The sequence below is a fragment of the Zingiber officinale genome, chromosome 4A (assembly GCF_018446385.1).
Source record: "Zingiber officinale cultivar Zhangliang chromosome 4A, Zo_v1.1, whole genome shotgun sequence".
Taxonomy (NCBI): domain Eukaryota; kingdom Viridiplantae; phylum Streptophyta; class Magnoliopsida; order Zingiberales; family Zingiberaceae; genus Zingiber; species Zingiber officinale.
In genome coordinates, this window is record NC_055992.1 from 59,027,144 (window position 1) to 59,171,322 (window position 144,179).

The following is a 144,179-nucleotide window of genomic DNA, read 5'->3' on the forward strand; positions in this document are numbered from 1 at the left end:
TTTCCTTCACCTAGGGTTACCATCCCCTAGGATATAAGGTTACCACATCTTAGGATTTTCACCTGCCTAACTACAGTTAGAACTTTCCTGAAACCTCATTTAAGCAGGTTAGATAACAAGGAATCCTAACTTTGAATCCATTTGTCATTATCAAAACTTGGGTTCGATCATCGGATGCTTCCCGCACCAACACGGATCGTTTGAGAGAATAGAAGTGGTGGAAAAGTTGGGTGGTTAAGAGATTTAGTATACCCTACAGAGGATAACCATGTCACAGATAGCACAAAAAGTATTGGGAGCAAACTGCGAAAGTGGGATACCAAAATATTGACTGAAGGAAGAGAAAATTGGGTGAAGAGGAAAGCGAAGACCTCCCAAGAGTTTATCCTTGAAAAAAGTTACAAAGCCTTGGGGAGGGGAAGAAGGGTGTTCATTTGGTCTGGGAGCTCGCAGTTGATAGTCTTCAGTAAGGTGCAGACTAGCATGGATCTGGGCCAAGTTGTTATCATCTAAGTCTGAAATATAATATGAATACCAGGACATCTCTTTACCTTCATCCATAAGGACACGGGGGAGGATGGAGAGAAAAAGAAGAAGTGCTCACAAGAAACAAATGCATAGGAAAGACTTAACGGGAAGAGCCGAGGAAAAATGGAAGAGTTGAAAGCAACCACAAGGGTGAGAAGATGATGGCGGACAACCTTTAGGGTTTATAAAGCCAAACCCCTAGGAAGCATCGAAAGGAGGAGGGAGGTATAATAACTTGAGTCATCGGATCTAGGGTCGTGTGCCAAAAGGCGCTGATTAGTCACAGTGGCGGGAAAGGTTTGTGGGACACGTGTCATTCCCCTATGAAAGGTATTAATGATGGACGTGACAAGGAAATTATTGAAGGAGATTTTTGTACGGTAGCATTCCGGCTCAGGAAGACTATACGTCAGGGGGGAAGACAGTCATGCGGTTACCTGGGAAAAAGTGAAGGCAAGTCATACGTCAGGGTTATGCGGCCACCTCGGGGAAGAGGAAGGAAAATGAAGAGCATGAATTTGAATTTAGGCACTCAATAAGATTTAAAATAAACAAATAGCTTGACTGATTAAAGTTTGTATGAGATGTTTGCAGGAAATACCCCAAGTAGCGCACAATCGGTTGGACACCCAAAACGTGGCACCAGAGCGGGAATTTTATGGATGACCCTCGGGCCAGCCCTCAAATATCAATCCACTTCCTGGACCAGCCATGAATGAGATGTTTGCAGGAAATATCCCAAGTAGAGCACAATCGGCTGGACACCTAAAACACGGCACCAGAGCGGGAATTTTAGGGATGACCCCCGGGCCAGCCCTCAAATAACAATCCACTTCCTGGACCAGTCCTGAGAAGTTTTTTAAATGGATTTTTGCCCACACTCCCAGACTCTCACCCCAGTACGAGTTATAAGTGAGCATGCTCTCACGCCCAATGACCTTCCAGGTCGGTGTCCCAGACTCTCGCCCCAGTGCGAGTTATAAGTGAGCATGCTCTCACGCCTAACAACCTTCCAGGTCAGTGTCCCAGACTCTCATCCCAATGAGAGTTATAAGTGAGCATGCTCTCACGCCCAATGACCTTCCAGGTCGGTGTCCCAGACTCTCGCCCCTGTGCGAGTTATAAGTGAGCATGCTCTCACGCCCAACGATTTTCCAAGTCGGTGTCCCAGACTCTTGCCCCAGTGCGAGTTATAAGTGAGCATGCTCTCACGCCCAACGGCCATCCAGGTTGGTGTCCCAGACTCTCGCTCCTGTGTGAGTTATAAGTGAGCATGCTCTTATGCCCAACGACCTTTTAGGTCGGTGTACCAAACTCTCACCCCAGTGCGAGTTATAAGTGAGCATGCTCTCACGTCCAACGACCTTCCAGGTCGGTATCCCCTACTCTCGCCTCAATGTGAAGCCACGAGGTATACTTTCATGCTCAACAAATCTGCAGCCATACTTCTATTACCAATATGAGATGCAAACAGGTGTGTCCGTATGAACCACGACTTCCCAACCTTTATGATAAGAAAAAGGCGTGGTAAGTAAATTATCTTTTCTAGCAAATTCTCTTGGGGGCATGTGCCTATGGAACATGATAATAGGAGAGACAAGGAAATACAGACCCACACCCTAATAGGCAGATAATGCGAAGAACATTGTTTAATTAAAAAGAGTTGAAGAACATTTTTTAAGAGGTCACATTATTACAAGAGCAAGACGCCTAGTTCCTCTTCGCTAGATGAGCCTGTGCTTGAGCCAGTTCTTCCTTGATACGTTGGATATTGCTTTGCAGACGGGCAATGGTCTCATCTTTTATCCGACCTTCCTCTTGCAGGAGGGTTACATTACCCTCGTGCTTCAGTTTTAGATAGGCAATAAAATAAGTCTGATTCCTCAGGTCTGAATGAGCCTTATGCTTTAGAGCTACCTCGGCTCGAGTTCTGGTTTTAGCCGCCAACCAAAGTTCTTCCGTTTCCCGGCGAAGAGAGGATTGAAGGTCCCTACTCTGCGTTATCTCAAGCAGAGCCTCATCTTTATGAGTTAATAACTGGGTCAAATGAGTAAGTTGATGGCACAGAGAAGATACCTCATCTAATTCCATGAATAAAGAAGAAGGTAACCTGAGGAAAGTGAGGACAGCAGTATACACATCCCCTTTTTTAAAGAGGGGGGGGAGAGTGAACTTCAGAACATGTGAGGATGTTTGGGAAATAGTGGGGCATTTATGGAAAAATAGCAAGATCGAGGATTGCGGAGTGGACGTGCAGGCAATAAAGTCTCATTTAGGAAGGGTGATGAATTCTGAGTGAGATATTGGGAAAAGGGTTAGTGGTGCAAGAGACACAAAGGCAAGGTCAGGTAAGAATGGGACTTGGGTTTAGTCAGTCGGACTAGGGCCTCCTTCGACTAGACTTGAGGGGGAGGCTTGTGATACGGTGCATGATAGTAGGGTCGGATAGCTGAAGTGGATGGAAGTCAAGCCCACGAGGCGGTCAGAAGTCAAGCCTACATAATGGTCAAAGGTCTAGCTTACGTGGTGGTCAAAAGTCTGGCCTACGTGGTGGTCAAAGGGTCAGATTACAGGATGGTCCCGATCGGACATACGTTACATTCCAGGGTTAGGCCTACAGGGAGAGTGGGAACTCAGAAGGTTGGACATACAATTCAGGATATATGGACCAGGACGTACAGGTCAGGATATACGAACCAAGACGTGCAGGATAAGCGGACCAAAGACGTACAGGTCTGGACTTACAGACATGCGGAACAAGATATACGAACCAGGGCATGCAGGATAAGCGGACCAAAGACATACAGGTCTGGACTTACAGACAGGCGAAACAGGATATATGGACCAGGTCGTACAGGTTAGGGTAGGCGGCCTAAGGCTTACAGCTCAGGATTTACAGGATGAGACATGCAAAACAGGATATAGGGATCAAGGCGTACAGGTCAGGATATGCAGACTAAGGCTTACAGGTCGGACTTACAGGATAAGACATGCAGAACAGGATACGTGGGCCAGGACGTACGGTTTAGGATGTACAGGATAAAATACGGAGCAGGACTGGGCATATGAGACAAGACTTAAGGAACAACAAGCGAAGGCCTCGATTGGCAGGGCGGTAGGCGTAGGTCTGGATCTACCGGGATGGACTGAACGACAAATACAGGGCTGAGCGTACAGATCTGGATTTACGGGACGGATTTACGAGACAACAAACACAAGCCAGGGAGTGCGCCAGGGAATGCAGGTTTGTGCCTACATGTCAAGATTTGCATAAACGAAGACCTAGTCTAAGGTTAATAGACCGATGCGAGCATACACTACATGACAATCAATCCAGGGAATCGTAACAACTCGTCAGAAAATAATCACCACATGTCAGGGAATATGCTAACGGTTTAGGGCTCATTACCCACTGGTCCCTCCTTTGACCTGTAGGAAGATGTCATGTGTCATTCACCGACAGACAAATCCTGACACCCATCAGACTCCAAAAGTACCCACGACCATATAAAAAGGGAGGCTTTGTCTCTACGCAGGTACACTCACTCATCTTTTACTTTTCGTCCTTTTACTGTGCTTCTGGGGAAAAAGTACCTGAGTTGAGCGTCGGAGGGCCTGACCCGGGGACTTTTTCCTTGGTTCTTGGTCTCTAACGTGAAGGTGGCTTGTCGGAAGTAAGGGTATTTCTTGTAGTATACGTAGATGATATTTTTGATAGTTGGAAACAATATCAAAGTGTTGTCGAAAGTAAGGGTATGGTTGTCCAAGCAATTCGATATGAAGGACTTGGGAGAATGCGCATATATTCTCGAGATTAAAGAAATAAGGGATCATAAGAAAAGAATGTTGTACTTATCCCGAGCTTCATATATCGATACTATCCTAGCTCTCTTTAGCATGCAAGATTCCATGAAAGGTTTTTCTACCTTTCAAGCATGGAGTAGCTTTATCTAAAGAGATGTCTCCGAAGACATCAAAAGAGATAGAAGGCAGTTCCTTATTCTTCAGCTGTAGGAAGCCTAATGTATTCTATGTTGTGAACGAGCCTAGATATCTGTTTTGCTGTGAGCATGGTGAGCAGATATTAAAGTATCCTAAGACTGGGACACTGGACTGTCGTAAAGCATATATTAAAGTACCTGAGAAGGACTAGAGATTATATGCTAGTTTTCAAGGCAGATGATTTGATTCCTGTGGGTTACACGGATTTTGACTTCCAATCAGATAGGGACAATACTAAGTCAACCTCAGGGTTTTGTGTTTACTTTAGGAGGTAAAGCCATAAAATGGAGGAGTGTTAAGCATAGATGTTTTTCGGACTCCACCATAGAAGCTGAGTATGTGGCAGCCTCTGAGGTAGCCATAGAAGTTATATGACTCAGAAACTTAATGATGGACTTAGACATGATTTATGGTTTGTCCAAAAATTATTACAATTTATTATAATAATAGTGGTGTAGTAGCAAATTCGAAGAAACCATAAGTCCATAAGGCAAGTAAACACAATAGAGCACAAGTACCACCCAATACGAGACATCGTATAACGAGGAGAAGTTTTTGCCACCTAGATTGCATCAGGTGATAACCTGGGAGATCCTTTCACTAAGACCCTTAAGTCAAGAGCTTTTGATGGGCATGTTGAAGGGTTGGGAATCAGATGTATGACAAGGTATATGGAAGTATAGTCTTTTAGTATAAGTGGGAGATTGTTGGAATGTATACTAAAAGCCTAGCTTTTTGTATAAACATTTAATTAGAAATAAGAATCATATTAATCAATATCTACATTTATGATAAATGTAATTATCCATTTAATTTATATTGAAGATAGCATAGTGTGTGGTGTCACACACAGAAGATCATGTTATCAGTTTCTTATAAATTATAAATAGTAGCTCTCGACCAAAATGGAAAGGGACAAACTATTGGAATAGTCGTAGTGTAATTTGGTATTAGTTTATCTTGACTATAAAATTACACTAGTACACTTAGAGTGTATTGAGGACCATTTGAGATTGTTCTTTTTACACTGACTGCATAAAAGAACAGGACCTCTGTTATTATGGAAGTGTGTGCTCTTAATCCCGACATAATAATAAGCACATATACTTAGTACTTTTTTCTTTGATTTATCAATAGGTGAGATTTAGTTCGATAAATCAAAAGGCCCGATGAGTTGGGAAATAATATTATTTATATGGTGTGTTGTTGATTATGAAAGGAAACTGTGTCCTAATAATCTAGGTTGATGATGTCCCAAGAGGAGCTTATAAGGATTGTCATGTAAACCCTGCAGGTGGACCTAATCCAGCATGACAATGAAGTTGAGTGGTACTACTTTTAGAGCTAGATGTTAATTAAGTGAGTGTCAATAACTCATTTAATTAATGGGCATTCGATATCTTAAATACAGGGAGAATAACACACTCATAATAAGAAGAAGCCCAAAATGTAATTTGGGATTGGTATGGTAGTTCAATAGTAACTCTTTAGTGGTATAAGTTATTATTGATGAACTTAAGTTGAGTGTTCGGGGCGAACATGGGAAGCTCAAGTTCATCGGGAGACCAAAACTAATTCCTCCTCTCAGTCCCTATTGTAGCATCTTATATAAAGCCTTATATCCACCCAAAGCTCAACTTCTTACCCAAGTAAAGGGAGTCGGCTTAACTCATCTTGTTGTCCAAGTTGTGGCCGGCCACATGAGTTACTTGGTGCCTAAGGATGGGCCAACCAAGCTTGGTGTCCAAGCTAAGGGGGCCGACCACATAAGACTTAAAAGGAAGTTTTAAAAATCTTTTTTGTAGCCATGTACAATGGTTTGAAAGAAATATTTTAATTTGTCAAAACTTTTCTTTTTTGTAGTCATCCAAGTAAAGAAGAAAAAGGAAATTTTATTTTGTTTAAAATCTTTCCTTTTATAGCCATCCATAAAAGGATTTAAAAGAGAAATTTTAATTATAGAACTTTCCTTTTTTAGATCAGTTACAAAAGGAAATAAAAGGGAGTTTTAATTTTGTTAAAAACTTTCCTTTTATGATTCATCCACATGGTTTTAAAAGAGAGTTTTAAATTTTAAAATCTTTCCTTTATATCTTTCTACAAGAGATTAAAGAAAGATTTGAAATCTTTCCTTATTTGTAGTTATCTATAATGTGAAAGAAGGATTTTAATTTTTGATAAAACTTTCCTTTTTTGTAACCATGAATTAAAAGAAAAGTTTTATTTTAAAATCTTTTCTTTATAGATATCCATAAAAGGATTTAAAAGAGAGAGATTTTAATTTATAAAACATATCTTTTATAGCTTTCCACAAAAGGGATTTTAAAAGAGAAGATTTTAATTTTTGATTGAAATCTTTCCTTGATTGGTGCTTAATAGGGTGGCCGGCCATGACATGCAGAAAATGGAGTTTTAATTTTTCCTTTTTAGCCATGTTAAAGAAATAAAAGGAAGTTTTAAATTTTGTTATAGAACTTTCCTTTTTTGGATTTACCAAGGATTATAAAAGAGAGGTAAGAGGGTGTCTTCATGAGACACACAACCTCTTCTATTCCTCTCTTCTATCCTTGGTGGCCAATCCTTTCTCTTTTCCTTCTTTCTTCTTGTGGCCGGTGGCATTGATCCTTGGAGAGGCATTGGTGGTCGGTTTTGCTTGAAAAAGAAGAAGGAGTGAAGGAGGTATTGCACCCTAGCATCCCTTGGAGGTGGAAGGTGGCCGAAACTTAGATTGCATAGGAAGAAGGCTTGAGTGGATTCACATCTCGATAGATCGTCGCCCACACGACGTCCAAGAGGTGAAGAGAAATATAATAGAAGATTAAAAGGTTGTTACTTACGAAGAAAGGTATAACTAGTAATTTTATTCCGCATTATACTAGTTTTCTTCGTATGGATTTTGAAATACCAAACACAAGAGGCTAATTAATCTAGGTTATCGAATTTATGTTTTTGATTTTGTGTTTCTTTTGTTTTTCAAATTTGTGATTCGATTGTTATTTTTGGTTAAACATAGGGTAACTATAAGGAGATTAAATATTAGTTTTCTTTGTAAGGCTTTGTCTAGATAGTGGTGGATGATCCCATACTCAAGAAGGCCTAGTGCCTCGCCACGTTTGACCTGGAAGTCGAACTTTGAAATAAATATTTAATTAAATTTATAACATAGGTGGATTTGGATTAATAATGTTAAGCATCGTTTTTTATCCAAGTCTAAACCTCTAAGAACAGATAAGTTGAATTTAGAATCAATAATGTTAAGTTCTGTTTGCGATTCCAAATTTAATTTCTAAAGAACACAATAGGTTGTTAGGAATAATTCAGGACTTGTATAAAATTTTTGTACAGGGGAACCGGTACGATATTCCCAGTAGCAACCAACAGACGCAAGATAGAGATCTTCAATCTTCTCTTCTCCGAGAAATTGAGGAACTTTGGTTAGCCGCTAAATCTCGGGCCCGGGCTGAAATAGTGTTGAAACAGAAAGCTTATTCAGACTTGGAGAGCCAAGCCCAATTCCTGATCTATTTGAAAAAAAAACACGTCTCTTCCATATCCCTTTTTCAAGAAGAAGCCTGGATCAAAGATGAAACCATTGCTCAACAACGATGCATCATTCAGTCGACTAAGGTTGAGTTGACACAAGTTCGAGCTCATCTGCAGCAGGCAGGTCAAGTAGAACACTTTTGCCCGAGGTGTCGACCGGCAACTGGAACTAGAAGAGAACTCTGATTGCTTAGACATCTTATATGCCTTTACAGATGTAAAAATGAGATTTTGAGGGGTGTCCCTTGTATTTTATCAAGTAAATGTAGATTTGATTGGGTCTCAGTCTTTATTCATGTCTCTTTCTTCCTTTCCCTACTTGCACTTTCTTACTTTATGCAAACCCAGAGAGGTAGTTAGTGAAGGCTCTGCTTGCTAGTAACTCACACGAGAGAGAGAGTCGAGAGCCCGTCTGAGAGGTCATTGGTCATGAGAACTTGCTCACTTATAACTCGCGTTAGTGCGAGAGTCTGGGGCCCGACCAAGAGGTCGCTGGTCGTGAGAGCATGCTCACTTATAACTCGCACAGGGGCAAGAGTCTGAAGCCCGACCGAGAGGTCGTTGGTTGTGAGAGCATGCTCACTTATAACTCGTATTAGGGCGAGAGTCTGGAATCCCGATCAAGAGGTCCTTGGGCATTAGAGCATGCTCACTTATAACTCACGCTGGGGCGAGAGTCTGGAATCCCAACCGAGAGGTCATTGGTCGTGAGAGCATGCTCACTTATAACTCGCGCTGGGGTGAGAGTCTGGAGCTCGATCGAGAGGTTGTTGGTCGTGAGAGCATGCTCACTTATAACTCGCACTGGGGTGAGAGTCTGGAATCCCGACCGAGAGGTTGTTGGTCGTGAGACCATGCTCACATATAACTCGCGTTGGGGCGAGAGTCTAGAATCCCGACCGAGAGGTCGTTGGTCGTGAGAGCATGCTCACTTATAACTCGCGCTGGGGCAAGAGTTTGGAGCCCGACCGAGAAGCCGTTAGTCGTGAGAGCATGCTCACTTATAACTCGCGTTGGGGTGAGAGTCTGGAATCTCGACCGAGAGGTCGTTGGTCGTGAGAGTATGCTCACTTATAACTCGCACTGGGGAGAGAGTCTGGAGCCCTACAGAGAGATCGTTGGTCATGAGAGCATGCTCACTTATAATTTGTACTGGGGCGAGAGTTTGGAATTCTGACCAAGAGATCGTTGGTCGTGAGAGCATGCTCACTTATAACTCGCGCTGGGGCGAGAGTCTGGAATTTTGGCCAAGAGGTCGTTGGTCGTGAGAGCATGCTCACTTATAACTCACGCTGGGGTGAGAGTATGGAGTCTGATCAAGAGGGCATTTGGTAGCCCTATCGTGAATTAACCTAGAAGCTCGGCCAGGAATTGGTTTAGAAGGGTAGCATTTGTTGCTTGAAGGAGCTATTCTCATGGACTTAGCCTAATGCACTTGCGATCACAAAGTGCATTACATAAGGCTTTAGTCAAATTTGAATCGTACTCTGATTCCAAGGTTGGGTAGAGGCACCAAATTTTGATCAACGCTTCCCGTCGTCTCTTGCTTCATTTCTCGAGGCAACCGCATAGAATTTTCAGTTCTCGAGGCATGGTCTTTGTGAGGTAGGGTGCCACTATTTATATATCACCTCCATGATTTCCTTGTCCTTTCCATCATAAATGCTCTTTCATAGGGAGTTGACACGTGCCCTATGAACTTTCCTTGCTATGATGTCTAACGCACACTTTCTGCATGCGACCCCAGGGCACCTCTGTCTCTTGATCTGATGGTCATCGTGTGCTCCGCTGTTTCGATTGTCTAGTTCAAATCCTGATACTCCTTAAGGGTTTTAGTTTGAAACCCCTAAAGACCTCAACAGTGGCTCATCCGCACTTTGTCTTCCTCCGACCTTCCTTCCTTTGTTTATTTCTACTCGCTCATCTTCCCTTTCGCTTAAGTACTTCTCCTTCTTCATCCTTTGCACCTTCGTTTGTTAATTAGATAATGCATGGAGAGACGGTGGTGCCCTGGTATGCATACTTTCGCTCAGATTTGGACAAGAGCGACCTCAAGACTATACGATCCAACTTGCAGTTTTCTGAAGCATATTAGCTATGCCTCCCCGGGCCCGATGACCATCTGTATCCTTCTCCCAACGGATTCGTGATCTTTTTCAAAGACCAACTTCTTGGTGGTCTTCAATTTCCCATTCCTTCATTCTTCTCCTCCCTAAGTCAGTATTTTGGTATTCTTTTGTCTCAATTTGCTCTTAATGCCTTCTGCGCTATGTGTGGAATGATAATATTGTGTCATCTGTATGAGATCCCTTTAACTCCTCAACTCTTTCACCATTTATATTCTCTTAAGCATTCAGAATTAGGCATCTTCATGGTATAATCCAGGACTGGGTATAGATTTTTTGAAGGCATGCCTTCTTCGAATAAAGGCTAAAAGTCTAACTTTTTCTATGTCCAATTGCCTGAAGTCGTGACCTGGCCTATTGAATGGTGCCTCCATCTTCCTTCTCCCTTTGAGTTGCAAGATCATCAACACCAACCTGCTTGCATGACCGCCTCCGAAAAACTAGAAGGAGTGTAAATGCGGCTCCCTTGTTCACTATAGGAGAACGTGTTGTATACTTTTGGGCTAAGCCCCATCCAGACACCTTTGAGCGCACCTTTTGGTAAGATTACTTGACTCTCCTTATACATCTCCGCTAACTGAGGTATTCTTTTTTGCCTACAGAAGTCGTCATGTTTAGCCTTCGCTCTTGACTCTTCCACGATGCCCAGTGCCATCTTGCGGAAGCATGGTCGAGAGATAATGGCAGGCCAGGAGGTTCCTCAGGCCAGCGCCTTAGCAGAGGCTTCTTCTAAACAGTCTGGGGATCCTGAGGCCCCTGGAACTGAATCCCTCCGCACCGAGGTAGCTGCTGGCGAGAGGGCTCCCACTCTAGCTTCCGAGTAATGTTTATGGCTTCAGCACAAAAGGCGACACGTTACCCCATCAGTCCAATCTTCACCTTAGAGGCTGCCTGCGTCCTGAGCGTCCTCCAAAGTCAAAACCCCTACCCGGGTGAATACTCCCCTTACAATAGAGGTTGCAGCCTCTTCTCTTGTTCAAGTCTCCGTCTTGGAGCAGACCACCTCCCTACTGGAAGACCAGCCTGGGGCTTCTACACCTTCCGCTCCGCGTTCCTTGAGCCAGCTGCCCACTTCGGCTCCTGCTCCTTCTTCTCGTCCTAAGGAGTGCCTCAAGGGCCAGTATGCCTTCACTTCTTTCTTCCAACTGCCATCCCTACAAGCGTTGGGCTCCATTCCTTCTGCCAACATATCTCCCAACTGTGGTTAGGTGCAACTCCATGGGGCTTTGGCCAATTTGTGGAAAAGCACTGCCGACCAGGTTTTAGAATGCCTACAACTGGACTTGGCCAACCTATTCTCTCAACGATTGGTGTTAGTGAGTTGTATACGTTTCTTTTTCGTATCCTTGAAATACTGCTAATCCTCCCCCTGCTCTCGACAAACCTGTGTCATGGGGCTGAGCCTCTCACAGTACATGGCCGGTTTGCATCGGGAGAATGAGTCCTTGAGGGCTTGTATTCAGGAGATGACGTCTTCTACAACCGCCAGTCATGTTTTTGACCTGACAATCACTGACAGCCTGATCCAGTCCCATCTACAAATGGTGGAGGGAGACCCGAACTGCCAGGAGCATGGCTCATGCAGAGTCAGAGAAAGTACAGTCCCTGCATACCGCCTTGAGGACTAGCGAGTCTAAACTTAAGTCTGAGGGCTTGAGGCATGTTCAGATCCTAGATGATTTAGAGGAGAGGGAAGTAGAGGTAATCACCCTCTCTTCGCAGCTGTGGGAGCTCCAAGAGGTGCACAACTCTCTGGAGAGAGACCTGGCAACTAAAATGGCAGATTTGTCTGTCGTTGCTGATCGGGAGGTTGCCCTTCAGAAACAGTGGGAGTCGATTCAGGCTGTTCTCAAGTCTATGTGAGACGAACTTTCATCGGTTAAGGTAGAGACCACGGCCACATGCCAAGAGTAACTGAGGCACGGGCTGAAGCACAAAAAGCTAGGAAAGAGCTAAAGGATTATCAGGAAGGCGAGAGCTCTCGCCTAGCAGCTTACAAGACCTCCTACCTAGCCTCCAAAGAGTTTGGGTCGAAGATAGGTAATCTTATCGACCAAATGCTTTGCTATGGTGGTGCAGGGGCCTTGCTGCAGCTACAGGAGAAAGGCTTTCTTCGGTCAATTCCCCCTAAGAACCTCTTAGACCGAACTCGTCTCTTGAACGAGCTTCTTGATGAAGCCTTACCTTCCTTCGAATAGTTTGTGTTCCATTATCCCTATCTTTATTTTGATTTTTGAGGATGTAAAGCTTTAAGTTTCACTACGATCTTAATCCTAAAATTTCTTCAAGAAGTTGTGGACAAGTTACATGAGTGGACCTACGGGCATCATGAAATATGGTGTTAAAGTGTCTAAGGGAATTCGTCCAAGGCCTTAAGTCACTTTGGTTTATAGGAGTAGGTAACTTGTCAAGTGTCTAACTCTCTCAGGGATGCCTGGTCAGTCTATCACCTGGGTAAGCCTCGATAAGGATCATTCCTCCTACTCGGGCACTTTAATCCTTACTGACCGCTCCATCTCCCCGACCTAGTTACTTAGTATAATTACTTGATCGGTAGTAAGCCCCAGTGATTCTCGAGCCCTCCCCCTAGCCCGGGGGAGGCTCGCTGTAGCTTCGCTTATTTCAATGTCATATAGATTTCCACTCCAATTTTACCATGTGTCCTTTTCTATAGCCATTTCTGACAAGACCACTTATGCACTAACTTCCCAGATGATCCGACAGCCAACATTCCTTCTACACCTATGATTGACGTTCGCCACCTCATCTGTGGATCACTTGATTGGCGCTAATGTTGAGGCATTCTCCTAAGCATTCCCCCCACCTACCTATTATAAATAATCCTCTTCTCTCATTTGGACTTCTCGCTAATAGCTAAAGTCCCCTTCTCTTCTCTTCTTCGGTTCACGCCTTTACCCTTCGGTCTTCTGTTCATGGCCTTGGCCTTTCCATGGATTCTTTCTCACCTAGGTATGCTCTTGGAGTCTCCACTTTCAGTGGTGTAGATCTGGACGATCTCCACTTTGTGTATGAAGTGTCTGTCACCATGCATATCATCATACCCTCTGAGGTCCATTAACTCTTCCGACAACCTCAGGGTTATGTGACCTTTTTCAAAGAACAAGTTGTGGCTGACTTTCATTTTCCTATCCACCCCTTCTTTACCAATGTGAGTCGCTACTTTCATATTTCGCTTTGTCAACTCACCCCCAACTTCATTCGGATCTTATTCGAGTTTGTTCTCATCTGTGATCTATGCGATATTCATTGGACTCCTCACCTATTTCATTGCTTCTTCGCCCCCTGGCGCCATAGTGAAGGCCTTTTCCACTTCCAGGCTCATACCCAGACCAACCTTTTTGCACCCTTACCTCCTTCGGGAATGAAGTGGAAAGATAAATATTTCTTCCTTCACTCCCCTTCTACTGTGGAATGGCCTACTGAACGGTGTTTCTCTGTCCCTTCGATGCCTCCTCTAGGAGACTATCGCTCGGATCCTATTTTTATGGAGGCGTCTTCATAGCTAGAGGGCTGGTACTTCAATCTGAGCATCTTGCTAACTGAAGACGTGCTATATTTATTTAGGTTGAGTTCCGTTCCTTTGGAATTATCACACTCCCTTGGTGAGTATTACCCTCATCCTAACTTGCTCTTGCTCTTGCTTATCGTGCTAACCATCAATTTGCTGCAGCTGACACTCTTGCCCGATCGACGCTGACCAGACCCCTCCCTCTAAGTGCTTTGGAAATAAATCACTGAGGGCGTATAATCTTGGGTAAGCGGAGTCTTCCGTATTCTACTTCCACCGCTCCCGGGGTGGCTACCACTACTGTTTATTGGTCGAGCGCTTTTAGAGCGCCACCTCCTGCACACTCTAGTCTAGAGCCTGCTGGGCGGGCTCTTCCTGTTCTTTCCACTCGTCACCCTAGGATTCGGGAGGAGGAGCCTAACTCAGACGAACAACCACTTTCGCATAGGGCGCAGATCCATTAGACTTGGCTCGATATCCGAGGCCTGTGCCATGACTTCATCGTCCTAGCCAGTTCTGACTTTCATTCCCGATCCACAACTCCCGAGCGACCCTATTATTCCTCCAGAAGTTTGAACAGGAGGGAAGGCCCCGGTCATTAAAGAGGATACCAATCTGAAGCGGTAATCTACATCCACCTCCCCGGTCGAGCCTTCTCCCCCTCGACCGCCTACTTCCTCTTATCCTGGCCCTTCCACTTATCCTGTGCCTACCTAGTCTCAGCTTGGCCCCTCTATTCAATCTGGGCCTACATCCCCTCAACCTGGCCCTAGCGGGACCACTCTTGGCTCATCCCGATCTCGTTATTCCCGTTTTCGTGCTACTCTACCTTCAGAGTGGGGATTGCATCGCTACCCTGCTCCCCCTACTCTTGTTGTCCTACTACAAGGCCAACTAGCTACTCATTGGGAGGCAACTATAGAGCGAATGTTTACCGTCCCACTACCGGGCCAGTTGGACCAGTTCTCCGAAGGTACCACAGCGGTAAGCCTTTGCTTTCTTATTGTTCCTTTCTTCTTATCCTGACTTCTTATTTATATGAATAGGCTTTTGCCCAGTCGATGCTATTTAGTCAGACCTTCTCGTATATATAGCAGCAAAATAAAATCTTAAAGGATTGTGTATTCGATCTAGAGTCTCAACTTTGTGACCCCTCTTCGATCATTTCCCAACTAAAGGTAGAGGTGGAGACCTTGAGAAAGGTAAACGCATCCCAGGCACAGACCCTAGGCCAAGCCCAACTAGAGACTGACTAGTTCCGAGATGACAAGAAGAGACAAGAAGCATTCAACCAGTCCTCTAAAGCTAAGTACCAAGAGGAGATGGCTCTCAAGGAGAGGGTACAGTCAAAGTTGGCTCAGCAAACTGCAGCCTTAGAGGACTTCAAGCTCATGCATAAACAAGGGATGAGCCGCCTGACCAAGGAACTTAACTCTAAGGACATGGTCCTCATAGACCATAGAAGGGATATGGAATCTCAAACTACAAAGCTGGACTCGTTGCGAGTAGAGCTATCCCAAACCTGATTGGCATTGTCTCAGCCAACCCATGCCTTGGAGACTTACAAGGTGGGAGAGAATGAGCGTCGTTTGACCGATCGGGCAGAATACTTGCACTCTCTAGAGTTTGTCTCTCAAGTGGGAGATCGTTTTGTCTGATCACTAGCATATAAAGCTATAGGAGCGGTCCAATAACTTTAAGAGGGAGGGTACCTGTCGTCTGATCCTCCTGATGATTTTCTGAACCATCATCGGATCATTAGAGAAATGTTGGATGATGTTTTTTCTGAATTTCAATAACCTCCTTGTCTAGCACCTATATTGTCTTGTTTCCTGCTTATAAAGTCTTGCTTTATGGCTCCTTAGTACTTTTCCTATTTTTCTTGGGTTAGTTTCACGTGTGTAAGTGAGGTATAGTGTGTTAGGTCACCAACCCTAGAACTGTATGTGTAGATCTTTTCAGATCTTTGCCTGCCCTGGCTATGACCAGCCAGGGCTGAAGAGCTTGGTCTGAGGCTTGTAGTAGGATCTATCTAAGCTCTACGTTCGTGACTCAAGGGCTTCCAATGAGGAATTCTGAAGCGTCTAACCGAAAGCTTAACTTGGGTTGGGTTTAACCGATTAGGGTTTTGCTCATATGCCAGTAGCTCTCATCTCTCAGCCTGAAATCTTTTTATCAAGCAACCATTGTTACAAAGAATCATACTCTCAGACACAATAAGGTTGGAGGTAATTAGCACTCTAGGGGCACTCCAAACTTCTACCTTGAGCGTCCTCTAGATAATAAGCACTGGACACAAGCTTCTTTATGACCTTATAAGGGTTGCCCCACTTAGGTGCTAACTTAGTTACCTCTCCAACCGGTCTGATCCATTTCCATACTAAATCCCCTTCACAAAAGAAGCAGGGGATAACCTTCTTGTCATAGGTTTACCTCATCCTCTACCGGTACATGGTTAATCGAGTAGCCGTCCTTTCCCGGGTTTCACTAATTAAATCCAGCTCTAGCAGTTACTGCTCAGCATTCTCAGGGTCATACAGTAACCACTGATCGAATGGAACGCCTACCTCGACTAGCACGACTGCTTCGCTGTCGTAGACGAGATGGAAAGGGGTAAGTCCCGTGCTCTTTCGTGGAGTCATGCGATATGCCAAAAGAATACTGGGGAGCTCCTCGACCCAATCGCCACCTACATGGTCCAGCTTGACCTTCAGCCCACGAACTATTTCTCTGTTGGTAATCTCGGTCTGCCCATTGTTTTACGGGTAGGCTACAGAAGCAAAAGCCTGAGGGATGCCAAATCCTCAGCATCATTCCTAAATCTTGGGCCCTTGGAACTGTCGACCATTGTCTGAGACTAACTTGTGAGGGATTCCGAATTGGCACAAGATATTCTTCCACAAGAACTAGATGACGGCTCCTTCCGTTATCCTAGACAAGGCTTTTGCCTCCACCATTTGGAGAAATAATCCATCGCCACAAGAAGAAATCGCTTCTGTTTGGGAGCCATAGGGAAAGGCCTCACTATGTCCATGCTAGGATTATCTTGTGAGCCAACGTCCTCTCTCCTTCATAATTATCACAATATCCTTGATGAATCTCTTGCAAGGCATATTCTGCCTCATTCGGACCCAAGCATTTAAGCAGTGGCAGAGAGAATGCCCTCTTGTACAATTGGTCCCCTATCAATGTATATGCATGTGCTCTTTTTCTGACGGATCTGGCTTCTTTCGCCATGGCAGGTAAGACGTCTCGTTGAAGATAAATGATCATTGGCGCTCTCCAATCAATTACCTCATCCATATTGTTCTGTAAGCCAATCTGGGCTATCAAGAAGCTCTGAGATATTGACCTATCTAATACCCAAGTGATCAAAGAGCTGGCCATTTTAGCTAGTTCATCAGCCCTTTGGTTATCTGCCCAGGGAATCTTAGCCACTGTGACTTCCTGGAAACCCTCCTTCATTCTCTCATATGCTTCCCTATATAATTATAGCTTCTCATTGTTAACCTCAAAGTTGTCCGCTACTTGCTAAGCTACCAGCTGAAAATCTGAATAAATGACCACTCGGATGGCTCCGACGCGCTGAGTTGCCTGCAATCCTACTAATAGTGCCTCATACTCCGCCTCATTATTGGTGGCTCTGAATTTTAGCCTAACAAATAGTTGAATGATATCTTCCTGAGGGGATATCAGAAGTATCCCTACCCCGCTTCCCTGCTGAGTGGATGCCCCATCTATATAGATCTTCCAGATTTCTTCAGAGTTAGGCAGATGGACCTCCGTCAAAAAATCTGCTCAGGCTTGCGCCTTAATTGTAGTTCGACGCTGATATTGTATATCATATTCTCGTAACTCAGTTGCACATTTGATGAGATGACCAACTATCTCCATGTTAGTAAGAGCCTTCCCCATGGTGCTATTGGTCAGAACAATGATTGAGTGTGCCAAGAAGTAAGGTCTTAAGTGGCAAGCCATGAGGACTAATCCATAAACTAACTTTTCCAGGGATGTGTATCGGGACTCGGCCCCTTTCAATAAGTGGCTGAAGAAGTACACTGACCGTTGTACATCATCCTGCTCCTTTACCAACCCTGCCTCCACGACCTCAGGGGTAGTTGACAGATATACCCAGAGCGGCTCTCCAACAATATGTTTGGTTCATCTCCGAAGGTTCTTTTCTCTTATTAGAGTTAGAAGAAGTGTTATTAATTTCCATTTGTTGCTTTGTGGGAGAAATTGGATTTAATATATATAAATTGCCAACCAATGCACCAGAACAGATAATAACTCTATTTCTCTTTATAACTACATTGTTACTGAAAGAAACAGAATATTCATCCAAATACAGTTTAGAAACTGAAATTAAATTCTTTATAAAACTGGGTACATAAAGACAATTTCTTAAAACCAAAGTTCTATTCCTATCAAAAGATAAGTAGGCGTCTCCCACTGCAACAGTCGCCACCTTAGTAGCATTGCCCATGTAGACGGTTATCTCTCCTTCAAATAGTCATCGGGTTTCCTGGAACCCCTGCAAAGAGTTGCAGACATGATCAGTGGCTCCCGTATCTACACACCAGGTGCTGGTAGATAACACCGCTAAACATGTTTCAACTACTAGAGAATGAGATATACTTTTATTGTTCTGATTCCTACGAGGACAGTCTGCCTTCCAATGTCCTGACTGCTTGCAGATGAAGCACTTGCCCTTCGGCTTCTTCATTCCAGCTTTTTGTCCTGTACCCCGAGGTTTATTCACTTTCTTTGCTGAAAAGACCTGTTTCTTCTTCTTCTTGCCTTTCGACTTAGAAGTGAACCATTTTCAGCATAGTGAATCTGAGAACTGTGACAAAATATACCTTCTGCTACCTGTAGTTCTATCAGAAGTTCCGTTAACGTATACTCCCTTTTATTTATGTTATAGTTCAGGCGGAACTGCTCAAAACTTCTGGGTAGCGTTTGAAGAATTATATCGACTTGGGTTTCCCCATCGATTTCACCTCCAAGGACTTGTATTTCATTCAGATAAGCCATCATTTTGAGGATATGATCTCTTATGGGTGTCCCTTCTGACATGGTTGCTATCATTAACTTTCTCATTGCCTCTTACCTAGCAGTCTGACTCTGGTGCCCAAAGAGTTCTTTGAGATTGTTCATTATATCATAAGCAGTTGGTAAATCTTGATGTTGATGTTGCAATACATTTAACATTGAAGCCAAAATGTAACATCGCACCATCTCATCTACTTTTACCCATTGACTTGGGTTTCCCCATCGATTTCACCTCCAAGGACTTGTATTTCATTCAGATAAGCCATCATTTTGAGGATATGATCCCTTATGGGTGTCCCTTCTGACATGGTGGCTATCATTAACTTTCTCATTGCCTCTTACCTAGCAGTCTGACTCTGGTGCCCAAAGAGTTCTTTGAGATTGTTCATTATATCATAAGCAGTTGGTAAATCTTGATGTTGATGTTGCAATACATTTAACATTGAAGCCAAAATGTAACATCGCGCCATCTCATCTGCTTTTACCCATTTCTTATGATACTCAATCTCCTCTGGGGTAGAGTCACCATTAGGCTATCTGGGCATACCTCTGACAGTACAAACTTATAGCTTTCAGCAGTTAAGACAATATCCAGGTTTCTTTTCTAATCTATATAGTTGGGACCAGTAAGTCTATTCTCTTTCAGAATAATGGCCAGTAGGTTGAAAATCATCCTAAGAATAAAAAAAATAAACTTTGGTCAAGACTCTAAATTTAGAATAATATTGGTTCCTCAAACAATGCTATTTTAAATTAACCAACACCTCAAATCACCGTGAATTTTGCATGCCACGATAGTGTGGACGTATACAAAATCAAACATTTGTAAGAGGAGGTTTTACCCATTAATTTTATTCTTGTCAATCTAACTTTATGACAAATAAAATTAATAGTTGGTTTTCCTTAGGTCACACAAATAATAGTAGTGACTCCGATGGGGAGGATACTATTAGACGTGCCTAAGTGTATACCATTACTTGACACTCAGTCCATTAATAAGATTGTGCCCCTTCCGATGGGGAAGATCACATGCTCTTAATTAATTTCCTATGGTCATCCTAAATGGAAGTTTGATCTAGTGATCGCAAACAAACTCATCCGATATGGAGGAAGGCACTCAGAGCCAACGCACAAGTTTGTTTGCATCACTTACAAACCAGTAATAGAGACCGTGAAATTTATTAAAATTCCTCTCCCACTTAGTTATTTAAAAATGAGGATTTTAACCTATGCTAGCATATCATGCACACATACATCACAGTAAATAAAAACAATAAATTTGGAAATTAAATTTTCAACTATTATGGTCTTTTCCATCATTGTCTTCAGTATGCTCCAACCCTAGTTGCTGCTATCTTTAGCCACCACAATCGGGTCGAGTTGTCGCATCTATCTTGCTTCTTATTCCGCTGCGCCTCTGGTCCTCCAATAGCACCACGCCTCGGAAAGATACGATCCGCGACAAATATAGAATTTTACATATATTGATCCTATATTCCACAAAGGAATGTACATGTAATCTAGATCGAAAAGTAAAATTCTAAAAAAAACTAGGACTTATATAGCTCCTGCTATATTAGTTAAATACAATCATGCACACATAAAATAATGCCCTTGACATGTCCAAGGGTCCAATCGCACACAATATCTATATGCCATAATAGTTGGAGCCTGCAATCACAAAGTTAGCACATCCTACTATTATCTTGCCTAAATTATGTATGACATGTGCATAATTAATTTGAAAACCAAAACACACGGAGGTAAACCCTAGCTCTGATACCAATTGTTGGTTAGTCCTAGGAAGATCGTACCAGTTCCATTGAACAAAAATTTTGTGCAAGTGTCGAACCTTTCCTAAATAACCTATTATGTTCTTTAGAAGTTAAATTAGGAATCGCAAACGGAACTTAACATTATTGATTCTAAATTTAACTTATCTGTTCTTAATGGTTTAGACTTGGATCGCAAGCGGAACTTAACACTATTGATCCAGATCCACCTATGTTATAAATTCAATTAAATATTAATTTCCAAAATTGGCTTCCAGGTTACACATGGCGAGGCACTAGGCCTTCTTGGATATGGGAGCAACCACCACTTCGTAGACAAAACCTTTTAAGGAAAGCTAATATTTAATTCTCTTATATAACTCTAGGTTTAACCAAAAAGAACAATCGAATCACAAATTCGAAAAACAAAAACACAAATTTGAATAGTAAATCCAAAAAACTAGAATCTAATGCCTCTTGTGTTTGGAATTCTAACAAAGAAAAATAACTAGCATGATGTGGAAGAAAATTACTAGTTATACCTTTTCTTTGCACGCTAATGACCTCAAGATCTTCTGTCATATTCCTCGTCTTGCCTTGGATGTCGTGTGGGCGATGATCCTCCAAGATGAACACCACCCAAAAGAGCTTCTCCTCCTTCTAGTATTCGGCCACCACCACCAAGGAGCAAAAGAGAGCAAAGGGAGAAGAGAGGGAGAGAGGGTCGGCCACCAAAGAGATTACCAACAAGAGAATAAGAATTGTGTTATCTCATGAGGCCTCCCCTCCCCTTCTTTTATATTACTTGCCCAAGGCAAATAAGGGAAGACTTTTTACAAAAATTAAAATCTTCCTCTTGTTTTTCCTTTTTCCTTTTTATTTTTCCTTTTCTTTCCTCTTGATTGAATCAATCAACAAATCATGGATTGATTGGATGATGATTTGATTTAAACTTTGATTGGCCGACCCCTTGCTTGGGCACCAAGCAAGGGTGGCCGACCACATCATCAAGGAGAGAAGAAAATAATTTTTATAAAATTTTACAAGAAGAAATCCTCTTATAAAATTTTACAAGCTCTCTTTCCTAAAGTGGATGTTAAAAAAGGAAAGTTTTAAAAAATTAAAACCATGTTTTAAAATTTAAAACTTCTCTTCTAAAAATTTCCTTTTTTAACATGGTTACAAAAATAGAAAATTTAATTTTAAAACTTCTTTTCCTTTTTTCTAAAACCATGAGGATGGTTAAAAAAGGAAAGTTTTAAAACTTTTAAAACTCTCTATTAAACCATGTGACCTAATTCAAATAAGGAAAGTTTTATATTTTAAAAACTCTCTTTTAAAACTTGTAGTTTTCTACTAAGAGAAGATTTTTAAAATTCAAAACGCCCCTCCTATTTGAATTAATCATGGTCGGCCCCTACTTGCTTGGTCACCAAGCAAAAGAGCCGGCCCCCATAGAGGAGGATGTGGGCGGCCCTTGCTTGGTCACTAAGCATTGGACCGGCCCCCTTCTTGGACACCAAGATGGGCTTATATTTGGATGGGTTTGAGGCTTTAATGAGGCAACGACAGGGACCTAGAGGAGAAATTGGTTTTGGCCTTTCGATGAGCTTGAGTATCCCGTGTTTGCCCCGAACACACAACTCAAGTTCATCAACAATAACTCATTCCACTAGAGAGTTATTGTTGTACTACCGCACCAATCCCAAATTATATTTATGGGCTCTTTATTATCATGAGTGTATTAGTCTCCCTGTGTTTAAGATAACGAATGCCCGCTAATTAAATAAGTTACTGACAACTCACTTAATTAACATCTAAGTCCAATAGTAGTACCACTCAACCTCATTGTCATGTCGAACTAAGTCCACCTGCAGGGTTTAACATGACAATCCTTATGAGCTCCTCTTGGGGGCATTCTCAACCTAGATTTACTAGGACACTGTTTCCTTTTATAATCAACAACACACACTATAAATAATATCATTTCCCAACTTATCGGGCTTATTGATTTATCAAGTTAAATCTCACCATTTGATAAGTTAAAGAAATAAATACTAAATATATGTGCTTGTTATTATATTAGGATTAAGAGCACACACTTCCATAATAACTAAGGTCTTGTTCTTTTATTAAGTCAGTATAAAAAGAACTTACCTAAAATGGTCCTACTCAATACACTTAGAGTGTACTAGTGTAATTTATTAGTCAAGATAAACTAATACCTAATTACACTACGACTATTCCAATGGTTTGTTCCTTTCCATCTTAGTCGTGAACAACTGTTTATAATTTATAAAGAACTGATGACATGATCTTCTATGTGTGATACCACACACCATGTTATCTACAATATAAATTAATTGAACAACTACACTTAATAAATAAAATGTAGACATTTGACCAATGTGATTCTTTTATTTCTAAATAAATGTTTACAAAAGCTAAGCTTTTAGTATACACTCTAACAAATAACATTGTACAAGGATGGCGAATCCACTACTATGAAAGTGCTTCTCCGCGTCCTCACTAGGGGCTCACTATCCAGAGATATGGCTAGCTTAATTTGGCCTATTGGTCTTACCTCATTGTCGGTGAACCAATACAATGAAGTGGTCATTGACTGAAGCTCACTGGCGTCGATTTGCATGCCGTTGAACACATTCTTGAATAGCACGTTGACAGAGCTCCCGGTATCAACGAAAACTTTGGCCACACGATTGTTGACTATGACTGCTTTGATTATTAGGGCATCATCATGCAGGAGCTCCAACCCTTCCAAGTCTTGTGGTCCGAAACTGATTATGGGTCCGGCAGCTTGCTCCCAACTATATCCTACAACATGTATCTCTTGATGACGCTCATGAGATTTTCGAGTCATAGCGAAATCTCCATTTGTGGGCCCTCCGGAGATCATGCTGATATCTCGAATGGTCGCATTTCTCCTGTTCTCCTCCTCTGGGGATTCCCCCGGCTCCTTGACTCGACCTGGCTATTGGCTTCCCTGACCTATATTTTCGGGTAGGAATTTACTTGACTGACCTGCCATGGTAGGTTGGCTAACCAGCAGCCTCTGAAGCTTAGGCTCGACCTCAGGTGGAGGAAGGCCTAGTTTAGCTGTGCGCCGAGAGTCATGAGCGAACTAGATGCAATCCCCAGTGGCATGGGTGTGAGACCGATGGTAAGTGCAATAGCGAGGTCCCCACTAATCGGGTTTTGGGGCTTGGACAACTTCTACTCGTTAAGCCAACCTGGAGTCCTGACCGAGCTGGAGGTTGGGGTGGCCTTTTCTCCGGCTTGTTGGCAGGAGTGGATGCCTTGTCTACTTTCCACCAAGCCGCCTGGGCCTCTTCTACGTTGATGTAGTTAGCGGCCCTCCCCAACATCTCATCAAAGTTCCTTTCTAGCTCCCGAATAAGAGCCCAGAAGAACTCCCCCTCCACCAAGCCTGGGAGAAGGCTCTCATCAATATCTCTGAGGTAGAAGATGGTACGTCCTGGGCTACTTGGTTGAAGCATTTGATATAACTCCTCAAGGGTTCCGCAGACCCCTATTTGAGGGCAAAGAGATAGTGATTTATCTTCTGGTATTTCCTGTTACTGGTAAAATGGCGCAAGAAAACAGTCTTGAAATCTTGGAAGTAGGTGATGCACCCATTCGGTAGTCCATCGAACCATTTTTATGTCGAGCTAGATAGAGTGTTTAAGAACGCCTAGCATTTGATGGTGTCGCTATATTAGTGTAGCAGCGCAACATTCCGAAACTTTTGGAGGTGATCCTCTGGGTCCTTGATACCATCATATTCTCCAATAGCTAGGGGTTTGTACCCCTTCGGTAGCTTTTCCTCGAGTACCCTTATAGAGAAAGGCACTTGCTGTTCAAGTACCTCCCTGTGCTCCTCCCAAAGAACTATAGCTTTCCCCTTCTTTGAATCTCTAGGCAGGGAGTTCTCGGCCATGGAGGCTTGTGGTTGCTCTTTCTTATTATAACAATCCGGGCCCATTTTATAATAGTCCAGGCAAGGCTCCCGATAGAAGGTTTGAGGGAAATCCTCGGGTTGTCTTCTTTTAGATCCCCTATCCGAGACGCGGGTTGGGTCATTGGAAATTGCAGGCATCTTGTGTGGCTGCGAAATAGTGGTATGTTTTTCAGAAGCCGCTTGCCTCTTGACCTCCTTGAACAATTTATATTCTCCTACTATCATGGCGATGTTGATTCTTCCAATATCCTCCATCTTCATGTTCCAGAACAAGCGAAGGAAGTTCCTATAAGGAACTAGGGCGCTAAACACGTGAAAGCGCAGTGGAAAACATCTAGTTCCTTATCAAGAGGATCCATGTGAAGGGAAGAATAAACAAACATCCTATACTAAGTTTCATGATAGTTATACCTTTGGTACGTGCACACGATCTCCCGATGGCTAGGATCTCAGCACGATCAAGTGTTTACGCCTCTAACAGTATCCACATGAACAAGTATCTTTGTTTGTCTCACAAACTCTTAAAGTGGAGAAGAAAACTACCTTAGGTTGTGCTAGCAACCAAGAAGGTGAGTTTCGGCCAAGATAAGGAAGAAGGAAGAAGAAGAAGAAGAAAAGTTTTTCATCTAATAATGAAAATTATCATCCATAATTTTCATTTATATCCATCTCATGAATTCCAAAAGGTTTTGCCCTTTCATCTTCCAATCTAATGACTCAAAATTGACCATTCAATCTAATGGTTAAAAATTGGTTATTCATCTTCCTTGGTGACTAATCATGCATCTTCCTTGGTGAACTCAAGTTCATCCAATGAGTCTAACTCATTGAACCATCACCTAATGAGTCTAACTCATTGAACCATATCAATCTAAATTGACTCCATGAACATCAATCCAAATTTACTCCATGAATCTATTCAAATTAGACTCAATCCAATAATTAGATCCAATTGAGTCTAACTCAATGAGTCTAATTTGGGTTAGATTTAATCCAATGATCCATCGCATGAATCTATCTCCAAATTAGCTTGTTCTTTATGTGTGACCCAATAGGTTCTTGTAACGTTGGCAATGTATCTAAATCAACACTTAGATACATAAGCAATGAGTGAAATCTAGCAAGGAATCATTGCTACACAAGTGATGACAATATCGAGATCTGACTTAACCTTTCCGTGGCTATTATCTTGTATGACTTGATCCCTCTATCCTTGATATCTAGATTGATCAATAAGGCATAGACTGTGTCATTCTCTTATCAACCTTTGTGTTTCTTGATCTCAAAATAGACACACTCAATCAAATAAGCTCAATATCTCATATTGACTCATTTACACGTGACCATATTTTCTTGTGCCCTACTAATCATGGGGCCCACAGATATCACTTCCATTATATGGAAGGGATAGATCTCATCTACATCACTCACATCTCTCCGCATAAGTTATTGCATATCCAGTGATCGACTTTATAATTCACCATGTTACAGGTGATGTTTGCCGATACCAAAGTATACAACGCCTTATGTAGGGAACTGTAGTGACTTCAGGTCTAAGAACTATTCATACCAATAGTCACATGAGAATATTTATGACACTCATATAATGATTCATGAAACATTCTCATTGCGGATCATTCATTATATATTCTCTAATATATATTCATGTGTCAACTTGATATCTCATATCCATGACTTGTGAGATTAAGTCATCCATTGACCTACATGCTAGTCTCAACACATTAATATTGTCCTTCTATATTAATGCTTGACTAGGAATAGTTAAGAGTAGTGTTCTATGTATATCTACAATATCTCACTATCAATTTAACCAATTGATATGTTGGAGATTAGAACCTCCTACTCTAGGACATTATTATACTTATTCATTCGGCACTAAATTAAAATAAATATATAACCAACTTTACCTTTTATTAATAATGAAATATGATACAAAAAGAGCCTTTTACAATCATCTCATAATTAGTACTAGGACTATTAATAATAATTCCCACAAACGGTGCCAAATTGATCCTGTCCGAAATTTGAGTCAGACGAAGGTTGGATGAGTTGTTACTGGTGTTGACGGAGAGGCAACTAGGACACCCTTATCATATATGCCCAAGAGAGCGGACCCCTACGTAGCGCTGAGGGACGGCGGTAACTAAGCCAACGATACTTAATCTCTGCGCGCACTCAGATAAACACACAAAATGTTAGAGGCCAGAAACCAAGGAAAAAGTCCCTGAAGCAGGCCCTCCGACACTCAAGTCAGGTACTTTTTTCCCAGAAGAAAGGTGTATAAAAGAAAAAGAACTATAAAGACAAGTGCAAAAGTGTGTGCATACCTGCTCAAGGAAAAGGACCTCCCTTTTTATATGACTGTGTGTACCTCTGGAGCTTGACCGATGTCAGAGAATGTCGGGTGTCAGGACTTGCCGGGTGATAGAGGACGCGTGACACCCTCCCATGGACTAAAGAAGGTTCCATTCGCATATGACCACTGACCATTGAAATATTCCCTGACATGTAACAGTTATTCTCTGACAGACGGTTATGATTCCCTCACCTAGTTGTCGCCTAGTGCCTTCTGTCTCGCCCAGGTTTGACCAGAGATAGCTCGGGATGATCTTTCGGGTATAACACCTGGCTCAAGTTTTGATTAGAAGGACGAGCTTGTAACGCCCGCCCTCCCACTGCCTAGGAAGGGACGGGGTTACTTGAATCATACGTGCATGCATACATATAAAATCATGGCAGCGGAAACAATTATTTATTTATAACTAAACTAATCATTATGCTTATCAAACTAAACTTGTAGACATGCAAATATTCATGCATATAACTTGATTAATATCAACTACTTGAAACATGGTTCATAATATCATAAGCATACTAATATGAAACCAGGAGAACATAAGTACATAACTATTCATACTAGTTCAAGTACTATCAAAGCATAAAGACAACACATGGTTCATATGCAAAACTTAGAACATATAAGCACAAGGCAGTTTTCTTCCACCATGCCACTGCCACACACACTCTGACCCTTCCTGCTGCTCCTCTTAGTTTATCCACTCCTTTCCTTTTTTTGCAGTACAAGGAAACATAAAACTATAAGCCCATAGGCTTAGTAAGTCCCTTTCCTATTCACTAAAACCATGAATCATACATAAGCATCGAGTCATATCATAACATGTGAGAGCATAAGCATAGAGTCATATCATAACATCATATCATATCATGTGAGAGCATAAACATAAAATAACAACATGATCATATAAGTATCATAGATATAATTCAAAAAGCATCCTACATAAGCATAAAGGAAACACATAACATGAACTTGTAGATGCAAGATGTTCTTTTGAAAACATATGTCATGAGATGAATACATATGTAAAATGTCCTTTTGAAAACATATATCATATACATACTTAAACATAATCTCATCATGAGGGCCCGGCTTGTACCACATACATACATGAGTGCGCGCATCCTAAGTAGATCCAAGGTAGCAAATCTTGAACCTAGTAGGAACTAGGCCCGTTTCATAGACCATCGACCTAGGGGCAACTTAGGAGCCCATCCCTTTTTACTAGGCCCGTTTCATAGACCATCGACCTAGGAGCGCTTATGGAGTCCATCCTTGGTACAAGTCATACAAAAGTAAAATAGCATATCATGTTATCATATCATATCATATCATGTTTCTTGTCATATCATGAAGAGTGCTCTTAATCCCAACTTAAGGGAAGCATCTCTTTGTCATATCATAAAGAGTGCTCTTGATCCCAACTTAAGGGAAGCATCTCTTAGGCTTTTCATCTTACATAAGCCTTTCATAAACATATCATGAAGCATAGCATGTTCTTGTCTTATCATGAAGCATAACATGTTCTTATCATATCATGAAGCATGGCATATTCTCATCATATCATGAAGCATAGCATATTCCTATCATATCATAAAGCATAGCATATTCTCATCGTATCATGAAGCATGACATGTTCTTGTCATATAAGGAAGCATAGCATGTTCTTGTCATATAAAACATATCATTTTCATGCATAGTTAGGGGTTTTGAGCCTTCTACAAACCCTAATCATACTTGGCCGAAACTTGCAAGGGTTTTGGTTTTGGATCTTAAGCAGCTTTAAATAAGGAAAGCATCATATTAATATCACATGGTACTTATCATAACATAGAGGACCTTTAGCAAACATAAACCCTAATTTTCTTGGTTTGGCCGAAACCTACATGTCATGGTTCTAGGTTTTTTTTTCTTTTAGCAATATAAGCATGAAAGATTTAAACTAACATCATATAGGAGAACCCTTCATCATAAGCAATCATGAACAAACATAGTTAGGTTTCAAAAGTTTACTCTAAACCCTTTTTTTTTCCTCTTGGCCGAAACCTAAGGAAATGGTTTCTAACTTTTAATCAACATGTAGCATGAAACTTTTAACCACCATAGCATAGCAAGTGAGGTTCTTAATAAGCATCATTAGGTTTCTAACCCTAATGTTCAACCTTGGCCGAAACTTATAGACATGATTCTTAGGTTTTTCAAGCAACATTTTAAGCATGGATCTTTAACCTAATATCTCATGATACATAGCATACATGTGAGGCCTTTAGATATTATGGAAAGTTCCTTAACCCTAACTTTCTTACTTGGCTGAAACATACATGTCTTGGTTTTGGATTCTCTTTTCTTTTTAAACAATATGAAACTAGAAACTTTTAAACCAATCATCATATAGTGGGTACACATTATGAGGAAATCATTAATAACATAGTTAAGTTTCTAAACTTCCTCTAGTCTCCTTATTCCTTCTTGGCCGAAACCCTAGGAACATACATCTAGGTTTTTAACAACTTGAAGCATAAAACCTTTTAAGCTAATATCATACAATGGGTTATTTATCATGAGGAATCATAACAAGCTTAGTTGAATTTTTAAACTTTCTCTTATGCCTTTGTTTCTTGCTTGGCCGAAACCCTAAATTATGGATCTACCCTTTTATGCAACCTAAACATGAGAACTTTAGGCTAACATCATGTAGTGAGTTATAAACCATAAGAGGTCATAAACAAGCATAGTTTATATCTTAAACTTTCCCTAAACTCTTTATCTATTCATGGCCAAACCCTAAAGAGCAAGGTTCCAAAAATCTAAGCAATATCAACATGAAAAACCTTAACCTAACATCATGTAGTGAGGTACAAACCATAAGAAATCATGAATAAGCATAGTTTATATCTTAAACTTTCTAATAACCACTTAATCTTTTCATGGCCGAACTTCAAAGAGTGTGATTCCAAGTTTTTAACAACATGAGTCCATAAAACTATTTAACAACCATAGATAACCAAAAACTAATAAATAGCATGTTTCCATCTTTCTTATCATGGTCGAACCCTACAATGTAACATCCTAAGTTTTTTTTCAAAACATTTTCAAACATAGAAAACGTAAGAGGCTACTTGTACTTCAGGTGAGAGGGATACTTACTTCCTCTCGCTTGATTTACTAAGGAAAGTAACCTTGCTTGGTGAAACTTTTTCCTAGAGAGAAGCTCGTTTGCTTGGTTCGGCAATGGTGAGGAAGAAGAGGTTGGTTTTTGGTGGAGAGAAGGAGGAGGAGGAAGAGAGAACAAATGAAGTTTTCCTACTCATTTTTCTTATTTATTCATAATGAGAAGAAGAAGGAAAAATGGTCTTTTCTTCCCTTAGCTCTCTTACTCTCATTCATGAAAAGAAGAAGACAAATGAAATTTTCATTGGAGGAAGAAGAAGAAAACTCAAACTTTTCTTCTTAAGTGAAGGGGGCCTTCACCTTTCCTACCTTTAACTATCATTTCCCTCCTCTTTCTAACAGCACACCCCTGCTGGGGCTACTGGTTATAACATGGAATCACTTATTAAGAGGTCCAAGGTTCAATCCTTGTCATGCCTCTTTTTGGTTTTTTTTTATTATATATATATTTTTTAAAGAAGGATCCACATGAAACTCACTTAATCATGCATAATTTATGTAAAATTTCTAGGGATCCTATGGGTGTTACAGAGCTATGGCGAGAGCACCATCTTCCTATTTAGACTGCAAAAAAGTCAACTAGGAGTTGGCTTACTGAGAGCACCAAGCCTAGATATGTATACCGAATTGAGAAAATCCGACCAATCGAAGCAGGTCAGGCATTACCGTGGCTGCACATCATGTCTTAGATATGGGATCTTGATCTGTAATCACCTGATCGGGAAACATGCGGCTGATGATGTCAGATAGTCTCACTTCTTCTTTCCCTAACTGCTAACTGCCACGTCCCCTTGACCTCTGACTACCACGCCCCCATTGACTTCTGACTGTTACGCCCCCTTGACTTCTGAATGCCACATCCTCTTGACTTATGACTGTCACATCCTCTTGACTTTTGACTGCCTGACCTTATCAGACCCCACTTTTATGCACCGTATCATCCCTATTTAAGCTAGTCCTAATTTCCCAGTCAGGTAAACTATTATTTTGGAGATGCCAACTAATTTAGTGCCTCCCCCTGAATTGTTGAATTTGTGTTTAAGTTTTAGGTTTATGTCGATTATTTTTATAGTTATAATAGACTTGATTATAAATTGAATTTAAATTTGATTTATTTTTTCTATTTGAGTTTGAATTGTTTGACTTCATTTTACATTTTGTGTTTAGGTTTGATTTATTCAATTTTATTTTATTATTTAGTTTGGTATTTAGCTTTGAAGGTTTATTTTAATTTGGTTTTGAATTAATAGATTTAGTTAGATTTGATTTTAGATAATGAATTTTATTTTTAGGAACATAAAATTGATTGAGTCCTACTTGCATGGTTAGACACACTTTCGGAACCCAGACTTTAGTTTGTTTCTTATTTTGTCTTATAAGTGATATAATGGTTTTGTTAGTTGAGCAGGACTTATATCTGATTCCGGATTTATTATACGCAGCTCTTTGGGTTTTAAGGATTAAGTTTAACTTTTTTGATCTAGTTGTGAAAGCTTTTAATAATCCTTTGAGTTTTATAATTTCACTTTTTAATATTATGTTTTCCTCGTCAAGTTTTATAACTTGCTTTAGATTTGTACTTCCAATTTATTCCTTGAGGTGTTGACTTTTCTCAAGGAGCATTTCAGTTTGTTTTTCATATTTAATTAATTTTTTTATTCAAATATGTAATTATTCTAAAGAATTTTGAGGTTAAGATAAAAAATACCTCGTTCAAACCTTCGAATGAGTGAGGACTCATGGCTTGATTCGTATTCAAACTTGTCGTCTTGTTTTGACTCACTTTTTGATTTTGGTCTGGTTGTATCAGTGAGAGGTAGTTGTGATGCTTCTAATCTTTGATGTCTGATTCTTTTGAATATGATTCGTCCCACGTTGCCTTGAGTGTCTTCTTCCTTCTGGTTGTGTTGGGTTTGTTGTCTTTTGTTTTTGGATACTCGTGCTTGTAATATCCTTTCTTGTTACATCTGTAGCATGTGATCTTCACCTTCGCATCATTTAATTTGATTACCTTTTATAGGTCATTCTTCGAGAAATTGTTCTTTCTTCTCATGAATATTTTTTTGATCATGTTCATGAGTTGTTCTTCTTCGTCTTCCGAGTTAGATTCAGATTCTGGCTCTATTTTATTCTTGTGTTTGGCTTCTTTTGAGGGACCTGCAAAAAGTACAATACCTTTCTCGACCTACTTTAAGTTAGTTTATTTATGGAGTTCAAGTTCACAAAATAAGTCATCTAGTTTTAATTTATTTAAGTTCCTCGAAACTTTATAGGCATCTACTATGGATACCCACAGTACATTTTAAGGAAAAGAATTTAAAACATACCTGATTACATCTCTGTTCTCCAGTTGATGATCGATTAGGTGGAGCCTGTTGAGAATGTCTTTAATTCTTGCATGTAACTGAGTAGCTGTTTCTCAATCTTGTATTTTAATGTTAAAAAGATTATTTAACAACAAGTCATGCTTCATTACCTTTGCATCGATTGTACCTTCATGTATTCACTCAATTTGTCCCAGAGCTCCTTAGCGTTCTCGAATGGGCTGACGCAGTTCAGTACTTCCTTCGTAAGTCCGCACTGGATGGTATTCATTGCCTTGAAATCGATCTGGGCTTTTTTCTTGTCTTCCGAATTTCATCTTTCTGGTTCAATTAGTACTTTTGTTGCTTCGTCCATTGGTGTCCGGTATCCTCATCGAATTGTGAACCATTGATTAATATCGATCTTCAGGTGCACTTCCATCCGCTTTTTCTAGTAGGGGAAATCGTCCTCGTTGAAGAGGAGAGGATGAACAGTGTTGTATTCCTCGTTTTGGGACATTTAAGAAACCTTGCACACAAAGAGGAAGAGAAAAGAAGTCCTAAGATTAGGTCTTGGATTAGCAGTGTGGGAGAAAATAAAGATATTAAGACTTGATTGGTGTTGCACCAATTCAGAGTAGTTTGTAACTGAAAAATTTATCCAAAGAGGTAATTGTACCAGTTTAGATTATATAAAAAAAAGATCAAAAATCGAAAGAGAAATGAAAAAAAAACTTAAAAGTCACCCCCTTACCTGATTGGTGGTTGTACCAATTCAGAGCGGTACTCACTCTAATACCACTTATAGGATTGAAAAGACGCTAGAGGGGGGTGAATAGCGTTTGTCAAAAATTACAACTAAAAATAAGTATGCAGCAGAAGAATAAAAGACAATGCTAACAAAGCCAAGTTTTACTTAGTTTGGAGTTTTCAACAACTCTTACTCCAAGGCCCGTACTCATCAAGTACTTTTGTTGGACAATCACTATCAGTTCGCAAAAAGTATTACAAAAGTTGAGTACAAGAATTGAAAATAACAAAGTTACCGACAAACAAAAAGGAAAATGAAGTCTCTCATTTGTCAAGCTTCGGAGCAGCCTTTCGGTGTCGTCAGAGCCTTTGCAGAGCAGCACTTGAATATGAAAGTCGTAGTAGTTGTTGTTGCAGGAAGCCAGAGCGTTCAGAAGTCCGATCAGAAGCACAGATGTTCGTATGAGTGAGTTGTGTCATGGCTTGGGCGAGCACTCCCTTTATTGAGCATGGAAGGCACCTTCAAAGGTCTTGAAGGTGCCTCCAATGTGGCAAGTCTTATCCCAAATAGCCCGATCCTTAATTTGATGAAATATGAACTTTATCCTATGGAAAGCGCCTTCCACCTTGGGTACTGTTCACCTGAGGTTTTTTGTGCTCTTCTTGCCCTGCAAAGCATGTTAGTCTAATAAACCAAATAATTGTTGGGTTCTACTTGGAATACTATTCTGTTTTCCCTGTACAAAAATTTGTACAAACATAGAACTTTTCCTAGCAACCCATGTGCTCTTCAGAAGTTAAACTTGGATTGGAAACAAAACTTAACATTTTTACTCCAAGTTCGTTCTTCAAAGTTAAACTTGGATTGGAAATGAAACTTAACATTTTTACTCCAAGTTCAACTCTTGTGTTCTTCAGAAGTTAAACCATATTACAGAAGTTGATTAAATATCTATTTTAAGGATTGACTTCCAGGTCGTTGGCGAGGCACTAGGCCTTCTTAGTTATGAGATCATCCACCGCTTCTTAGACAAAGCCTTTCAAAGAAATTGGATATTTAAACTTCTTACAGTAATCTTAGGTTTAACTACAGAGACCTCAATCAAAGCACAAGATCGAAACACAAAATCAAAGTATAAAAATGAAAACACAAAATCGCTAGACTCTTGTGTTGATATTTCAGGATCCATACAAATAACACAAACTAATTATGCAGCGGAAACAAATAATTAGTTATACCTTTCTTTGTAACTTAAAGACATCTTGATCTTCTACTGTATTCCTCTCCTCTTCTTGGACGTCGTGTGGACGACGATATACCAAGATAAAATCCACCTGAACCTTTCTTTGTTTCCAAGCTTTGGCCACTAAGAGAATACAAACTGAAGAGACCTCCTTCTACTTCTTCTTCTCCACCAAGCAACCAGCCACCTATGTGCTCCTTCTCCTCTTCTTCTTCTTTTCTAAACTCCGACCACTAAGAGGAGATGGGGTGCCGGCCCTAGAGGGAAGAAAGGGAGGAAGAAGAGGAATAGATGTCGCCAGCCTCAAGAGAGAAAGGGAGAAGAAGAGGGCCGACCACCTAAAGAATAAAGAGAGAGAGCTTAAGGTTATCTTATTAGAGAGCACCCCCTCTTCCTCTTTTATATTCTTTGCTAGCGGCTAATAAGAAAAGTTTTAATAAAATTTTCTTTTTATTTGCTATTGTAGATGGTTACAAAAAAGGAAAGATTTTCACAAAATTAAAATCTTTCTTTTAAACCATTGTGAATAGCTATAAAAGGAAAGATTATAACAAAATTTTGTTTTAAACAAAATCTTCCTTTTATTCCTATAATGGTTGGTTACAAAAAGGAAAGATTTTAATAAAATTAAAATATTTCTTTTAACCATTGTAGATAACTACAAAAAAGGAAAGATTTTAACAAACTTAAAATCTCTCTTTTAACCATTGTAGATAACTACAAAAGAGAAAAGATTTTAACAAAATTAAAATCTCTCTTTTAATTCATTGTAAACAGCTATAAAAGGAAAGATTTTAACAAAATTTTATTTTAATAAAAAACTTCCTCTTTTTCTTCTCCTATGTGGTATGGTCGACCCCTTGCTTGGACACTAAGCAAGGCTTGGCCGACCCCTTACTTGGGCACCAAGCAAGGATGTGGCTGGCCCCTCATTTGGGTAAGAAGCAAAATCAAAACGGGTGAACGTGAGACTTTATAGAGGCTCCTCCCGATGAGCTTGAGCTTCTTGTGTTCGACCTGAACACCCAGCTAAGCTCATCAATAATAACTCATACCACTAAAGAGTTATTATTGAACTACCACACCAATCTCATATTACATTATGTGCTCCTTCTTATCATGAGTGTGAATGTTCATTAATTAAATGAGTTGGTGACAACTCACTTAATTAACATCTAACTCCAAGAGTAGTACCACTCAACTTTATTGTCATATCGGACTAAGTCCACCTGCAGGGTTTACATGACAATCCTTATGAGTTCCTCAAGGGGGCATCATCAACCTAGATAACTAGGACACAGTTTCCTTCTATAATCAACAACCCACCATATAAATAATATTATTTCCCAACTTATTAGATCTATTGATTTAATGAAATAAATCTCACTCATTGATAACTTAAAGAAATAAATACTAAGTATATGTGCTTGTTATTATATCGGGATTAAGAGTACGCACATCCATAATAACAGAGGTTATGCTCTTTTATGCAGTCAGTATAAAAGGAACAACCTCAAATGATCCTATTCAATACACACATAGTGTACTAGTATAATTTTATAGTCAAGTAAACTAGTACCAAATTAACTACAACCATTCCAATTGTTTGTCCCAATCCATCTTGGTTGTGAGCTACTATTTATAATTTATAAGGAATTGATAACATGATCTTCTGTGTGACACCACACACCATGTTATCTACAATATAAATTAAATGGACAACTGCATTTTACTAAATGCAGATACTTGACCAATGTGATTCTCATTTCAAAATAAATGTTCATACAAAAGCTAGGCTTTTAGTATACATCATAACAATAATAACCTGCAAAACATGTGTTAGCATAATAATACTGAGTAGTAATTAGACCCTGTCTCTCTAAGACCAAGATCTAGTCAAGGTCTCAATTTAAGGATCAAATGAACCTAAACTGGACCAACGCCTACTGTCCCTCAGTCGGGACGTGTCCTCATCGAGTCACTCTCCTCCAGTGACTTACCTTTACTTATCAACTTGCAGTCGGTTGACTAGCCTCTTGACCCATCAGGTCTTCATGTCATTGTCAAGTCTATAGATCTAACTAGACTTCTGCCGACTGTCAAGTCCTGCAGACTCAACAAGACTTTCTACCAAATATCAGGTCGGCAAGTTAACCTATCTTGACTTCATACCAACTATCTGGTCCCGTGGACCTAGCTATATTTCAGCCTGATGTCAAGTCCTTCAGACCTATCAATTCCTGCACGCTTGGTAAAATACTTGGATCATAAAGACACTTAACTTAATTCATTTGTTATTCATCAAAACTTAAGTTTGATCATTAGTGCAAATTATATCAACACATAATACTTCTCGTGTTTGATCAAGGAATTGGATTAGTTAATTAGGATTTATTTATTATTCATGTTGGTTTATTTCCATTACATTTGCTTAATTATTGCAATTTTACTTGTTTAAGTATTTTGTCTATTGACGGTGATGCTTGCATCGTAAGGTGACAATGTAGTACAAGTTCATCTTCGATAGTTAGATATAATTATTAGTTAATTCCACTTATACATGTTGATAGTGTTATCCATAGTATAGAGTGACACAATATTATGGATTCATCATTAATGGTTAGATAAGATTTTTTTTATTATATTAGATTTAGAAAATAACTCTCAAAATAAATCGCTCCTGTGATTTTATCTAAAAATAAATATTTTATATTCCTTAAGAGTTGATCAGGATCCTCTATTATATTGTCTTATAGATAAAGGATTTTAATTGATTATAAATTATTAATTTTAATTTGAATATGTGACAGACGCTCGATCAATATGTCATCAAGGTGGCTTAGATGTCTGAACGTGAGACCTTGATTACAAGGTTTGTTCCTTGTAATTTTTTTTCCTTGTGCTTAATGGCTTAGCTGTGCGACGGTGAGACCACTTAACGGCCTGGCTGCGTGGTCGCAATCGCTCGGCCTGGCTGCGAGGCTACGACGACTTGACTTCTTAACGACTTAGTTGTATGGCAAAGACCGCTCGCCCTAACCACCAAACGATCATTTGTGACACGGTTGCGACGACCTTGCCTGCCTTGGCGAGCAGACCACAAAGGACTTGGCCGCATGGCTGCCTAGCCAGCCGCTTTTGCCCGTGGATCACAGTTTGTTTTAAATTTTTTTAAATTAAAAAAAGATTTTGGGAAAAAAATATGCCTTTTGAAAAATATAAAATCATAGCGCATCATTTGAAAATTTTCAAAATACAAGTGAGTTCTTTAGAAAATAATAATTAGAAACAATACGAAGATAACTATGTCACAGCACACTGCAGTAGACAGCATATTCTCGATATTTTGCCTACAACCTGGTAAATTGGTAATCCTGAAAATGCCACGTGGCATTACATTATCGGTATTATATCATTTTAAAATTAGTTTCCCGTCGGTCCTCCGCTCCTGCAGTCTATTCGAACTCCGGTCATGGCGGCGGCCTCATCTTGTGCCGCTTCGCTTCGCCCTTCTTCTTTCCTCGGAGTCGGACTGTCGCAGCATCGTCTGGTGAGCCTTCGAGTTCGGAAGGCCATCAAATGGTTTTCATTTATTTCCTCCTGCTTTGTTCCTCATTTTGTGTCGGTGTGAAAGCCAAAACTTTTAGTGCCCTAAATTAGAGAACCTTCCCGAGATGTTGATTAAATTTGCACTCGGACAGCTCAATTGGCCGTTGAAACTTCAGCCAAGTTAGAAATTGGAAAGTAATTTTTTTTTGTTTTTGTTGAGCTAGTGAAATCTTTGCTTTTAAGCCTCCAATTTATAGTGAGATAAGCGGCGTCTTTCCTTTTTTTTCATAACTTGCGTTAATTTATTCCCTTACAGTTTTAATTGATCTTTGACCGGTGCTTCACTAATTCTTGTTCCAGGAGAATCTAAGATACACATCGAAGTCTCAACTTGCAGGGTCCACATGTAAAGTTCTTGCGCTATTTTGGGGGCCTAGAAAGAGTAATGAGCCACGTGAATTGAATCCTTCCTTGGGGACATTTGAGTTGCTAAAATCATCATCAGAGGTACTTTTTCTTGTTCTCCTTCCTGTCAGAGTGTAGTGTTAATTGTTTGACTTTATATTACGGTGCTGTTCCTGATATTTTTCAATAGTTATTTAAAAAATAGGATGACCAACTGGACGGTTTGAATCCTGGGGAGGTATTTCTGTCAGTTGTTTCATCAATTTCAGATATCCCTGCTGAGCAATGGGATGCATGTGCAATTGATGCAACTGGACCTGAAAAGTTTAATCCTTTCATCAGTCATGCTTTTCTCTCAAGCTTGGAGGAGTCACGTTCTGCTGTAAAGGTTGGCATCAAAGATGTGATGTTTAACTTGTACTTTAACAATCAGATTGTTACTAATCTTACCAATCCTCTCTCTATTAATGTTCATGCTATATATACTAAACTTGGAGGTCCATGTCTAACTAAAAAATAGGCAATTTCTCATGTGATTGAGATATTTGTTGATTAATAAGTATATTTTGTGGAAGTGGGAAAGGAAATAATATCATTAATGAAATTATAATAGGTGCCATCCTATACTATTTATTGCAATCATTTTTTATTTTTGCATTTTGATAGTTTTATTTGGGTTCCTAGTTGTTGGTTGCTTCATTATATATATTTATTCTTTGGTTATTTCCATGACTTCTTTAATGTAGAAATATAGGAACACAAACCTATAATTATAGAATAGCCATGTTATTGTTCTAATAGCTTTAACACTAGTTACTGTATTAATTTTATTAAAGGATAAATTAGGTTATGTCCCTAGTAGTATATTATTAATCAATGTAAATATTATAAAGTAGGTCTTTGATATTAATGTAATTATATTTAGGTTCATAATAGTTAAATATAATAAAGTGGGTCCTCGATATTAATATAATTGTATTTAGGTTCATAGTAAAGTCGAATTGGTTTAACTTTTTATTATGAAAACCAAGCTTGTTACATGAATATGCAATTTTAGGATCTTTAAAGATAGGGATGAGAATGAGCTAGCGGCGCAAGTTTTTCAATTCTTATCCAAACATTGTATAAGAAGTAGGATGAGACAGGGAAGAAAAATTGTTCTCCCTGCCTTGCCCTGTTTCTCATCTCATGTTGGTCAAGTTCAGTTGGCTGGCAACAAAATCTAAAAAAAATAGATAATATAATCTATTAAATATATATCATAAAGTAATTTAAGTGGGCTAAGAAAGGCAAGGCAAGTTAGGGCACAAAAATTCTATCATTGCCCACACCGGAAACGCTTTGCATATGTGTTACTTTGTTAGTTCACATTCTCTCCTTGCTTATGTTATGGGATTGGGCAACCTTACTATAATCAAGTTGGGGCAGTCTCATTCGGGTCAAATTTTCTTGGTCAAGGTAGGATAAATTGCTATCTCTACTTAAGAATTTAGGTAGCAAGCCTGCTAGCTAATTATTAAAGCTAACAAATAAGGTGACAATCTTAGGAGATTGTACTTTTTCAATCTACTAAGAAAATTACATTTACAACAACAACAACAACAACCAAGCCTTTTCCCACTAGGTGGGGTTGGCTGTATGAATCCTTTTACGCCATTGAGCTCTATCTCCTATTATATCATCATCTATATTTAAATAAATTTTATCTTGTTTTATTGTTGCTAACCAAGTCTTTTTTGGTCTTCCTCTTCCTCGTTTGATATGCATGTTTATCATAGTTTCATATCGCCTAATTGGGGCATTTATTGGTCGTCTAAGTACATGTCCGTACCATCTTAAACGTGTCTCTCGGAGTTTGTCCTCAATAGATGCAACTCCGATTTTCTCTCTAATGCTCTCATTCCTTATTTTGTCCATCTTCGTATGTCCACACATCCACCTTAACATCCTCATCTCTGCAACTCTCATCTTATGCTCATGTGCTCGAGTCATAGCCCAGCATTCAGCTCCATATAACATAGCAGGTCTAACAGCGGTTTTATAGAACTTACCTTTAAGTTTAAGAGGTACTTTACGGTCACATAAAACACCTGCCGCTCCCCTCCATTTCACCCATCCTGCTTGTATTCTATGTAAGACGTCTCTCTCAATCTCTCCATCATTTTGTAAAAATGATCCTAAATATTTAAATCTCTCGGTTCCGGGCAACTCGTCCTCTCCTATCTTAACAATTGTTTCATTACTTCTAATATTGCTAAACTTAAATTCCATATATTCTGTCTTTAATCTACTAAGCTTAAAACCTTTCCCTTCTAGTGTTTCCCTCCAAGATTCTAGCTTAGCATTTACTCCTTCACGTATCTCATCTACCAAAATAATATCATCTGCAAACAACATGCACCACGGTACTGTATCTTGAATGTGCGTAGTGAGTTCGTCCATAATTAGTGTAAAAAGATAGGGACTTAGGGCTGATCCTTGATGTAACCCTATCTTTATTGGAAATGCTTCAGTTACTCCGCCTGAACTCTTTACTAAGAAAATTACATTTAATCTAAATATTTTGCTCTCTCATAAAAGTCTATATTGCGCAACTTAGTTGTTGCAATAGAGCTTCAATGGTTTTATGTGAGCAATTTCTCATTCAATTATCAATTATTTAATCTTGATAAATCTATATGTTGCTAGGGCCATAACCCTATACCATCTTTACATTTGACTGAGCTACAACCATTTGCTTCTAGTTCCTTTAGGAGTTTAAATTATCTTTTAAAAGAATACAATAGCCTAAAGTGGATCGTCTATGTGTGGGAGAACTTGCCCAATCTACTTTGTGTACTCAACAATTTGAAGAAGACCTTGACATGAAATAAGATACATTTTCTTAAAGAACTTTTGAGAAAACCATATAATTCTCATTACTGCTTTTTAGAGATACATGAATTTTGTAGAAATTCATTGATGACACTAACTATGAGCGAAATGACGGATCTCATAAATGTAAGGTTGTTCCATTTTCTTATCGGTGTTCTCTCTTTCCAAAATGTTTTGGTACTAATTTGACATTATAATCTATAGGAGTGTCAACTAGTTTTCTCCCTAGCAGATCATCCACTTTAATCGCATTAGGTGCATACATTTCTTGAGAGTTATCAATATCTTGCTTTTTGAACAACCTCTATATTGAAAAGGTACTTGAGATTAAAATGTCAATGGAGTTGTTTCTTCGATCTTGTGATCCCAATGGAATTACCATTATAGATGATAATGCTGTCCATATAAGTAATAAGAAAAATACATTTTGCTAACTAAGAGATAAATTAAAATGCTAAATGATGAGTCACACTCATGGTTTGAAATCTTATATCTTGTTGGGTGAAACGATCAAAACATATTATTCTGATAAATTACCAAAGCTCAATACAATTCAAAGTAGATAATGTCTCCTTTTTTCACTTCATCTCCATCCTCCTTCAACCTCTAATTCATCATCAACACCATGTATTGGAAACCAAAACAATTTAGTTTCGATGAATGACTGGATCTTTGGCACGGCTCGAGATTTTGAACCTTGATATTCTCCCCCTTATGACTCCAAGGCAAGCATCACATGCACAAATAGTGTTGTGGGCATGCACTTTTAAGACACATTCAATATCAACAAAGACGACAATATTAACAACGACGACAAGGCTTGGTCCAACCTCTTAAGGCTTTGATGACGTGATTGTTATTAGAGGGTCATTTTCTCTCGTTGTCAATGGGTGATGTTTTGTACACATGCGTGAAAGGCACCATGTATAATCGTGCCCATCCTTTGCATACTTACCGTTGATGACTCTAGAGACATCCCATATATGTGCCATCACAAATATTAATTAATTTATATTTAATAATATTGGTTTTAAATTAGTAAATTAAATATTTAATCAAACTATTATTTTAATTATAATTAGTTTTAAATTGTTTGAATAATTTAGTTTTAGGATTGTTATATTGGAATCATATTTAATTACTTTATCATCTTGTAAATTAAACTTATAACTAAATTTATATAAAATTCTAAGTATCTAAAAAAATTTACTAAATAATTTTATGAAATTAGAAAACTTGTGCTAGTTAGAGTGAAATCTTATCCATATGTGTAAAGTTGGAATGCCACTTCTTTTTCGTGAGCTACATGCATCAGTTGGTGAATTGGACCTCATGCTTTCTGTACTTTTCTGTATTCCTCAAATTATTATCTCATGTTATGACATGGAATTGTGATACTGGTGCAAGTTTTTTACAGGTAGTGCATATAAATATGTTCTATATACCATATACTATTTAGAAAGTGATCGACCTTCCAGAATCATATTGGATTTATTTCTGTTGAAACTTTGGCTTCAGAATTTGAGATTGTGTGCATTGATAAAAGGCGTGCTATTGTTTTGATAATTTATTTGTAACCATTTCAGGAAACAGGATGGCTGCCTCAGCATATTGTTGCTCAAGATAAATATAAAAACATTAATGGTGTTGTTCCACTTTATCTTAAAAGGTTTATCATCTCCAGGCTTTCAGTGCTTCTTTTGTTTTTTCACCAATATGAGGTTTACATAATATCTCAGCTGTGCACCCTTTATGATGACTGAGCTGTTACTATTTGATTTGTAGTCACTCTTATGGAGAGTACGTCTTTGATCATTCTTGGGCTGATGCTTACTACAGATATGGCTCTCGATACTATCCCAAACTTCAATCATGTGTTCCTTTTACTCCAGTGACAGGCCACAGAATATTAGTTCGTAAAACTTGGTATAGAGATCAGGTGTTTGATATGTTAGTCATGGCTCTGAAGGAACTGACTTCCAAGGTATTCCATAGTGTTGGGTTGTAACTACTTGGATAGTTTAGAAGATGAATGTTTGTGTGGTTTTCTGATCCTTCTTTTGGCGTGCGATTAGAAAAATATTATGAATAGCCACATGAATTTCTTTCTGTTTCATCAAAACATGCTGTTTATTTATAATTAATGACTATTAAGAACAAATGTGATTATAAGATGGTCGAATTTTTAAGTGTGAGTTTTTTTATTAAGGAGAGTATTTAAGCATATGCTTGTTTTCTTCATTCTTCTATCATGTATGATCATTTTCCTATATATTTTGTTGTGCAACAAGCACAAAATTCAACTTCTCATGCTTTCTTTTGTCACAAACTTCCTATCAACAGTTGCAAGTCTCATCATTGCATGTCACTTTTCCCTTGGAATTTGAATGGGACAAGTTCAAGCAAAATGGATTCTTGCAGAGAATAGGGATGCAATATCACTGGAAAAATCGCAACTATATCAAGTGAGTAAAGCAACAATAACTTAGTCTTTATCAGGTCTTTCTCTTTGTACTTGACAAGAATTGTATTTGTAGTATCCTACTTTCCTCCCATCCTTGACTTAATGCTATGTCAATATGTATTAAGTTTTTAATTTATCGTTTTAAGAGCCACTTGTAGTCTTGTTGAGAGGTAGACTTTGCCATTTGCCAATGCTTATGTTAATTTTCATTCTCTCACATGCTTTTTGTTTGATAGTTTTGAGGAGTTTTTGATGGATATGAAGCAAAGCAAGCGAAAAAATATCCGTCAAGAGAGGAAAAAGGTTATCTTCCTATTCTTCATCTTATATATAGTTTAAGAACAGTGACATCAGATAATATGTTCACGGGAGAATTTCTATTCCAGACATGTAATGTAACTACATAATTGCCATTCATTTATATGGGCAATTTTTTTTCCTTCTATTTTTTGGAAAAGAAAAGAATCAAGGTGTGAACCAAAATTGTTTTTCCTGCTATATGAATCTGTAGTTCAAGTTAAAATTTAAAACAGTGTCTCTAGAAACTATTGTAGGCTTCTAGAGGGGATGGGTTAGATCATCTATGGATAACTATTGAGACTCGACGTGAGATTGCTGTTAGTGTAAGCCCTAAGAGAGTTGATTGACTTAGGACATATTGTATCATATTTCATTAATAAAAGGTAATGATTATTATATATACTTCAGATTTGTGCTAGATGAATAAATATAATAATGTCCTAGGTAGTAGATTCTAGTTTACAACATACCAATTGATTGAATTAATAGTGAGAGCTTGTAGATATATATATAGATGCTACTCTTAACTATTCCTAATCAAGCATTAATACAATATTAATGTGTTCAGACTAGCATGTAAGTCAATTGATGACTTAATCTCACAAGTCATTGATATGAGATATCAAGTTGACATATGGGTATATATTAGAGAATCTGTACTGAATTGACCCTCCATGAGATGTTTCATGGATAGTTATATAAGTGTCATAAATATTCTCACAGTGACTATTATTGTTATGAATAGTCCTTAGACCCTGCATAAGGAGTTGTGTACTTTGGTATCGGCAAACATCACCTGTAACAAGATGAACTATAATCCTATCACTTGGTATGCAATAAGTTATACGGAGGGATGTGAGTGATGTAGATAAGATCTATCCCTTCCATATGATGGAAGTGATACCTGTGGATCCGTTGATTAAGTAGAACACAAAAATACATGACCATGCTTAAATTAGTTAATATGAGATATTGAACTTATTTGATTGAGTGTTTCTACTTAGGGATCAAGAAACATAAAGATTGATAAGAGGATGACACGACCTATCTCTCATTGATTAATCTAAATATCAAGGATAGAACCAAGTCATACAAGATAATAGACACATAAAGGTTAGGTCAGTTCTTGACATTCTCGTCACTTGGGTAGCAATGATGCATTGCTAGATGTCACTCATTGTTTATGTATCTAAAATGATTTTAGATATATTGCCAACGTTAGGCCTATTGGGTCACATACAAAGAACATATTGATTTGGAGATAAGTTTAATTTAGTTTGACTAAATTATTATGGGCCTTAAGATTATTGGGTTACTCATTGAGTTAGACTCATTGGGTTGAATTGAGTTTAATTTGAGTTAGACTCAATTGAATCCACTTATTGAAGAAGGAAGATAAAAAGACAATGATGATTAATTTGGATTAATCATGCATTAATAAGAGGAAGATCAAAGGGCAAAACCCTTTGCTATTCATTGGATGAATATAAAAGGATTTTTTGGCATTGTATGTTAGATATGAGACTTATCATCATCTTCTTCCTCCACTTCTTCTTGGCTGAGTGGTTGCTAGCACAACCGAGGTTGTTTCTTCTCCAAGTTGTGAGTTCTTGAGACGAACGGGAAAATGTGTTCGTGTGGATACCATAGAGGCGTGAACACTTGATCGCGTTGAGATTCTGTCGGGAGTTCGTGTTTACGCAACAAAGGTAGAACTCTCAATTCAACTAGTATACGGTTTCCTTCGTATATATCTTCTGGAAAGGATCTTGATAATATTTCGCTGTGCTTATGTTATTTTGCGCTCAAGATCCTAACAATTGCAACCTATGTTGGAGCTTAAAATAGAATGAATGTTGTGCTGGCCTAATCCGACATGTTAAAAGATATAGATAAGTAAGCCATGTGTGTGTCGATGAAGCCAAACATGGGCGCCTAAAATAAAATGTCTTCATTCCTTATAGTCCACATCGTTTATACCTCTGCTTGTGGACTTTTTAATATTCTGATTAAAGAGGTATAAAGTGTTGAATCTCCAAAGTGAATTTTTATGCTACTCAATCATAATTCCCATGGCTTTGAAACTAAGATTTGTGAAAGAAATGGCTCACCTGTACTATCCAACTATTTAACATGCCTTGTCAGACCTACCTTTGCATTCCCTGATGACATGGAATGGTGCATTTAATGTGAGGCCAGTATCTAATTTTGTTTCTTTGCTTATCATGGTTTAAAATCTCATCCCATAATGGATGGTACAAGTAAAATTTATTGTTCCTCTCGTTGAGTGACACGACACATACAACGGCACAACCTCGCGAGCTTGGTGGTCTCGCCGAGGCCTCGTGCGAGACTCGAGGTTTTGTGTGAGACCGCAGTGCCCACCTAAGGCTGTTGAGTTTTTTTTCAATTTAAAATTTTTTGTTTATATTTTTTTACTATTATTTTTTTCTTCTTTTTAATGGTTAATTTTATTCTTTCTTTTTTATCCCCATATTTTAAATTTTTTATTCTTTTCATCCTTAAAAAAAAATATTTTTTATTTTATTTTTTTTATTCCATTCCTCCTTAAATATATGAAAAAAATAAATTCAATTTAATTTAAACCTATTCGATCCTAATATTATATCTAGACCTAAATTAACTTTTACTCAATTCTATTTATAAAATATTAGTTTAATCTAATAGTAAATATTTATAGTAATCAAATATTAAAATAATATTTTTTAATTAATATGTATTTTTTTTAAAAAAAATATTGAAACCATATCGGCACGATACAATTTCAAAATTTCAAATTTTATTGTTCCTATCATTAATCGAAACTCTGATATGATTTGAAATTTTAAACCATGTTACTTAGTGTGGTCTTGAAGGGGAGCCTTGGCGCAACGGTAAAGTTGTTGTCATGTGACCAAAAGGTCATAGGTTCGAATCCTGGAAACAACCTCTTGCAAAAAGCAAAGCAGGGTAAGACTGCATACAATGGATCCTTCTTCGGGACTCCGCATGGCGGGAGCTTCGTGCATCGGACTGCCCTTTTTTTTTATTGCTTAGTGTGGTCTTAAGATTTTAAGTTGTGAAATCATTAAAAAATATTAAATTAGAAATTTTCAAGATGCAATTAAAATTACTATCATCTAGCACTCATTACTTCACTTGTTTATTATTCTTTATGTGTAGTTATGTGAAAAATGTTTTTCTTCATGTAGTAATTGATTGAAAATAACATAGACTAGTTATTGTAGGATCGAACTCGACATTACAAAAAATCAACTAAACATAGTGGAAATAATTTAACTAGTGTAGATTCGATCAAGTAAGAAAAAATAATATAAACATGCAAAAATGGTTTATCAATTAGAGCATAAATCGACATGCAAGACAATTAAAATAAAGTGATTTTTATTTCCTAATTTCTCCTTTCCTTATAGTTTTTAGAAAGGTGGAGAAACCTTATAGAAAAAGAATCTAAATATTAAACTCAAATAAAATAGATATGACAACACAAGAAATAATGAAAAGTTATGCTAGGAGTTGTCAATCAGAATCGAAGTGTGAGGTTGCAGCATGTCGCAACACAAAAAACACAAGAATGAAAGAGATGAGTAATTGAGTAATTTTAGAGCTCTGCCTCGAGACCTTTTATATATCCCTCTTTTGTTAATAAGGTGGCATGCTCTCGTCCTCGGTCGCCTAGAGGGTGTTGACGTGGCTGCAACGACTATCCAGTAGATAATGTCGTCCGCGTTCTTCGATTGACAAGAGGCTATCTGATCACCGAGAGAAGGGTCAACCCTGATCTTGACCCGACTCACCCAGATCATTAGATAATGTCTTCTACCGATGCCTTGAAAGTAGCCTTGGTTGCCCGTACTCTGCAGTCTTCCCGACCTGGCTATGGTCGCTTGTATTCTTCAATTTCACTCATCGAGAGTTATCACCAACCGCTTGAACTCCCTTTGGTCACTTGGAACTATCTAACTTTGCTTCCCTATAACAAAGCCGACCCTGCGCTTATCTCGCCGCTCTTTCTTCTTCGTTAACGCATCACGCAAACCCCCTCGCTTTCCCGACGAGCTTGTGGCTCTGCTACTTCACATCGCAGCCTCCAGCCCTAATGCGGCAGAAAGGAAATAGAGAAGTCTTTTGTTGTTGTTCTCCTCTCCTTGCTCCTCCTAGTGCACACCCTAAGTTTGGCTCGACGTCGTCTCCATTGCGCACGTGCGCCAGCCCATTGCTGCCTTCGTCGTGTCGATGGCCCAGGGTTCCATCGCTGTTGTTCTTCATTGTCTCGCCTGCTGTGATATGCCGTTGAAGAAGACGACGTGAAATTGTTTCTTATCCTCACTGTCGTTGCATCTTCCAGGCACTCCACTGTCACCTTCATCCTTCAAATCTGCTAGATCGAGCAGATTCTGAATTAGTGAAGCCTCTTGAACCAGCTGCTGCCGAAACCATCATAACGACCAAAACTTGAACCGCCAGTCTTCAAAATTGCTGAAGTGCCCTCCGTCGCCGCTGTCCATTAGAAATTCAACGCAACCTGCTGTCTTACTCGTAGGAGCAGAGGAGAAGAAAGTCTTCTCCTTCCCTCCTCTGTTCTTCCTTTTCCTCGCTCCTAGTTCGACCTCCTCTGCTAGTGAATCCGAGCTCCATCTCGGGTTTATCTGCTAATCATGCGCTCTCTTTGGCTCTGTTTTGTCAGCTCTTCCTCGATCTCTCTCGCAGGCAGCTGGAAGCATCCACAACGCACGTGACTACACTTGTGTTGTTCCATCGCTGCACTGGGTGTCGACTCTCCTTCCACGAAGCCAAGTAGTGACCACATCAGCCTTATCCACCGTCTCATATTCTTCTTTTATTTGACTTTCTTTGAGATAAAATCTTATGACAGAAAATAAACCTTTTATTGTGATGGAGGTAATGCTTGTGATGTCTTAAGATCATAAATTATAAGCTAAATAGTTCGAACTATTTGGATTGGAGTAAGACTGTTCATCTTTATCTATGAAGTATTGATAAAGATGGTCATTGGATTGATGACCCTCCTCAAGATGATTCTAAGCAGACATGACTTAGAGAGGATGCTCATTTATTCCTTCAGATTTAGAATTATATTGATAGTGAGGAAATTGGTTTAATCAATCACTGTGAATTTGTCAAAGAACTAATAGATTACTTGAAATTTTTATACTCTGGAAAAGGGAATCTCCCCCGTATGTATGAGATTTGCAAAGCATTTTATCGTTCATGGCATTCAAGGAGACATATGAGGAGCTTAATATATATTGCTGCCCTTTAGCCCTAATATGAAGGTACAACAACGCAAATGAGAGTATATGACTATCTTGAACTTTCTCGTTGGCTTTGAATTTGAGTCTGCATAAGTTTTCTCTTGTTATGAGATCTCCTCTTTACAAGATGTATTTAGTCGTGTTCTCCGTACAGAAAGTAGTGCACATGTTCCTATTAGTGGTGCTTTGGTGAGTAGCAATACTAATTATATACTTGGAAGATCAACTAGTCGCAGTGGAAACAAAGGAAGTGGCTTGGGGCGAAAAAAACAAAGGTGATGATGTTGGGTGGTCGGAATAAGTACAATGAGTTCGAAGTCAGGGAGTTTTCTCGTGAGGACATACAATTGGTTCCTCAACGGTAAACTCACTCCTCTTCCTTTCCCCTCTAAGTGGTTTCTTTCGAGTTTCTTCTTTCTGGTTTTCTCTCTAGTCTTCCTCTCCTATTCATCAAGTTCGAAGGGACACAAGATAGCCAAGGTTTTTCTGATTTCAATGATCTCAATGGTGGTCTTCTTTCTGGCGAACTCCCAATTCCGATGACACTTCTGGCCAAGATGGCAGGAAAGGATGGTTTTGGGGTCATTCTCGGAGCAATCAACATTAATTGGCCACATCTTCTAGTTGGTTTGACAATCTACTGTGATTTTTTTCCACCAATGGCAAAGAAGAAGAAAGGAGACAAAAATACCCCCATGAGCCAATCAAAAACGTATGCTGCTGGTGAAGTTAAAGATCTTGTGCTTGCAATGCAATCGTTGGCTGATCAGGTGGTGATGAACGTACATCAAATTGGAAAGGACTTGGTATATTTGAATAAAGGGGATGATGTTGTTGCTGCTGCTGATGTGGATATAGGTGTTGAGGTGGATGACTTGGTGGAATTTGATGGGCCTGAGAAAACTGCTGAAGACCAGGGTGCAGGGGCCGTTGGACAAGGGCTGCCGGAGAGTACTGTAGGTGAAAAAATGCCTCCAGAAGATAACCTTGAGGTTGTGATTCGAGATCAGGGAAAGTCATGGGCTAGACTCTTCAAGGACAATTGTAAGACGACAATGACTACACACTTATAGCAACATACGACCATAGGGAAGAGGTTGGAGTTCAGATATGATGACATCGAAACTGTGGAGGACTCGATTGGTTACTGTTTAATGGGTAGCATCCAAGGCGTGATGGTGTGGAGGCAATTGCTCGTATATGGAAGGTTCCTTACAAATTCTTTATGTATAAGAGTGGTTGGATAGTTTACAGACTTGACACGTCGCAAGATTGGGAGAAAGTCTTACTTGGAGGACTATACTTCGCTTGCAGAATCTCTTTGTTTTTGAAACACATGCCAAGCTATTTTCTTTATAACGAAGATTGTTGGTCACTAAAAGTTTTGAGTTTGATGGGCTCGGAGATTAACAAGGACACGAGAAAAATTGACTTTTGCGTGGATCTTGATAGAAGTCTCAGTAATTGGTACACATGTCACAAGTGTTCCCGTCACCCTACCTACGGGTGTTCAGAGTGACTTAGAAATCATGTATAAGGCTATGTCGATTTTTTGTGAAGTTTGCGGAATGATTGGTTATCGAAAGGAAGCCCCCTATAAGGGGGATATACGGGCTGGCCACACCACTGATTAGCCTAGGGGGTGCAACAGTGGATCCAAATCAAAATCAGTTCGGAAGGCAACGATCTCAATCTGCGAGGGGTCGTAGGAGATTAAGGTATAGAAGGCGAACAAGGAAGGCATGGAGGCAAGCAGGTGGTGTGTAGGAATGAAGGCGAGCAGGATGCTGCAGATATAAATCACTTAGCAATTGCGGAGGCAGCCATCCCGATCCCTGTTGCAGTTGAAACTCTCTCGGACCCTAATGTTAGTCCTCAAAGGACAGAGGAGGCAACTTCTCAACATCCACAGCAATAAGGGGAAGAGGTGTAACCACCAACACAGAATGCGGAAGGGATGACTAACCATCTGGAGGTTTCGAATAGCTCAGGAGCTTTTTCCTCACCCAAGTGACTGTTGGGATATGCCCGATGCGGGCGCAGCGGAAAATAAAACAATAATAATTCCTAAATTATTACATCACACGCACCACACGCATATAAGGATACAACATGCCAAACATGATCGCATAATTAAATTTTTACGGAAAGTAAATTTACGCTAGGTGTACCTTACGGATGACCTGTAACGAGAAGGACATCAACCGTAGCGACGTTATCGAACTTCGCCTCTATTTGTATCCATGCTGAACTCCTCAAAACAACTCCTTGAGTACAAGTCTCTCCTTCGAAAGTTACTAGCCATGAGCGAAGAAGAGTGATCAAGAGGAAGAAGAAGAGAAGCACCCAAGGAAGAGATTTTTTCCTTGTGGTGGTCACAACAACAAGGGGAAAGGCTTCCCCCTGTTGGCGGCGGTAAAGAGAGAGGGGAGAGGGAGAGGAGAAGAGAAATTGGGTTAAGGTTTTCCAAAAATCATACAAGCCAATTAATGATCTCATGTATATAATCTTCTCTCAACCATATCAATATATAACCCTCATTAATGAGTTGGATTAGAAAGCCCAAATCCAACCCATTATCCCTTAACCAAAAATTAGCCCATTAACCCCTTGGTTTGGTTTACAACTAAACTAAGTTGGTTCATGACTAATTCATGATTAAACCAAATATGGTCTAACTCTTCCATCCATATTTGTCTTATGTATGGTCCAACCAAATATTTATCTCTTGATCTAAGAATCCTATTCTTTAACTTATTTTATGTCTTTTAGAGACTTGTTAGTGTGACCTAATAGGTTCCTGGTTTATCTTGGCCGTCCATAATTAATTACTTAATTATAGAACGATCATGAGTGACACCTACTAGTACATCATGATCCCCAATTAGTCGGAAAATTATAGTTGATCTTAGAATTAATTCTAAACCCTTCAACAGTTACAGTGAGTCATGCTTCATTCCTTTTACTCGTTTGATACCCACTTGGTTCAAGAAACGGTCTATGTGTCTTGTCCCTACTACAGTGACTACGTCACACCTAGCCCAAGTAATACTTCCTTGTTCTGTGAGTTCAAATTACTCGTATATGTGTACAAGAGTCTCGCACTCTTAACATATGATATTTTGGCTAAAGATTTTGAGTAATAATCCTAACGAGTGGCCATACGGTATACGTCTCCTCGCAAGGATCGGTGAATCCTCTGTGGGCTATCCAAAAATCTTCAGGCACTTCAACTTATACCCAATCATCCCGGGTCCACACCTCAATGAGATGCTTGCTTAAGATGTCAAAGTATAAGTCTCCATAACCAAGATAACTTGTATACCTTAAGTCGAAGGAAATTACACTCGTGCTGCAATATAAACTTCACAGACATCTATATATATATGTAGAGAACCATATGAAGTCTTACAACGAGTCACTCCAATGAACTAGTTACCATAATCAGCATCCACATTTAACTCTCGACATCCCAATGTCTCCAGCTAGTGAGAAAATAACTGCTTGGCTGAACCAAGGAGTATAACCTGTGCTAGTCTTATAGAATTGCTGATGTCCGAATGCATTAATTCGACGACTAGGGAAATTTCAATATATTCATAATTGCACATATAGAGATAATCACTAGTTGCGATCCAATCACAAATTCTCTCATTCTATGAATTATATTACGGGCATTCAGTAAATGAGTTTAAGACAATCAAACATATAATATACATTCAAATAATGAATGTATACTTATCAAATAAACAGAAAAATCGTAAGGCCTTAGGACATCCCTCAAATTCTAAAACTCCCACTTGGTCTAAAGCTAATCGCCACGGTGTCCTAAACCGTAAGCACAAACTTGACTCTCAAAGTTGCTTTGTGGTAGAGCCATTGTCAAAGGATCCGCTAGATTCCTTTTAGTGGAAATTTTCTCGAGTTGTATTTCTTTTCTACTAACGATCTCCCTGATCAGATGATAACGGCGAAGCACATGTTTTGATCGCTGATAAGACCTCGGGTCCTTTGCTTGCGCAATGACTCCAGTGTTGTCGCAGTAAACAGGTAATGTTTCAACAATGGATAGAACCACTCCAAGTTTAGTAACGAACTTCTTGATCCAAACCGTTTCCTTTGCTACTTCCGAAGTTGTAATGTATTCCGCCTCTCAGGTAGAATCTGCAATAATGTCTTGCTTGGAATTTTTCCAACTAACCGCGCCTCCATTTAATATGAATATGAATCTAGACCGGGACTTGGAGTCATCCTTGTCCGTCTGGAAACTAGCATCTGTATATTTGTGTATGGTCATATCACCATTTCTATAAACTAAAAACATATTCTTAGCTCTTCTTAAGTATTTAAGGATCATCTTGACAGCCACCCAATGATCCAATCCTGGATCAGATTGTATCTGCTCGTAACACTTAGAGCATATGATACATCGGGTCTTGTACATAGCATACATGATAGATCCTATTGCGGACGCATAAGGTTTCTTATCCATGCAAATCCTCTCGTCTTCTGTGCGTGAGCACATAGACTTCGAAAGTTGAATTCCATGGCTATAGGTATGAAATATTTTTTTGGATTCAGACATGTTAACTGTTTTAGTACTCTGTCTATATATATATAGACTGTGAAAGACCAAGCAACCTTTTTATTCTATCTCTATGGATTTTCATCCCGAAGATGTAAGTTGTTTCTCCTATGTTTTTCATGGAGAATGTATTGAACAACCAAACTTTAACTGACTGTAGAACTAGCACATCGTATCAACATATAATATTAGGAATACGACTACACTCCCACTAACCTTTTGATACACATAAGGTTCGTCTGGATTTTATGAGAAATCAAACTATTTGATCGCCTCATCAAAACGGATATTCCAACTCCTGGATGCTTGTTTTAGTCCATAAATGGACCGTTGAAGCTTGTATACTTTATTCTTATTGACAAATGTGAAGCCTTCGGGCAGTGTCATATACACATCCTCGAGCAGATTTCCATTAAGGAAAACTGTTTTCACATCCATCTGTCATATCTTATAATCATGATGAGCTGATATGGCCAGGAGTATCCGAATGGATTTAAGTATGACCACAGGTGAGAAAGTTTCGTTATAGTCAATGCCTTGCCTTTGACGATAACCTTTCGCCACCAACCTTCCCTTGTAATAATATTATAATCTATGTCGGTTTTCTTCTTGAAAATCCATTTCCACTCTATAAGTGTAATGCCTTCAGGTGGGTCCACTAAGTTCTAAACTTACTTTTCGTACATGGAATCCATTTTCGACTTCATGGCTGTAAGCCACGTATCATTTTCTGTCTATTCAAAGCCTCTTTGTAATCCTTAGATTCCTCATCCTCAATAAGTAACACATCATTCGATTCTCTTACAAGAGATCCATATCTCTCAGGAATATTGTGTTTCCTACCTAATCTACAAGGAGGTTGTGTCATATTCTGTTGTGGTTCTTGACTAGACATCTCATTACTGTTTATTAGAGTCTCTTGAACTTCATCAAGTTCAACCATACTCCCATTTGCTTCCTGTAAGAGAAATTCTAGGTAGCATGCCTTGAAACAAACACTTTTTGTTCCAAGGGGTGATAGAGTTGGTAACCCTTAGTTTCCTTAGGGTATCCAATAAATAAACACTTATTAGACTTGGCGTCCAACTTGTCTGATATAGTCCTCTTCACGTAAGCAGGATATCCTCATATCTTTAAATAAGATATGAGGGGTTTCTTACTAGTTCATACCTTATATGAAGTAGTTGAGATTACCTTCGTCGGGACTTTGTTTAGCAAGTAAATAGTTGTCATGAGTGCATAACCCCAAAAGGTCTTGGGAAGATCTGCACGATCCATCATTGATCTAACCATGTCTAACAAGGTTCGATTACACCTTTCCGATACACCATTATATTGTGGTGTATAAGGCGGAGTCCATTGAGATACCATTGCCCCTTAGATAATCTAGAAACTCTTGGCTTAAATATTCACTACCTCGATCGGATCGAAATATTTTAATACTTTTACCAAGTTGTTTCTCTACTTCACTTCTGAATTCTCTAAACTTTTCAAAGGTTTCAGAGTTGTATTTCATTAGATTCATATACCCATAACGAGAGTGATCATCAATAAAAGTAATGAAGTAGCTATAATCTCCTAATGCATGAGTTGTGGTCCACATAAATCGGTATGTACGAGCCCAAGTAACTCATTAACTCGTTCACTCTTTCGAGAAAAAGGTAACTTTGTCATCTTGCTTTTTAAATATGAATCACATGTATCAAATGTATCTAATTCAAATGATTCTAGAACTGCAATATTTTGTAATTCAGATATGCGTTTCTTGCTTATATGGCCAAGGCGACAATGCCACGAGTGAGAGGTTAATTGATTATCTATTCGGGCGTGTTTATTGTTCTTTTCAATATTGAGTACATCAATAGATATATCTAACGCGTAGATACCATTGCATAAAGTTCCAGTGCCATAAAGAACACCATTTAAGATTATATAACAACAATTATTACTAAAAGTTAAATGAAACCTTTTCTATTTAAGCAAGAAATAGAAACAATGTTCTTTATTAATGCAGGAACAAAATAACAATTATCTAGTTCTAAGACAAGTCCACTAGGAAGCTTTAACAAGTATGTTCCGATGGTGACTGCAGCAACCTTTGCTCCATTCCCAACTCGTAGACTTGTTTCTCCCTTGACGAGTCTTCTGCTATTCCTTAGCCCCTGTATGTCATTATATATATGTGAGCCACTCCCAGTATCTAATATCCAAGTGTTTAAGGAAATAACATGACAATCAATAACGAAAATACCTAAAGAGGATAGGGCATCAGATGCCTTATTCTTCTTCATGGACTCAAGATAGATCTTGCAGTTTCTTCGCCAGCGTCCCATCTTGCCACAATGATGGCATGTGCCCTTTTGTGCCGGTCTACTGTCTTGGCGTTTTTGCTCTTCCTTTTAGTCTGATGTTTTGGCTTCCTCTTAGAACCTTTCTTGGAGGAGTCTACTAACATCATAGTTTTCTGTTCACCTTTAACAGAAGGCTTCACAGTCTTGAGCATATTTATCATCTCGGGGATGGCCGATTCCAAATTGTTCATCCGATAGTTCATCACAAATTGTGAATGATTTTTTGGTAAACTATGTAGAATTAAGTCAATACTTAACTCATAATCCATCGTAAAATTGAGTGATGCTAAACGCTTTATATAGCCGTTCATCTTTAATACGTATTGTACTGTAGATGAACCCTCTTGTATCTTTGAGCAAAAAATAAGCTTAAAGACCTCGAACCTTTCAGATCTAGCTTGGTCATCAAATATCTCACGAAAATGATAGACAATATTATAACCATCCAAATGCTCTTGCTGTTTATGTAATTCAGGAGTCATAGCGGCTAGCATGATGCAACTATCAAGTACAAAATCATCCTTATGTTTCTGAAGGGCCAACAGTTGCTCCGTAGTTGCATCGACATCAAGACTGGTGGGAAGAGGCTGATCAAGGACATAAGTTTTTCAGCTTTGAGAACAATTCTCAAATTTTGAAACCAGTCCAAGAAGTTCAGCCCCAGTCAGTTTGTTCGAGTCCAAAATCGAATGTAGATTAACAGAAGTTATAATTAAATGATTAACCTGAAAATACAAAAACGAGAATGTATAAGAGACATGGTCTTATTTATGTAAATAATTTACATAAAAGCCCGCTTATTTATCAAATTTAAATACCTTTATTTTGAATTCGGGAGATGGTAGGTTTTCTCCAAGTGGGTTGATATCCACCATAGATATGAATAACCTTGATTTTGGCCAACAAGTCATTCTTAGCTATAGCGGTAGATAACATATTTACCGATTGCATAGCACTTATATGCAACTATCACATTATGGTAACAACTAATTGATCTTCGCATAAATATCGGGTTGTTAACATATTAACAAGTATACATCAAATGCACATCGCCCAACTTCACCTCTATCCACATTGATTATGGCTTTGACATAACAAATCAAGGTTTCAAGTTTAAAGCCAACCTATTAATCATGAGATTGCATCTTCATGGTTTGAGCATATTTAATTTCAAGTTGAGTTTGACTTTGGCCAACAACTTAAACAAAAACTTAAACTCTGGTTCTTACTACATTAACGGAAGGTGTAGGTTTTAATATTGAGTAATGGATTTAGGTCTCATCTACATCATGCAAAATTCTATCAACATGACATTACACGCATGACATAAATGATGACATGACACGTCACATGTATGACATAAATGATGACATGACACATCACCGCATGACATAACATGACACATACATATAGTAAGATCTAATTACATCACACACATGATAAAAACTAATTATGTCATAATTAATGCATCTACATGACATACAATATGGTATATTCATGGCATAAATTTACATATATTATAATTTTATTTTGAAAATAAAAATATATTACAAATATGATTTTAATAAATCAAGATTTATCTAATCAAATTAGAAAACTAATTTCTAAATTTAATTAATATATCTCATTTAGAATCTTTCTATCAATCAAGAATCTTTAATTATTTTAGAAACAAATTTTTAAATTAATTTTCTAACCATTTAAGAAATAAATAATTAATATTTCTTAATTTATCACATAATAATTCAAATTTTGATTTTTTGTGATTTTTCAAATCTTTTCAAATTTGGTATTTCTTCACAATTTAGGAACCTTTCAAAAAATAAAATATTTTAAGAAATTCGAAAATTCTAAAAAATATTAATTCTATAATTTAATTTAGAATATCTCAAATTTAAATTTTTTATGATTTTTTAAAATCTTTTCAAATTTGGTATTTCCTAATAATTTAGGAAACTTTCCAAAAATAGAATATTTTAATAAATCTGAAAATTCTAAAAAAGATTAATTCTATAATTTAATTTAGAATATTTCAGATCTGGATTTTTTTTTTTTTTAAAATTTCAGAATATTTCCATATTTGATATTACCTAACAAATTAAGAAATTTTCCAAAAATAGAATATTTCTTAAAATTTCAAAAAATTCTAAATATAATAATTTCTAAATTAACAGAATATTTCTAAATTTAATTTTCAGAAATTATATCAGAAACTTTCCAAAATGAAATTTCCTGACAATTTAGGAAACTTTCCAAAAATAGAAAAATCATAATAATTCTAGAAAAATTCTAAAATTAATTATAACACAATTTACGAACCGTAAAATAATTTTATGATCATGTCGAAGCACGATCAGGCTCTGATACCACTGTGGGGATATGCCCAATGCAGTGTGTGCTAAAACACATTTCGTAAACATGTGCAGCGGAAAAGAAAACAATAATAATTCCTAAATTGTTATATCATACGCACCACACATAGACAAGGATACAACATGTCAAACATGATCGCATAATTAAATTTTTCGGAAAGTAAATTTACGTTAGGTGTACCTTACAGATGACATGTAACGAGAAGGACATCAATCGTAGCGACGTTGTTGAATCTCGCCTTTATTCGTATACACGCCGAGCTCCTCAAAATAACTCCTTGAGTACAAGTATCTCCTTTGGAAGTTACTAGCCATGAGCGAAGAAGAGTGATCAAGAGGAAGAGGAAGAGAAGCATATAAGGGAGAGTTTTCTCCCTTGTGGTAGTCACGACAACAAGGGGAATGTTGGCGGCGACAAAGAGAGAGAGGAGAGGGAGTGGAGAAGAGAAATTAGGTTAAAGTTTTCCAAAAGCCTTACAAGTCAATTAATGATCTCATGTGTATAATCTTCTCTCAACCATATCAATATATAGTCCTCATTAATGAGTTGGATTAGAAAGCCCAAATTCAACCCATTATCCCTTAACAAAAAATTAGCCCATTAAACCCTTGGTTTGGTTTACAACAAAACCAAGTTGGTTGACTAATTCATGATTAAATCAAATATGGTCTAACTCTTCCATAAGAGATGTGACCTATCCGCGCTTCCATTGGGACAAATATTTCCATATTTATCTTATGTATGGTCCAACCAAACATTTATCTCTTGATCTAAGAATCTTATTCTTTAACTTGTTTTACGTCTTTTAGAGACTCGTTAGTGTATGTGACCTAATAGGTTTCTGGTTTATTTTTGCCGTCCATAATTAACTACTTAATTATAGAACGATCATGAGTGATACCTATTAGTACATCATGATCCCCAATTAGTCAGAAAATCATAGTTGATCTTAGAATTAATTCTAAACCCTTCAGCAGCTACAGTGAGTCGTGCCTCGTTCCTTTCACTCGTCTTATACCCACTTGGTTCAGGACATGGTCTATGTGTTTTGTCCCCAGTAGGCTGATTACGTCACACCTAGCCAAGTAATATTTTCTCGTTCTGCGGATTCAAATTACTCTTACATGTATACAAGAGTCTCCCACTCTTAACATGTGATGCTTTGGCCAAAGACTTTGAGTAATAATCCTAACGAGTGGCCATAGGGTATACGTCTCCTTCGGGCATTTCAACTTATACTAAATCATCCCGGGTCCACATCTTAGATGCTTGCTGACCAAGATGACTTGTATACCTTAAGTCGAAGAAAACTTGCACTCGTGCTGTAGTAAGAACTTCACAGACATATCTATATATATGTAAAGAACCATATGAAATCTTACAGCGAGTTACTCCAATGAACTAGTTACAATAACTAGCATCTACGTTTAACGCTCGACATCCCAATATCTCCAACCAGTGGAAAAATAGCTACTTGGCCAAACCAAGGAGTATATCCCGTGCTAGTCTTACAGAATTGATGATGTCCGAATGCATCAATTCGTCAACTAGGTAAATTTCAATATATTCATAATTGCACAGGTAGAGATAATCACTAGTTGCGATCCAATCACAAATTCTTTCATGCTATGAATTATATTACGGACATTCAGTAAATGAGTTTAAGACAATCAAATATATAATATGCACTCAAATAGTGAATGTATACTTATCAAATAAATAGAAAAATCGTAAGGCAATTGCCTTAGAATATCCCTCAAATTCTAACAATGACACAGATATCAAGCAATGTGGCATCTCTTGACTTCGGCACCGACTTCTTCTTCATCGGATGCATCTATGACCTTGGGCCTGACTTCCTCCTCCTCGGCTGAATTTGTGAGCAATGGGGTAGTAGGCATGGTAATTACTAGAGCTTCAGCTCCTACGCGATGCGGTAGACAACTATGGGTCCGAGCAGCTCAGGAGGTGCCAAATGAAGGTTGCTGCTTGAAATATTGGGGGATTTCACAAGTCCCTAAAACATTGGGGTGTAACATCTCTTCAAGCACAAAAATATCCAGATGATGGCTTTATTCGAAATGAAACTCATGGAGGAATCTCTTCAACCGATTATACAATGACATTTTTCAGGTATGGGGCATGTTCATAATTTTGATATGTCTAACCGTGGCTGTATATCGCTCTAATGGGATTTACAGGGAGTTGATATGGACATTATTACGACGACCGATCAGTTTATTCATTGTCATGTTTGGTGTCATGTGTCTGGGAGGGCTTTCTTGGTGACTTTCATTTATGGGTTGTATTCTATTGTCACCCGAAGGCCGTTATGGGATGCGATTATGGAGCTTAATGGGACTATCTTTGAGTTGTGGATGATTATGGGGGATTTCAATTCAATATTATTAATTGATGACAAGAAAGGGGTTCTCTAGTAGATTTTCAAATATTTGCTCTAGCTTGGTGGATCTTCGCTCCATTGGATGTCGGGTCACTTGGACTAGTAGTACGATTTCTTCCAAATTGGATAGAGTTTTGGTTAATTCACATTGGTTGATGGCATATTATGACGCTTATGCGGAGTTCATGACACTCGGTTGTCTTTCTGATCACTCTTGTGCCATGGTGCCCACCCTTGCAAAAGACAGAGCCATGAATCGACCTTTCAAATTCCTCAGCTTGTGGACATTGTATGGGGATTTCAATAAGGTGGAGGATTCATAGACTGCTCTAGTTATAGGGAACACTCAGTTTGTGTTCAAGACGAAACTAACCCAGTTTAAAGGTCGGTTAAGAGAGCTGAACAAGAATCATTTTGGGCACATCTCGAAAAAGGTGAAAAGGGCAAAGCCAAATTTGGAGGAGATGCAAAAAGGAATTCTAGAGGGAGGGGTTATTCCTACGGACTATGGGCAGATACGGAGGTAAATTACTCTTCTTGCGGAGGCGGAGAAGCAATTCTATCAACAACGGACAAAGAATGTTTACCTAAGAAGTTCGGATAAATGTACAAAATTTTTCCATGATGTGGTGAAGCATAACATCAAAAGGAATGATATCATCACTCTCACCAAAAGAAATAGGGATCAAACAAGTTTGGGAGAGGTGGCCGATGAATTTGTGGATTTCTTTCACTCCTTGCTTGGACATTCAGCAGAGGGCAGTTTGTGTGGTAGTGCGGTACTCCTTGAAAAAAAAGCTAACAAATGGCCAAGCAGTGGATCTATATAGGCCGGTGGGAGTGGAAGAAATTCGGACAACCCTTCTTGACATTGGGAATGACAAGGCGCCGGGTCCGGATGGGTTTGGGGCGAAGTTCTTCAAACTTCTTGGGATATAATTGGATCAGATTTTATTGCAGCAATACAAGAGTTCTTTCACTCTTGAGAGTTGCTAAAACAATGGAACCACTTTGTGATCTCTCTAGTATGAAAGGTGGATCATGCATCAGGAGTTGCGGACTATCGCTCGATCTCGTATTGTAATGTTTTTTACAATGTAATAGCCAAGGTATTAACTGCCAGTTAACAATGGTTTGGGATACTTGTTGGGCCCGGCACAAGCGACATTCGTGCAAGGACGTTCTATTGAAGATAACATCAACATAAGCCAAGAACTACTAAGGAAGTATGTCCGCAAAAGAATTTCACCAAGGTGTATGATTAAGGTGGATTTGAAGAAGACCTTTGACATGGTTGATTGGGATTTTCTTAGTTCGGCTCTCGTTGGTTTTGGTTTTCCCCAATAGTACCGAGGATAGATTAAAGAATGCGTCATGACGATCTCTTATTCTATATCGTTAAATGGTGGCCTTTATAGATTAAGTTAATAGCCAAGGTATGAACTGACCTTTACAAATATTTGACAATGGAAGGCCAATGCCTCGGACTCTCCCCTTATTAAACGGCTCGTGGGCATACGTGATAAAATCTTGTAGGGCTTTCATGGACAAGGGTTGGCCAACATAGATTTGATTGGCTAGTTTGCGGTGGAGAAAAATGGGACTGCAAACGCCTATGAGTTCTTTAAGACAAGAGGACCGGTGGTGACTTGGATACATGTGGTTTGGAGACCGGAGATCTTGCCAAAGTACCGATTTATTGTATGGATATTAGCACATGGGAAACTACATACGACTGACCGAATGACATATGTTTCGGACAAGTCTGGTGTGCTTTGCGGTGAGGAGACGAACGAGCACTTGTTATTTGAGTGCCCCATCACTTGTGCTCTATAGGACAAGGTGATGTGGTCGACACCTTGGCGTCTCAAGTATGATATATGTTTTGTGGGAAGCCCGCAACCGGTGTTGTTTTGATGGGATTGCTCCTGATGTTGAGAGGATGTTTTGGAAGATTCAGATACATGTTTATCGCTTTGTGGACATACATTGAGAGTGAGTAAACGTGGATGAATTCTATTCGTATGCTGCTATGGTGTGACCGATTATAGGATGATTAAGGAGTATACCTCATATGTAGAGGTTATTAACTCCTATTTTATGATTGTATCCATTTTTGCTGATTGAGGTTACAACCTCTTGAAACTTTTTATACATTTATCTATTTCAAAATATAAAGGAAGTGACTCAAAGGACTTTGAAACTCGAATGCCAAATTTGGGTGGTTTTGTGTGCAACTACTATCATAAGCCAGGACATACAAAATTTGAGTGTAGAAAGTTTAGTATAAAATTCAGCAAAGACACTTGGCCATATGACATATACTAATGATGCATTTAATAAATTGATCTTTTATCTCTATAGATGGATTTGCTAAGTTTTTAAAATATCAGAAATTACTCAAGTCTTCATTTCCCTCTGTCACTGCTATTGCTGATTCAGGTATACAAAATGCATTATGTCTTCTTTTCTCATCCTCCAAATGAATCATTGATTCTGGTTCCACAAATCATATGACAGGTAATCCTAGTCTCTTTTCTACTTTTTAGTCCAAAGCTAACACTCCTATCGTTACTTTAGCTAATGAGTCTCTATCTTATGTTCTTGATTCTGACACTATCAACCCTACCCCTTTACTTTCTCTATCTTCTATCTTACATTTACCAAATTTATCCTTTAATTTGCTCTCTCTCAGTCAACGAAATCTTGGATGAAACTATCATCGTTTTGCAGATGATATTATTTTGGTAGATGAAACACGTGAACGAGTAAATGCTAAACTAGAATCTTAGAGGGAAACACTAGAAGGGAAAAGTTTTAAGTTTAGTAGATTAAAGACAGAATATATAGAATTTAAGATTAGCAATATTAGAAGTAATGAAACAATTGTTAAGATAGGAGAGGACGAGTTGCCCGGAATCGAGAGATTTAAATATTTAAGATCATTTTTAAAAAACGATGGAGGGATTGAGAGAGATGTCTTACATAGAATACAAGTAGAATGGATGAAATGGAGGGGAGCGTCGAGTGTTTTATATGACCGTAAAGTACCTCTTAAACTTAAAGGTAAGTTCTATAAAATCGCAGTTAGCCCTGCTATGTTATATGAAGTTGAATGTTGGGCTATGACTCGAGCACATGAGCAGAAGATGAGAGTTGTAGAGATAAGGATGTTAAGGTGGATGTGTGGACATACGAGGATGGACAAAATAAGAAATGAGAGCATTAGAGAGAAAGTCAGAGTTGAAACTATTGAAGAAAAACTCCGAGAGACACGTTTAAAATGGTACGGACATGTACTTAGACGACCAATAAATGCTCCAGTTAGGCGATGTGAAACTATGATAAACATGTATATCAAACGAGGAAGAGGAAGACAAAAAAAACTTGGTTAGCAATAATAAAATAAGATAAAATTTATTTAAATATAGATGATGATATAATAGGAGATAGAACTCAATGGCGTAAAAGCATTCATACAGCCGACCCCACCTAGTGGGAAAAAGTTTGGTTGTTGTTGTTGTTGTCAGTCAACGAACTCGTAATCTTAACTATTGCATCTCAATTTTTCGAAATCATTGCTTATTTCAGGATCTTTCAACGAAGAAAATTATTGGTAAAGGACATGAGTCAGGAGGCCTCTATATTCTTGACACACCACTCTCAAATTCTTTTGCTTGCTCAAGTATCGCTTCTCCTTTCAAGGTTCATTGTAGGTTGGGACATCCATCTCTCCCTTTCAAAAAGCTTTGCCCACAATATGGCAAGTTGTTTTCATTAGATTGTGCATCATATCAGTTTGCAAAACAACACCATTTTAGTTCGAGTCCTAGAGTAAATAAACATGCTACTATTCCTTTTGAATTAGTTCATTATGATATTTGGGGCCCTTGTTTTATTTTGTCTAAACCTGGTTTTAGACATTTTGTTACTTTTGTGGATGATTATTCTCTTGTAACTTGGTTATATTTAATGAAAAATCGTTCTGAGTTATTTTTTCTATTTTGTGCCTTTGTGCTAAGATTAAAACTCAGTTAAATGTGTGCGTCCATCTATACTTTGCAAAGTGATAATGCCAAGGAATATACATTCGGTTTATTCCAAACCTCTTGTATTGATACTGTATCCTAAAATGGTGTGGCTAAACGTAAAAACAAATATCTTCTTGAAACTGCATGGGTTCTTTTATTTCAAATGAATGCTCCCAAACCTGTTTGGGCTGATGTAGTTTTTATATTTTCTTATTAACCACATGCCATCCATAGTTCCTCACGGTAAGATCCCTTATAAAATTCTTTTTCCTAATAAGTTGTCATTTCGTAGCACTTGTTCTGTTCGATTCATCCTCATGTCACTAAATTAGATCCCAAGTCTTTGAAGTGTATTTTCCTTGGTTATTCTTGTCTTTAGAAAGATTATAGGTGTTATTATCCTAGTAAAAAAAAAAAGGCAGCTCGGTGCACGAAGCTCCTGCCATGCGGGGTCCCGGGGAAGGATCCATTGTACGCAGCCTTACCCTGCTTTTTACAGAAGGCTGTTTCCAGGATTCGAACCCGTGACCTTTTGGTCATATGGCAACAACTTTACCGTTGCGCCAAGGCTTCTAGTATTAACAAATATTTTGTCTCAATCGATGTTACCTTTATAGAAGACATGCCCTATTTCCCATCCTCACCTATTCCGACTTGTTAAAAGGAGGATGATGATTTGTTAGTGTTTTCTATCACATCCTCTACACTCGTCCCGGAACTGACTTTTGTCAAACCACCTATTATTCAATTCTATTCTAGGCGTCAACCTCTTGATTCATGTCCTGCAACTACTAGTTCATTGTTAGATCTAGTCTCGAGTTATGATCTTTCTATTACGTTATGCAAAGGTTTGTTTCTTATAACGGCTTATCGTCTTCCTCTTGTTCTTTTATTCCTTCACTTGACTCTATCTTTATTCCTAAAACTATTCATGAGGCCATATCTCATCCTGGTTGGAAAGATAGAATGATAGAGGAGATGAATGCTTTAGATGACAATGACACTTGGGACTTGGTCAATCTATCTTTAGGGAAATAGGCTATTGGATGCAAATAAGTATTCGTAGTTAAAGTCAATCCGGATGGGTTAGTTGCCAGATTAAAATTCCGTCTTGTTGCTAAAGGCTATGCTCATACCTATGATATAGATTATTTTGACACTTTTTCTCCTGTTACAAAGTTAACATCCGTTCGATTGTTTATTTCAATGACCACTACTCATCATTGGCCTTTACATCAACTTGATATCAAGAATGCTTTTCTTCATGGTGATCTTCAAGAGGAGGTGTATATGGAGCAACCTCTTGATTTTGTTTCTTAGGGGCAGTCCGAGTGAGTTTGTCGTCTTCGAAAATCTTTGTATGGTTTGAAACAAAGTCTTCGTGCTTGGTTTGGAAAATTTAGTTAGGTTGTTGAAAAATTCGATATGATGAAAAGCACGTTTGACCATTCCGTGTTGTACAAGTAGTTAAAAATCGATGTCATTTTATTAGTTATGTGGATGATATTGTTATCATTGGTAGTGATATTATAAGAATCTCATTTCTCAAATCTTTCATTCATACTCAGTTTCACTCAAAAGACTTATGGGTGCTAAAGTATTTCTTGGGTGATGAAATTATGAGGAGTAAAAAAGGTATATTTTTATCTTAGAGAAAATATCTCCTCAATCTATTAACTGAGATAGAAAAATTGGAGACAAAGCCTTATAGTGTTCTAATGACTCAAACATGCACCTCATAGGAGATAGAGAACTATTTGAGCATCTTGAGAGATATCGAAGATTGGTTGAGAAGTTGAATTATCCTACCATGACTCATCCAGGGTATCATATATGCAAATCATGGGCACACTCATATTGAATATTTTTCAAATGCAGATTGGGCATGTTCCAAAATAGATAGAAGATCTACTTTAGGTTATTGTGTCTTTATCATAGAAAATTTAGTCTCATGGAAGAGTAAGAAGTAAAATATTGTGTCACGATCTAGTACAGAGTTAGAATATATGACTATGACAGTCTGTGTGTGAGATAATGTGGATATATCAACTCTTGACCGAAGTAGGATTTAAAATTTCAGTACCAGCAAAACTGTGGTGTGATAACCAAGCTACTCTTCATATTGCATCGAATCCTGTGTTTTATTAGCGAACTAAGCACATTGAAATTGATTGTAAAAGCTTGATTTCTATAAGATATGTGAAGACTGAAGAACAACTCGGGGATATTTTCACAAAAGCTTTAAATGAGGTTCGGGTTGATTATCTTTGTAACAAGATGAGTATAATTAATATTTATATTCCAACTTGAGAGAGAAAATATATGTATTAGTTAATATATTTGTCAAATTAGGTTAATTATCAATTACACTAATTATAGTTTCCTAAGATAGATTTCTAATTTGTATATAAATATGTCTCACTCTTTAATGAAGGTGATTAATTCTTGTTATTTGAGATAACATATCTCAATAAACCTAATTTTAACCTTAGTCATACATAAAAAATTTGGATTCAATGTTGTGCTCCAAGCACCAACCGTGTGAAATTTCTATTGTAGGTTTTCTCTCAAAATTTGAAGATGAAGCGCCTTTTGGGGGACGAAATAAAGGTCTGATTTGTTTCACTGAAAGGGTTTACTAAAAATTATCATATTCATTTGATTATATGTTATATATTCTTTTATCATAGACATGCAAGCAATGTACTAACTAAAATTCTATTTAATTTTCCCCTTTGTTAATTTTTGTAGTGGGGAAAATGTTAGTGTTACTCCTAGGTTTCCCACCCTACCTTGACTTATCTCATGTTAGTGGTATCTTAGATTTAGATTGCTATGATTGTTATATTTACAAGTACATCTTTGTTTATTTACACTTAATTCCTTAAGGCTCTCCCTCATGCTAGTTCAAGAATATTCTGAAATCCTAGCTTGTTACTAATGTATTCAATCACTTAAACTTGGAAGAGCAAGTCTATCAATTGTTCATTGGAATCAAAGTAACATCTTGAGGGTTAGAGGAAGGAGATGAAGAAAAAAAAAAAGAATAATATACAACTATATACCTAAGCTTGTGGACTTTGCATTTCATTTAGAATGGTACAATTGTGACATTATATTATGAACATAAGCTAAAAAATAGTAAATATTATTTCAATTCGTCTTGACGCATAGTAACATGTTAAGGGGTATTGAATGTTGACATGACACGATATTCATCAACATGATTTAACATAGGAACATATGGCAAATTGATTGTGCTAAGTAGTATTGAGATTTGGTAATTTATTAGAATGATATGTTTCGACCATGCTGCTTGATACAGTATGAAATTTGAAACCATGGTTTCGTTCTCTTGAGAAATACTATATTGGAAACAATGTGCACGGCAAGTGGTTTCCTGATCTTTTGTTGTATGTCTATAGTGGTTGAGTTGTTTCACTTATTTTGTAATAGAAGATGATGGAAAAGACTTAGGAATAGGCATGAGAGACACCTAACTTTGCCTCTGATGTGGTGGGTGGGATAGTGGTAGAAAGAATGAACTCAAAGGTTATTACATTTGTCAAAATGAATGATTGATTGAATCGTAGTAGACTCACAACCTTGTGTTGCTAGGGAAGAGAATAAAGAAATTGAATTAAAACATATCACGAAGAACAGAAGCAGCCATTCAACTAATAAGATAACTCGATGGAGAGTGACACCTTCACAAATTACAAGCAATCTTTATTCAACCAAATGCCTATTTTTCTTCTCAACAACACTATTTTGTTGACGTGTAGAAGATCATGATGACTAATGGAGAATGACTTGACTAGAGAGGAAAAATGGAAAATACTGGAGAGTGCTCTTTAACATTGTCATTTCTCAATCCACGAATAGCAGGTCCAAATTATGTGAAGAGAATAAAAAACTTCAGACTTTCAAACTGGTCTTTCACTATAAAGAAACAAGTCATGCATGTGGAATAATCCATATAGGTAAAAGTACCTAAATTAATATTTGAATGGACACAACTAGAATTCCAATAAAAGGTTTGAAATCTTTGTTCCAAGTGGGATTTCTATCCTTGCCCAGAACGAGGCATGCTGACTGTGCTGAGCGATGGTGCCAATGATTTTGCTGAGTACAACCCTAAGAGGAGGAGGAGAATTAGCTAGAGGAAGGGAAGAGATAAGGGGTATGGTAAATGAGGCAGAGGAGGTGAACAAGGAGTTGCATACCTTGCCAACCATTACCACATTAGGTCTGTTTCAGGAAGGCTTGCAAAGCCTTGCAAAAGCTGTGCCATTGTCAGGATTTCCTCACCAAAGCCTTACTGCATCAGTATTATCTTCTGGAGCCTCAACGAAGCCTTGCTCCATTGGTACTGTCTTTGGAAGCCTTGCCAAAACCTTACTGAAGTTTTGACCCACATTGACACTATCTTGGGAACCCTCATGTGTCATCAATAGGTAGTATCACCGTGGTGTCATGTCATAGTTGTCCACATGTTGTTCCCCCGATGAAATGTTTCACTAGTGTTGATCTGCAAGGAGAGATTCTTCAGCCTTTTCTCCAAACATTATAAGCTGAGGGAAAATTTAAAAAAGCACATTATTGACTCTGGAAATGGGGGCTAAAAGTATCCACCTACTTGGCAGGATTACATTTAAAACTGTTAAGATTTTTGTATCTTGGGCAGGGAAGAATCATCGACCATGACAGATGAATGTGTAACCAAAATCAACTGATACAATCATTTGAGACATATACTTGGTCAATCACCTTTTTAGTTCATGAATTTTGGATGGGAGTAGAGTTAACAGTAGAGGTTACTGAGCAATTTTTTAGCTTAGTGAGTTTGTTTCTAATTAGTAGATTGAAATAAAACTTAGCCATATAGAGGATGAAAGACAATGAATGGTAAGTATAAGAGGCCCACCAATGCCTCTTGCTGGTAGGGTGATCCATCTGCCAAGGTAATATTGGTAGGATGAGACTTTGCTATTAGGTCAAAGAAAAAAATGATACTACCAGAATATGCTTGGAACCCCCTAATATGGTATGCTGGCGTTTGTATTATCAAGAAACAAGGACGTCATCGATCCTAAAGGTGCATTTTGTGAAGTCAGGACATGAATTGAACATTAACACTCAACTAAGGGGCTGCTACCAAGAAGAGAATCCTGTTAAATTTCTTAAAGCTTGTCTTTGTTGTGGTAGAGATTCATTTACGTAAAGGGCAGAGGTCACCATATAGAATGATTTCAATGAAGCAACAACAAATATTGAGCGCCGTAAGAATCCTCTATGACACATGCAAAAGCTTTCTGTGAATGGAGAGGAGTGTGACAGCTCAGAATTGCTAAGTTCTTTTTTCTCTTTCTTATTTTTTTGGGTGGTGGTTTTGGTCAAGGGCACAGTAGTTGCCTAGGGTAATATTGCATGGTTTGAAATCACACGACACTGTCGAAATGTATTGTTTCAATAAATTAACGAAACTCGATACCATTTGACATGGATAATACTCATGTCGTTGTGTCACTCTTCTCAATAAGTGTTATGTTATGGCAACACTTGACTCCAAACTTAACTATGTAACTTATTATTCTTTTTCATCTCCTTTCTCCTTCTACCTTCAATTGGCCACTAGCACCGAATATTGAAACACAACACAATACAAAAATAGTACATTATAGTCAAAGAATAAAACTCTAGTAGGGCTCAATCTTTTTGAATACCTTTTGTAAATTAATAACAAAGCATAGTCCTCCCTGCTCCTTGGTTTCAAACCAGGGATCCAAATGAACAGCATGTTCATCAGAAAACCAATCATAATATCTCATACTTAGTCTCCTCTATCAGTTCGTTAATAAACTCCATCTTTTGCTATGTCTAAAAGAGACCTTCCAATTGATAGGCAGTTCTTTGATACTACCACATTTGTCCATATTTGTCTTTGCAGAGCCGTAGGCATGCATCATTACCTCTTAGAAGATCACAAGCTAGTTTTCAACTGTTTCAACTATTATAGTTTGGCTTGCCACGCCAATTGTTGGTCCATTTTTATACTTGAAAGCTTAGCACTCAGTGGAAAGGACTGGTTGATGTTATGCATAAAACTTTTAATACTCGCACCCTTATGATGACTGATACCCCATCCGGACATCTGTGAAGAGCAAATTTGCAGCTATGAAGAAATCCAAAAAAAACGAAAGAAGTGAAATAGACTCAACTTCTGACCTTAAAAGAAATGCCAGAGGATTTTTTTTCGGAATAAATAAAATAACTCAACTTCAAAATCATGCATTTCGAGTAGGTTCAACTAGAAGTCAAATAAAAATTCTGTCTGAACATAATGGTGGTAATAAATGTCCAAAGGATCAAAATGTGCAGCCAACTAATTAAAGGGTCATAAACCATCTAACAATCAACTACATCATCGACTCAAAAAAGAAAACCCAACATCCTAATGCGGAGAGTGCCATAAATTGAAAGACAAGGCCATCGAGTGTGCACTGTTTGGTATGAGCTGACTCATCCATCAAGACCCTTCGTCTCCTCGTTACTTGCACCATATGGACCTAGTCAGTCTAAAGATTCAACAAGTTTAACATTTTATACAAGAGATAAATTTACATACACATGTTTTTTAATATATCTTTAAGAAAATACCCTGAATGTTTAAAACAAAAATTTAAAATCTTGCTGACATTTAATTCCATGAACTTTCAAACTTTAATAGGATAACCTCAAACATTTACTTTCATATCAACCTTAAACATCAGAATATTTAAATGAGTTCGTTTCATTGAATGTGGCCTCTTTACCTCAACCTCTGTTTGTTTGACCAAACATTTACACTAGTACTAGGTTTGGTAGTGTTCACCGATATCCTTTAAGCCAATTTCCACAACCCCTTTTTCCTCTGATTTGGTAAGAATTCCAGTATCCTCTAAGTCGAGCTCCTTACCCGTCAAGTTGCCACAAACAAAGTCTCATTGCTAAAAGAAAAACAGTTTTACTTTTCATGCATCGAAATCATCACTAAAACATATAATTTCCTTCATTTTCTCTATGTTTTAAAATGCAATACCAGCGGCTCGTAATAAATGAATTAAAGGTGCTTAGACATAAAATAAAATTTAGAGATGTTGCCCGCCACTTTCATTGGTTTAAACTAAAACATCAAATCCCCTTCCATCCACCTCTAAACGTACCCATATAGCCCAAACCTTCAACCCCTCAATCCAGGACTTTAAAACCTCATCTCGAGACCCCTTATTGGCACCTCAAACTGCTGTCCCAGAATTGATCCAACTCCCATCTCCCACTGCAACCTCTAAACACGATCGATAGCAAATCTTCACCCGAACCTCTTCCCAACCATTGGATCAACCATCAACTCAACTATCGACCCAACCATCGACTAGCCCCCTTCCTGATCTCTTTGACTCATAGTCAAACCACTGAACCGAACCTCCTCGACTCCAGCCCAGCGCTTCGTCAAACACCCTTCCAATGTTCCTAAGGCAACAACAACTCCCGATTATTTCCAACAACAAATTTTCAATAAAAAGGTTAACAAACTTCATCAAACCATTACTCCAATGCCCCTAAGGTAGTAGCAAACTCCTGATTATTTCTAGCAACAAATTTTCAATCAAAAGGTCAACAAAACTTTGTCAAACCATCACTCCAACGTCCCTAAGGCAGCATCAAACTCAACGAAAATTCCAGCATCAAAATTTCCAAATCAAAAGGTTGTAGAACTTCACCAAAACGTTGCAACGATTGAAAAACGTACTCGTTAATAATAAGTCATGCATCAAGCATCAAAACATCCATATTATGACCCATATAGTGCATAAATAAATGTTAGGAATCTTGCCTTAGCATAGGAGAATGATGGGAGACAATCGAGAACTTTTCTTCCAAAATTCCTCAACTTTTACACACAATTTTTGAGATGGACTTGGCAATAAGAACCCTAGGCTAGGAGATGAAGTCTCTTTTCCAAAAATCCTCATGAAACTAGACCAGGGTTATATGTTTATCATAGTTTAGTTTAGGCCTGTTAACTTAATAGTTAAATATTAATTATTCAGGTCCAATAGCATATAATAACCAATACCTACTTAATGCGATTGAAACTCTAATTTTTTGAAATTAAACATGAATTTCTGAAAATTTAAAGGCAATGCTTAAAGAAAAAAAACCTACATTACATTACCTGCCTTATTATTTTAGATAATTTATTTCATGAAAATTATATATATATATATTGACACTACAAGAAGTCAAGACCTGCAGAGCTGTAGAAATTATGACGAATGAATATGTAGAAATTTGGAGAAGAGAATCTGAACAAGCAATGGAAACTCCTGAGAAATGTGGACGAAAATCTGATAAGAAAGCATATGCACACGTCTGCTGCAGCACAAGAAAAAATCTGGAAGGCTGTTGATAAATTGAAACTGCAGAAATGTGCAGAGTTTTTGGAAGAAAAAGACCTGAACTATCTGGCGGAAAATTTAAAAGGAATCTGCAGTTTTCTGCAGATCTGGAAGAAGGCAAGCAACACTCAACAGTGGAGATAGGAAGAAGAAGAGGATGGCGCAAAAAGCAGATCAACATAATGGGAGACTTTGATACTAATTGAAGTGGGAAAAATTTATTGGGTTAATCTCCTAGGCTGTCTCCTCTATCTTTATGTCTTTATCTTGTTTCATTCTATATTTATATCACTATGATTTATATAGTCACAACTTACAAGTTAATTTTTTATCTACTTATAATTAGGTCCTCAACAGTTATACCTTTGATTTAGAATTTTACACTTAAATTATTCTATGCATAATTTAGATAAAACTCATAATCTGTTTTCCATCTTCTTTTGACTTTGATGACTTTGTTTTCAATATTTTCCTACTAACATCATGATATTTCAAATTGCAGGGCAAGCACTGGGATACATTTTATAAGTTCTACAGAAACACAACGGATAACAAGTTTGGCCTCTGATGACTTGACTTTGTTTTTGTTAAATAGGTTGTCATATAATCTTGGTATTTTATCGCACTTTTTATTGTTGTGCTTTAGTGGTTCCATAGCCTAGGGAATGGATAAATTCTTTCAGTGCATAACTAGAATTACACAATGGATATACACAGAATAGTTGATATGTTTCTTAATGGCATATAAAGATCACAAAACAACTTCAGCTAAAATCACAAACCTCATGTAACACAACATTACACTATGAGTCTATAATAAAATTATATGATTTTCTATAATAAAATTGTTCTTCAAAAATTATTAAAATTTAATTGTAGACAGTGTGAGTTATGTATCTTTGATGAAAATTTTGAAAAAACTCGGAAAGAACAAATTCATACAAACACATGACATGTAGAAATACAATAAAGCACCAAAAATTGTCTTTCACTAAATACCCATATACCCAATGAAAACATGAGTTAAAATGAAAACTCAAATGTTCAGTATCTTTAGTTTAATAAAACACTTTAATATGATATTATTGTATAACAAAAAAGAAACATTTGTGACTTTTAGTCTAGCTTAATGTTTCAAAGGAACTTGACATACCTCTAAATGCAGAAAAGAATAAAAGGATAAATTGTTTCATGGCCCAAAAGTTTCACTCAAGATAAGGTTTTGTTTTGGAATATCTCACAACACTTCCCCAAATTGTGACTATTGTCTACCCATAAGTGTATTTGAAAGATGACGCAAGAAGTAAACACCAAGGAAGTTCGGTGTATGCTTCATATATTGCAATATATCACATCCCTACATGTCTCACACCTCTATATGTTACCACATGTCTAGTATACTATAGTTTAAGTACATTAAATCATGTGTCCCTTTAATCTCTGTCCATGTTCAAGATACACTTGCCATGAGCTCTTAGTAGAATTTTGAACATCCGACTGTGTGTTTCACTTGCATTCCAATAACCACGTCTGCCCAAGCAATCTTGCATTCATGAAATGTAAGACATGCATGCCAATAACATCTTTTTCAGTCATCATTTTACATTCTTCTTAATCACATAATATAATGACAAATTTGACATTGATCAAAGGTCGCAGTAATATCACAAATGCACAAATAAACATATCCAAGATTATCTAATTAATGCATTTCATATAGTATATGTTGGTGCAGCGGGGCCGACAAGAGGGTGGTGAATTTCCTGTAAATTAAAAATGGACCTTTCTTTATCCTTTCAAACAAGATTAGTAGCACAATAACAATAATAAGAGAAATAACAACTTAAAAAGAGTAGGTAAAAGACCAGAGTTTTACTTGGTTACAACCTAGGTGGTTGTTAATCCAAGGTGTTGAAAAGCACTAGAAGATCTCCTTCGTTAAAGGTAGAGAAGCCTTTTACACACGTTGACAACTCAAGAATGACTAGGAAAGTTAATACAGAAGTTGTTGAATATTTCTTAGGTCCAGGGGTCTTTTTATAGCCCCTGAAAAATCTTATCCGAGGATGGAAGACGCCTTCAACAAGGTGAAAGGCGCCTCTAGCGAGGCAAGCGAAGATAAGGTTTTATCTTCGCTAACGATTACATTTTGCCCCGTCTAAGGCGCCTTCAAAGGGTTGAAGGCGCCTTCAATAGGTGGTTGAAGGCGCCTTCCCATGAAAAGGCGCGAAGGCGCCTCCAACCACATTGAGGGCGCCTCCTGCAGCTCCGCAACTCCCAATTGGCTCTTCCGCTGCATCGATCGCCTGGGTGATTTCGTCCATCCAGAATTGGGCTCACCTGGACCCGTCTTCCGGCCTTCTCCTCGAGTAGGCTTCCTCCCCGGCTTCTCGCCTCTCGGACATCGTGTACGTCCTTCTCGTCCCTTGGACATCGTGCACGTCCTTCTCGTCCACCGGTGTACTCTTCGGCAGCATCTCGTCCTTCGGATGCACCGAGCTCGTCGGCTCTCTCCCGTGCCATCCTTTACGCTAGTTGTGTCTTTCGCTCGACTTCCTGTGCTCCTAGGTTCCTGCACACTTAGACACAAGGGTTAAAACACAACAGGACCTAATTGAACTTGGTTGACCATATCAAAACTACCCTAGGTACTTACAATCTCCCCCTTTTTGATGTGCGTCAACCCAAGTTCAAGTTAGGGTTAAAAATATAATAAATAAAAGTGATAACAATAAGTAAAAATTTATGTGCAAAATGAGTAAAAATTCTAAATCCTAACTCCCCCTAAACTTGTACCTATTTCTCCCCTTTTGATCTCATAAAAAAAATTTGGGAAAAAATAAAATAAACTGTTAGAAAAATTTATACGAAGAAATAAGGATAGAGAATATTATCTTTTATCACATAAAAATAAGATTTTCAAAATACATTTAAATTTCCAAAAATAACTCAACAATAAATAAAATTTGAAAAAGTCTCTATTTGTAGATTAAATCATCATATAGCATAGAAAAATTTTCAACTCGAAATATAAAATTTTTTTCTAATTGAGGCAATTTATATCAAAATAAAAAAATAGATTTTAGAACTTAATATAGGTTCCTGCCTTCTGGATTTAATAAAAATTTGGGAGGTACATAATTTTTTGGAATTTTCCTAATTTGTCATTGGTGATGTCTAATGTACCAGTTGATTCTACCATGATTTCTTAACTTTGGTTGAATGTAGCTTTCAATTTCTTTATTTGTGTTTTCAATTTTTCGTTTTCTAATTTTAAATTATCAAATAATTTTAGTGGACATGCATTGGCTAATTATTTTTTCAAGTCCATATTTTCTTTTTTCTAATTTGCACATATTTTAGAAAGTATTTTGTTAAATTCAAAAGATTACTTGGGAGATAGCACACATACCCCACTTACCTCGTGTTCTGATGCTCTCCCTTCATTGCAACACTCCTCTGATGATCCTCCCCCTTTATTGATGCTCATCTCTGAGTTGCTTTCAGCTTCTCATTGGTGGCTTGTCATTAGAGCTAGTCCGGTGTAACCTTCGATCTCGGACTCAGAGGACGACGATTCATCCCATGTGGCCTTCAGATTTTTGTGTTTTGATCTTGTTGGTCTTTTGCCCTTGTCCTTGTCCTTCTTCTTCAATTCGGGGCAGTTGTGCTTGATGTGTCCTTCTCTTTGGTAGTTGTAGCATCGTACCTTTCTCTTGTTCCAAAAGTATTTTTTTGCCTACGACTTATTAAATTTATTAGATTTAATAAATTTACTAAATTTTCTTACCATTAGGATCGCTTCGTCTTCATCAATTGACACTTCGGAGTCTGGATCGTCTGTTCTTGCTTTCAGGGCGATGTTCTGTCTGGGCTCCTTTGGTTCTGTACATCTAGATTCGTGAAGTTCCAAAGTGGAAAATAAATTTTCTAATGTGCTTACCTCTAGATCTTTAGAAATATAATAGGAGTCGACGATTGAGAACCATTCGGGTGTCCTTGGAAAAGTATTTAATGCGCACCTTAGGGAATCTTGGTTTGTTGCCTTTTCTCCGAGATTCATGAGTCCGATGATCAACTCTTTCAGTTTAGCTTGCAGTTGCGCTACCGATTCTCCTTTCAGCTTGAGGTTGATCAGTTGGCTCCGAAGCAGATCTTGTTTTACGAGCTTGGCTTCGGACGTACCTTCGTGTAGCTCCCGGAACTTCTCCCAAAGTTCCTTTGCTGATTCAAGCCACCGATTCTACTGACTTCTTGTGGAGGCAGCACACTCAGCAGATGGAATTCGGCTCGCCCATTTGCTACGAAGTCCGCTTGCTCCTTCTTGGTCCATTGGTATTCTTCTTTTTCATTTCCTTTGGGTCTTTAGGAGCTACAAAACTATATTTAATAATTAAAAGCAATTCAAAGTCTGTTTTAAAGAATACCTCTATGTGTTTTTTCCAAGTCGCGAATTCTCTCTCGAACTTCAGTGGGTAGATGCTCGGGCTGGCCATCGTCTTGGTGCTTCAGCCAGCAGTTAGTTCTTCTGAGGCATTCTGGCTCTGATACAAATTGTTGGTGCAGCGGGGCCAGCAGAGGGGGGTGAATTGCCTATAAATTAAAAATGGACCTTTCTTTATCCTTTCAAACAAGATTAGTAGCACAATAACAATAATAAAAGAAATAACAACTTAAAAAGAGCAGGTAAAAGACCAGAGTTTTACTTAGTTACAAGTTAGGTGGTTGTTAACCCAAGGTGTTGAAAAGCACTAGAATATCTCCTTCGTTGAAAATGAAGAAGCCTTTTACACGCGTTAACAGCTCAAGAATGACTAGGAAAGTTAATACAGAAGTTGTTGAATATTTCCTAAGTTTAGGGGTCTTTTTATAGCCCCTGGAAAATCTTATCCGAGGCTGGAGGCGCTTCCAACAAGGTGGAAGGCGCCTCCAGCGAGGTAAGTGAAGATAAGGTTTTATCTTCGCTAACGGTTACATTTTGCCAGTCTAAGGCGCCTTCAAAAGGGTTGAAGGCGCCTCCCACATAAAGGCGCGGAGGCGCCTCCAACCACATTGAGGGCGCCTCTAGTAGCTCTGCAGCTCCCTGTTGGCTCTTCTGCTGCTCCGATTGTTTGGGTGATTTCGTCCATCTGGAATTGGGCTCACCCGGACCCATCTTCCGGCCTTCTCCTCGAGCAGGCTTCCTCCCCAGCTTCTTGTTGCTCGAACGTTGTACACGTCCTTCTCGTCCACCGGTGTACTCTTTCGCAGCATCTCGTCCCTCAAATGCACCGACCCCGTCGGCTCTCTCCCGTGCCATTCTTCTCGCTAGCTGCGTCTTTCGCTCGACTTCCTGTACTCTTAAGTTCTTGCACACTTAGACACAAGGGTTAAAACACAACAAGACCTAACTGAACTTAGTTGATTACATCAAAACTACCCCGGGTATTTACAGTATATGTTCCACTTCATATGCAACCTGTGATGTCCACCTATCGATGAATGTTGAGAGTCTTTGGAAGACATTACGGTGGGGGCCCAATGTTGACAAAGGCTTGTCTTCTTGTCTTGTCATTTATGATTCATTTTGTATGGAAGGATTGAAATAAAAGCCTCTTTAGTGAGGGACAATTAGACATTGAAAGGATCTTCAAGTGTGTGCAAATTCATGTATACCGGTCCCCGGTCCCTAGGTGTTTTCTCTGATTTGATACTTCGTCAAACATGGGGAACTCCTAAAGATCAGTTTTTGTACTTTGATTCGCGCTATAAATTTTACTTATCCAAAAGAAAAATATAACATATGTTCCAGTTATCCTAGAAATTAGAAGCAATTCAAATTGTAGAAAGAAAAAAAAATGTAAATCTATGGTTTAAGAGGACTTCTCTCCAGTCTTCCCTCTCTTTAGAGCAAAACTAATCCAGGGCAGCAAAACTAATCTACGGCGTCACAAAAGCTCAATTTCAATTATTCAATTGTATAAACTACTATACAATCCGGATATATCACTGCATCCAATCATAAAAGATGCTTGCCTTATTTCCTTTTCTCCTTTGTCTTGTTGTTAACTTGACAAGGTGTGGCGGATTGATCAGTTGACCACTTGGACATCCAACTGGTTGACTGTGGATTGGCCAATCTAACATTCAAGAGTTTTATTTGTTCATACTCTCTCTACCAAAATTTTGTAAGATTGGCTCTTTTGTTTTTCCAATTCCTTCCGTTATCTTTTCTCCTCAAAAGAGTTACACAGGGAAAATACAAACTTGCTTTTTTTTCTCTACCAAAATTTTGCAATATTGACTCTTCTATTTTTCCAAAGTCCTCCCCTTATCCTTTCTCCTGAAAGGGATGCACAAGGAAAATACAAACTCAAGTTTGAACTAGAGAAGAAATCAACAAAATCATCATGAGCTCAAAGGAAATGTCTAATATCCTACCTCAATTGCTAGTTCTGCATTGGAGTTCTAAGACCACAAAGCACCCCTTGGACACTTAACGATTTGAAGTTTTTGATCTCTTTCCAGTAGTGCTTTGTCTATCTCACTCACCCCAACTAACCATGAAACTTTTAATTATAACCCTTATTAAATTTATATTTGATTACTAGTCAATCATTCAAACCAAAATATAGGAAATGTTAAACTACATGTATTGCTTTTCTATATGGTCTTCAAATTTCTATCCATAACTTACTCAGTTAGACTATATGAATAAATACGAACATTAAATGAGAAAGAGGAAGACCAAAAATGACTTGATTAGCAATGATAAAATATGATAAAATTTATTTAAATATAGATAAAAGTTTAGTAGGGGATAGAGTCCAATGACATAGGAGGATCCATATAGCCGATCCCTTTAGTGAAATAAGACTTGGTTGTTGTTGTAACTTGGTCAACAAGCAAACATTTGAAAAAGGAGCATTAAATGTTTTCACTTTCTATACTTTGGAAACCAATTTGACAACTTTAGTTGTTCTATTTATTAATGTTCTAAATTATTTTTTTTTCTGTGATTTTTCATCTTTCCTTTCTATTTAAGAAGCTTGTACTAATTTGGAGTACCATTCTAGAGTGCTTCTTGTCAATTTTTTTTTGACGAGCTAATTTAAGTGTGGCTAAACTCTCTTATCTTGAATGTGATTGTTTTTTAACATTATAACAAACAAGTTCTGAGAGTTCTACCAGTGTGGAGAGTTTCTTTTATCACTTATGAAGGGAAAACCTTCCTCTTCCTCTTGTCGACTTCCCCATCCTATTGCCATTGTTTTTTTTCTCGATCTCTATCCTGGTTCTTTACATTGCACGTCTCATTTTTGGAGTTGGATTATGATTAAAAAAATGCTTATCCTGGTTATCCTCACACATCCTCATAGCCATCTTTCTCTGGAACAAGTACAGCAGACAGAAATATGGACTTAGGACTTGCAATGAGCTCATCAACTTACCGTTGTAGTTCCTTGGCCACTTCCTATCTGCACTTTTAAGCTGGCTGGTTTGGTTAAAGAGTACTTGGAACAAATATTTTCTATTCCACCCTTCAAGGATAAGCGAAACTTGAGTGATAAGAGGGTAGAATTTGTAGGGAATAGAGTTTGGAAGTTGATAAGAGGTAGGAGAAGGTTTTTCCCTCAAATTAAGTGATAAGATAAACTTGTCAAACTCAAGTATTGGGAATTGACCTATTTTCAAGGAGTCGAGTAAAATGAGTAGATTTCTGGTAGAACTCTTGCCACTAGCGACTGCCACACTCAAGATTAGAGAGAGGTTTGCCATGCCTAACCAAACTCAAGTGGTAAGAAAGAGGGTTTGAAATGAATCAAGAGGTTAACCAACCAACCTTGAAAATGGGATTCCAGACCATTTTACAGTACAAGCTTCTTAAGTAGAAAGGAAAAACTGAAGTCATGGCCTAAATTAATTTAGAACATTACTAAAGAAGGAACAACTAAAAGTGGTAAAATTGCCTCCTGAAGTATTGGAAAACTGAGAGCCTTTGATGCTCCTCTCCAATGTTTGCTTGTTGATCGAGTTCTCCTCATTCCAAAATTACTTGTTGGAAAAGGTTGAAATATTATTGGATAGTTTCCATACCTTAAACCTTCCAATGACTTAATAACTTGTCTCCAGGAAAAGAATTCAAGCAACTTTGGTAGATTAAAGTTGGAACCAAGGTTTAAAATTTCGACCCGTGCCGAGGTTTTGGTCTCAGACCAGAACGATACGGTTTCGGTATCGTATTGTGCCGTGCCGATACAATTTCAGTATTTTTTATTTATCTATAGTAATTATAAGATAAATATGTTTATTGTGTATATAAAAATAAGTTGTATATTGATTTATTATAAGTTCTCAATTATTGAATAATTTAATATTGTTAGAAAAAATAATTAAAAAAATTATTTAAATAGAATTGATATATTAATAATTCAAATTAAAATGGAAATATTTATAATAATAATAATAATAATAATAATAATAATAATAAGTATATAAATTAATACAAGATATTACTTTATATTAATAATAATTATATAAATTAACTGTTGATTCATTTAATTAATTATTAATTAAACAATATATATTTTAAATAGTAAAAATTTTAAATGAAATTTAAAATATTATTTTTTTCAGAATATTAATTAATAAAATTTATTTAATTTATTTTAATTTTAAATATATTTTTTATATATTTTATTAGGATAATTTAATTAGGATTTATAAAAAGCTCCTAGAAATATCACACATCCTCCGCACATGCTCCTTGGAAATTCTTTAAATTAATTAAATAAAATAAATAATTATTAAAAACAGAAAAAGTCATTTGTAGCTCTGATTCTTCCACGTTCATTGTGCCCTATATGGTTGTGATTGAATATTTTTTGGGTAAATTTTGAGTTGAACCATCTGTGTATGTGCATTGGTTCAGCCGTGCCGACTAATATCGATCGAAACTTAAAGCCATTACTGTATATTCTTTTAATTTTAACATTTTCTGTTAGATTGCTATCTTCTCAAATAAAACAGTTCCTTCTTGCAAGGAAACATTTGAAAATCTGAATTCTCAACTCTTCTCTTTGAAATATTATCCCTTGACGTCATTTTTGACATAATTATCTTCAGATGGGGTAGTGCTTATCTCACGAGGGACTTCTTTCACATGCTGGGATCAAAGTTGACAGACCATCTATTGCTCATTGTTGCTGAAGATGAGGGTGAACTTGTTGCTGGTGCTCTTAACGTTATTGGAGGTGACACACTTTTTGGTCGCTTATGGGGTTGTCTACCACGCGTTTATTTTCCAAATTTGCATTTTGAGGCCTGCTACTATCAGGTAAACGTTTTGTAGCAGTGTTTGCAAAGGCTAGTCGCCTTCCCTTGACATTTGAAGCAATCAGTCTAGAGGCAAATAATAAATTCTCGATCTCATTATTTTTTGGTTGAGTTGTTCAGTGTTCACTATAAATTCAACAGTCTTTTCTTTCATTATTTTTGCAAGTTATCTTGCTTTGTATGAATTATTTGCCCTTTTCAATAAGAAAGGAATATTCTTTTGAATAGCTCTGATTTCTGTGAATATTGAACCAATAAACTTTCTTCATTAGTTAAACAAAACCTTTAAAAGATATGATAATTGAGTTTCTTTGATGACAAATAACGACAGGAGTTAAAAGTTAGTTATCTTATTGTATATTAAAATGGTTATACAACTTATGTATTAAAAAACCCTAGATTAGTTAACTTGTTTAAGATTAGTGCATTAGACTAAGCTATGTTATGACCATGATTTGAAATCTTGTATGGTATCGAATCACTGAAACTCGATATCACTCGATATTAAGGTTTAAAATCTTGAGCTGTGTCGTAGTTTCAATTTTTGATTGGATTGGTATTGTTCCAATTCCTATATCGTGTCGATGCTCTGATGCATGATGTCGGTAATAAATTGGAGATTGAAGGAGAAAGGAGATGGAGCAAAAGAGAGTGGTATTGAGTTTCGATAATTTACCAGAATAATATATTTGGACTCTTTTGCTCGGCATAGTGCAAGATTTAAAACCTACTTGACACATACTCCTTTTTATGCTTCATCTCTTTTTTTATTCTACTCCAATCTACAAGCACTATGCATCGAAACATCTGCATGATATCAAAAAATGTCGTTCTAGATAAAGATCGAAACATCTACACGGTTTAACATTTTGTACCTTTGTCATGCCGAAGTAATTTATTCCTATTTTATCTAACACTTGCTCTCAAGCCAGAGTGTAAATATTTAGATATCCAATTTGCTACGTAGGAATATAAAACAAGTTACAAGAAAAGGCATGGTAAAAATGTCAAAGCAATTCGTTCTTTAAAATGTTAATGCTGTGCTAATCTTCTTGGACATAAACAAAGAAGTTTCATCAACTTTAATGTTTTTAATGATTCATGAAACATTAGATTATTTACAAATAGATGAATATATAATTGCCATAGCATATATTTATTACTTTGTTGCTTCTAAAATTGAGATCAGTAAGGAAATGATCTATCCATACCATCTTATAACTTGTATGTGTCATTGTCGAATGCTGCAGTATGGAAATAGAATACACAAAGAAGTTTACAAGGGAGGGCTTGTAATGTTTAGAGAGAGAAACCCTCCCTTCTCTCTAGGGAGGAGGCGATGACAAACCTTCTTAGAGAACTAGTCTAACTCTCCCTTCTCTCTAACGAAGGGAGGTGTTGGTTTGCAACATCGAGGTGGCTGTGTGCATGGAGATTTCATTGAGCATGAGGTTTTCTAAGGTTTGCAAGGTGGTGGGTTGGAAACCTTCCTGTACAAAGGGAATTCTGTATGAGGTGTGTTTCTTGTATCCCCATTGCAGTTTGGATGCCCCCTGTAACTGAAGCACTTATCGAAAGAATTCTTCTTTCAAAGGGAGGAGCTTCCTCATCTTTCGATTTGGGTGCAAATTTCAGATCTCCCGCTTTAGTGCATTGAGCAAGCTTGCCTCATTGATTGGCCGACCATTATACACTGACCAATTAACAAGAAAATGGGAGCATATCAATTATGCCAGAGTTCTTGTGGAAGTGGGCATAACAAGAGAACCACCTGTTGTCATTCGTACAACACTCCCTGGAGGCATGGTGGTAGATCTTCCCATCCACTATGAATCTAAATTCAAATTTTGTCAAACTTGCCGGTATATGGGGCACTATCACTCACAATGTGACATCACTGGTGGTCAACAACCGGTGTAAGGGTCTCAACAATTGAGACCACAACTAGTGCTGACAAAGAATCTTGTTCAGAACTTTGTGATATGGGTTGACTTAGTCACTTCAAATGATCAGAGGTAATGATATAGATACAATTGCTACAAAATCTCTGCCCTAGGGCAGCTACTCATTGAGGGTGGTGGTGTTGATACCTTGACATGGAGGTTGTTGAAATTCACTTGCAATTGACCAGCTTGACTCATCGGGCAGTGGTCCTATAACACCCCCAAAATTTAAAAGTCCCCATAAACCACATGCATAAAAATATTAAATATGCTAAATTGATTTAATTAAATGATTTTAATAAAGATGATATTTAAAAAAGAGTATATGATTAATTGTGTAACTCTGCATGATTTCAAAGTTGAGGATTTTTAGGCGAATATTCGATGCTTGATCGAAGAAAGAAGATCGGGATGATTGAGATAAAAATATATATTTTTAAAATATTTATTTTTTGAACTCGAAAATATGTTTAATTAAGGTTGAAACTTTCTAAAATTTATAGATTTTATATATATTTGCAAACCAAGAATTTTTGAGTTCGAGAAACCGAATTTTGATAAAATAAAGGACTTTTACTTTTTACTTACCCATAATTTCGAAATTTATATATATTAAACATAATATTAGATTAAAAATGGGCCTAGTTAACTTAAGTTTACATGGGTTAGTGAGCTTAGACTTGCATTAAACATAAAAGACTTAAACTCTAGCCTGGATGACGATTTTTGGGAAAAAAAATAGAAAAGAGAATCTAGGGACCCTTGCTACAGATTTTAGAGGAAAAAATCATGTGTTTTGAGAGGAGAAAGCAAAGTCAAGTCGATCCCCGTTCGTCCTCTTCGTCTCCTCGTGTCGGTATTCGAATTTTTAGCGTTTTAAATGCAAAGGCACGTTCTAAATCCTTCTTTTTGCACCATTCAAATCATAGTATGTATGTTTATTGTGTTTATGCATGAAAATGTGTGGAATCACGTTTTTGTGGAATAAAGATTATGTTTCTTGAAGTTCCTGAGTTTTTTTGAAAGATTCTTGAATTTTCTTGATTGTTTGCTGAAGTTTATGATTGCATGGGACATTGCTGCCATTAGAGGGGTTCAGGACTGATAGGAGCCGTGGACACTAGGGCTTAGCCAAGGGTTGTTTCAATCTAGGTAGGTTACAGCAGCTTGGGGTTGGATTCCTAGGGTTTGAATCATGTCTTAGGATGTTAGTAAAGGTCTGGTTGTGTCTCGGTTCGAGTTGTGGAAAAAGTTATTAAATTTTAAGTCAGTAAGAGTCTAAAACGGGTAAGTTTAGATGTGACTAAGTAAAGTTATGTCTCAAGAAAAGGTTAAAAGTAACGACAATGTCTCGAGTAACCATAATAAGTGCTTGAAAGGTTATATGAAAAGTTTTCAAAGTTTCAAAGCTATGTGTTAACGGTATGAAATGTATAGATGCATGCTTATGAAAATGATGAAAAAAGTAATTTCTTTTTAGAAAGGAAAGGAAAAGAAAAGAAAAATGTTTTTGAGGAATGTGATTGATTGACAAAGTGGATATGTGAGGAATCCGTCGAAAACGCGGGCGGTGAACTTAAAAAAAATGATTAATGGAAATACTGAGAGGGAAAAGGCCCTATAGGAAGCTCGGTTATGGGAAAAGGCCCCAGAGGGAACCCAATATCGGATTCTCATATATAGCCCAAAGGGATGCGACGAAGAAGTGGTTGTTGAACTCCGATGAACTTACAAAATGATTAATGGGAATACCGCGAGGGAAAAAATCCCAAAGGGAGTCCGGTTACAAAATATTTATGTGAATGTAAATGCAAATGATATAAAAGTTAAATGTATTTTTATTTAAAATATTTTTAAATACATGTGACTATATATTTATGTATTTGCTATTAGGGTTTGAATGTGCTAAGTCATTAGATTCATTAGAGTTGAATGGTTGTAGGTAATGAAAATATAGAGACAAGAGGCTTTGACTTTTGATTGGACCGGGCATGGCACTACACTCCTGAGGACCTTGCATTTCCATAAAATTATGTTAAATGAATTTTTATGAGAGGATTTTTAAATTAAGAGGGTTGAATATTTTTGAAAGTTAAAATGTTGAATTTTTATTTGAAGATTGAGTTTTAAATGTTTGTGTGATCGACAAATTTGGATTTTAATGCAGTTAAGATTTTATTTAAAAAATGTTAGTAAAATAGTTTTTAAATATTGATTCTATAAGTATAGGTTTCAGCCATATAAATTAAAAAAAAATCCAGTATAATTTAAGTAAAGTGAGAGTTAGGGTTGTTTCTGTCTTGACCTTAATAATGATGGTGGGATGGGGATGTGGATTGTTCAATTTTGAAGAAAGGGATCCCCTAGGCATAAGGTAGAGGGCAACCAAATAGAGATCGATCAACTGCAACCTATAGATGTGACACAACAAGCATACCTACGCATGACCAGAAGGAAAGGTAAAGCTATACAGGAGGAGGGTGTTCAACATGATGAGGGTAACATGCAAGTACATCCAGGGACATCTAGGCGAGATGAGATTATTGCATTGCAAGTGGGGAAGAAGCAAGTCAATTCTAGACAGCCTCAACAAGGGCCTCAAGTAGAAAGGGGTAGAAGGTCTCTTTCGGAACCATAAACTAGGAGTGTTAGGTGTGTTGGACACGAATTTCAAAAATTGAAGATGTAGAGGTTTCAACATCTCCAAGTGGCATAGAGGAACAACCTTGGAGGCCAAAGTAGGATTCTCTTACTTTGGGACGACCAAAAGGTCAACCTGGAGTTGTGCGAATGACATGATCAATATGCACACTACTTGGTAACTTGCAAGATCTCTCACTGAGTATTTGCAATCTCGTTTATTTATGGGCAATTATCTTTAGTTGGACGGAAGGCATTTTGGGAAGGCTGCAGAACATAACTACGAATATGGAATGTCCTTGGCTTGTATTGGGAGGTTTTAACACTTTTCTCTCAACCAAAGACGAATGTGGTGGTATTCTGATCACGCAATATAGCATTGCTGATTTTCGGACTTGTGTCCTCTTGTGAGTTTCAAAGATCTGATCTACATGTGCTGTAGGTATACATGGACAAATGAGCATATCTGCAACAAGTTAGATAGGGCTTTGATCAATAAACCTTGATTGGAGACTGAGCTAGGTAGCTTTGCAAATTTCATTCCACCAGGCTGTCTATTTGATAACTCGACTTGCATAGTGTCTACTCTGGACGGTGACAACTATTTTCTTAAGTTGTTTAAGTTTTTTAACATGTGGGAAAAGCATGATACTTTTCCACAGCTTGTTGAAAGTAATGAGCAGTGTACAATGATTGCTCAATTTCGTCTCAAGCAGATCTTGAAGCTTTTGAAGGATGATCTGAGACACTGAATGTAGAGCACTTTTAGCACATCACAACAAGGGTAGCTACTACACGAAGAGGCTAATTGAGGTTCAAGAGGCTGGTTTGGCCCTTGCTGCACTACTCGACAATTACAAAGAACTACAACCCCCGACAGCTTGCTTGAATGCGCGGAACATAGCTTTTGCATGCAACATGCAAAGATGGAATATTTCAAGTAGTTGGACCATAATTCCTCTTATATTCACGCGCTTGTAAAACAAACAAATAAGAGGAATAAACGTTGAAAACACATGTAAATGATCATGAATGTATAGGGGAAAGATATCTCCATTGGTATGAAACCTTTTGGGTAGAGCCTAAAAGCAAAATCATGAGGGCTTAGGCCCAAAGTGAATAATATCATACCATTGTAGAGATATCTAAATTCTTTTGATACTAACAATTGGTAGCTCGGTCTGCCAAAAGGACTAGCAACCGACTGTGCACAAGATCCATGGTCCAATTGAGCCATGTGGGTGGAATATTGACCTTTAATGAAGCTCCCATGTCTGGATCAAGATGACCAGACATGATGCAAAGAAGTCCTAGTTACAGCTAGTCAAGGAAGACCTAGTAAGTCGGTTAGACTGAGGGGCAAGGAAGTCTTAGTAGGTCAGTTGGATCGAGGGATAGGAAAATCCTGATGGGTCAAGGATCAGATGATATCAAGTAGATATGCTTGAGGGGGTAGCCTTTGTTTGGGGGGGATTATTGAGTTGCAATACTTGCAAACAAAGTCCCACATTGAAAACACATAAAAATGATCATGAACTTATAAGGAAAAGATATCGCCATTGGTATGAGACCTTTTGGGTAGAGTCCAAAAATAAAACCATGAGGGCTTAGGTCCAAAATGGGCAATATCATACCATTGTGGAGATATCTAAATTCTTTTGGTCATAACAAATGTAAGAGTTCATGCCTAGTGAATTGGTCTAAACTTGTTCGATTGGTAAATTGTAGTTTACATTAATTGTGTGTTTGTAGATTGTGATGATGTATTTTCTTTTGGCAGGTAGTAGTTATTTACTTGCAGTTCATTGCAGGGATAATTTTTAATTGTTTACCTTATCGTCATTCATCATGTTGCTTGACTTGCTTAGTTTTCCTTTCTTTCCTTGCTACTCCAAGATTGCAAGTGGATGCTAATTTAGGTCTTGGTGAGTTACCATAACAAAGTGGATGCTCTAAGGATATTCTGCAATATTTTCTGAGGATTTTAGACTTTTTGTTTTTTATTACCATTTATTTGTTGTTTAGTCGAGTTGGAGTCCTTTATTCATTTTATTTTTCATATTGTTATTTCCTTTTCACTAACAATGTAAGATTTTTGGTAATTATGTAAGTTAGATTTTTTCTTATGGGTTTGTATTGTTGAGAGTTTTAAAAATAGTTTATGTGGTTCTTTGTGGAGTGGTTGGTTGACTTAGTAGATACCGAGATAAATTATCATGTGGCCATCGTGTGTGTCATGCCTTGCCTATGACCATAGAAACCTACTTGGGGCATTACAGGATCACTTCCATAGAATACCTAAATTATCACTTCTATAGAATGGCTAAATTATATTTGTTTATCTGTACACTTATGAAGTTGGTAATACATGTATGTACCAAATAGCAAATGGACATCATGCTTGTTTACAGTTGTAGTGTTGGTTCAATTGTGAACCATTCTCTTACATTTACAGGTTGGTTGTGAGTTATCCTTGCAGAAAAAGTGTCAAAACAAATTTACTGTTATGCCCTCTTTTAATTAAATGTCCATTGTGTTTGTCATGCGATGCCTAAATCATGTAAGATGAATTTTCTTCTAGGCAATTGAAGCTGCTATTGAGTTGAACTTGAGCAAAGTGGAGGCGGGAGCTCAAGGAGAACATAAAATTCAGCGTGGTTATCTTCCAGTTACCACATTCAGCTGCCACTACATTCTGGATGATGATTTTCGAAAAGTGATTGACAATTTTCTTGTGTATGAAACAGAGCAGGTATGTTGTTTCATTTGAAGCTTCAGTACTTACAAGTCAGACTTTTATACGATGTACTTGTGAGGATTTCAATTTTAATTGCTTACCAATAAATAACAATCAAACCTTTTTCTCATTAAGTATATTTGGCTATATGGATCCTTTTATATCGGGCTCGATCCCTAATATATCCTCATCGAAATTTAACTGAATTTTATCTTATTTTATCATTGTTAATCAAGTCTTTTTTGGTCCCTCTTCCTTGATTGATGTGCATATTTTTCATGGTTTTACATTGTCTAACCGGGACATTTTTGGTTGCCTAAATATATAGTGGTACTATCTTAGAAGCATCTCTCGAAATTCCCTCAATAGTGCAATTTCGACTTTCTCTATATTCTCATTTTTTAACGTGTTCGTATATCCACATATCTACCTTAATATCCTTATCTCTGCGACTTTCATCTTTGTTTGTATGCTTGAGTCATAAACCAACATTTTTCTTTATAAAATATAGAAGGTTTAATTGTTATTTTGTGAAACTTCCCTTTAAATTTTAGATGTGCCTCCCCTCCATTTCAACCATTCTGTTTGTATGTTATATAAAATATCTTTATCATCCTTTTGCAAAAAGGAACCTAGATACTTAAAAAAACTCTCAGTTATGAGTAACACGTCATCTCTCATTTTAACAATTGTTTTTGTTATGTTTACTACTACTAAATTTAAAATCTATATTCTATTTTTACTTGTTTAAAACCTTTAATTGTTTAAAATAAAATTTTGCATTCCTATGCACATGCTATAAATAGTCTGAGAATGCCTTTGTCAAACAATATGTTCTCTACGTAGTCTTACTGTGGTTGGTCACTTTATGATCAGCCTTTATAGTTTAGAGTAATTATATTCATTGTCGCTTGCAACACCTCTGTCCTGCTACTTGACAACATGTTTTATGGGAAGGAAACTTATGTTTTATCGGAAACCAAATTGATTTTAGTGTAACATTGCCTAATCTGCCTTCTCTTATTCATATGAATATAATTTCTTATGTCATGCAACATCATAACTCTGGTAGCTAACAAGTTATGTACGATGGGAGCCAATTCACAGAATCACCTAATTTGGACTAGTTATATCGTTATGTTTGATTTCAATCTTCTCTTATTAGTTTTTTTTTTCTCTTTTGAGCATTCTTGTTGTCTAACGAAGCACATTAATGTTGGACCCCGTGGTAGTTTTGATGTGATCAACCAAGTTGGTTAGGTCCTGCTTTGTGTTTAATCCCTGTGTCTGATTGCACAGGAGCTTAGGAGCGCAAGAAGTCGAGCGGAAGACGCAGCTCGATCAGGCTTGGAGGCGCCTCCAGCTTAGGGCGCCTTCCACCGTTGAAGGCGCCTCGACCCGGCAAATTGAACGTTGAGCTATGGATAAAGTTTTATCCACCCTTCTGGAGGTGCCTTGGACCTCTATTGGAGGCGCCTTGGACCCTCGAGATCAGATTTCCAGAGGCTATTTAAAGGCCCCTGGAGCTAGGAATTCAATACAACTCAAGCAATCAATACTGTAAGCAATTCCTAAGCAACTAGTGAGCTTCCAAAAGTGTAAAAAGCTTCTTCGCCTTCAGAGAAGGAGATTTTTGTTAGTGCGTCTTTCATCGCCCTGGATTAACAACCCTCTTGGTTGTAACCAGGTTAAATTCTGTTTCTGATTTATTTTCTGTCTCCTTAATTTAGTTGCTATTATTTTACTGCTTTTATTTTTGAGTTGAATTCCGAGGAGGGTATAGTTTTAATTTTTCAGGAGCAATTCACCCCCCTCTTGCCGGCCTCCGCTGAACCTACAATTAATCCCCATGGTTAAGCATCACTATTCCACCCAGCTGCATTTGTGGTTGGAGTTAGGGATTGCATTGCAGTGGCACTCATGTCACTTTTGTTGGTGCAATCGACCTAGGTTTTGATGTGTGTGTCAAAGAGTTTAAGTTAGACTTTCATATGTATTTGATATGTGTTTAAGTCGTGCAGGACTTGGAGAAACACATGAGGAACTTGGTGCGGTCAAGTATGGAAAGCTCATCCAAGTGCTCAGATCTTTGAGTCGGTGAAGGATGGTGTCGAAAACATCCGAGGGACTGCCGGACGAGGAGCAATGGAGTGGAGCCGAGGGAAGTGGACTTCAAGGCAACGTGAAGGATGGCACGGAGAGGAGCCGCGGGCTCGGGTGCATCTGAGGGACGAAGGCCGAGGAAGAGGACTTCAAAGGCGACTCTGAGGATGAGTGTGTGAGAATGTACTGGACCAGTCGACTGGTCCAATGACCAGTCGACTGATCCTATTTCACAGAATGCACAGAATGATTCTGTGCTTGTCGACTACAGGGACCAGTCGACTAGTATATGGCCGTTGGCAGAAATTGGCTTTCTGAAGAGAGCCGTTGGGTATGTCCAATGGCACATCAGTCGATTGGTGTGTGGACCAGTTGACTGGTGTCAGGTTTGAGTTGATTAGTGATCAACTCTCTCCTCTTATTTAAGGGGAGTTTTGGGGCATGAAGAAGGTTACTCATGCACATTGAATAACTTCTAGTCTCTGCCCAAAGCTTCCAAAGTTTACTCTCTTCCTCCTAAACCTAAACTTCATCTTGTAAAGAGGGAGAGATTCTTTGTGAGAGGTTTGCTCCACCAAGAAGGAGAAGCTCTAGTCGGAGATTGTCGGGGACTGATCCACTGAAGGATCAAGGGCTCGTCCACCTCAAGGACACGTCATGGAGTAGGAGTAAGCAATCTCCGAACCACGTTACATCGAGCTTGTTAGCGTTTGTATTTTTCCTTGATTGCTTTCATTGTTTTGTTTAGTGTATTCCGCTGCGTATTAACATTCTTGTAGAGAAGAAATCGATTTGGGGGTGGCCTAGCTATCCAACCCTCCTTCAAGCCGATCACCGATCCTCCTACAATTGGTATCAGAGCAAGGTTGCCCTTCAACGGACTACTCGCCGAGAAGAGCATTCATCAAAATGGTCGGCTCAAACATTCAACCACCCAAATTCGAAGGCGACTTCTCTTGGTGGAAGAAGAGAATGGAGGTATTTTTCAATACCGATTTTGACATTATGCTAATCATGAGAAGTGGTTTTGAAGAGCCCAAGGATAAACACAATGAGACAATTGACATAACAAGATAGACCAAAAGGCAAAAAGAAGAGCATCTAGCAAATTCCAAGGCAATCCATCATCTACTAAATGTTCTTCTCCAACAAGAAGTAACAAGGGTTGGAACCTACTCAAGCGCCAAGGAGTTATGGGAAAACCTAGTGGAGCTTCATGAAGGGACATCGGAAGCAAAATTGGCAAGAAGAGACCTCCTTCGAACTCAACTCAACAATATCAAGCTTGAGAAAGGAGAAAAGGTATCAATTTTACATTCTAGAATTAAGGAAATTATTAATGGACTAACAAGTGTATGTGAGACACTTTCAAATCGAGACATGATGATGAAAGCCCTAGATGCTTTCCCAAGAACCACAATTTGGAGCTCCATTGTAGATTCATACTACATATCAAAGGAGAAATCCTCTCTAGATGAACTCTTCTCAACAATGGAGCTCCACGAAACAAGAGTTGAAGGATTAGATGGAGAAACTCATAGATCAAGAGGAGTAGCCCTTGTGGCAAACAAGGAAAAGGGTAAGAAGAAGAAGTCTTCATCCCCACCATCCTCCGACACCGAAGAATCAAGCGCCTCAATGGATAATGATCAAGAGGCGTATATGGTAAGAAAAATGAGAAGGGCATTTAAAAAGTTTTCTACTAACAAATCTCATGCTAGGAAAAGCTCAAGAAGCAAAAGTAGAACAAGGAGGGTAATTTGCTACAATTGCCAGGGAGAGGGACACATAAGAGATTATTGTCCTCTCTGGAAGAAGAAGGGAAGAAGAGGGAGGAGAAGAAGACAAAAGAAAAGGGGAAGACGGCTCAAAACCTAAAAGCAACATGGGATGATCCTTCATTATCTTCGGAGGAAGAAGAGCATCATGTAGTCAATTTTGTTCTAATGGGAATTGATGATATAGCCTCCACCTCATCCGAAAATGAAGAGGGAAAGAGCTCAAGTGAAGATGAAGAAGGGAGCTCAAGTGAAGGAGGAGGTCAAACTTCAGATTCGGACTTCTCGGTAAGTGAGGTACATAATCTTCCTCCTCATAATTTAATCAAAATTATTTCAAGTACAAATGATGATTTGTTTAAAGCTAAAAGGAAAAATAAATCCTTGAAAAATGATATTTGCATGCTTGAAGCAAGATTAGAATCCATGTGCTCTAAGGACAACAATATGCTTGCTTCTTCTAATTCTTCAAATGATTTATGTTTAGAAGAAGAAAATAGGAAATTAAGGGAAAATGTAGAATACTTTACCAATGCCCTTAGGAAATTTGAAATTGGCTCTAAAACCCTAAATATGATCATTGGGAGCCAAAGGACAAGTTTTAAGAAAAATGGGTTAGGATACAATGAACCAAATAATGAAAAGACCTACCATTGTTTACTTGCTAGGGGACAATAAAAAACCAAGACCATAGATAGAAAATGGATCCTCAAGGAATATTTGGTTAACCCAATTAGAAAGAATTTCTGTTGGATACCAAAATCAATTCTCAAGGGTTAGAGGATTTTAGGTCAAGTCAACCATAGAAATCATAATTCAAATACTTGAAAGATGGTTGACTTGAGACCTTAAGGGGGAACACTTAGCCTTGATAAAAAGTCATGATCACCGGGGGCTAAGTAAAGGTTACCATTATACCTTATCTCACAATGACTTGCATGATTTTCCAACCAAAAATGTGAGATAATAGGATGATACTAATAATTCACTTATGCTTATGACATTTTGATGAGTTATGTAATGTATCAAATTTTTAGTAATCATAGATCAACTATGGGGAAAGCAAATGTTTAATTAATGGGCATCTTGCCCATAGATCATAGTTGGAGATTCTCTTTATCTTGAGATTAGAGTTAGTGGCCCCAAGGTGTAGCGTAAATGGTGGACGCATGATATCTCGTAATGTTCAGGGGTCGATTCTCAAGAACCGATGACCTAGGGTTTACCCCACCATGCACCTATGGCCTGTGTACCTGCATGTACCTCCCTCTATATCCGTCGGGTCGACATTAAGGGGGCCGCTAAGGTAGTGGATCTACCATTGAGATTAGAGTTACTGTCCTCAGCAAAAGATAATAGAAAAAGAGATGATAGAGACCAATTCATAGAGGCTGCGACCTGAAGATGTTGATCGCTCCATGAGGAGAAACGAGTCAGGGTAATAATTCATGTTGTTGTTTATATAATAAACTCACGTCATGATATATACAAGGTTTAAAATTTCGATACAGTTTCGGTATTTTTTATTTATCTATAGTAATTATAAGATAAATATGTTTATTATATATATAAAAATAAGTTGTATATTGATTTATTATAAGTTCTCAATTATTGAATAATTTAATATTATTAGAAAAAATAATTTAAAAAAATAATTTAAATAGAATTGATATATTAATAATTCAAATTAAAATGGGAATATTTATAATAATAATAATAATAATAATAAGTATATAAATTAATACAAGATATTACTTTATATTAATAATAATTATATAAATTAACTATTTATTCATTTATTTAATTATTAATTAAATAATATATATTTTAAATACTAAAAAATATCAAGTAAACTTTTTTAAAAAAATATCAGAATATAAATATAATTTATTAGAATTTTTTAATTTTTTTTAGATTTTTTTAAATTTTTTTAGATTTTTTTTGGAAATTTAAATGAAATTTAAAATAATAAAAAATATATTAGAATATAAATAAGAATTATTATATATTTTTTTAAATTTTTAAATGAAATTTAAAATATTATTTTTTCAGAATATTAATTAATAAAATTTATTTAATTTATTTTAATTTTAAATATATTTTTTATATATTTTATTAGGATAATTTAATTACGATTTATAAAAGGCTCATAGAAATATCACACATCCTCCGTACATCCTTCTTGGAAATTCTTTAAATTAATAAAATTCGTGCCAGGTGGTACGAAACGACATTTCAAATGCTGGATATATATATCATAAACGGAGTGTGCCATTTAGATCATAAAAAATAACATATGAAAAGATGTAAAAGTAAATATATACATTGGAGTCCTATTCTTCAGTCCTTTTGCCTTGTTGTGACTTTCTCACAAATCAAAAAACACTAAACCACCCCTTCACACTAGGGTAATAGAGCAAACCCTAACAAGATTGTTCAAGAATGGACTAAAGCTAGAAAGCTCTTTATTGAGCATGAAAAATATAATATCAACCCTAGAAACTAACCTTCTCAACAAGAATCACAATGAAATCATAAAAGCTTAAATATCTCTTCGTGATCTCTCTCTCTAAGAGAGGAAATAAACTTGAGGGGAGAAGGAGACTTACAGATTGAAGACTACAAAGATATCTCGATGAAAGAGAGGAACTTCCATCTTGAACTTTTGACTCCATGTTTACACTTTTTAAAAAAAATAATTCCAAGGCTTATGACGTTGAATCTCAAACTTATCAAACTTTCATGATGTTTGTTGGATGTGGGAGAACCAAGTCTGAGATTACTGCAAATCAAAATGATAATTGTGACTTTGAACATCTAAATTTGAGTTGAAGACTAAGCGTACAATGCCATGACCGACTTGCTTGAAGGATATATTTGGCTACTGCTCCAGTTTGCTTGCTTCTATAAATAAGGCATAGCATCTTCTTCAGCTATGTCCTATTAAGATGCCCTCTTCTCCTATCCCTCTGTTCATTCCAGAAGTAACTTAGAGGCTGAGGTCTATTCATCTATCATGCAACTCAAAACCTGGGCCACCTCTGCCATCAGATAACCACTGATAGGTGAGACTCCCTCATTTGGTTGACAACAAAAGTGAGATTCTCTAGAAAGTGAGGCAAGCTACGTATTGAGCTACATAATCTTCTTGGTAATCCCCTTACTCTGAAGTTAACCCCCTGATGCATGGAGATCTACCCTTCATTGGAGCTACATGATCTTCTTGGTTGTTCATGGGCTGAGATGCACCTAACCATACCCTTAATTGACCAGGGCCTAACCCAGCCCATCAGAACCCGGTACAACCACACTAATAGGGAAGATAGAATGTTAGGCCCACTTGCATCTTGCGTGGTTGGATTTGCAGGAAACCATACACTTCCCACGATCCTTACATGCCTATAAATATCCCTTCTTGCAACAAGAGGACCAAGATTTTACCTTTTGTTCACTCTCTACTTTGTCCTCTTCTCTCCCTTGTTCTGATGACCAATACAGCAGCAGCTCGCCTGCTCTTGGTGATACTTTAGACCCCAACAAGAGGACCAAAATTTACCATAATGTTTATCCTCTCCTTCATCCTCTTATCTTCCTTTAATTGTGTTTGCCCTAACATCAGTTAAAAAAAAAGTCAACAATTCTCTTGACTCTAATACCTTGCTCTGAGAATTACCTTGAAAAAGATCACTCAGGATTCGATCTTCAAAATATGCAACTATACCGAAAACATGTGAATATCAAATTCTAAAACATACCCTACTAACTCTTTTGGTTTTGTACTTTGAGTTACTTTTTCAGTTTTAAGACAGTGTTAGAGTGACAACCAGCAGTCATTTATGAGAATTGTTTATTGATCTATATTTCCTTTTGTGGAATGTGGAACTGTCCATTAACTGTGTCAATGTATTCATAGTTTTCTTACAGAGTTTTAGAGGTTTAACTGAGTTGAAGTTGCAGTCCACGTTTGAAGTTTAGCACTCAACAGTTTGGTAGGCTCCCAGTCATATCTTCTGTTGGGTTCCATAGCAAAATAAAACATTAAAATTAAATGTAATGGAAAAGAGAACCCACTAGCGATCCATGCGAATTCAAGTTACATCGTTAGTTTGGAAATAATGTTACCTCTTGATGCATAAAATTGGTGATTTTAGCACAATCAATATACGTTCACTCCTTTAGCGGTATCCATACGAGCATAACCGTTACTTGTCTCACGAGCACAATTGGAGAATCATGATATATCTATATCGTAGTGCTAGCTACCATGAATATATATAAGTTTAGATAAAACCATAACTTTTAGGGTTATCTTATTAGATAAGACATGTTCGCCATCGCTAAGTCTTATCTAATAAGACTTTATAAAAACGTGATCAAGTCTTATCTAATAAGACTTTATCTAATAACGTGGTCAAATCTTATCATACTAAGACATTATCTAATAATGTGGGCGTAGTTTGGGTTTATTTGAAAAACACAAATAAATATTAGATTAACCCAGTAATCCAATAAGATCCAATTAGACTAATGTGGGACTTTGATTGTATTCCCAACAATCCTTCCCTTAAACGAAGCACCACCATTAATCTAACAAGTTTAAAATCTGAAACTAATTTTAGACTTAAAGCTTAAACCCACTTTAATTTAGTCATACTAAAATAAAATAAACTTTAAAATTGATATGTTGTCTGTGTGTTACCTAATAGATTCTCGTAACATTAGTGACTTTAAAATCACATTTTAAAGACCTAAGTGATGAGTGACATCTTGCAATGCATTATGACTATCCAAGTAACGAGAATGTCATAGATCCAACCTAACTTGTTTTTTAATGTATAAGTAGTCTTTTTGTCCATGTATCTAGATTGATTTATGAGATATAGATCATGTCATCCTCTCATCAATCTATATGTTTCTTGATCTCTAAGTAGACTTAACCAAATAAATTCAATATCTTATATTGACTTATTTGAGCATGACTATGCATCAGTAGTCCTACTTAATCAAGAGGCTCACGGATATCACTTCCGTGATATGAAAGGGATATTCTAATTACATCACTTACATCCCTCTGTATAACTCATTGCATACCCAGTGAATGACTTTATAATCAACCTTGTTAGAGGTGATGTTTGTTGATACTAAAGTATACAACTTCTTATGTAGGGAACTATAGTGACTTTAGGTCAAAGGATTATCTATACTAATAGTTACTATGAGAATGTTTATGATACTCATATAATAATCTAATCCATTATGTTGGATTGCAATGGTTGCAAACAAAGTCCCATTTTAAAAACACATAAAAAGAATCATGAACTTATAAGGGGAAGATATCTCCATTGGTATGAGGCCTTTTGGGTAGAGTCCAAAAGCAAAACCATGATAGTTTAGGCCTAAAGCGGACAATATCGTACCATTGTAGAAATATCTAAATTCTTTTGATCCTAACACATGAAATATTCTCGTAGTCGGTCAATTTAGTACATATTCTCTAATATATACTTATGTGTCAACTTGATATCTTATATTCATTACTTGAGATTAAGTTATCAGTTAACCTACATGCTAGTCGCAATATATTGTCCTTATATATAAATACTTAACTAGGAATAATTGAGAGTGGTTTTCTATATATATATAGTTTCTCACAATCAATTCACTAATTGATATGCTATAAAACAGAACCTACTACTGTAGGACATTATTATATTTATTTAGATCTGAACATATATAAATAAATATAATAAACAAAAAATATTGTCTTTTAATAAATAAATATAATAAACACAAAATATTGTCTTTTATTAAAAATATGATACAATAGTCCCATATCAATCATCTCATGATAACAATCTCCCACTAGCATTAGAACAAATCACTGAACTATCTAATACCAAGTGACCTAGTGTGATTATCATGCTTTTTTTGTGACAAAGCCTTGTTTAATGGGTCAACAATATTATCATCTGTCAGTACTTTACATATTTTCACATCTCCTCTATTGATAATCTCTCAAATTAGATGGAATCGCCGAAGTATGTGTTTGGATCGCTGATAAGACCTAGGTTCCTTAGCCTTTGCAATAGCTCCGTTATTATCACAATAGAGGTCTATTGGGTTAGCTATGCTAAGAACTGCACCAAGTTCTGTTATAAACTTTCTGATTCAAATAGCCTCTTTTGATAAATTAGAAGCAACAACATACTTGGCCTTTGTGGTAAAATCAATAACTATGTCTTGCTTTGAACTCTTCTAGTTCACAACACCACCATTTAAGCAAAACACATACCTTGACTAGTTGACTACGATCTTGAATCATCCTTGGCGGTTTGGAAGCTAGTATCGTTGTAACCCTTTACAACGAGCTCCTCGTCTCCTCCATATATCAAGAAATAATCTTGAATTCATCTTAAGTACTTAAGAATATTCTTGACGATTGTCTAATGACTTTCACCCAGATCAGACTAGTATCTGCTCGTCATGCTTAATGCATATGAGACATCAGGATGAGTACATAAAATTGACATGCATGATAGATCCAATAACAGATGTATAAGGAATCTTATCCATATGATCCCTCTCCTCTTTAGAAGAGGAGCATTGAGTAAAGGCTCACTCCATATAACATTCGCAAGAATCCGCTCTTAGAATTCTGTATGGCAAAACGATTAAACACTTTGTCAATATATGTGACTCAAGCCCAACAATCTCTTAGATATATCTTTATAGATCTTAATGCCTAAAATATAGACATCTTCACTTAAGTTTTTCATTGAGAAATAATTCTCAAGCCAAGTTTTAGACCATAGGACAGGGACATCATTTCTAATGAGAAGTATGTCGTCCATATACAAAATGAGAAAGATGACTCTGCTCCACTAATTCTTTTATAGACACAAGGTGCATCTTCGTTCTTAATGAAACCAAACTCTTTGATCGCATTATCGAATTGAAGATTCCAGCTTCTAAAAACTTGCTTTAATCAATAAATGGACTTATGCAACTTACATACCTTTTGAGCATTCTTTGGATCAATAGAACCTGCAGGTTGTGTCATGTACACCTTCCCTTTAAGGAATGTAGTTTTGACATCCATTTGTTAGATCTCATAATCATGGTAAGCTACAATAGCAAGGAAGATCTGAATGGATTTAAGCATCGTAACAGGTGAAAAGGTTTCATCATAGTCTATATCATGAATTTGCTTGAACACTTTAGCTATAAGTCACCCTTCAAAGGTACGAACATTACCATCCATATCAATTTTCTTCTTAAAAACTCATTTGCACCTAATGAGATTTATCTCTTCAGGTAGGTCAACCAAAGTCCATATTTGGTTGGTATACATAGATTCCAATTTAGTAGATCTCATGGCCTCTAACCATTTCTCAAAATTGGGGATTATTATAACTTCCTGATAGGATGCAGACTCGTTTAGATCGAAAAGCATTATATCACCGTAGTCAGACAAGAGAAGAGAATATTTTTCAGGTTGACGAGGTGTCCTATCAGATCTACGTAGAACTTGTTCTACTTGAATATGTTGTTGTTCCATAATTTCTTGTGATACAATAAGTTCATGATCCACAACATCTTGTGGCATGTTCAGGTTCCATCAAAGTATTAGTGTTAATTTATGTATCTCAAATTTCTTCAAGATCTATTTTTCTCCCACTAGTTCCTCTAAAATAAATTCTCTTTATAGATAAACATCATTTTTGGCAACAAACACTTTACTTTGTGTAAAATTGTAAAAGAAATATCCCTTTGTTTCTTTGGAATGATCCTAGTTTTCCTGAGACTTGATGTCTAACATAAGTCTCGCAACCATAATCTTCATAAAAGATATTTTGAGACTCTTCCTAATCTATATCTCATATGGTGTTACATATTTTGAGACTCTTCCTAATCTATATCTCATATGGTGTGTTTGTAACTATTTTAGATGGAACATGATTAATTGTGAAAGTAGCAGTCTTTGGAGCATGCCCCTAGAAAGAAGAAGAAAGATCTGTATAACTCATAATTGATCATACCATGTCTAACAAAGTATGATTCCTTCTTTATGATATACCTTTTCATTGTGATATTCCAGGTGGAGTGAGTTGAGAGATGATCCCAAACTTAACTATATGATCACGAAATTCTTGGCTTTGGTATTCACCACTCGATCTAATTGAAGTATATTGGTTTTGTACTTTATTCTTGAATTTTTTTGAACTTTTCAAAGGATTTTGGTTTGTATTTCATTAAATACACATAACCATATTTACTAAAATCATAAATAAAAGTAATGAAAACTAGTAGCCTCCTCTAGCTGTTGTATTGAAAGAGCTACATACATCACTATGTATAAGTCCTAATAATTTATTAACTCGTTCGTTTTGTCCACTAAAAAGACTTTTATTCGTTTTACCTAATAGACAAGATTCACATACCTCTAGAAACAGCCTCTTGCAAAAAGTAAGGTAAGGTTGCGTACAATGGATCCTTCCCCGGGACCCCGCATGGCGGGAGCTTCGTGCACCGGGTTGCCCTTTTTACAAGATTCACATACCTCATATGATTCAAAATCAAATGAGTTCAAAATTCATCTTTATGGAGTTTAGATATATGTTTCTCATTTATATAACCCAAGGTACAAATCATTGGATTTTAATCGTTTTGTATTTATATTATAGTAAACATAGAGTCCATTCATTAAATGTACACTAGAATAGAACATATCATTTAAATAAATAAAATAATATTTATTCTTTATTGTAAATAAAAAACTTTTCTTGTCCAAACAAGAAATATTTATAATGTTTTTAGTTAAAACAGACACATAATAACAATTCTCAAGTTCTAAAACAAACCGACAAAGATAAAAAAAGGATCCTACAACTATAACAGTAAGTCTTGCACAATTGCCAACTCATAGGTCCACTTCACCATTTGTGATCTACTCTTTCTTAGATTATGCACATTAATACAAATGTGAGAAGCACACCCGGTATCTAATACTCATGATAAAGTAGTTATAACATAAATACCTGAGGCAAAAATCTCACTTTCCTTCTTTTTTCAATTCCTATAGCTATACCTTGCAATTCCTATTCCTGTATCCAGTTTGACCACAGTGGAAGCAAGTTCTTTAGCCGTCGCCGCCCCCCCTTTGGGTTTTAATGCAGAAGACTTTACCTTACCTTTGGTTTGAGTCTTACCCTTACCTCTGGGCTTGCATTTTCGTTTACACTTTTGCACCATAAATATGGTATTGGGCTTGGTTTTCTTAAGATTCAGTTCAGTAGTTCTCAACATGCTTAACATCTCAGGTAAGGATTTACCAATTTCATTAATGTTGTAATTCATGGCAAATTGACTATAGCTTTTATGCAACAATTGCAGAACTAAGTGGACAACTCTTAGCCCAATGGGAAGCCTAGCCTGTCAAGGTTCTCAACGTATCCAATCAGCTTAAGAACATGAGTTTCTACAGGGCTTCCTTTTGTCATCTTGCATGAAAATAAGGCCTTTGATACTTCAAACCTTTCATGCCTTGTCTACTCTTGATATAGTCTTTTTAAATGTCCAACCATATTAAAAGCATCGATGTTCTTGTGTTATTTCTAAAGCTTAGAGTTCATGATGACAAACATAAGGCATGATACATCTAATGCATCATCTATATATTTTTTATAAGCATCCTTATCAGCACGAGAGGCAGTAGAAGCAGGTGGTTTAGGAATGAATTGCTCTAGGACATATAGTTTCCTTTCTTTTTTTTGAGGACAATCCTCAAATTCCGATACTAGTCTAGGAAATTAGCTCCATTGGTCTTGTCCTTCGCAAGGATAGATTGCAGTGATAGGGTATTTGACATATTTGCAGACATGGTAATCTACAACAATAATAAGTGTAGAAAATAAGTATTATATTTAAAATTCACTTAATTGAGTCTTTACTTAAATGATACTCCCACTAAATTATAAAATTGAGTAAGAGCAACTCATGGATGTGGGTAAATATAGTTTACCTACACTATTAGCCCCAAACTCAATAGTGTTTACATTTTAGTGGACCAAAATTCATATTTTACCTTATCTTGAGTTAGCTTCGGCTAATCGCCCAAGATTTAGTTCTTTAGGTAGGTAACATTTACTAATTGCATTAAATACAACTCTTTGGATAATTAGGTGAACAAAACAATTTTTTCTTTGCCCATTTAATGGTGCATTTCCTAACTTTATGCCTCTAAGTTCTCAATCTTACTGAGATAACTTAGTTAAGTCACGCCTAATGTTTAATAAGATGGGTATCACAATTATCCTATCACATTCTACTAAGATAAATAGATGCGCTTTACTTTGGCAAACCTGTCTATTATTGATCATGGCAGTAACGAGTATCAAACTTCGGTAAGTATCAAAAATTTACTTATTTTTAGTAATTTAACAATTTAATATGCATCACATATATCGCATAAACATGACATTTATCAACATACATCGCATAAGTAGAAAATGAACGTGACATGGTTATGACCTATCTAATACGAACTTCTTGAGTCAATGAGAAAATCGAAAGGTCAACCTAAGTGAATTGCATCTTCTCCAAGTGCTTCCTCGATTGTCGACCAAATGGAATTGCATCTTCCCTATGCTTCTACGATTGATGTGTTGTTGGACTCCTCAATTACAACCTTATAGTCTAGTAATATACTAGCATTATTCTAATTTATACATTACATTTAAAAGAAACCTTGAGTTACATTATAGGGGAGTTAGATGAGAAGAGAATTTTTACAATAGGAGATGTGAGGATAAAAGGCACGACATGCAGACCGTATTAATTTTAAAACAATCACTCACACAATCCAATCATATCGGTTAAAGGATCATAACCTTGCACCATGCCATACATCACACGTATTAATTTTATAACATCATTTTTATTATGATTCCAAATATTGATTTATGTCGCAAAACTATACAGGGTCCAAGGGGAAGCACCCCTGGCGACAAACCTACTAGCCGATTAGTGGCCACCTTTCGGGGGATCGAGGGCGAAGCCCTCGAAAGGTAAACGATTTTCCTTAACTCATTAAATGAGTTGCTGTCATATTTCCTTTTGATATTAACAATCGAATTTCATAAATTGTTCATAACATATTGATCCATTATTATAATCATATCATATTAACGCACGATTAATATCAATTTGTAGAATGTTATGCTTAATTATAACTAACAACTTATCCAATTTAATTAGTCAAATGAAACCATATTATAGCATTCATATTATTGAATTAATATGAAGCTACAATCACTACTATTTCATACCAGATTAATCAAAACACCCATCAAAACCTCCCATAAAATCAAACTCCCATAAATCATTCATCTCCGACCACAATAAACATGTTCGTTTATATCAGATATAAAAATAAACAGTAAACAATGTAATTGAATTTATTAGTGGCTTTTATATTGTTGGGTTTCGTAGCAAAATAAAACATAAAATTAAATGTAGCGGCAAATGCAGGTTACATCGTTGGTTTAGAAATAATGTTATGTTTGGAAATAATGTTACCTCTTGATGCGTAAACCTCTTTTTGTATATCTGGAGAGTCTAGTCGATCTCAGCATGATCAGTACCTTCATGCCTTTATTAGTATCCACACGAGCATAGCTATCGTTTGTCTCATGAGCACAATTGGAGAATCATGATATATCTATATCGTAGTGCTAGTTACCATGCATATAAATAAGTTTAGATAAAACTCTTAACTTTTAAGGTTATCTTATCAGATAAGACATGTTCGCCACCCCCAAGTCTTATCTAATAAGGCTTCATGGCCAAGTCTTATCTAATAAGACTCAAATAAAATGTAGCTACATCTTATCTAATAAGACTTTATCTAATAATGTGGTCAAGTCTTATCATACTAAGATATTATCTAATAACATGACCTTAGTTTGGGTTTATTTGAAAAATCTAAATAAATATTAGATTAATTCAGTAATCCAATAAGATCCAATTAGATTAACATGAGATTTTAATTGTATTCTCAACATCTTTTTAGTGGAATAAGATCCATGAATAATTCCTTGTACACTGTAAACATGGATTGTTTACTTCTTTCAGCTAATATTTTATCATTTGCGAGCTGATACTGGATCATGTCTTTTAATCGTAGTTTAATTTTTCTCTCCTGCATAATGAGTTAACTGCATAACACACCGACGTTTTGGACTATCCAAGAATTCTCCTCTCAATGTGATGGTATTCTTGAAATCCATCATTTCCCTTGACCATCGAGGCCATGAGACTTGTTAGATAATTCTGTGGAAATTCCAGTTAAGTTTACTTGGATAGGAAGGAGAAGAGGTGCAAAAGCAACACAAAATGTGTGAGCAATTTATGATTCTAACTGAATCAAGCCAGTGCTGGGACGTTCATGGCTGCATACGCAACATCCTCTAGGGAATTCTATCGAAATTCATGTATAACAACGACGTAAACAGACAAATTCTTTTGCACAAATATATATTGCAATTGTCATGATGAGATACTTGCTTTGTTGGCAGGTTAAGCACGTAATGGAGTTGCTCCATGAATCTGGCCCCTTCAAAGAAGGAATTGTATGAGCATCATAGCTTTGATTCCGCCTGGATTATGTTTAAGATAAATCATCGAAAGCGAAGCAGCACACATCATATGTTGTTTGTATCAGAGTTCCTCTTATTATCTAACCATCATTACTTAATTTATTTGTGATTTATAGTTAACGTAATATTTCATAAAAGACAAAGGAAATCGTCTTCATTAGTTTTTATGTACTGAAAATTTGTGTTGGTGACATTGCCCATGGTGTTTTTGTTGGAACAAACAGAATAAAAGAAAAACAAAATAGTTATTCTTATAAAATCAAACAGATAAAGAAGGAAATGCATCTATTTATTTCTATGCTTTTTTTTTTTTCATTTTGATCAGGAAAACTCTACAAAGGTTTTTTTTTTTAACACAAAAACAATAATGATTGTCTAATGTTCAAAATGATAAATGTTTTAAAGAAATTCAAGACTTTAACAATTTTTCCAAAATTGACGACTTTTTGGTGAATAAATTTATAGTTTGAGATCAGGGTGCTTTGGTAATCCAATCATATTTAATTGGATTTGGATATGTTTTTCCTTCTCTCATTATTGTCTTTCGAAACTTTTCCTTAAGCTCGTAACGCTGTCGGACTCCTTCATTCAAGGGTGGAACGATCACTTTGACGGGGATGTTGGGATTTCAACAGGTAGCTGATGATCTCTTTAGCACCTCCATCGCTGCAAATTTATCGGTGTTCTTCAGTATGAAGAGCGATAGGTTGTATTTATTTTGGATTTATAGGGATTGTGTTAGGTTAGTGCTTGTAGTTGTTTATAAATACTTTCTTTTATTAATTGATATTGGTTTATTCCATGATCTATTTGTTTTATGTTGGTGTGACCTACTCCTAAATGGTTAAGTTCAATTTTAGGTTTTAATATTTGTGTAAAGGATTTAAATTAGATCTTGTATGTATATTTGATATGTTTTTAAGTTGTGTAGGAATTTGGCAAGACAAATATGGAGTTCGAGGAGTTCCGACTCAATGACATCAAGTGTTGATGATGACTTGGTGTTGCCTCGGCAACACATTCAATGGCTTAGAGGTCAGAGGGAACTCAGAGAAGGTTGCATGAGATATCTGAGTGACTAGAATAAAAGGCATTGAGATAGTGTTGGAGAAACTTGTGTAGCATGACTTGGCGTGGTCAAATTAGTTGGCTCGATGACTTGACGTTTGCTAAAGTTCAGAGAAAATTATATAAGAAATTTGAGGGTCGCAAAATGAGGAGAATGACGGCACAACATTGACAGTAGCAAGAAGAAGATGAACTATGTAGGGGAAAAGTGAAAGATGAGGACATGAGCGAGTGACTTAGTACATGTAAGCTAAGGCAATTGAGAACCAAGGGCCGGAGATTACCTTGGTTGGCAAAGTCAAATTACGCAAGCAAATTCTTGTATAAGCTACGAGAGTTGAGGGACATGTATCTTTGAGAGAGAGGATATATCTCAACTTAGATAAAACTTGATTATTAGGATGATCGTAGCGAAGACTTCAGCTGATTGAAAGTGAATTTAATCTAGTGGGATGAGCTGATTATGTAGTTGAGTATTTTTGTTCATGACAGAATTAATTGGACAATCAACTAATATGTAGTCAATTGTTTAATGGTAAATTTAAGCCAACTGATGAAAGTCAGAAGCCATTGATCTGACAAAGTTGCACTGCAACAGTTTGATGGCATGGGGGCTACAATGGATTTATGATGGATTTTGGCTGATTGAGATAGCCATTGGCGGACTAAAGGTTGAAGTGATTGGAAAATTAGTCGATGATGGATCTAGTTGAGTGATCTATGACAGACTAGCAGAGCAATAAGTAAAGTTGAAGGAGTTTGAAGGTTATATAAAGAGGACTAATGGAAGTGTTTGAGATACTCAAATACTCATCATAAGGGAATATCAATTCAAAGTCTAAAGTGTCCCTCAATCTCTTGACTAAGAGTCTGTCCATTATGAGAATATCTCCACAATTTTCATAATCATGCCCATACATATCCTCCGACAAGTGTCGGCAAAAGGTCAAACACTCTCTGATCTGAAATATAGACTTCAAGACCTTGGGATAAATGATCATATAGTCAAGATCTTGAGCTACTTAATGAAGACAATATTAGTTGAGTCGATTAACCATTATCTTATAACCCATTATACTACGATTGCTCCACTGAAATTCAATAACCTCTAGTGGCGAGTCATGCACACAAGAGTAGAGAAGCACTATCACTAAATAGCTGGTAGAAATAACTATCAATCGATTTTCTGCTCCTTAAAGATCATCTTCTGCCATTTCCACTTTGTAACATTTGGATTTCATAGATGTTAATCAACTAACTCCACGTTCTCCGCATAATTGCGGGTCGTATAACTCTAGGTATCATCAAGGACATCTAACCATATCCTATCGGTGCGTGAGTCAGGATCTCCCATGGAACAATATTAGGCGAGTCAATCAAACATCACCTTATTTCAAGAACTCCTGATGACAAGTTATATAGAAAGAGGTAGAAAAATACCATCTCTCTAGAGCATGTTGAAATCATCAACAAAAGATGCTTTGTTCCCCGAAATTCATATTCGACGTTTTCCATCAAGTAACGGCTGGATCTCATAAGTGTTAAGCAGCTAGCTCAACAATTTTCCACATTAGTGGGGGTGTCTAGCCAAATGTACCTTCTGAGTTATCCAATCAGGTACATACAATCCATGGTCAAAGTCCCAATAGAATAGGATACATCGATCCTTTGTGGACTGGTCAAGCCAATATTAGTGTACATCAAATTTTGTCTATTCTACGTCTGTATAAGTTATGTATTCAACTATGTCTTCCAGGTTATCTAACCAGGCACGAGAAACTCAAAGGTCAGAAGCTCCATAAAATAGGATAGATCGGTCCTCTACTAACCGAACTAACAGAGTAAATTAGTTCTTTACTGCCCGAACCAACAAGGGTATGTGAGTCTAACTCTCGCCCAAATGGTAATAACAGAAACTAGTACTACTAATGGTATCGTAGGTGAAATCCCTTGAGGTTGTAATCCCTAATCTCTAGTAAGGTTTGATAGACCTAAACAGTGGCTGACCCTTCTAGGTATCTCTAGTAAGGTTTGATATATCTCCTATAGTTTGGAGATGTTCTGTCGCTGCCCAGTCCCAAAACTCAAAAGTCATATCGAAAAAATAAATCAAGAAAATCCAAAAACACGAGAATCGTAAACTTGTGGTTCTGATACTAATAAATTATCATGCCTCAAGGATAAGATTGTCTAACAAAAATCAGGCAGCACATCCTCTATAGCAGTGACAAATGAAACATGTATACAATGTCACAATGTTACTCACAAGCTATTAACAGCAACTCACATGGCTGGAACATACACAACCACACAATTGTATGCACAACTCATATGGTTGGAACAGAAAAATATAATCATGTACAATAAGCAACCTATACAGTTGTAACAAAACACAGTGGAAGTCACAAAATATCGAATGCAAAACCACAAAACAACTAACTGCAAGTCGGCTCATCTTGACACAACAACATCAAACCAACTACAAGAAACCAAAAAGCTAAACTCCAAGTTCGCATCGAGTTAGTATAATACCAAGTTCACAAATTCAAAACACAAATAAAGTAGGAAACAAAACTAGAAAAATCCATCCTCGAATGTGACGTGGCACTGACAGTCTAGATCCTCCAAGTGTCCTTGTACCATCTACCTATTCCCTAGAGAAAGAAAAACCAGTTCAAGGGATGGTGAGTGCTAGGACTCAGCAAGTAATAGACAAATAATACATAAATATAATATAAATCTAGAGAACCAAAGATATACAGTCTCATAGGGAAAAGTATCATGAACTATAGAAATATCATAATGAATGTCCATACCTGAATCCATATGCTAAGCTAGTAATAGTAAGTCAGGGATAGTGAGGAACTGCAATAGTACTACTCAAAATTACAAGGGTAACATGTGAAGTATATACATACTATCAAAAAATAAGCCAGTGTATAACACATGCAACAGGTAACTGACTCATCATAGGTACGCATATCACATGGATACAATAAAATAACAGCATAAGTAAGCAAACAATAGCATAACCAAATATAATAACAAAAGTTTATGTACGGATGGTCACTCCCTCTCATCTCTCTATACCACGACCCTTGTATGGTCGAGAGGTCAGGACAATGACAACTATACAATACTCTAGCAACCACTACTCTCGAGTGGCTGAGTGGACAGGTACATAGTAGCTAACTAGCTATGTAGCAATGGGGTTCTTGCTACTCACTGTTGGTTGGTCCTAGGAAGATTGTACCAGTTCCACTGGACAAAAATTTTGTACAAGTGTTGAACCTTTCCTAAACAACCTATTGTGTTCTTTAGAAATTAAATTAGGAATCGTAAATGGAACTTAACATTATTGATTCCAAATTTAACTTATCTATTCTTAATGATTTAGACATGGATTGCAAGCGAAACTTAACATTATTGATCCAATTCTATCTATGTTACAAATTTAATTAAATATTTATTTCAAAAATTGGCTCCCAGGTCAAACATGGCGAGGCACATGGCCTTCTTGGGTATGGGGGCATCCACCACTGCCTCGACAAAGCCTCTTAACGAAATTCAATATTTAATTTCCTAAAATAACATTAGGTTTAACCAAAAAGAACAATCGAATCACAAGATCGAAAAAATAAAAAAAAACACAACTTCGAATATCTAATCCGAAAATCTAGAATCATATGCCTCTTGTGTTTGAAATTCATACAAAGAAAAACTAGTATGATCCGGAAAATAATTACTAGTTATACCTTTCTTTGTATGCAACGACCTCTTGACTTCTACCGTATTCCTCTTCTTATCTCGGACGTTGTGTGGGTAACGATCTACCGAGATGAGAACCACCCAAGCCCTTCTTCTTCCTCACCAAGTTTCGGCCACCAAAAACTCCTCCAAGGATGTAGAGGTTCGACCACCACCACCAAGCTCCAAGGGATGCAAGAAACAAAGCCTCCTTTCTCTCTTTCTTCTCCAAGCAATATCTGGCCACCTTCCAAGCTCCAAAGGATGAAGAGTTTCAGCCAAGGAGAAGAAAGAAAAAGGAGAAGGGAGAACTAGAAGGGTCGGCCACACCACTAAGGAAAAGAGGAGGGGAATAGAATAGAGTTCTTAGCCATGAAGCCATCCCTACCCCCTCTTTTATAATCCTTGGTCTTGGCAAATAAGGAAAAATTAAATAAAATCTTCCTTATTTTCTTTGCCATGAAAAGGAAAATTTTATTAATTAAAACTTATTTCCTTTTCTTAAAATAATATGGTCGGCCATCTCATAATCCCAAACAAGGAAAGTTTTAACAAAAATTAAAACTTCCTAATTTGTTTCCGGAAATTTTAAAATAAAAATTTCTCTAATAATTTATCTCTTCATGGTTGGTTATAAAAGAAAATATATAAATTAAAATTTCTCTATTAAAACATGTGGATGATTTCCAAAAAGGAAAGTTATCTTTAAAATTAAAATCTCCTTACAATCTACAAATAAGGAAAGATATCAAATCTTTTCTTAATCTTTTGTAGAAACTTATAAAAGGAAATATTTAATTTTAAACTCTCTTTTTAAATCATGAACATGGTTACAAAAAAGGAAAGTTTTATCAAAATTAAAATCTTCCTTTCGATCTACAAATAAGGAAATATATCATATCTTTTCTCAATCTTTTGTAGAAAGCTATAAAAGGAAAGATTTAAATTTTAAACTCTCTTTTAAAACCATCGAATCCACATAATAAAATTTTAAAAATAAAAATCCTTATAATTTTCTTAGAGCCGGCCACACCATGCTTGGGCTCCAAGCATTGGTCGGCCACATACTTGGCTCATCCTATTGATCTTGGCCGACCCCTAGCTTGGGTTCCAAGCTAGCTTGGCCTGCCCCATTAGGATGGGTATAAAGGTGGGTATAGGTTGGTATAATACTTTATAAATAAGAGGCTACGATAGGGACCGAGAGGAGAAATTAATTTTGGTCTCCCGATGAAATTAAGCTTCCCGTGTTCACCCCAAACACCCAACTTAATTTTATCAATAATAATTCATACCACTAAAGAATTATTATTGAACTACCGCACCAATCCCAAATTACGTTTTGGGCTCCTTCTTATTATGAGTGTGTTAATCTCCCTGTGTTTCAGATGTCGAATGTCCACTAATTAAATGAGTTATTGACAACTCACTTTAATTAATTTCTTAGTCCAAAAGTAGTACCACTCAATCTTATCGTCATGTCGGACTAAGTCCACCTGCAGAGTTTAACATGACAATCCTCATGAGCTCCTCTTGGGGACATTATCAACCTAGATTAGTAGGACACAGTTTCCTTCTATAATCAACAACACACACTATAAGTAATATCATTACCTAACTTATCGGACCTATTGATTTATCGAGCTAAATCTCACCCTTTGATAAGTCAAAGAAATAAATACTAAACATATGAGCTTGTTATTATATTAGGATTAAGAGCAGACACTTCCAAAATAACTAAGGTCTTGTTCTTTTATTAAGTCAGTATAAAAAGAACTTACCTTAAATGGTGTTGATTTTTTCGGGCCACGAAAACCACTTTTTGCGTCACAGAAACCCCGAAACCCCCGCCATGGGATCCGTGCGAAGATAAAACTTTCGAAAAACTTATGAGTACGAGTTTCTAAACCTCGATCTATAGTAGATCTACAAAGGAGAAGGAATATACCCTTAATGTGAAGCCCTTCGCAATCCCGCTCGTCCTCAGTTCGCCAGATCTCGAAAGTGTCAAAGTAGACACTTCTCTATGTGTATCCACACAAGCAAGAGATGGAGAAAAACCTCTAAGGATGTGCTAGCAACCTTAGAGATCAGTAAGGGAGGAGAGGGAGAGCAAGAAGAAAGCTAGAGAGGAAGAAGATGGGAGTTGAATGAGAATGAATGAAAATGAATTCCATTCATAATCAAAAGTGGTCGGCCACCTTCACGGAGTGTAACTCCTTTTTTTCATTAAATGTGGAGGGCCACATTAAATTGAAAGGGAATTTGTAACCCCCATTAGGTGGCACACACATGTGCTAAACATGATGATGTGACACATCATCATTGACCACTTAATGTCAACTCACAAATGAGGTGGCAAAAGTCAAGTCAAACTTGACTCTTCATCTTCCTCTCAAGTCAAGTCAAACTTGACGTAATCTCTCTCATGGTTGATCTAATCCAACCATTTAATTCAAGCCAATTTAATATAATGAATATAATTCATTTAATTAAATTGATTTAATGAGTCATAATCTAAATTAGACTCATTGAACACATGAGTCAACTTGAGTCCAACTCAATTAGCCCAATTAGGATTACTCTTAATCCAATTTGATTCATCACATGAATCTAATCCTCTTGGTTCATCATATGAACCTAATCTCCATCTAATTGTCCTTAGTGTGTGACCCTATAGGTTCTTATAACGTTGGCAATGCCCCTAAATCATTTAGGAGTATAAGTAATGAGCGGTATCTAGCAACACATCATTACTACCCAAGTTACAAGAATGTTGAGATCCAACATCACCTTGTGACTACTAATTGTGACTCCTCACAATATATGACCAGTGTCCTACTATCCTACACATCTAGATTGATCAATGTGAGGCATAGACCGTGTCATCCTCTGACCAATCTAAATCTTGATCTCCAAGTAGACTCACTAAATCAAATGAGCTCAATATCTCATATTGACTCATTTGGGCATGGTCATGCACTTCGTGGTCTCACTCTATCAAGAATATCGATGTCTCTCCCGTCATATAGGAGGGATAGATCCCATCTATATCACTCACATCCCTCTGCATAATTCGTTACATACCCAGTAATCGCCTTTATAGTCCACCTAGTTACGGGTGACGTTTGACGAAACCAAAGTACATAACTCCTTATGTAGGGATCCATGGTGACTTCAGGTCCAAGGACTAGTAGTCATACTAATAGCCACATGAGAAAGTATATGACACTCATATAACGATCCATGATACTTTCTCATGACGGATCATTCAGTATACATTCTCCAATGCATATCCATGTGTCAACTTGATATCTCTATATCCATGACTTGTGAGATCAAGTCATCGAGTTGACCTACATGCTAGTCTTATTACATTAACATTGTCCCTGAATGTTAACACTCGACTAGGAATGATTAAGAGTAGTGTTCCCTATATCATCTTACTATCGGTTCAACTAACCGATTGATATAGGTGAGAACCTTCTACTCAAGGACGCTATTATACTTAGTTTATTTGGCACCAATACAAGTAAGTATAATAACCAAAACAAATGTCTTTATTTATATATAAGAATATGATACAATAAGTCCATAATACAATCATCAAATGATTGGCTCTAGGGCTCTAACTAACAATCTCTCACTAGTACTAGTGCCAATCAGTGTAGGCTCTAAGCCCCAATGACCTAGTGTGACCATCATGCTTCCTCTGTGCCAAAGCCTTGGTCAAGGGATCTACGATGTTATCCTCTGTAGGTACTCTACAAATCTTCACATCTCCTCTCTCGATAATCTCTCGAATGAGATGGAAGCGCCGTAGTATGTGTTTGGTCTGCTGGTGTGAGCGAGGTTCCTTCGCCTGTGCTATAGCTCCATTGTTGTCACAATAGAGCTCAATAGGGTCAGCGATACTGGGAACCACCCCAAGTTCAGTGATGAACTTACGGATTCAAACTGTCTCCTTTGCTGCCTTTGATGCAGCAATGTACTCGGCCTCTGTCGTAGAATCAGCGACTGCGTCCTGCTTTGAACTCTTCCAGCTCACAGCACCACCATTTACGTAAAATACGAACCCTGACTACGATCGATAATCATCTTAGTCGGTCTGGAAGCTGGCATCACTGTAACCCTTTACAGCTAGCTCATCATTGCCTCCTTATATCAAGAAATATTCTTTAGTCCTTCTTAAGTACTTAAGAATATTCTTGACTGCTATCCAGTGACTTTCACCTGGATCTGACTGGTATCTACTCGTCATGCTCAAATCATACGAGACATCAGGTCGAGTACATAGCATGACGTACATGATAGATCCTATGGCTGAGGCATAAGGGATCTGATCCATGCGGTCTCTCTCCTATCTAGAAGAGGGACCTTGAGTCTTCGAAAGACTCACGCCATGTGACATCGGCATAAATCCCTTCTTGGAGTTCTGCATGGCAAACCGAAGGAGTACCTTGTCAATATATGTACTATGACTTAGGCCAAGTAATCTCTTAGATCTATCTCTATAGATATGTATCCCTAGAATGCGGGATGCTTCACCTAAGTCCTTCATTGAGAAACATATCCCTAGCCAAGTCTTGACAGACTGTAGTAAAGGGATGTCTTTCCCAATGAGTAGTATGTCATCCACATACAATATGAGGAAGACAACTATGTCCCCTACAACCTTCTTGTAGACACAAGGTTCATCTTCATTCTTGATGAAACTAAACTGTTTGATTGCATCATCGAATCGAAGATTCCAGCTCCGATAAGCTTGCTTTAGTCCATAAATGGACCTATGCAGCTTGCATACTCTGCTAGTATGCTGTGGATCTACAAAACCCTCAGGTTGTATCATGTACACATCCTCGAGCAGGTTTCCATTCAGAAACGTGATTTTGACATCCATCTGCCATATCTCATAGTCATGGTAAGCTGCAATAGCAAGCATGATCCGAATGGACTTAAACATCGCTACTAGAGAAAAGGTTTCATCATAGTCAATACCATGAATCTTCTTGAAACCTTTAGCTACCAAGCAACCCTTATAGATAAGTCCATCCATGTTAGTCTTTCTCTTAAAGAACCACTTACACCCAATGGATTTTACCCCTTCAGATGAATCAACCAAAGTCCATACTTGGTTGGTGTACATGGATTCCATCTCGGATCTCATGGCCTTAAGCCATTTCTCGGAATCTGGTCTCATCACAGCTTCCTGATAGGTGGTAGGCTCATCCTCTATGAACACAATGTCATGAAGGTCAGACAAGAGAAATGAGTATCTCTCAGGCTGACGATGTACCCTATCAGACCTGCGAAGAGGTATGTCTACTTGAACTGGTTGTTGTTCCTCAACTCCTTGTGGAACAACATCATCCACAACACTTTGTGGTTCCAGTTCAATTTCCATCGAGGCTTCAGTGCTATGGTCCGCATCTTGAACTTCTTCAAGATCGAACGTACTCCCACTAGTCTTTCTAGAAACAAAGTCCCTTTCTAGAAAAACCCAGTCTTTGCCACAACTACCTTGTGCTGACTGGGAATGTAGAAGTAATATCCCTTAGTTTCCTTGGGATATCCAATGAAATAACACTTGTTGGATTTGGGTCCTAATTTGTCTGAGACTTGACGTCTAACGTAAGCCTCACAACCCCAAATCCTCATGAAAGACACCTGGACATCTCTCCCAGTCCATATCCTATATGGTGTCTTTATCACGGCCTTGGATGGAACTCGGTTGAGTATAAAAGCTGTCGTGTCTAGAGCATAGCCCCAAAGGTATGTCGGAAGATCCGTGTGACTCATCATAGATCGTACCATATCTAATAGGGTACGATTCCTCCTTTCGGATACACCATTTCACTGTGGTGTTCCAGGAGGAGTGAGTTGGGATAGAATCCCACACTCAGCTAGATAGTCACGAAATTCATGGCTAAGGTATTCTCCACCTCGATCTGATCGAAGTATCTTAATACTCTTGCCAAGCTGGTTCTGTACTTCATTCTTGAATTTTTTGAATTTTTCAAAGGATTCAGACTTATGTGTCATCAAGTACACATAACCATATCTACTGAAGTCATCAGTAAATGTGATGAAGTACCTATAACCGCCTCTAGCAGCAACATTAAAAGGGCCACATACATCACTATGTATAAGACCTAACAAATCAGTCGCTCTTTCGCTGTGCCCACTAAAGGGAGTCTTGGTCATCTTGCCTAGTAGGCATGACTCACATGTCTAATAAGATTCAAAATCAAATGAGTCCAGCAAACCATCCTTATGGAGCTGGGATAAGTGCTTGTCATTTATATGACCTAAGCGACAGTGCCAGAGATAGGTTTGGTTCATGTCATTTAACTTGAACCTCTTGGTATTTATGTTATAGATAGGGTTTTCAAGGTCTAGAATATAGAGTCCGTTCATCAGAGGTGCACTACAATAGAACATATCTTTTAAATAAACAGAACAACATTTGTCCTTTATTATAAAAGAGAAACCTTTCTTGTCCAAACAAGAAACTAAAATTATGTTCTTGGTTAATGCAGGCACATAACAACAATCATCTAATTCTAGTACAAGGCCAGAGGGTAGAGATAGATAGTAAGTTCCTACAGCAACAGTAGCAACCCGTGCTCCATTGCCTACTCGTAGGTCTATCTCGCCCTTTGTCAATACTCTGCTATTTCTCAGCGCTTGTACATTAGTACAAATGTGAGAAGCACATCCGGTATCTAATACCCACGATGAAGAAATAGAGAGGTTGACTTCTATAACATTTATACCTGAAGTAGAAATCTTATTTCTCTTCTTCTTAAGATCTTCAGGTATCCTATGCAGTTCCTCTTCCAGTGCCCTGCTTGTCCTCTATACAGTTGACAAAGATGTTCAACCATATCATAAGCGCCCATTAACTCGTGTTGCTTCTGAAGCTCAGAGTTCATGGTCGTGAGCATAAGACAGGACACATCTAATGCGTTATCTTGATGCTTCTTGTAAGCATCTCGGTCAGCTCGCATGGCAGTGGCAGGAGGAGCCTCCGGAATGGGCTGCTCCAGAACGTACAGTTTACGTTCTTGGATGAGAACTATTCTCAAGTTCCTGTACTAGTCCAGGAAATTTGCTCCGTTGAGCTTGTCCTTCTCAAGGACAGAACGCAGGGAGAAAGATTTCGTATTCGACGTCATGGTTATCTACAACATAAAAATACAGAAAAATAAATATCATATTCTTTTAAATCATTTAATTAGGCCTTTAACTAAATGATGCTCCCACTGAATTCTATAATTCATATGGGACAAGATCCACATCATACTAACCCTTGAGTTAGCTTTGGCTAATACGCCCAAGACTTAGTATGATCGGTAGGTAACGATTTACCAATTACATCTCTATGCAACTCTTATTTATAGGATCATTATCCGCAGTTATATTAAAACTTGAGTTAGCTTTGGCTAATACGCCCAAGAATTAATATAAATGTGATTTATGTCCTATCTTTCCAACCGTTGGAAGAATGCCTATAGTTGTACTTGATTCAACCGAGTTAACTAGGAATACTCAATCTAATTGAGTTTGTACTCGCCCATGCGTTGATAAGCAGGACCAAGATTGTCCCTCCGTACCCTACCAAGATAATATGTGTTGCTCTGCTTTGGCAGATTCAACAACACATGTGATCGAGGTAGTGATAGGTATCACGACACGGTAGGCATTTGAGTTGACGCGATTTAGATCTAATCTAATCGACGATGTGTATCATATACTCGATTTAGATCTAATCTAATCGTAGAGGAGGTGCATCATGTGCAGGACTTAGATCTAATCTAATCATCGAGATGTATCATATACGCGATTGATCGAATCGAATCGTTAAGGCGCTAATTAACTACTTTACTAGCATGCATCAAATACACACACACAAGCAATTAATTATACTATTTGTCATTAGTCATGGACCTACTACGATCTTCTCAAGCCAATGAGAAGATCGGATGGTCAACCTAGGGTCCACAACTTCTCAAGCTCCTCCCTTTGACCACCTTGTGTTGCTCGCGCCCTCCTCGTAACTCCGTCTCGAGTGGACCTTCCACGACTCCAATTTTGTACATTACAATTTTGAAACTCGAGTTACATTCGAGTCTAAACTAATTTACAACAAGAATAAATAGAGAAAGGCACGACGCGCAGGTCGCGTATCAAAAATACAGTACACACAATCACATGACGGCACGCAGGCCGTATTATGAATTACAACACAAAATATACCAATCCAATTGGGTCTTTTTGGGCCATGACTATCACAAATTATACATAATTCTAAATTATGTGTTTTCTATAATTTTTTTCAATTTTAATACCAATTTTTAAAATTTTTACGAGTAAAAATTCCCGGCGGTCCCGTTTAGCGTTTTTCGGGCGCAATCGCGGAACGAATCCCCTTGCGGGGCGAGGGGCAGCGCCCCTACCAGCGATCAAACCATCGCAAGTGTCCCTAAGCGATCCTACAGCACCTTAGCCCGCTGTCCCAAAAAGTTTTGGGGCGAAACCTTGACGTTTTGGGAAAAACTTCTCGGTAGTCGATGCCTATAAGTGTCGAAACACTTGTGCTTCGTTTCTACGAGAAAAATACCCATAAAAACTATAAAAAACCAAAATTTACAGAAAGTTACAGAACCTATATTTTTCATAAAAAATCAAATTAAACTCGTACAAGTCTTCACACATGGCTCTGATACCACTGTTGGATTTTTCGGGCCACGAAAACCGCTTTTCGCGTCGCGGAAACCCCGAAACCCCCGCCACCGGATCCGTGCGAAGATAAAACTTTTGAAAAACTTACGACTATGAGTTTCTAAACCTCGATCTACAGTAGATCTACAAAGGAGAAGGAATATACCCTTGATGCGAAGCCCTTCGCAATCCCGCTCGTCCTCGGTTCGCCGGATCTCGAAAGTGTCAAAGTAGACACATCTGTATGTGTATCCTCACAAGCAAGAGATGGAGAAAAACCTCTAAGGATGTGCTAGCAACCTTAGAGATCAGTAAGGGAAGGGAGGGAGAGCAAGAAGAAAGCTAGAGAGGAAGAAGATGGGAGTTGAATGAGAATGAATGAAAATGAATTCCATTCACAATCAAAAGTGGCCGACCACCTTCATGGAGTGTAACTCCTTTTTTTCATTAAATGTGGAGGGCCACATTAAATTGAAAGGGAATTTGTAACCCCCATTAGGTGGCACACACATGTGCTAAACATGATGATGTGGCACATCATCATTGGCCACTTAATGCCAACTCACAAATGAGGTGGCAAAAGTCAAGTCAAACTTGACTCTTCATCTTCCTCTCAAGTCAAGTCAAACTTGACTTAATCTCTCTCATGGTTGATCTAATCCAACCATTTAATTCAAGTCAATTTAATATAATAAATCTAATTCATTTAATTAAATTGATTCATGTAGTCATAATCTAAATTAGACTCATTGAACACATGAATCAACTTGAGTCCAACTCAATTAGCCCAATTAGGATTACTCTTAATCCAATTTGATTCATCACATGAATCTAATCCTCTTGGTTCATCATATGAACCTAATCTCCATCTAATTGTCCTTAGTGTGTGACCCTATAGGTTCTTGTAACGTTGGCAATGCCCCTAAACCATTTAGGAGCATAAGTAATGAGCGGTATCTAGCAATACATCATTACTACCTAAGTTACAAGAATGTTGAGATCCAACATCACCTTGTGACTACTAATTGTGACTCCTCACAATATATGACAAGTGTCCTTCTATCCTAGACATCTAGATTGATCAATGTGAGACATAGACCGTGTCATCCTCTGACCAATCTAAATCTTGATCTCCAAGTAAACTCACTAAATCAAATTAGCTCAATATCTCATATTGACTCATTTGGGCATGGCCATGCACTTCGTGGTCTCACTCTATCAAGAATATCGATGTCTCTCCCGTCATATAGGAGGGATAGATCCCATCTATATCACTCACATCCCTCTGCATAATTCGTTACATACCCAGTAATCGCCTTTATAGTCCACCCAGTTACGGGTGACGTTTGACGAAACCAAAGTACATAACTCCTTATGTAGGGATCCATGGTGACTTCAGGTCCAAGGACTAGTAGTCATACTAATAGCCACATGAGAAAGTATATGACACTCATATAACGATCCATGATACTTTCTCATAGCGGGTCATTCAGTATACATTCTCCAATGCATACCCATGTGTCAACTTGATATCTCTATATCCATGACTTATGAGATCAAGTCATCGAGTTGACCTACATGTTAGTCTTATTGCATTAACATTGTCCCTGAATGTTAACACTCGACTAGGAATGATTAAGAGTAGTGTTCCCTATATCATCTCACTATCGGTTCAACTAACCGATTGATATAGGTGAGAACCTTCTACTCAAGGACGCTATTATACTTAGTTTATTTGGCACCAATACAAGTAAGTATAATAACCAAAACAAATGCCTTTATTTATATATAAGAATATGATACAATAAGTCCATAATACAATCATCAAATGATTGACTCTAGGGCTCTAACTAACTAATGGTCCTACTTAATACACTTAGAGTGTACTAGTGTAATTTATTAGTCAAATAAACTAATACCTAATTACACTACGACTATTCCAACGGTTTATTCCTTTCCATCTTAGTCGTGTGCTACTGTTTATAATTCATAAAGAATCGATAACATAATCTTCTGTGTGTGACACCACACACCATGTTATCTACAATATAAATTAATTGAACAACTACATTTAGCATATAAATGTAGATATTGACCAATGTGATTCTTATTTCTAAGTAAATGTTTATACAAAAGCTAGGCTTTCAGTATATGTTCCAACAATCTCCCACTTATACTAAAAGACTATGCTACCATATATGCTGCCATACATCTGATTCTCATCTCTTCAACATGCCCATTAAAAGCTCTTGCCTTAAGGGCCTTAGTTAAAGGATCTCCCAGGTTATCACCTGATGCAATCTAGGCGGCAACAACTTCTCCTCATTATACGATGTCTCATATTGGGTGGTACTTACGCTCTATTGTGTTTACTTGCCTTATGGACTTATGGTTTCTTCGAGTTTGTTACTGCACCACTATTATTACAATAAATTGTAATAAATTTTTGGCAAACCAGAAATCATGTCTAAGTCTATTATGAAGTTTCTAAGTCATATAACTTCTATGGTCGCCTCAGAGACTGCCACATACTCAGCTTCTATGGCGGAGTCCAGAAAAGAACCTATGCTTAATACTTCTCCATTGTTATGGCTTCATCTCCTAAAGTAAACACAAAATCCCGAGGTCAATTTACTATTGTCCCTATCTGATTGGAAGTCAAAATCCGTGTAACCCACAAGGATCAAATTATCTGCCTTGTAAACTAGCATATACTCTCTAGTCCTTCTAAGGTATTTTAATATATGCTTTATGGCAGTCTAGTGTCCCGGTCCTGGGTTACTTTGATATCTGCTAACTATGCCCTGGGAAAAATAGATATCCAGTCTCGTACACAGCATTACATAAATTAGACTTCCGATAGCCGAAGCATAAGGAACTGCCTTCATGTCCTCTATCTATTTTGATGTCTTCGGAGACTGTAACGCCCGAAAATTCTCAAAAACTATTTTAGGAATATTCTATGATTTTTCTGGAATTATCAGATATTTTTCTGGAATTTTCCGAGTAGCGGAAGTAGCAAAAATAATTAGAAGAATAAAAAGGCTTAAGCGGGAATTGAACCCGGGACCTCTCGGGTCCTCTAAACCTTTAGTTAGCCTTAGTAACCGGTGAACCCAGCAGGGCCGTGCTGAAAGAGAAGGGAAACATTTATATTTATATTGGAATTGGGCCTAGTTACCCACTTAATATAAATTAAAAACTTAAGTTGGTTTGGGTTATTTTCTTTTATTTGGTTCGGCAACTTCTCCCTCTCCAAACCCTCACGCCGAACACCTCTCCCTCTCCTCCCTCTCTCGGCGCCAACCACAAGGAGAACTAGGGTTCCATCCCTAGGGTCCCAAGGTCACTTTCCGGCGACGATTTCAGCACAAGGACGTTCCCCTCCGCGAGTAGAGCACGTGGACGCGAGCGAATCGACGAGAAGTCGTCTCCACCGGAATTTCTAGCGATTAGATTTGTAAGAAATCTAGCACACAAGGTAAGAAACCCCTCACCTGCAGTATAAGTAGCTCCGTTTGGTTTTATACGCACTAGTTTAGCTATATGCTGTTTTTATCGACGCATAGGGTGAATTTGACCCTCCTCGCAGATTTAGGGATTTAGTGTGTACTTCTAGATGGGCCGGACATGTATTCCCTCTTCAGTGGGGGTTCCTAGACGTTGTCGGGTGCCTAGAAGTGGTCTCCCTAATAGAGGGGAGAGTTGGGGCACACTAGATGTTCGATAAAATAGCTAGTTAAGTTAAAATGCAAATTAGACATTTTAATAGCTCAGTTAAATGCATTAGAAGCATTTAAATCAGTTTATTTTAGCTTATATGGGACTACGGTCCAATGGGTGGGCTCCCACAGTCGCCTCTAGGTTCAGACAACCTAGCTCTAGGTTCAGATAACCTAGAAACAGCAAGTTAAAACAGTTAGCTATATTCAGTATTTTACTTTCAGAGGCACTGTACTGGATCAGATATCCATTGGGTTGGACTCCCACAGTCATCCCTAGGTTTAGATAACCTAGTTAACCCTACTAAATTCAGGATTTGCAAACCCGGGTCTAGTTAGGGATGCGCGCACAGCAAGTACAGTTGCCGGGCCCAAACAACATGTTTAGTATTTTCACTTACTATATGTATATGGTTTTCAACCTTTCACAAAGTAGTTCGTGAATTCAGTACAGTCCTAGCAGTAGCTCAGTTTTTAGTATCAGCTTAGTTCTTCATTGATACCATGTGATTGATATCATGTTCAGCTTTAGTTATGCCATGATTGTATGCTTATATGCCATGCCATGTTTAGTTTATTCAGTATACCTAGCATATCCTTTCAAATAACATGATTTAAAATCATATTTGCATCGTATGCATGTTTTAGTGAGGTAGATGGTTTCTTACTAAGCTTTTTAGCTTACAGATACTATTTTCCTTATACTGCAGATACAGGTAAAAGGAAAATGGACTAGCAGAGGAAGCTGGAGGCCAATGCAGAGATGGTGTGTGTGGCAGGAACTGAAATAAAAGATTCTTAGGGGACTTAGCAAGTTTAAACCGTAGAACTCTTTAGTGTTTTACTTTCATGCACGTTTAGTTGTGTAATGCTATAAATCAGTGAACTATGTGTCATGTTAAGTTTAGAATACTAGTTTTATGTTATTAGAATGTTTCTCATGTAGTGTATAACTCATATGTGAGATTTTGGCACGCCCAAGTGCTGAAATCAGAGTTTCAGGCTGAAATCAGAGCTTAACAGCAAAAAATCAGAAACCCCAATCGATCGGTGGATCGATTGGGGGGTCCCAATCGATCAGCTGATCGATCGGGCAAATTGCTCTGCGAACAGTAGGTTTCTGGATCGATCAGCCGATCGATCCAGCAATTTCTGTCCCGAACAGAAGGTTCGGGGATCGATCACTGGATCGATTGGTCAGTCTGGATCGATCAGCCGATCGATCCAGAATATCATCCCGGGCACAGTAGCGTGCTGGATCGATCACTGGATCGATCAGTGAGCCTGGATCGATCAGCCGATCGATCCAGATTATCACCCGAGCACAGTAGCAGTCGGGATCGATCCATGGATCGATCCAACAGAGAGCAATCGACCCGGCTCAGTCTGGATCGATTGGGAGGTTCAGTTTTGACCAAGAGACTTAGCAGATCAGCTCCTAGCCCATAGGGGATGTGGGATATGCCTTGTGTTCCTTAGATTACATGCACCAGTACATGTATAACCAAGAATGGTTATCAGTTAGCGACTAAAATTTAAATTAGATCAGTTTTCCGCACAGTTAGCACAGCATAACTGTAGCGATCGGCCTTACAGCTCAGCTAGTAGAAGGCGGGTCGTTACAGTGTGGTATCAGAGCAGTGTTCCATACTTCCTACACACACATCAGCATTGAACCTACAGCTTCCAAGTAAGAATACCTCTACTTTATTTATGCTTTCTGTTCGTTGCTATAGTTTATGTTTATAAATAAACTGCTGCATGGTAGTATGTGATAGTATATAACATGATAACGATAGTTATACAATTATGATTGTAATAGTTATTCATGTCTGTCCTCTATGTCTTTAGAAATGGCACGAGGACGCCCAACTAGAAGGGCACTAGCTACTGAGCCCCAGCAAGAGGCAGGCAGTTCAGTGCCTCCTCCTAACCTTACAGCATTAGTGGCTCAGTTACAGCAGCAACAGGAAATAGCCACCTTAAAGGCTAGTCAGCAGAGTACCCCCACAGTCACCCCGGAACCAAACCTGACGACTCCAGAAGTCTTAGAGGTTCCACCAGCCCAGCCTATAGCGCCAGCGCCAACACCAGTACCAGCACCAGCAGTCCCAACAGCTGAGCCAAGAAAGGAAGCCTATCTGATCCAGTGGCAGCGAGTGAAGCCAGAGAACTTCTCAGGCACTAGTGAACCATGGGATGCACAAGCCTGGTTCAAAACACTGGAGAGCACGATGGAGCTTCTGGACTGGCCAGAACACGAGAAGGTGAAGTGTGCCTCCTTCTGCCTGACAGGAGACGCACGCATGTGGTGGGAAAGAATCAGAACGAAGCGCCCAGTGAACCAGATGTCATGGGCTGACTTCGAGAAGGAATTCTTCGAGGAGTTCTTTCACATACGGGTTACAAACCGCCACTACGACGAGTTCACTGAGTTTCGTCAGGGCAACCTTTCAGTTGAGGAAGCCGTGAAGAAATTCAACAGGTTGGCTCGTCTATGCCCAGAGCTAGTCAGCACAGAGAAGGAACGAATCCGGTTGATGCTCAAGATGCTGAGGCCAGAGATAGCAGTGAACGTGGCTGGTGGCATACATAGGCCACAAACCACAGAGGAGTTAGTGAGCAGTGCCTTGACCAGAACATCATAAAGCAGCAGAAGCAAGTCTCCTCAGAGTCCAAAGGCCAAGGAAATTCTCACACTCAAAAGCAGCAAGGCCACAGCTCTAACTGGAAAGGGAACTCCAACAGCAAGCGCAAATCAGGGAGTGACCCAAAAGGAGGACCATCTAGCAAGCGACCCAGTTATCCAAAGTGTGCTACTTGTGAGAAATTCCACCCAGGGGTTTGTCGCAAGGGCACACGAGGATGCTTTGAATGTGGACAAGAAGGGCACATAGCCAAGCAGTGCCCGAACAAGACCGGTCTTCCTCAGCCACAGCAGATTCAATATGCAGGCCAGCCAGCTCAGTTATATCAGATGCAGGTCGCTCTAGAAGGTCCACTTATCAGCCAGGGCAGATTAGAAGCCCCTCCAGCTATGGCGAATGCGAGGATCTACTCACTCACCAGAGAGGACGTAGCCAATGCCTCGACAGTTGTCACAGGTCAGATTAGCATTTTACAGTATAGTGCTACTGTTCTATTTGATACTGGGGCAACCCATTCATATAGAGCCAGGATGTTCTCCGAAAAATTAGAAATACCCTCGGAGGTACTCAGTGGTCGGTTTATGATGGCACTACCTTCAGGAGAGATCATGGCATCCACGCACCGGCTCAGAGCAGTCTCGGTCATTATAGCAGACAGAGAGCTCTTTTGTGATCCGATAGTGCAGAGATGATCGACTATGACGTGATCTTTGGAATGAACTTTCTCGATACGGTGCTACCATAGAGTGCAGTAAACAGAAAGTCATCTTCCAACCGGAAGTGGGTTAATCGGAGAACAAAAGAGAAAGGCCAAGAAGTTTCTCTCAGCTATGAAAGCACAGAAGCTGGATTCGGGATGTACGAGATTCCTAGCACACGTAGTCAACGCCCGCCAGGACAAGAACCAACAGCTAGCAGAGGTTCGTGTGTGACTACCAGCAGTCTTCCCTGAAGAGTTACCGTGCTTAGCACCAGAGGGAGATTGACTTTGAGATAGAGCTCATTCCGGTACAAATCCTATCTCAAAGCGCCTTATCGCATGGCTCCAGCAGAAGGAACTTCGTGAGCAACTACAGGAGCCGCTTGACAAGGGTTTTATACGCCCGAGTCACTCACCATGGGGAGCGCCTGTATTGTTCGTGAAGAAGAAGGATGGAAGCATGCGACTGTGCATAGACTACGGATCACCGAACCAAGTCACGATCAAGAACAGGTATCCCTTCCCGACCTGTTCGACCAGCTGAAGGGAGCAGCAGTGTTCTCTAAGATAGATCTCAGATCAGGTTATCATCAGGTGAAGGTTAAAGATGGGGATATACCCAAGACAGCATTCAGAACCAGATACGGACACTACGAGTTCGTAGTCATGCCCTTTGGCGTGACCAATGCTCCAGCTACATTCATGGATCTCATGAACAGAGTATTCAGGGAGTATTTGGATAAGTTTGTTATTGTGTTTATCGATGACATCCTTATCTACTCAGGAACTCAGGAAGAACACTCAGAGCACCTGAAACTAGTGTTGCAGACCCTTCAGCAAAACCAGCTATACGCCAAGTTCACGAAATGTGAATTTTGGCTAGATCAGGTGCCCTTCCTGGGTCATATCATCTCGAAGGATGGTATTATGGTATATCCCAGCAAGATAGAAGCAGTAAGTAACTGGAAGATACCTAAGAACGCCAGCGAAATCAGGAGCTTTCTGGGATTAGCAGGATATTACAGAAAGTTTGTAGAGGACTTCTCCAAGATAGCCTCCCTCAGTGGACAGAGGACTGTGAGAACAGCTTCAGCGAGCTAAAAAGGAGATTGACCAGTGCTCCCATTTTGGCTCTACCAGACAACACCAGCAGCTTTGACATCTATAGTGATGCCTCTAAGTTGGGACTAGGAGCAGTACTGATGCAAAATGGCAAGCCTATGCCTCCAGACAACTCAAGGATTATGAGAAGAATTACCCTACTCATGACCTTGAGCTTGCAGCAGTAGTGTTCGCTCTCAAAATTTGGAGACATTACTTATATGGAGCTCAGTGCAGAGTGTATACAGATCATCAGAGTCTGAAGTACTTCTTCACTCAGAAGGATCTGAACATGTGACAGCGCAGATGGCTTGAGCTGGTCAAAGACTACGATATAGACATCCTCTACCATCCAGGGAAAGCCAATAAGGTAGCTAACGCACTTAGCAGAAAATCCAGCGCTACCTTATTATCTCTTACAGCCATGTCACCGCCCCTACAGAAGGAGATCGTAGATTTCGGTCTCGAACTCATCGTTGGACAGCTCTCTACTATGACCTTAGAGTCTACCTTGCTTGGTGATATTCAGTCAGCTCAGGAGCAGGACCCTGAAATTCAGAAAATCAAGCAAGGGCTAGCAGATTCAGAAAGTAGAGAATTCAGAGTGTCCGATAGCGGGGTGTTGTATTTTGGTAACAGACTCTGTGTTCCAGATCAGGAGGAGCTACGGAGACAGATTTTAGATGAGGCTCACAAGACTCCCTATGCGATGCATCCAGGTTCCACCAAAATGTATCAAGACCTGAAGAACCATTTTTGGTGGCCCGGGATGAAGCGAGATATCGCCAGATATGTTAGCATCTGCCTCACCTGTCAGAGAGTCAAGGCAGAACATCAGCGACCAGGAGGAGTTCTGCAGCCTATACAGATTCCAGAATGGAAGTGGGAGGATATCTCTATGGATTTCATAGTGGGACTGCCCAGAACCACGAATGGTTTTGACACCATCTGGGTAATAGTCGACAGATTGACTAAATCAGCCCACTTCTTAGCTATCAGGATCTCCTACTCCATGGAACAGCTAGCTCAGTTGTATCTCAAGGAGATCGTTAGACTACATGGAGTCCCACGAACCATTATATCAGACAGAGATAGCAGATTCACATCACACTTCTGGGAGTGTGTACAGTCAGCTTTGGGCACAAAGTTGAAGTTTATCACAGCCTTCCATCCTCAGACAGATGGACAGACGGAGTGGGTAAATTAGGTACTCGAAGATATGCTCCGAGCATGTGCCCTAGATTTCAAAGGAAGTTAGTGCAAATATCTGAGTCTAGCAGAATTTGCATACAACAACAGCTATCAGGCCACTATCGGTATGACACCTTATGAGGCTCTCTATGGGCGGAGGTGTAGATCTCCAATCTGTTGGTATGAGAGTGGTGAACAGAAAGAACTAGAACTTCAGACAGATCTAGTGGCAGATACCACAGCAGCTATACAGCAGATCCGCCAGAGGATAGAGACAGCTCAGAGCCGCCAGAAAAGCTATGCTGATACACGGCGCAGACCCTTAGAGTTTTTAGTCGGGGATACAGTGTTCCTCAGAGTAGCTCCCATGAAGGGAGTGATGCATTTTGGGAAGAAGGGCAAACTTAGTCCCAGATATGTGGGACCATACCTTATCAGTAGAAGAGTGGGCAAGGTAGCATATGAGCTAGAGCTACCCCAGGAAATGTCAGCTGTCCACAACATATTTCATGTCTCTATGCTGAAGAAGCATACCCCAGATGCCACCCAGGTGATTGAGCCCCAGTCCGAAGACCTCAGCTATGATAGTCGGCCTATTCGGATAATAGACCGAGCGGTTAAGAAATTGCGGAACAAGGAAGTACCCTTAGTCAAAGTCACACAGCAGAAGAGGCAACTTGGGAGACAGAAGCCAGCATGAGACAGAAGTACCCAGAATTATTCTAAGTTCGAGGACGAACTTTTTATAAGGTATGGGGATTGTAACGCCCGAAAATTCTCAAAAACTATTTTAGGAATATTCTATGATTTTTCTGGAATTATTAGATATTTTTCCGGAATTTTCCGAATAGCGGAAGTAGCAAAAATAATTAGAAGAATAAAAAGGCTTAAGCGGGAATTGAACCCGGGACCTCTCGGGTCCGCTAAACCTTTAGTTAGCCTTAGTAACCGGTGAACCCAGCAGGGTCATGCTGAAAGAGAAGGGAAACATTTATATTTATATTGGAGTTGGGCCTAGTTACCCACTTAATATAAATTAAAAACTTAAGTTGGTTTGGGTTATTTTCTTTTATTTGGTTCGGCAACTTCTCCCTCTCCAAACCCTCATGCCGAACACCTCTCCCTCTCCTCCCTCTCTCGGCGCCAACCACAAGGAGAACTAGGGTTCCATCCCTAGGGTCCCAAGGTCACTTTCCGGCGATGATTTCAGCACAAGGACGTTCCCCTCCGCGAGTAGAGCACGTGGACGCGAGCGAATCGTCGAGAAGTCGTCTCCACCGGAATTTCTAGCGATTAGATTTGTAAGAAATCTAGCACACAAGGTAAGAAACCCCTCACCTGCAGTATAAGTAGCTCCGTTTGGTTTTATACGCACTAGTTTAGCTATATGCTGTTTTTTTCGACGCATAGGGTGAATTTGACCCTCCTCGCAGATTTAGGGATTTAATGTGTACTTCTAGATGGGCCAGACATGTATTCCCTCTTCGGTGGGGGTTCCTAGACGTTGTCGGGTGCCTAGAAGTGGTCTCCCTAATAGAGGGGAGAGTTGGGGCACACTAGGTGTTCGATAAAATAGCTAGTTAAGTTAAAATGCAAATTAGGCATTTTAATAGCTCAGTTAAATGCATTAGAAGCATTTAAATCAGTTTATTTTAGCTTATATGGGACTACGGTCCAATGGGTGGGCTCCCACAGTCGCCTCTAGGTTCAGACAACCTAGCTCTAGGTTCAGATAACCTAGAAACAACAAGTTAAAACAGTTAGCTATATTCAGTATTTTACTTTCAGAGGCACTGTACTGGATCAGATATCCATTGGGTTGGACTCCCACAGTCGTCCCTAGGTTTAGATAACCTAGTTAACCCTACTAAATTCGGGATTTGCAAACCCGGGTCTAGTTAGGGATGCGCGCATTGCCGGGCCCAAACAGCATGTTTAGTATTTTCACTTACTATATGTATATGGTTTTCAACCTTTCACAAAGTAGTTCGTGAATTCAGTACAGTCCTAGCAGTAGCTCAGTTTTTAGTATCAGCTTAGTTCTTCATTGATACCATGTGATTGATATCATGTTCAGCTTTAGTTATGCCATGATTGTATGCTTATATGCCATGCCATGTTTAGTTTATTCAGTATACCTAGCATATTCTTTCAAACAACATGATTTAAAATCATATTTGCATCGTATGCATGTTTTAGTGAGGTAGATGGTTTCTTACTAAGCTTTTTAGCTTACAGATACTATTTTCCTTATACTGCAGATACAGGTAAAAGGAAAATGGACTAGCAGAGGAAGCTGGAGGCCAATGCAGAGATGGTGTGTGTGGCAGGAACTGGAATAAAAGATTCTTAGGGGACTTAGCAAGTTTAAAACGTAGAACTCTTTAGTGTTTTACTTTCATGCACGTTTAGTTGTGTAATGCTATGAATTAGTGAACTATGTGTCATGTTAAGTTTAGAATACTAGTTTTATGTTATTAGAATGTTTCTCATGTAGTGTATAACTCATATGTGAGATTTTGGCACGCCCAAGTGCTGAAATCAGAGTTTCAGGCTGAAATCAGAGCTTAACAGCAAAAAATCAGAAACCCCAATCGATCGGTGGATCGATTGGGGGGTCCCAATCGATCAGCTGATCGATCGGGCAAATTGCACTGTGAACAGTAGGTTTCTGGATCGATCAGCCGATCGATCCAGCAATTTCTGTCCCGAACAGAAGGTTCGGGGATCGATCACTGGATCGATTGGTCAGTCTGGATCGATCAGCCGATCGATCCAGAATATCGTCCCGGGCACAGTAGCGTGCTGGATCGATCACTGGATCGATTAGTGAGCCTGGATTGATCAGCCGATCGATCCAGATTATCACCCGAGCACAGTAGCAGTCGGGATCGATCCATGGATCGATCCAACAGAGAGCAATCGACCCGGCTCAGTCTGGATCGATTGGGAGGTTCAGTTTTGACCAAGAGACTTAGCAGATCAGCTCCTAGCCCATAGGGGATGTGGGATATACCTTGTGTTCCTTAGATTACATGCACCAGTACATGTAGAACCAAGAATGGTTATCAGTTAGCGACTAAAATTTAAATTAGATCAGTTTTCCGCACAGTTAGCACAGCATAACTGTAGCGATCGGCCTTACAGCTCAGCTAGTAGAAGGCGGGTCGTTACAGAGACATCTCTTTAGATAAAGATTCTCCATGCGCAAAAGGTAGAAAAACCTTTCATGGAGTCTTGCATGCTTAAATGAGCTCGGATAGTATGAAGCTCGGGATAAGCACAACATTCTTTTATTGTGATCCCTTTGATCTCGAGAATATGTGCGCACTCTCCCAAGTCCTTCATATCGAATTGTTTGGACAACCATACCCTTACTTCTGACAACACTTTGATATTATTTCCAACTACCAAAAATGTTATCTATGTATAGTACAAGAAATACCACCACATTTCCATCACACTTCTTGTATACACAAAACTCAACCGGACACTGAATAAATCCATAGGTCTAGATTACTTCATTAAACTAGATGTTCCAAGACCTTGAAGATTTGCTTCAGTCCATAAATAGACCGATTGAGCTTACATACTAGATGCTCTTTGCCCTTTGCAATGAACCCCTCTGATTGCTTTATATGGATGCTTTTCTCAAGACTTCCATTAAGAAAAGTTGTCTTGACATCCACTTGCCAAATATCATAATCAATATGAGCAACAATAGATACAAGAATTCGGATAGACTTAAGCATGGCTACTAGTAAAAGGTTTCCCTTTTTCAACAAGCCTTGCTTTGAAAGTTTCCACCTTCCCGTCTGTCCCTCTTTTTCTATTGTAGACTTATTTTCACCCAATGACTTTTACACCATTTGGTGGTTCTATAAACTCAGTATTCATTGCTCTTTGCCAAGATGCTGCATCTTTATCTTGGAGTGCTTCATCATATGTTCGAGAATTAGGTTCATGTTCACCAAGGATCAAGTCCAAAAACTCTCCCAAAACATGAATCTTTTAGGTTGCCTAACAACCCTCCCACTACGACGAGGCACTTTGTCCAATTGTGTATCATTTGTGATATGTGTTGTAGTTTCTTGTGATATCTCATCTTGTACAATTGGTACTAGATTAGACGTATCCTTTATTATTTCCTTAAAAACAAATTTACTTATGGACATGTGGTTCATTACATAGTCCTTTTCTAAAAATCGAGCATTGGTGCTAACAATGACCTTTTGATTTTTAGAACTATAAACCTCCTTTCGTTTCTCTAGGATAATCCATAAATAAGTGAACTCTTGTTCTTAATTCCAACTTATCAGTGTCTCCCTTCAGCATATGTGCTGGACTACCCCAAATCCGAATATGCTTTAGACTAGGCTTATGCACATTCTACAATTCTATGGGAGTAGAGGGTTCTGATTTAGAAGGTACTATGTTCACTTCCGTTTCCAGAGTATATCCTCAAAATGAATTTGGTAATAACTCATCATCGATCTAATTATTTCTATAAGAGTCCTATACCTTCTTTCTGTCACACCATTCTGTTGGGGTGTACCAGGTGCAGTCAGTTGAGATTTAATCCTGACTTCTGATAAGTGTCTCCTAAACTCTCGTAAGAGGTACTTGCCTTTACGATCTCACCGCAGTGTCTTGATACTTTTACCTTGACGTTTCTCCGCATCAGCCCTGTACTCTTTGAACTTATCAAAGTATTTAGACTTGTGGCGCATCAAGTAAATATACATGTATCTCAAATAGTCGTCTATAAAGAGACGAAATATTCGAAACCACCTCTTACCTAGATAGTCATAGGTCCTCACAAATCAGAATGAACCAATTCCAACACGTCTTTGGCTCTATACCCCTTAGACTTAAAAAGCTTCTTGGTTATTTTTCCTTCCAAGTAAGACTTGCAAGTTGGAAAGATTTCCACTACCAATGAACCCAAAAGTTCATTGACTATTATCCTTTGAATCCTACTCAAGTTAATATAACCTAGCCTTAGATGCCAAAAATATGATTGGTTCATTTCCGAAGGTTTCTTTCTCTTATTAGAGTTAGAAGATATGTTATTAATTTTCATTTGTTGCATCGTGGGAGTTATTGGATTTATAAATTGCCAACCAATGTACCAGAACAAATAACTTTCCTCTTTTTCTTGATAACAGCTTTGTTATTAAAAGAGGCAGAATATCAAGTTCTTTGAATAGTTTGGAAAATGAAAACTAGTTCTTTCTAAACTTGGTACGTAAAGATAATTTCTTAAAATCCATATTTTATTCCTATCAAAAGATAAACATCTCCCACTGCAACAACTGCTACTTTTGCAGTAGTGCCCATGTAGACGGTGTTTTCCCTTTCATATAGTTGTCGGGTTTCCTAGAACCCTGCAATGAATTGCAAACATGATTAGTGGCTCCCGTATCTACACACCAGGTACCAGTGGATAACACCACTAAACATGTTTCAATAACTAATGAATAAAATATACCTATATTGTTCTTAGTTCTGAAAGGGCAGTCCATCTTAATGTCCAAGTCTTATTTCTAATTTTAATTGGAACTACTAAGTCTATTCTATAGTATAAAAACTAGGGGATTAACAAACATTTGAAATCCTAAGAATCACAAAAATATTTGGTCAAGACCAACACCTTAAAATCACAGTGAATTTCGTATGCTACGATAGTGTGGACGTATACAAAATTAAAAAGGAGATTTTATCCATTAGTTTTATTATCTTGTCAACCTAACTTTCTGACAAATAAAATTAATAGTTGGTCTATCTCTGATAAAATATTTGGTCAAAACTTTGAATTTAAAATAATATTGATTCCTTAAAATAATATTATTTAAATTCACCAGCACCTCAAACACCATGAATTTTGCATGTCACGATAGTGTGGACGTATACAAAATCAAACATTTGTAAGAGGAGGGTTTTACCCATTAATAACCTTGTCAATCTATCTTTATGACAAATAAAATTACCTCAAACACCGTGAATTTTGCATGCCACGATAGTGTGGACGTATACAAATCCAAACATTTGTAAGAGGTGTTTTACCCATTAATTTTATTATCTTAACAAATAAAATTACCTCAAACACCGTGAATTTTGTATGCCACGATAGTGTGGACGTATACAAAATCTCAACATTTGTAAGAGGGGATTTTAATTTGATTATCTTGTCAACCTATCTTTATGACAAATTAAATAATTGGACAGACGTTCATACCAAGCCCTAGGTGCTTGTTTTAGTCCGTATAGGGCCTTTTTTTAATCTAAAGACATAATTTGGTTGTTCTAAGTCCTCAAATCCTGGGGGTTGACCTACATATACTTCTTCTTTAATAAATCCGTTTAAAAATATAGATTTTACTTCCATTTGAAATAGCTTGAATCCTTTGTGTGTTGCATAGGCCAGCAACATCCTAATGGATTCAAGTCTTGCTACAGGAGCATAGGTCTCATCATAGTCTAACCCTTCTACTTGACTGAATCCTTTAGCTACTAACCTAGCTTTGTTTCTAACTATTTCACCTTGATCATTTAATTTGTTTCTAAAAACCCATTTGGTGTCAATTACTGATTTATTAATGGGTTTTGGCACTAATTCCCAGACCTGTTTCTTTCAAATTGGGTCAATTCTTCTTGCATTGCTAGAGTCCAATTTGGGTCTGGTAGAGCTTCTTCTATGGTTTTGGGTTCGATTTTTGAAATCAGGGCTATTTGACTCTGGTTTCTATAGGATGACCTAGTTCTGACTCCTAAAGTTGGGTCACCTAAGATTTGGTCAGATGGGTGATTTGAGTTTGTTCTTGTTGGTCGTATACCATTTGAGTTGGTGATTTGTTCTTTAGATTCAATAGGTTCAAGTTGAATTTCATCATCTTCTATGTTTATTGGGTTAGCATTTTCTGTATTTTTATTTTCATTTATTATGTTGGGTAATTTATTTTCTTCATCAAATATTATATTTATTGTTTCTTCTACTTTTAGGGTATTTTTGTTATACACTCTATATGCTCTACTGGTTGTTGAATACCCTAAAAATATTCCTAGGGTTGTTTTTGATGTAAATTTCCCTATGTAGTCTTTAGTGTTTAAAATGAAGACTTTACACCCAAACACTTTTAAATAGTTTAAGTTAGGAATTTTATTATAATAAATTTCATAGGGTGTCTTATTTTGGAATTTGTTAATTAAAATCCTATTTTGAACGTAACAGGCTGTATTAACTGCTTCAGCCCAGAATTGATTAGATAATCTATATTCGTTCAACATGGTTCTAGCAGCTTCTTGTAGGGTTCTGTTTTTACATTCTACTAAACCATTTTGTTGAGGGGTCCTAGGGCAGGAGTATTCATGTTTGTACCCATTTAATTCACAAAATTCAATAAATTTGTGATTCTCAAATTCTCCTCCATGGTCGCTTCTGATTCTTTTTATTTGAGTGTCTTTTTCATTTTCTATTAGTTTACAAAAATTACAAAAGATTTCAAAGGTTTCATCTTTTGTCTTTAGAAATTTTACCCAGGTGAACCTGGAGTAGTCATCGATTATCACTAAGCAATATTGGTTCTTGCTTAGTGACTTGGCTCTATGTGAATCAAATAGGTCTAGGTGAAGGAGCTCAAGTAGGCAAGTGGTTCTAACTAAATTGGTTGACTTATGGGTTGACTTGGTTTGTTTTCCTTGTTGACATGCATTACAGATTGAGTTTTCAATAACTTTTAATTTGGGCAACCCTCTAACTAGTCCATTTTGACTCATTTTTGAAATGAGTCTAGTGTGAGTATGACCTAATCTTCTGTGCCACAACTGAGTTTCCTCTTGTTGTGTTAGAAAACACTTTATTGAGGATGTTGGTAGATAAATGGTGTAGACATTATCTTTCCTAGTGCCCTTAAGTATGATTTTTGGATTTTCAATATGTTTAACTATACATTTAGACTTGGTGAAATTAGCTGAATAACCAGTATCGCATAATTAACTTATACTTAATAAATCAAAATTGAGATTTTCAACTAATAAAACTTTTTGAATAATAAAATCAGAGTTAAGTTCGATATTACCTTTTCCGATTACCTTAAATTTACTGTCGTTGCCGAACGCAACCGATCCTAAGTTCTTTAGTTTGAGCTTAGTAAATTTCAATTTATCTCTAGTCATATGTCTGGAGCAACCACTGTCCAGTATCCATTGATCTAATTCCTACACATAAAGTAGTCGAATTAAAATTTTCCTCTTTGATCAAAAGACAGCTTAATTGAAGTAACCTCCCTAATTTTCAATTTTACCCACCCTAGGTTAATTATCAGTTAATCCTATGGGGTATTGTTAGATGATTTGAATAATTAAAACATTAATCTTAAGGATTTTGAAAAAAAATATTTTGAGTTAATTTAATTTGAAAATATAATATGAATTTAATTTTGAATTTCAATTAATTGTAATTATGAATTTAATTTTGAATTTCAATTCCTTAGTCATCTCACCCAATCTAAATTTTTAATCAGGGATTCCTATAATTTTTGTGAGATGAATTGAGGTTCAATTTTAGGATTATGTTTAACTTTATGTTAGATTCAGGTTTAGCTTTGGGTTCAATAAGTAAGCATTCTTTGGATAAACTTCTGGGCTATGGTGAGTCACAAGGAACTCATTAAAGTAATCATGCTTTCGAGGTTTTCCAAATAGTCCTATCCATTGAACTTAATACTAAACCTTGGTCTAACTAGTTTTCTCCACCTAGGGTTACCATCCCCTAGGACCTAAGGTTGTCGCCCCTTAGGGTTTTCCTCCACCTAGGGTTACCTCCCCCTAGGACCTAGGGTTACCACCTCCTAGGTTTTTCACCTGCCTAGCCGCAGCTAGGACTTTTGCCTAAGTATCACTTAGGACGTTCCTGCAACCTCCATGAACCTTGTTAGATCACCACACATCTTAACTTTGAATCCTTTGCCATTATCAAAACTCAGGTTCGATCGTCGGATGCTTCCCGCACCAACACCACCCGCATTCTAAGCATACAGATCTATAGAGATAGATCTAAGAGGTTGCTTGGCCTAAGTCAGAGTACATATATTGACAAGGTACTCCTACGGTTTGCCATGCAGAACTCCAAGAAGGGATTTCTACCGATGTCACATGGTGTGAGTCTTTCGAAGACTCAAAGTCCCTCTTCTAGAGAGGAGAGAGACTGCATGGATCAGATCCCTTATGCTTCAGCCATAGGATCTATCATGTACGCCATGCTATGTACTCGTCCTGATGTCTCGTATGCTTTGAGCATGGCGAGCAGATACCAGTCAGATCCAGGTGAAAGTCACTGGATAGCGGTCAAGAATATTCTTAAGTACTTGAGAAGGACTAAAAAATATTTCTTGGTATATGGAGGCGATGATGAGCTAGCTATAAAGGGTTACAGTGATGCCAGCTTCCAGACCGATCAGGATGATTATCGATCACAGTCAGGATTCGTGTTTTGCATAAATGGTGGTGCTGTGAGCTGGAAGAGTTCGAAGCAGGACACAGTCGCTGATTTTATAATAGAGGTCGAGTATATTGCTGCATCAGAAGCAGCAAAGGAGGCATTTTGGATCCGCAAGTTCATTACTGAGCTTGGGGTGGTTCCTAGCATAGCTGATCCCATAGAGCTCTATTGTGACAAAAATGGAGCAATAGCACAGGCTAAGGAACCTCGCTCACACCAGCGGACCAAACACATACTACGGCGCTTCCATCTCATTCGAGAGATCATCGATAGAGATGTGAAGATTTGCAGAGTACCCACTGAGGCTAACATCGCAGATCCCTTGACCAAGGCTTTGGCACAGAGAAAGCATGATGGTCACACTAGGTCTTTGGGCCTTAGAGCCTATACTAATTGACACTAGTGCTAGTGGGAGATTGTTAGTTAGAGCCCTAGAGCCAATCATTTGATGATTGTTGTATGGACTCGTTGTATCATATTCTTGTATATAAATAAAGGCATTTATTTTTAGTTATTATACTTACTTGTATTGGTGCCAAATAACTAAGTATAATAGCGTCCTTGAGTAGAAGGTTCTTACCTATATCAATCGGTTAGTTGAATCGATAATGAGATGATATAGGACACTACTCTTAATTATTCCTAGTCAAGTATTAACATTCAGGGACAATGTTAATACGACGAGACTAGCATGTAGGTCAACTCGATGACTTGATCTCACAAGTCATGGATATGGAGATATCAAGTTGACACATGGGTATGCATTGGAGAATGTATACTGAATGACTCGCCATGAGAAAGTATCATGGATCGTTATATGAGTGTCATATACTTTCTCATGTGACTATTAGTATGACTATTAGTCCTTGGACCTGAAGTCACCATAGTTCCCTACATAAGGAGTTACATACTTTGGCTTCGTCAAACGTCACCCGTAACTGGGTGGACTATAAAGGCAATTACTGGGTATGTAACAAATTATGCGGAGGGATGTGAGTGATGTAGATGGGATCTATCCCTCCTATTTGACGGGAGGAACATCGAAATTCTTGATAGAGTGAGACCACGAAGTGCATGGTCATGCCCAAATGAGTCAATATGAGATATTGAGTGCATTTGATTGAGTGAGTCTACTTGGGATTCAAGATTTAGATTAATTAGAGGATGACACGGTCTATGCCTCACATTGATCAATCTAGATGTCAAGGATTGAAGGACACTTGTCATATATTGTGAAGAGTCACAATTAGTAGTCACAAGGTGATGTTGGATTTCAACATTCTTATAACTTGGGTAGTAATGATGTGTTGCTAGATACCGCTCATTACTTATGCTTCTAAATGGGTTTAGGAGCATTGCCAACGTTATAAGAACCTATAGGGTCACACACAAAGGGCAATTAGATGGAGATTAGGTTCATTTGATGAACCTAAAGGATTAGGTCCATGTGATGAACCAAATTGGATTAAGAGTAATCCAAATTAGGCTAATTGAGTTGGAGTCAATTTGGTTCATGTGTTAGATGAGTTTAATTTGGACTTAGATTCATTGAGTCAATTTAATTCAATGAATAGAGATTCATTAAATTAAAATTGACTTGAACTAATGGTTAGATTTGATCAACCATGGGAGAGAAGTGGTCAAGTTTGACTTGACTTGAGAGGAAGATGAAGGGTCAAGTTTGACTTGACCATTTGCCACCTCATTGGTGAGTTGGCATTAAGTGGGCCAATGGTGATGCTCCACATCATCATGGTTGCTTAAGTGGGATGCCACCTCATAGGAGTTACCAAGAGTTTGACTCTTGGTATCCCATGGAGATAAAACTCCCTCTTAATGTGGTCGGCCACACTAATTCATTGGTGAGTTTCATTTTTTGTATAACTCTCATCTTCTTCCTCAAGCTCTCTCTTCTCTCCCTCTCCTCCTCTTTGGCCGAACCATTCAAAGGTGCTAGCACACCTTTTTGTTTGGTTTCTCCATCTCTTGCTTGTGTGGATACACATAGAGGAGTATCTACTTTGATACTATCAAGATCCGGCGAACCTTGGACGAGCAGGATTAAGCGAAGGGCATCACATCAAGGGTAAATCTCTTCTCCTTTGTAGATCTAGTTTAGATCTAGGTTAGAAAACTCGTACGTGTAAGTTTTTACAAAATTTTATTTCTTCGCACGGATCCGGTGGCATGGGAATTTCGGGATTTTCGCAACCCAAAAAGCGGTTTTTGCGGCCCGAAAAACCCAACAAGCCACTCATCTTGATCTAGCCATCTTGGCCATTCAAATGGTTCTAGTTGATCTCGACCATTTACTCAGATTTGATCTCAACCGCTCAATCAGATCTGGATTGATCAGGACCGTCGGATCAGATCTGGAGAAATAAAATCCCTAAAGTTTTCTCTCCTTCTCTGTCCGCGACATCCAGGGCTTTACGATCCCTTCTCACGCGGCTAGGGGCACAACAGCACTTCCCTTCTTTCTCACCACTAGCCGGTGGCTACTCTTCTCTTCCCTTTCTTAGGATGTATACTAAAAGCCTAGCTTTTGGTATAAACATTTATCTAGAAATAAGAATCACATTGGTCAAATGTCTACATTTATGATAAATGTAATTGTTCAATTAATTTATATTGTAGATAACATGGTGTGTGGTGTCACATACAGAAGATCATGTTATCGGTTCCTTATAAATTATAAATAGTAGCTCACGACCAAGATGGAAAGGAACAAATCATTGGAAGGTCGTAGTGTAATTAGGTATTAGTTTATCTTAACTATATAATTACACTAGTACACTTAGAGTGTATTGAATAGGACCATTTGAGGTCGTTTCTTTTATACTGACTTTATAAAGGAACAAAGACCTTAGTTATTATGGAAGTGTGTGCTCTTAATCCTAATATAATAACAAGCACATATATTTGATATTTATTTCTTTAATTTATCAATGGGTGAGATTTAGTTCGATAAATCAATAAGCCCGATAAGTTGGGAAATGATATTACTTATAGTGTGTGTTGTTGATTATAGAAGGAAACTGTGTCCTAGTGATCTAGGTTGAGAATGTCCCCAAGAGGAGCTCATAAGGATTGTCATGTAAACCCTGCAGGTGGACTTAGTCCGACATGACGATGAAGTTGAGTTGTACTACTCTTGGAGCTAGATATTAATTAAGTGAGTTGTCAGTAACTTACTTAATTAGTGGGCATTCGACATCTTAAACACAAGAAGACTAACACACTCATAATAAGAAGGAGCCCAAAACGTAATTTGGGATTGGTGCGGTAGTTCAATAATAGTTCTCTAGTGGAATGAATTATTATTGATAAAATTAAGTTGTGTGTTCGAGGCGAACACGGGATACTTAATTTTATCGGGAGACCAAAACCAATTCCTCCTCTCGGTCCCTATCGTAGCCTCTTAATTATAGAACTATACCCACCTTCTTACCCATCCCATAGGGGCCAGCCAAGCTAGCTTGGAGACCAAGCTAGGGCCGACCAAAGTTTGGTTCATGGGTGCTTCAAGGTGGCCGACCCAAGCTTGGGTTCAAGCTTGGTGTGGCCGGCCCAAATTAAAATAAAAGGATTTTTATTTTTAAAATTTTTCTTATGTGGATAACATGATTTAAAAGAGAGTTTAAAAATTTAAATCTTTCCTTTTATAAGATTCTACAAAAGATTAAGAGAAGAGTTAAAATCTCTTTCCTTATTTGTAGATTAAAAGGTTGATTTTAATTTTGGTAAAAACTTTCCTTTTAATTATGTTCATGATTTAAAAGAAAGTTTAAAAATTAAAAATTCTCTTTTATTAGTTTCTACAAAAGATTAAGAAAAGATTTAATATCTTTCCTTATTTGTAGATTGAAAGGAGATTTTAATTTTTAGAGATAACTTTCCTTTTTGGAAATTATCCACATGTTTAAAAGAAAGATTTTAATTTATAAAATTTCTTTTTATTAACCAATCATGAAGGGATTAAAATTATTGGAGAAATTTTTATAAATTTCTAGAAACAAATTAGGAAGTTTTAATTAAAACTCTCCTTATTTTGGGGAAAGAGGTGGCCGGCCAAATAAATGGGAGAAGAGAAAATTATTTTTAATTAAATAAATTTTCCTTTTCATGGCAAAAGAATTAAGGAAGTTTTTATTTAAATTTCCTTATTTGCCAAGACCAAGAATTATAAAAGAGGGGGTAGAGGAGGCTTCATGGTGAACAACTCTATTCTTTTTCTTCCTCTCTTTTCTTCCTTGGTGTGGCCGACCCCTAGAGGTTCCCCTTCTCCTTCTCTCTTCTCCTTCTTGTGGCCGAGACTTCATCATCTCTTGGAGGCATAGAAGTGGCCGGATCTAGCTTGGAGAAAAGGAGAGAAAGGAGTCTTGTTTCTTGCATCCCTTGGAGCTTGGTTGGTGGAAAAAGATCTTCATCTTTTGGAAACTTTGTGCTTGGCCGAAACTTGAAGAAAGGAGAAGAAGGTGCTTTGGTGGTTTCTCATCTCGGAAGATCATTGCCCACACAACGTCCGAGGTTAGAAGCGGAATACGGTAGAAGATCAAGAGGTTTTTCTAAAATGTATAACTAGTATTTTTTCTTTCTGCATCATACTAGTTATTTTTGAAAATAATACCAAATACAAGAGGCATACGATTCTAGTATTTAGAATTTATTTTCGATGTTGTGTTCTTTTGTTTTTTCTTTTCCTTGTGATTTGATTGTTCTTTTTGGTTGACCTAAAGTTATTTAAGGAAATTAAATATTAACTTTCCTTAAAAGGCTTTGTCTAGTCGGTGGTGGTTGTTCCCATATCCAAGAAGGCCATGTGCCTCGCCACGTCAGTACTGGGAGCCAATTTTGGAAACTAATATTTAATAAAATTAATAACCTAGGTGATTTGGATCGAACGTGTTAAGTTCCGCAGGAGATCCGAGTCTAAACCTAAAAGAACAAATAGATTAAACTTTGGATCAAATGTGTTAAGTTCCGCAGGCGATCCAAGTTTAATTTAAAAGAACACATGGTAGCTAGGAAAAGGTTCAGACCTTTGTACAAAATTTTTGTACAGTGGAACCATTAGGTTTTCCGAGTAGCAACCAACACCCTTATCGCCGACCGGCCGGCCATCCATAGCCCACAACTTCTTCTTCTAGATCC

At 37.9% G+C, this 144,179-nt stretch overlaps 1 protein-coding gene and 1 long non-coding RNA gene across 3 annotated transcripts; one reads left to right on the plus strand and one right to left on the minus strand.

Annotated features, from left to right (window-relative positions):
- The first annotated feature begins 37,815 nt into the window (after nt 1-37,815).
- On the plus strand, nt 37,816-106,790 carry LOC121969946. Of its 2 annotated transcripts, none has more exons than XR_006108740.1 (12): nt 37,816-37,929; nt 38,289-38,435; nt 38,539-38,721; nt 42,794-42,876; nt 42,993-43,191; nt 43,551-43,672; nt 43,908-43,974; nt 67,572-67,622; nt 73,956-74,008; nt 82,559-82,847; nt 89,933-90,103; nt 106,545-106,790. XR_006108740.1 is itself a non-coding variant. In XM_042520280.1 (12 exons), the coding sequence occupies exons 1-12, from the start codon at nt 37,852-37,854 to the stop codon at nt 106,602-106,604; spliced, it is 1,425 nt and encodes a 474-aa protein (XP_042376214.1). In that variant the 5' UTR covers nt 37,816-37,851; the 3' UTR covers nt 106,605-106,790. The 2 variants fall into 2 exon arrangements, 1 of the variants encoding a protein (XP_042376214.1); XM_042520280.1 differs by having other exon boundaries at nt 82,559-82,769.
- LOC121969947 lies at nt 68,877-71,162 on the minus strand. The gene is made up of 3 exons (XR_006108741.1): nt 70,739-71,162; nt 69,239-69,543; nt 68,877-69,149 (listed from the first exon to the last, which is right to left on the minus strand). It is a non-coding gene; the product is annotated as an uncharacterized LOC121969947 (long non-coding RNA).
- Nucleotides 106,791-144,179: the final 37,389 nt, after the last annotated feature.

Bases quoted from the DNA above. Each gene is read 5' to 3' on its own strand.
- LOC121969946 (XM_042520280.1), top strand. From the start codon at position 37,852: ATGGCGGCGGCCTCATCTTGTGCCGCTTCGCTTCGCCCTTCTTCTTTC. The intron at 37,930-38,288 runs GTGAGCCTTCGA...TTCTTGTTCCAG, and splicing joins GACTGTCGCAGCATCGTCTG to GAGAATCTAAGATACACATC. The intron at 43,975-67,571 runs GTTATCTTCCTA...TTTCTATTGTAG, and splicing joins TCCGTCAAGAGAGGAAAAAG to GTTTTCTCTCAAAATTTGAA.